The 143,513-nt window shown below is 41.7% G+C and overlaps 6 protein-coding genes and 2 pseudogenes across 11 annotated transcripts; 2 read left to right on the top strand and 6 right to left on the bottom strand.

Moving 5' to 3' along the window:
• Positions 1 to 211: 211 nt before the first annotated feature.
• On the bottom strand, positions 212 to 3,672 carry LOC308431481 (cystatin-12; the record flags this gene model as incomplete). The annotated part of the gene is made up of 3 exons (XM_080930975.1): positions 212 to 292; positions 1,048 to 1,158; positions 3,478 to 3,672. 3 exons carry the CDS (start codon positions 3,670 to 3,672, stop codon positions 212 to 214), a joined length of 387 nt encoding a protein of 128 aa, XP_080787101.1.
• Positions 3,673 to 8,305: 4,633 nt separating this feature from the next.
• LOC308431667 (cystatin-14-like) lies at positions 8,306 to 12,394 on the bottom strand (annotated as a pseudogene). The gene is made up of 3 exons: positions 12,194 to 12,394; positions 10,947 to 11,056; positions 8,306 to 8,386 (listed from the first exon to the last, which is right to left on the bottom strand). The product of its transcript is annotated as a cystatin-14-like (transcript).
• Positions 12,395 to 17,320: 4,926 nt separating this feature from the next.
• CST11 (cystatin 11) lies at positions 17,321 to 19,931 on the top strand (the record flags this gene model as incomplete). Its single annotated transcript, XM_080930963.1, has 3 exons — positions 17,321 to 17,548; positions 18,224 to 18,328; positions 19,845 to 19,931. The coding sequence occupies 3 exons, from the start codon at positions 17,321 to 17,323 to the stop codon at positions 19,929 to 19,931; spliced, it is 420 nt and encodes a 139-aa protein (XP_080787089.1).
• A 1,317-nt stretch (positions 19,932 to 21,248) lies between these two features.
• LOC308431505 (junctional adhesion molecule C-like) lies at positions 21,249 to 22,182 on the bottom strand (annotated as a pseudogene). Its single transcript has 2 exons — positions 22,107 to 22,182; positions 21,249 to 22,073 (listed from the first exon to the last, which is right to left on the bottom strand). The product of its transcript is annotated as a junctional adhesion molecule C-like (transcript).
• A 5,674-nt stretch (positions 22,183 to 27,856) lies between these two features.
• Positions 27,857 to 33,212, bottom strand: CSTL1 (cystatin like 1). The gene is made up of 4 exons (XM_080931613.1): positions 33,156 to 33,212; positions 32,279 to 32,466; positions 28,512 to 28,622; positions 27,857 to 28,012 (listed from the first exon to the last, which is right to left on the bottom strand). Exons 2-4 carry the CDS (start codon positions 32,342 to 32,344, stop codon positions 27,929 to 27,931), a joined length of 261 nt encoding a protein of 86 aa, XP_080787739.1. The 5' UTR covers positions 32,345 to 32,466; positions 33,156 to 33,212; the 3' UTR covers positions 27,857 to 27,928.
• Positions 33,213 to 42,770: 9,558 nt separating this feature from the next.
• NAPB (NSF attachment protein beta) lies at positions 42,771 to 80,266 on the top strand. 3 transcript variants are annotated; one of them, XM_080931586.1, is made up of 11 exons: positions 42,771 to 42,899; positions 59,532 to 59,611; positions 62,672 to 62,788; positions 64,940 to 64,986; positions 65,114 to 65,191; positions 70,391 to 70,446; positions 70,583 to 70,667; positions 73,203 to 73,307; positions 75,003 to 75,071; positions 75,751 to 75,801; positions 76,984 to 80,266. In XM_080931586.1, the coding sequence occupies exons 1-11, from the start codon at positions 42,802 to 42,804 to the stop codon at positions 77,092 to 77,094; spliced, it is 897 nt and encodes a 298-aa protein (XP_080787712.1). In that variant the 5' UTR covers positions 42,771 to 42,801; the 3' UTR covers positions 77,095 to 80,266. The 3 variants fall into 3 exon arrangements, with proteins under 3 accessions (XP_080787712.1, XP_080787711.1, XP_080787713.1); XM_080931585.1 differs by having other exon boundaries at positions 62,636 to 62,788; XM_080931587.1 differs by lacking the exon at positions 62,672 to 62,788.
• Positions 80,267 to 81,422: 1,156 nt separating this feature from the next.
• Positions 81,423 to 92,871, bottom strand: GZF1 (GDNF inducible zinc finger protein 1). Its single transcript, XM_080931376.1, has 6 exons — positions 92,840 to 92,871; positions 89,179 to 90,553; positions 86,890 to 86,984; positions 85,326 to 85,493; positions 84,095 to 84,252; positions 81,423 to 83,570 (listed from the first exon to the last, which is right to left on the bottom strand). Exons 2-6 carry the CDS (start codon positions 90,534 to 90,536, stop codon positions 83,229 to 83,231), a joined length of 2,121 nt encoding a protein of 706 aa, XP_080787502.1. The 5' UTR covers positions 90,537 to 90,553; positions 92,840 to 92,871; the 3' UTR covers positions 81,423 to 83,228.
• Positions 92,872 to 98,700: 5,829 nt separating this feature from the next.
• Positions 98,701 to 101,710, bottom strand: NXT1 (nuclear transport factor 2 like export factor 1). Of its 2 annotated transcripts, none has more exons than XM_080931544.1 (2): positions 101,543 to 101,710; positions 98,701 to 99,387 (listed from the first exon to the last, which is right to left on the bottom strand). In XM_080931544.1, exon 2 carries the CDS (start codon positions 99,327 to 99,329, stop codon positions 98,907 to 98,909), a length of 423 nt encoding a protein of 140 aa, XP_080787670.1. In that variant the 5' UTR covers positions 99,330 to 99,387; positions 101,543 to 101,710; the 3' UTR covers positions 98,701 to 98,906. The 2 variants fall into 2 exon arrangements, with proteins under 2 accessions (XP_080787670.1, XP_080787671.1); XM_080931545.1 differs by lacking the exon at positions 101,543 to 101,710 and adding an exon at positions 101,158 to 101,181.
• Between the last annotated feature and the right edge of the window lie 41,803 nt (positions 101,711 to 143,513).

Genomic DNA, 143,513 nt, shown 5'->3' with positions numbered 1-143,513 from the left:
CACATAGGGTAATAATAAAGATTATAGAATTTCTATTGCTTATTGCTGTGGTAAGCAGTCAATACAGAAAATACTAAACACTATTTAGGGACTCAATGTTTTGTAAGATGACTTTAATTGTGCTGGTACTAATGAGACACTAGACTACAGACAGTCACCCTCTAGAGGAAAGGGGCCTTTAGATGTAGGCACAGAAAGACCCCTGTACCACTTAAGTCTGCACACAGGTGCTGTTCAAGATGGTGAACATAGTTTCCCATGCTGCAGTCTCCACAATATAAGTGCAGCGTACCTGAAAAAAAAGTTACAAATCATAAATTGGAAAAATGCAATGCATTAAAGCTATCTAGATAATAAAAACTAAGTTTTAAAAACACAAGAAATGTTAAAACACAATAACCTATAGCAAGAATCATGAAGCTCAAAGCTCTACAAGAACAAATAACATAAGTTGCAACAACTCCCCCACCTGAGCCCAGGATCTCCTGAAAAACCACCTTGCTGGTGCAGCCACTCATGTTGAGGCATTCTGTCCTCACAGCTTTCCTAACACATGTGGTGATAGATAAATTTCTACCCCTTCCCAAGGGTCCTGAAAGCTGTGGAATTGCTTGAGAAATTATCTGTTTAGAGACTTCCCAACAGAAAGGCAGTACAAACTTACATGTCAGATATAGGACAAGGTTGTTACCAAGAACCACCCATAACAGCCATGGGCTAAAGGGGAAGCCTGAACAAGCAGATAGACTAAACAGCTCTCATTCCCCAAAAAGCCAACAATGGAAGATTGGTGAGTAAAAGGAAAATATGAACCTCTTGTTTGCCTGAACCTCAAAGGTCTCTGATGATATAAGGCTGGAACCACAGGGAAGGCCCCATCACATATGGAAGCCACAAGGATGCCTGCAGGATGCCTGTGGCCAGGCATCTGGAAAATAAGCAGAGGACTGCCCCAGCACAGAGAGACAGGCTCTGCCTGCTTAAGATGGCCCTTTCTGCATTCTTCCCAAAAGATTGTTGATAGAAAGAGTTAATTTAATCCCAAACCTTTTTCTCTCCTGGACCTTCCTGCAACGGACAATTGTCAATGTCTTCATCATATTTCCCACAAAGTGTTCGGCCCATCTCCAGGTCTATTAAATATTTCAGTGTATATTTCTGTTAAGAAGAAATTGTAAAACTTTTTGAAAATATTTAATTAGAAATAAGTGAAAGAGAACTCAATAGAAAAACAAGCAGAAAATGTGAAAGTTAAACAAACAGAAAATAAACAGCACAGAGCACTTACTATATTGTTTCTCTGATTTGGGGTGGAGAGAAGGAGGTTTTTCCTTTTTCTCTGTTGCTGTCATTTGTTGCAGTAAATATTGAAAAATAAAAGACGGTTTATCTCTTTACTGGCCCTGTGGTCTCACTTCTCAGGCCAGATCCTGATACGGAGCCACACGCACCTCTGGAGCCTGGTCCAAGCTGCCACCATGGCCCAACTTGTCCCCGCAACTCCCTTCCCTTGGTGGTTTACTACTGTCTGTTCTCCACCTCTGTCCCAGGGTGTTTTTGTACCCCAAAATCCCATAAACACAACTCTACAGCCCAGTAGCTTTCATACAGGTTCATATATTCAACTCTCAATCCACAAACCCTCTACACAACAAGATTGCATCAAATAGACAAGGATACAAACTGCTCTTCTATATGAGATATTAGACCTGTAAAATTCTTAATGTTCATAGATTTTTAACACTAATCAATATCACTTGTGTCTAGCTGGTTCTTGGGAAGCTCCATGTTGCCATGACCTTCCCCCTCCGTCCTCTGACCTCCTCCGACCTCTCAGCCCTCTCTAACTCCCTCGCCCTGCCCAGTCACTGGCTTTCCTTTATTTTACTAATTAAAAGGTTCAGTTGGAGTCCTGTGACTAGGCAGCCATTTTTGGGGAAGTGGAATTAACATTAAAATACAAACAACTTCAGGACAATCTACAGTCATTTTGGCTTTTTGATCTTATTGCTACTCAGTTTCCCAAGTGCTAAGGTTACAGGCATACTCTTCTACAGCCAGCTGCCTTTTAATCTGTTTTTTTCAAAAATTCCTTTTAATCCTACACAAAAGAGACATCCATTTTCCTGGGGATATAGCTCAGTTGTAAAGTTTGTGCTTAGCATGCTCAAAGCACAAAGTTTGATCCCCAAAGCTCCCAAATGTCTATTAAGCACAACAGGGGAAACATTGAGTCTTCTTTCAGTCTATTCCTCCCTGGTAAATGCCCAGTAGTTCTTAGTGACAGAGTAGTAACTATACAGGGTGCAACACATTCACACAATTAAATCCACAGCAAAGGTCGGGAAAGAAAGACCAGAAAGCTTTATATCCCTGGGCAATAGGGAATGTTCCCAGACCTGTGACTATAGGATTATGCCACTAGGGTCACTCCTTGGCACCACTCACTTTTCATCCAGGCTACCACACATATCTGTTCCAAATCCCACTTCCTGGTGACCAAGTCACCATTCTCTTTGTTCTAGTCTGAAGGTTCTTGTTCAGAGGCTGTGTGGTCCACTACACATAGCAAGCCTCGAGTGAAAAGTTTGGGAGTTCACCTGAGAAGCATTGCCTAGTGGACTCCCAGTACTCCCAGCTTGGCATCTTGCCTCCTTGCTGCCATGCTCCTTCTGCACATCAGCATCTCAGTATTTCCCTCACCAAGATTCAAGTCATAGAGTCACAGTACCTCGCTCCAGGAGGCTGGGATCTCCTGAGTATGCTTGCTTCATTCTCTCCCGGGAAGTCTATCTTCCCACCCACCCAAAGAGCCATCACTTTCTTACCTTCTGCAGCTCCCATGATCCTGTGTCTCTGCATTCACCCCACCTGGCCTAGTATTTTACTCATGGATTTGGGGCTAGCATAGTAGTGTGATAGAATGGGTCCCTGTCTGGCTCCACAGTTAACTGCCTACACAAAGGTCATCCCAGCAGTGAAACTCATATCACCAGGAACCTGGTATACATTCCCACCCTGCTGTGCAACGCCCAGCTCACCTGGCTCCCAGAGGTACTTATCATTATGTCACATTTGCTGCCAACTTTCTGCTGTGGGAGACCTTGCTTCTAGTTTCGGGCCAGTCACTCTCATCACCTGACTCTCTCTGCTGTCCTTATTTGATTTCCCTAATCCTGAACTCATATTGAGACGGTGGTTCCCTTCTCCCCTACTTTTCAGAAGCTACACTCACTTTAAAATAAATCCAAAGCTTGGAGCTTTTTCCAGCACTAAATTGAGGGGGTTTTTTGTTTTTGTCTTGTTTTTTTTTTTTTTTTTTTTTTTTTTTTTTTTTTTTTTTGTTCTTTGTTTTGTTTTGTTTTTAAGCATCTATCAAATAAAACCCTTGGTTTTAACTTACAAACCCAGAGGTTCCCCCAGACCTGCCAGATGTTGGAATGAATGCAGGCACCAGGAAAGAAGCAGGTTATTCACCTCACGAAGACTTCTCCGGACTCTCAGGAACTTGTAGGCAAACTCATCATCCTGATTTTCATTGAAGTAGAACACAACATGCTCCACAGAAATGACAAAATCCTTATCATTCTTGTCAGTTTCTATAAACTTGGAGCTGCAGGCATGAATCCCCAGCACAATGAGTGCCGCGGGCAGAACCGACTTCCACAACATGGCTGTCTTCAGCACTGAGAGCTGGGTGGAGGAGTGGTGCAACTGCAGATTGTGATGCATCCCACGTGGCCCTGCCCTCCAGAGGCCCTGGAGTGCTTACAGCTTCACTTTGAGTAGTGTAGCAATAAATATTAAAAATGGAAAGCTTATCTCTTTATCAGGCCTCGCGGTCTCACTCCGTGGGCACTGCTTCTAGTATGGAGCCGTGTGCGGGGGGGGGGGGGGGGGGTCTCTCACTCAGTCCAAGCCGCCCCCAAGGTCTCTGTCTATCCACACGACTTCCCAGGCAGTTTAGTTCACCTGCCTTACTGCCTCCATCCCAGGATGTTTCTTTACTCCAAATCACAACCCAAACACAACTCTTAAGGCCAGATAGCTTTTCATACAAATCTATATATCAAACTCTCAATCCACAAACCCTCTACACAATAAGATTACACCAAATAGACAAAGATACAAACTTCCCTACTATATGAGATAAAAGATCTATAAAATCATTAAATGTTCATAGCTACTTAATGCCAATTAAGCCCACCTGGATCTAATTCATCCTTCCTGATGTCCATCTTGGAACTTCTCTCCCTCCTCCTCTCCTGTCCTCTGACCTCTGACCCTTTCTCTACAACTCTCTTACCCTGCCCAATCACTGGCTCTTGCCTTTATTTTACTAATTAAAATAGGAAGCTTCAGATGAAGTCACCTTAATGAGTGCGTGACTAGGCATTAATATCAAAATACAAAATGGCTGCAGGACAATCTACAGACCAGGGCATCTCACTCCTCCACCTTGACCCATCCTTGGTCTGAAAGCAAAAGGCAAAAGCAGAGTCCAAATTTTCCAGACCTTGGTGACATAAGCCATAGGCTCATGGGTATTATGCAACATACCCTCTGCTTGTACAGCTGGGCCTGCCTCCTCCCCACCCTCCTCCCTGCCCATTCCTGATAAGAATTGATATGGACTTCAGGATTATAAATCCAAACAGTTTACCCCTACAATTCTGAATTTCAGAACTGGTAGGGTTACAGAAACTCTCATGAGGTAAAGTGGGTCTTATGTATTTGGAATTTAAAACCAAATGCCCATAACCTTGGAACCTCAGAGGACCCCAGTGGGAGAAGTCAGAGTCACAACTGGGAGATCATATTCTCTACCATATCTGTAGTCTGGTGGCCAACTCTTCACCTCTGCCTCCTTCATGAGGCCTGCCATATTCGTGCTTTGCATCCCAGTACCAGGGACAATCAGAATGGGAGGAAATAGGTCTATAGAAATAAACACAAATGGAGGCCATGGACCTGGAAGCTGACAGGATTCAGAAAGGGGCATCTGCTGATAGGCATCCACTCCCAGCTCTGCCATTTGCCCCTGTGCAGATTTCTCAGGAGAAATGTTCCACACTCTGACTCACTTCTAAGTAAACTAATGAGAAGTAAATAAGGCAAGGGGATAAGAAATCTGGAATTGCCTTGGGGATAGTGTGGAAGCAGAACTATTGCTCTAGCATAGAAAGGGACAGGACTGTGGACTTAATTGGAAACACCTTCCTAGAGCCGAAAGAGTATGCAACCCCATGGGAAGAACATTAACAACCAACCAAACCTTCTATGTCTCCCAGGGACTAAAACACCAATCAATGAGTACACATGAAGAAACCCATGACTCCGGTTGCATATGCAGCAGAGGATGGCATTCTCTGGCATCAGTGGGAGGAGAGGCCTTTGATCCAGTGAAGGCTCATTTTCCCAGTGTAGAGGAGTGCCAAGGCATTGAGGTGGGAAAGGGTGGTTGGGAGAAGGAGCACCTTCATGGAGGCAAGAGAAGGTGGAAGGGGGGATGGGAGTGGGGGAAAGGGGATAACATTTGAAATGTAAACACAGAGAATATCCAATTTTTAAAATGGAGAAAAAAGAAAACACCTTCTTAGAGCTTCCATGTGGCAGGAAATGATCTCCCAAGACAGTCTGATGATAGATGCTGTCTTAGTTAGGTTTCTATGGCCATGATAAAGCAGCATGACAGAGATCATTTTGAGGAGGAAAGGGTTTCATCCTATAGTTTGCAATCTAACATCCAGAGAAGTCAGGGCAGGAACTGAAAGCAGGAATCTGAAGGCAGGAACTGACAAAGAGGCCATTGGTGAATTACTGACTTGCGACTTGCGACTCATTGCTTGCTTAGACTGCTTTCTTATACAACTGGAGAGCACCACAAAGGGGCGGTGCCACCTACAAAGGGCTGGGCCCTCCCACATCAGTCATTAATCAAAAAAATGTCCTCCAGACTTCCTACAAGAAATCCAATGGAAACATTTTCTCAACCTTGACTCCTCTTTCCAGATAATTCTAACTTGTGTCCAGTTGACAAGAACAACAAACAAGCAAACAAAAACAAAAATGATGATGGCCAGGGTTCCTAAAAATGAAGATATCTTTTCCTGAAGAGTACTTCAGAATATGCCTAAGCCCTTGGCATCCCCAAAAGAGTAGACTCCTATATCTGTTTAAATTCACCCTTCCTAGGAGCAGGATCATCATATCTTACCATTATCTCTCTGAGGTCTCCAGATCTATATTGTGGTCCCTTTTCACTGAAGCTTGTGAGTTGACTGTTTCTTCAAATCTATATTTGGTTTACCAAAGGTCAGCAACTGTTTTACCTCTCCTAGGTAACTGTTTTCTTTTATGTATTCTTGTTACAATTCACTACCCCTACTCTGTATTTTTTTTTTTCAAAATTCAAACAAGAATTTAGGAGGAAGGCAATCTTGATATAGAATTCAATGTTATCATCTGCTATCTTGTCTGCTCTCTGGAGTACAAACTCTTACATGTACAATATGTCTCTTGACTCTATGTCAGCAGAATCCACTGATTTGTTACTTCAAAATGTATTGAGTATTGAGAAGATAGTACAGCACTAGCCGCACAGCATAAAAATCTGAATCCAAATCCTCAGAGCCCACATGAATCTAAGGTATAGAAGCTTCCATCAGCAATACCAGTGTTTCTATGACAAGAGGGGATGCAGAGACAATACACTCCTGTGCAGCTCACTAGCCATTTAACCTGCACACCAACCAGTGAGCCACAAAATATAGCATGTCTCAAAAAAGGTACAAAGTGAGTCCCATCACCCAAGGTTGTCTTTGGACCTCCATACATGTTCCATGGCACCCACATACCAGTGTTTACACACATGAACATGCACACACACACACAAACACACACACACACACCACAGAAAGACACACCATATATTTGATGGGTTTTTTTTTTCACTAAATAATTAAGAATGGAGCCCAGAAAAATGGCCTGGTGATTGAGAGTATTTACTTCTCTTCCAGAGGACTGAAGTTTGGTTCCCAGCACCTATGCTAGTTAGCTCTGCAGGCATGTGTACTCATGTGTACACACCTACATTCAAACAAACCCATAGCCATCACCACACACACACACACACACACACACACACACAAACTTATACATGCATGAACACACAGACAGAGACATACAGACAAAAACACATACATAGTTTTAACGATTAAAAATAAAAAAATAAAACATGTTTAAAAAGAACTAAGAATGTTTTAAGTATGTATTTTTTTAAACCATCCTATTCTACATGGGTTTGCTCTACTAGCACTTAGAGATATAAAGCTAAATGTTCAAGTATTTCCCTCAATTTCTAAATGAATTTCACTGTGGCCGGAGAACATAACCTACATGACTTTCATTCTCTGAAGTTCATGAAGATGTAGATTATGGACCAAAATGTGGTTATCTACAGGTTCAAAACAGCGTATATGATGAACTTAGATGATATATATATGAAATCAAAGTTGTTTAATAATTTCTCACATTTTGTGTCTTTGGTGATTTTGACTCTTGTGGATCTGACAGCTACTGAGAAAGGTACCTGAAACTCTCCCATTAGAATATGTGTTTACTTCCAGCCATATCAGGCAGCTTGTGCTGCTCAGGAGGGTCAGGTCTTCTAGCCTGTCATTTACTCCTTCCCTCCACCTCTGAGTCTGAGCCTGGTCCCACTGCAGAATAAGTACAACCGTGAGCCTGGTTCCTGACATAGAACCATGAGGAGACAAATTACTATTCCCTGAAAATTCTGTATTCTTTCATTTCCTTTGTGAGTTTTAACACCACTGTGTTGCCTAAGCTGGTCTCCAGCCCATGGGCTTCTAAGGTCCTCCCCCCTCGATCTCCTGTATAATGCTAGACCATAGGTGGGCACCACTATGCCTGGCTTCTGCATTCCTTATGAATGTATAAGTGAGGGGCATAGAGAAATTAAAGAATTAATAAATATGTAAATGAATGAAAGAGAACACACACTAGTCCGGCCCATACATGAGCTACTTCACATAAACTGAGGAGTCTGATTTGTTCCAAAATCTATACCTGCAGTCAGGGCAATAAAACAAAAATGCTTATCATTGAAGATGGTCTCCTTAGCAAATCAACAACATAAAAGGCCCCAAACATGGCTCAGGGATCCAGAGGAGGCTGTGAGATGCTTTTAATTGCATTAGCACTACACAGACCTTGGACTACAGATAGTCATACTCTGGAGGAAAAGAGAATACTATATGTAGCCAAAGCCCCTGTCCCCTGCTTATGTCGGCACACAGGTGCTATTCAGAATGGTGAACTGGGAAAACCAAGGTTGTGCATCTACTTGGAAAACACAGAGCACCTGAAAAAAAGAAAAACATAATACATAAGTCAGAACATTTTAATGATTGAAATAAGGCAGCATACAAAATGAAAAAAAAACTTTTTTTCCAAAAATAAAGCTGAAACAACTATTTTATAGAAGCAAGGAGCATAAAGCTCAAACCTCCACTAGGACAATGAACACAAGTCACAAAATCCCTCCACCTGAGAGAAGGGGCTACTGAAAGAGCAGCAGCCCGGGTTCTTTACCCTGAGGCATCCTGTCCTCACAGCTCCCCACCCTCCAACCTATAATGATGGATGAACTTCCCCATCCAAAGGGCCCTGAAGGAATGAAAAGTGCTTGAAAGAAGGTCCCATTAGGCATGTCCCAACAGAATAGTAGTACAAGCCTCCCCAAATGATTCAACTTCAAGGACATTAGTTGGAAGGTAAAAACAAACCCTGACAGACCCGAAATGGAGAGCTATCCTCAGGGTCCCACATCCTGTGGATTACATGTCAGACAGGACAGTGGTGTCACTGAAAATCACTGAGAATCTATCAGTAAAATCAGAGTAAGTGAATAAATTAGATAATTCCTAATCCCAAAATATGAGCAAAAGAGGGCTGATTGACTTCAGGAAGGATTTTGTCTTCCCAAATCCTGATGGTCTCTAAAGGTCAAATGAGGGCTATAGGCATGGTTTATCATTGATGGAAGCCATGTGGGCATCTGTAGTAGAGAGCTACCTTAGGCTTGGGAGCCAGGCTCTGTCTGCTTAAGATGACCCCTTTTGACACATATGCCACAGTGTTCATGGCAGCTCTATTCATATGTCCCTCAACTGAAGCATGGATACAGAAAATATTGTACTTTTGCACAATAAAATAATATTCATCTAGTAAAAAAAAATAAGCACATCATGAATTTTGCAGGTAAATGGAAGAAAGTAGAAAAAAAACCTCTTGAGTGAGGTACCCCAGGCCTGAAAGGACATGCATGGTATGTACTCAGTGATAAACACATATTAGCCATAAAGAGCAGAATACCCATGATGTGCCCTCACAGACCCAAGACATTAAACAAGAAGGAAGACCCAAGTGAGGATGTTTGAATCACACTTTGAAGGAGAAACAAAATTATCATAGAAAGCAGAGGGAGAGAAACGGATAAGAGAGCAGAGGGAGAGGGCAATGTGGAAGCAGGATAAGGTGCAGAGAGAGACCGGAAAGAGGTGCAAAGGGCCAGGAAAATGAATGGAAATCTGTAGCTCCCTGGGGTGGTGAAGGAAAGTCTCTAGGAAGTCTCAGAGACCTGGGATAGTACAGACTCCCAGGAGTCAATGCAAGTGACCTTAGCCAAGACACCTAACAGTGAGGACATGAAACCTGAAGAGGCCACCTCCTGTAGCCAGGCAGAACCCCCCAGTGGAAAGATAGGGATACAAACACACCCATAAAACTTTTGACCCAAAACTTATCCTGTCTAAAATAAATTCAGGGATGGAGCAGAGACTGAATGAAAGGCCAACCAAAAACCAGACCAATTCATACAAGAGGTAAAAAGTATATGGGAACTCCACATGGGGAAAAAAAAAGGAATTAACAAACCTCTACCCCTGGAAGCTCTCAATAGTCTGAGCCGCCAACCAAAGGAATGAGGCCCTGGCATCTATGTAGCAGCAGGCAACTTGGTCTTCATAGCTGTCTTGTCTGGCCTCACTGGGAAAGGATGTGCCTAATCAGGCTGAGACTTGATGTGACCAAGGTGGGTAGATACCCAGGAGAGGTCTATCCTCTCATAGGAGAAGAGGAGGGAGGTGGAGGGAGGGTCCCTATGGGGGAGGGACTGGGAGGAGAAACAGCATTTAGGATGTAAATAAATTAATTAATAAAAAATTGAAATTTAAAAAGAAAAAGAAAAAAAAGAGGGCTGAAGAGGTGGATCAGTGATTAAGAACACTGACTGTTCTTCCAGAGGTCCTGAGTTCAAATCCCAGCAACCACGTGGTGGCTCACAACCATTTGAAAGGGGATCCAATACCCTCTTCTGGTGTGTCTGAAGACAGAGACAATGTACTCACATACATAATAAATAAGGGAGGGAGGGAGGGAGAGAGAGAGAGAGAGAGAGGGAGAGAGAGAGAGAGGGAGAGAGAGAGAGAGAGAGAGAGAGAGAGAGAGAGAGAGAGAGAGAGAGAGAGAGAGAGCCTTCAGTGTAGTTCTGGTAGGTCAACTGCATCCAGTTAATCAGCCCACACCCAGGAATATATTGGTAGCACAAACTAGACTCAATAGATTAATAAAAAATTAGGACATGAAGTTGAGCAGTGAAGGTAGATATGGGAAGAGTTACAGAAGAACCAGAATTGTATAAAATTCTCAAAGAATTAATACAAATATTTTAAATAAAGTAATAAATAAATTAATATGGAGAAAGTATGGTCCTTTCTGTTTCCAGTGCGGGGCCCCTGAGATGTCTCTTCATTCTATCTAGATTTTCCCACACCCTCCCTAACTTTTGTCCCAGGCTTTGCCTGATTATCTTTTTATTATCAGAAGATCAGTTATAATTGGAAATAGTTTTATTCTCTAACCTTCTTTTCTCCAGAGCCTTGTAGCAATGGGCAATTATGGATATTTTCATCATGTTTCTTACAAATAGTGTGGCCCATCTCCAAATCCATTAAAAAATCATTGTCCATGTCTGTAGAAATAAAATTATGCAAAAAGTTGATAAATACTTGATTTTTTTATAAATATTTTAAAAAGCAGGAAGAACAAGTTGAAAATGGGCAATGCGCATGTGCTTATAAATAAGCATCTATATGGCTGGGCTATCAGTTTTTATTAACAGAAATGTGCCTTTGAGAGCCACAAGACATATACCAGTCTTCTAACACTTCCTGCTACAGGGACATGGGCATGTAGGTAGGGTATGGCAAATTCTCAGGATCACAATCAAATTCCATACAAACAGCAAGCTTCACACACTGCAGCTTCACACAGTGAGGTGACAAGTCTCATTCACTTGAGCAGCATGGGCTAGGTTAAGAAGTACCTGTAAAGCCACTCCTTTGATAGACAACAAGCAGGCAGGGCTCCTCCTCTCCTGGGGTATGAGCAATCTATTGTCTTTCATATGAGTGAAGACTCCATGCAAATGCCCCTCTCAGAGACACACAGTGATGAACATATAGTCACACCATCCAGTTTTAAAATCTGCTCAAGATGCTTTGAGAAGTTATTGAGAATGATTGTCATACCCTTAAACATATATGGAAAAACTCAGAGAGTACCCAAGCAGAAAATCCTACCACAGAAGAATACTCATCACAGTGGACTGATGTGGAGATTGCCCAAAATGCTGACTAAACTGGACACTTAGGAATCTATACAGGTAATGGTACACCCATCTTTGCACAACATACATCAAATACACAAGATCCCTTAACAAAACACACTAGAAGTCTTTACCTACATTTATGCTTGGAACATACTAAGAATATACTCATTCCATCACATTGGTTCCACACCTCCATAATCAGTCCCACATGATGAGCTAGGCCTGCATCTCCACAGCTGAGAAGCAGCTAGAGGTGGTAAAGTGTTTGATACCAAGGGTTCTTAGGACCCAGGGCCCAGGTCTAACAACAACCCAAGACAGAGTCACACAGGGAAAAAGCAAATGTGTCTTTGGTCAGGGAGTGTCTCTAGGTCTGTGACTGTAGAGTATTCTGCAGGCCCAAAATACTCTCCTCACAAGTCCCTGCCGATGCCCATCCACCCCAAACCCCAGCAAAGGGCTCTTCATGAAGGGATAATGCTCTGCACACGGACTCACCTTTTTCTGGGCTTTCCCACCTTCTAGCAACCTGTACGTGTTCTCTTCTGAGTTGTTGTCATTGAACTGAGCCACAGCAAACTCCACTGATGCCACAAAATAATCTAGATCCTTAGTAACATCTAAAAATTCTTTGTCAATGGTCCATGTATGAGTGCCTAACACAATCAGTCCTACAAGCATGGGCATCTTCCACACCATGACTGTTTTTAGCATCAACCTAGGGGCTGGGGACCCAAGGGTAAAGGGATGGTACTACCACAGTAAATAAAAACCCTTTTAGACTCAGGATTCCACAAGGCCCTGCCCACCAGAGCCCTGTGCTCCTGACTGTCTCCTTTGTTCTTCTGTCTAAGCCCTTATCTCCACTCCCCTGCCTTATCCCTTCTCACCACACCAAACAGAAGATGTCCCCTGCCCTGTGGTGACACAAACCCTGGTGTAACAAACATTAAAAAAAATAGCCTCTGCATGCACAGCTCTGGGGCTGTCCCCCAGGCTTGCCAAGGCAAATGCCATTTATGTTGCAGCCTAATGGAACTGTGCTTGTCCTGTTAGTCTGTACACGATGCTTGAAAGAGTTCATAGAGTCAGAGGAACTCCTGAGAAATCTGGAAAATGGAATCAGTTGTTGCCTGCAACACACATCACCTGCCAAGTTCAAGGCCAACAGTTGGGGGGTGGTGCGTGTGATGCCACCTTCCTCAATGTCCTGACTCTCTTTGGCCAGCAGTTACATCTGACTCCATTATCCTGGTTTTCTATGCTGTTTCTCAGTTTCCCTCAATTCTGACATGCTCTCATCCTCTCTGACATCTTTTCTGACCTTTGGGCTTTAATTACTGAACTCCTTGATTATAATCACAGCTGATTTCAAATCCCCTTTCACTTACCAACTTCTAACTCAAGTAGCCCATAATCATAGACTATCTATTGTATCTGGCTTCTCTTTGAAATCCACTGAGATTTATTTTGTTGCAATTACTGAATATGGACAATATTCTCTGTGCTTTAGAACAGTTCATTTTGTAAGCATAGTGTTAAATTTGCACATAGTAAGTCTCTGCTCACTGAGTGGTAGGTTCAACATTTGTGGTTTCATACAATCTCTGATCTGGTATCTAAGTCTTGTGCCACATTTGTGATCAGTCACTCCTGAATTCACTGAGACACAACACAATAGAGTTACAATCTGACACTAGAATATTTTATTCTTTTTGAATAATCTGAATAGTATGCACAAGCAAGTACGTGCACATGCATTCATGTGTGTGTGTGTGTGTGTGTGTGTGTGTGTGTGTGTGTGTGTGTGATTTTAGAGGAAGTGGGAGAACATGGAAAGACTTGGAGGAGGAATAGATGGTACAAATGATATAAACAAGTACTCATGTATAAAATTCTAAAAATAAAAAAAAATTAATTAAAGAAACATAAAACACCAATTTAGAAAAAGAGGCAAGACTCTGTTACATTCACCCTACAATTAGTATAAATACATATGAAAATTTGGGGCACCAGAAGAAGGTGGGAAGGGTATTCTCATATACCATTGATAGTATACCAACCAGGAAGCATAACCAAAGCTAAAAAACAGAGTAATGTTGCACACTATTATCTTCCAAGTGAAACTGCCATCATCTTCATTAGATACACTAATGCCCCCTTAGAAAAGATCATCATAGCTGGGCCTTGTTGACTATTTATTATTCTTATCTCATAGAAGGAAGAGAGGAGAGGACCATGGGACATAGGCAGGATGTCCTCAAACTCTGCTGTGCCTCTCTAGTGCTAGAATTAAAGATGTGCACTATTATGCCTGGCTATAGCTGCTGCCTTTCTTACTTTAAATCAGAGAACTTATAAACATACCAGGATTGGAGGCTATGTGAGAAATTTTAGATACCACTAGCTGAACCCCCTACATATTCATCTACCTGAAGTGATCGTTAGGCAGCCAGCAAATCAACCCCAAGTGCATAGTGTCAAATATTAGCCAAGTCCCTGCAACCTTGAGGATAAATATTCAACTTACTGTCTGTTACAATGGAGTCTTTGTTACTTGTAAAGACAGGAATCAAGCTGGGTGCCAGAAAAGAACTCAAGCTTTTCATAGTAGGTGGAAGAGCTACCTCCACTCATTGCTGATATTTACAAAGTAAAATGGCCAGAGGTTGGAGAACAGGGGAGCATTAAAAGGAAATAAATGGTCTCTGGATCCTTGCTCTCCTCCTTGGATGGCCAGACATCCACGAAGGGGTTGGTTTTGAGTCATCCTATAGTGTGAGAGACACCAAAAAAGGACTACAGAGCTCAGTCATAGATAGATGATAGATAGATAGATAGATAGATAGATAGATAGATAGATAGATAGATAGATAAAATCAAAGGAGTCTCAGAATGAAGGAATAAACTCAAGCAGCAGAACGAAGGAAAAATTCTCTGTACTGCTGTGACAAACAGCAATATCCAGACCCAAGCTGCTCCAGGTCAAGCTTTTAAACCTGTGAAAACATTGCTTACACGCAAAAGAGACTGGATCTATAGAGAGGGATCTTGAGGTGGTGGACTGCCTCATTGTTAAGGTACCATGCATTCACAGAGTTCTCATTAGAGAGAGATAAAGAGTCATAGGAGAAATAATGAAGGCATTGGAGGTTGAAAAACTGGTTGTTAGAAGATAGCAAACTTACTTTGCTTAAACTGTTTGTGGTAACTTAAGAGGTCATCATGAGAAATTCATCCAGCATCGAGGAGCACAACAGAGGAGGAAATCCTGGAAGTGAGAAGGAGAAGCAGAAGGACATCCCCAAGAATGCCAGCTTTCCATTTCTGCAAAGGCCATGAGGACTGGAACTGGAGCAAAATGGCATTTTCAGTCCCCATTTCTTCTATTCCTAGGTCTGGTAACTGAAGTGGCTTGAAAACTGTGACTGGTAAGGTGAGGAACACAGAACAGAAGAAGCAGGTGGAATGAAAGAAGAGAAGACATCACCTCCACAGATACAGACCCACAGGTGAGAGAAACACAGTGTATTATTTGGGCTTTGAATGTCCCCCGAGGGCTCAGGTATGGCTGCAGCCTGTGGTGCTCCTAGGAGGGTGTAATGCCCATAAGTAGCATTATCACTGGAAGAAGCTGGATCACAGGAGGCAAGTTTTTGAAGGGGAGATTAAGATGGCAGCCACTTCCTGTCTGTCTCACTATGCTTCACACCTGCCATGCAATAAGCAAACTCCTCAACCAAGCATTCTCTTCATGACATCAACCTTGCTATTGAGCCCTCTGGGAAATTAATCAAGTAGCCCCAAAGCCCAGACAGATCTCTTTTGCAACACTATAATGAAACCATGAGTGACAAGTGAGGTCCTACCTTCTGTTTCCTCTTTCTCCTATTTTGTGAGTGCACTTAATGGTGAAGATATCAACAGATTGCTCTTCAAATGATACCAAGTAGGTATGGAGATTTAATGGTTCTCAGACCCCAGATGCTCCCATATAGAAGAACTCTCACCTAGTGGGGCCTTAGATAAGGTAGCAATGGTGTGTAGCTGAAGAAAGGCATCTTGGTTTCAGTTCTGATTTTCGTTTTGTGAACCAGTGACTTTATTGGAATTACCTTCAGGGTTATTGTGTGGGGTAACTTATAGAAATATGAATGAGTTAAAGGCAACTCCGTCCTTGAAACTCCTGCTCCAGAATAGGCAATAACTCATGAGATTTCTACAGCTGTCTGAACAAATTGTAAGCAGTGAGGCTGCGGGGGATTGCTTATATAACCTTGGGGAGGTACGAGAAGAACTTCCTGAGACTTCTGAGTTTTTATTACCTCCTTAGTGGTAATGAGTCTCCTCCATTAAGAAGAGGATGTTCCAATTCAGAGGAAATAGCTACACAATAATCAATGAGAATATGTACTTAGGGTAGGAATGGAGGTGTGTGTGTCTATGGAGGTGCATATATCAATGTAAATGCATACTTAGGGCAGAGGTGTAGATGCATACATTTTCATGTATGTGCATGTCAGTGTGAGCAAAGGTATATAGGTATTGTGTACCCATTCTTCTGTTTTAGTAGCTTTCACTACCTGTTTTGGAATTGTACCCTTCTGAAAAATACCCTGCAGCAGTGGTTCTCAAACTTGCTAATGCTGTGATCCTTTAATATAGTTCCTCGTGTTGTGGTGACCCAAACCATAAAATTGTTTTTGTAGACTTTACAACTCTAATTTTGCTACTGTTATGTTTTGTCCTATAAATATTTTGTCCTATAAATAGTTTTGGATAAAGATTTGCCAAAGGGGTTACAACCCTTGGGTTGAGAACCACTACTCTATAGGCTTCCTCTTAACATCTCATAAGCTTGCATCCTACAGAGGGCAGCATCCTGCCAGTCTCACATGCCTGTGTCCTTGCCCATTGATACCAATCTATGGCAGGGCTCCTTTGGGGTCTTATCTTGCTGAAACCTAACTTGTCAGGCAGGAAACTCTTGGCATCCCCCTTCCTCAACTTCCTACCCACATGTAAAACATGGAGTCAACCACACTCAGGTGTCACCAGCTTTTCTCAATGAGACTTTCCAGATCCTTGCTGCTTTCTCTCCTCCTAGCCTTCTGCTCTTTTGACATATTGCCTGGAAACAGGCCAAGTGCCAGGCCAAGGAGAGGGATTCCTCAGATCCAGTTCTTCCTGATAAGCTTCTTTTCACCCAGTCCTGCTGATTATGTTATACTTCCTAAGATCCAGTCCCTAATGTCCCATCCATTGCCCATCCCTCAAGTGTTCTGTGGCCCCTCATGACATAAGCTCAGTGGAAAGAGGCCTCTAGCTTGACTTCTAGTAAGGGAGTAGCGGGTGACAGAAGTGTGTATTGCTGTGTATGTGTGTGTGTGTGTGTGTGTGTGTGTATGAAAGAGAGAGATTCATGAGCTATACAAAAAGATGGAGAGTAGTGGTGAGCTTGCCAGTCATTGCAAAGTGTTCCTAGAGTAGGCAGATTGGAGGAAAAAGAGAGGAGAGCTGTGGGTGTGAACACATGCTTCCCTTAAGTCTGATCCAGGGCAGCTGTGGTCAGTTTGACCTAACAGATGAAGTAAGAAGATCTTTTCAATCTTCTCCAGCTGAAAGATGACAGTCAATTCTTTGAAGGCAACACGGCTCCTGTTGGCCATTTTGGTGGCTCTGGTGGCCTTCAGCTACCAAGTAAAGAGGAAAACATTTATACGGGTTGAAGAGGTAAATGCATTGGAGTCATTTGTGAAGGACACATTGGAGTATATCACAGATGAATACAACAAGAAAAGTGAAGACTTGTACAACTTTAGGATCCTTCGAATCCTGAAGATTGAGAAGCAGGTGAGTGTGGCTTCCCTATCTCTCCTCCACAGATGGACCCTGTTCTCTCATTAAATTCCAGGGTTTTGTTTTGTTAAAATCTCACTATGCAGGCTAGGTTAGGCTCAACCTTGCAATCTTCCTGTGGCAACCTCAACAGTGCTGTAATTACAGGTATATGCTACCATCCCCAACTGACAATGGGTGTTTTTAAGAGAAATGTGCATTCACTAGAGTAGATGAATCTGCCCTTTCAATAATAACTAAAAATTACCCATCTAGGACCAACTGTCCTAGCTGTGAGACTTTTAAAGCAGAGATATTGCAGCTAGCTGTGATATGTCCATCTGGAGCTTCTATGCTGCCATGGGCAGTTTGAAAAGTTACAACACAGGACACAAGGCCAACAGAGATTAACCTGTTTACTATCTAGCCTTCCACAGAAAGAAAACTTGACACAATCCTATCTGGAACAATTAGCCTTTCAATGCTGTTCAGAGGGTGGCTGATCCCATGATGTCTCAATGAGTGACTAAAAGAGGACTGGATTCAGACAGGAAGAGAAGCAAGGATCCCACAGCTTCAAGACTGGGCTCTTGACATGGAGCAAAGTGGAAAGCTGCCCTGCCCATATAGAAGCCATAATAGGGAGAAGAGGTTATTTACCATTTGCCTCCCCCCCCCCATTACCCACAGATGACAAATCACCTGGAGTTTCACATCACAGTGGAAATGCAGAGGACCATTTGCTTGAAGACAGAGAACAGCCTCTGTGATATCCAGAAAGGAGAACTTCACAAGGTGCTGGGCATGCTCATTCGCAAAAAGCCTGGGGGGTTCCCCCCCCCCACGGTTTTAACATAAGAAAAGGCAGACCTGTTTGGAATCCACACAAGGTTGCTTGAAAGAAAATCTCATGAATGTTATCTCCTCTTTCAAAGAGGAGACTAGAAATGGAAAAGGCTAAGTCATTGTTGGTTCTAGAAGAATCACAAGGAGGAGAAAGGAACTCAAGGGAGAAGTTAGGTGGTCAAACTACAAGATAGCCTGGGCCAAGGGAAGTAGTTAATTATTAACCGTATTATAGACAGAAGTGGGAATGTACATCTGAAAATATTTTGACTGGTATAGGGGTAGACTAAGGAAAACAAAGCTGTGTGCATACCTCAGTCCTCAGAAGACTTCATTTTGATCCATAAAGAGGCTGGCTTAATGCTGCCCTACACCATTACCACTTCTATGTGCATAGTCAGTATGTGTCTAACACACAGAGGAATCTTTAGGCTCGAGTCCTAACAGCCCTGTAAGTTTCTCTTAACTTTCCCCAAGTCAATTTAATCAAGGAAAGTCATACGTCCCTCCTTGCCTGGCGTCATCCAGGTCAATGTCTAAATGTTTAATGTAATCATTATTAGCTTCATCTTTTGCTTATAACATGCCCTTGTTCAGTTCATGAACTATATGGTCAACCTAGTAACAGTGACTTGAAGATTCTCAACACAAAAATATGTTTTTTCCTGGACTCCCTCTTCATATTAGGACATAAAATTATTGGTTTGGTCAAATGAAAGGAAGTATAGGTAGAAGCAAAGAACAGGTGGAAGGATGGAAGGATAAATGTGAATGGAGTTAGAAGGGCAAATTGTGAGTGGGTGGATGGAAGGAAGGGAGGAAGAGAGGAAATAGGGGAAGAAGGGAGGAAGGAAGGAAGGAAGGAAGGAAGGGAGGGAGGGAGGAAGGAAGAAAGGAAGGAAGGAAGGAAGGAAGGAAGGAAGGAAGGAAGGAAGGAAGGAAACTATGAATGGGAAGGGAGTCAGGGAAAGAAGAAAGAAAATATGGATCCAACAGAAGTCCAGAGAGGAAAGACATGGTATACACCACGTGAGTTGTAGTGGTGGGGAAATGGAACCGTGATCCCCACAGTGAATATGGGTTGGTGGCCCCTACTCCTACTCCACATCTGACCACAAACAGGACCTTCTCTAGAATAGTCTTAGCAACCCTTTGTCACATGAATGAAATGACATTAATGTTAGGAGTGTAGGAGCAATGAGTCAGTGCTATTTATCCAGCCCCATGTTTAATATTCTCTTCCTTATTACCTTCCATTTTGGCCTCTTTTATCTTATTTTTTGTTTGTTTCGTTTTGTTTTGTAAAAAAGGGTCTAACTATTCAGCCCATTTCTTACTGTAAACCTCTCACCTCAGATTCCCAGTTGCTGGGATTACAGAGTACTACCATGCCCAGCTTCTGTTCATCTTTTAAAATATTGGTCTTTTGTTTTGTTTTGTTTTGCTTTGTTTTATTTTGTTTTAGCAAATCCGGTGCTACTTCTCAGTGTTTGTCATTCCCTGGCTTGAAGTATACAAAACGCTCAAGAAGAACTGTACCAATAGCAGCTGAGTGTCATGGATCACATGTTGTATCTTCCATGCTTCCTATTTCCCTGCAATCATCAGTAATCCTCAGTTTGCCCAATAAAGAGGTCAGCCCTATTCTCTTTGTGGTCTTCATGCTGTGATTCCAGTTTTCCCCTATAAATTCTTCAGTTCTTATAAGAAAAAGTGAAAGCTGACTAGGAGTTCCAATGGGATGACACAGATACTTTCTGAATCCATTGTTCATACTCACATGCTAGCAGAACTTTATTTTTGTCTTTATAGCAAGTAGGAGACTTTAGGAGTTTTTTTGTCTGGTTTGGTTTGGTTTGGTTTGGTTTGGTTTGGGTTTTTTTGTTTGTTTGTTTTTGTTTTGTTTTGTGTTTTTTTTTTTTTTTTTTTGATTGGAAGTCTTTAATAGTTTCCTAAGCAACAGTGGTCAGACAGAGTAAGTTTTCTTATGAAAAATGCTAAAACTTCTTTTGAACAAAGGAATATTCAGCCAGCCTCCTTGAGAAAATTCCTTAAAAGACTTTATAACTGGTATTTTACAATTGAACACTAGCAACCTGAGCCTTCTACCTTGAACTCTTAAAAAAAATAAGTTTTGAAACACTGTATGGCAATGTATTTACAGTTTATATAGAAATTTTCAATAATTAAAATACATCTTTAGCAAAAATTTAGAATGTTAAACTTTTATAAAATAAGCAAGACCAATAGAAAAGGAGACTTCAGTACCATTTCAGACTTAGCTTAAGACAGAGGCTCCTAACTCCTAGCAGCTCTTGGGAAACAAAGCCCTCTTCCCAGCAAGCAATTTCACCTTTCTGATTTGGGTTTTTATAAAATACTGATCCAAACAGATTCTCCAAGATGGAAATGACAATACTGGCAATCAATAGAGGCAACGTGGTGGATCAGGGTTCAGGGAGCAAGGCACTACCTGAAAACCTTCCTGGGGCACTGTCACAGGCATCCGGCAACACTGCTGCTGGTGCAACCCAGCACCTCATTCTCTCGGCCACTGTCGTCCTGGCAACTAAACAGCCTGGGGCAAAAACAGTCCAAATTGCCCTGCACAGAAGAACTGAGACCAGAAAGGCCTTAAAGATCACCCCAACCCCATAAGGAGATCAGGTTAGCAACAGTCTATGTCTATGTCCATCTTCAGGACTTCTTTATTCTTGTGGCTTGTTAAAGAAGAAGAAAGGAAGGAATCATCAACTTTGGCCAAAACAAAAATTTTCTGTGCATCTAGCTTTGTTCCGGTGCTCTGGGCTTCAGCAGCCCGCGACCAGTTTCCAACAGTACTTGCATGTGCTGTCTCAGCCAACAGGTCTCAGATAACAAAAGATGGTTTGTGTCTGAAGTCACTCTCCTCGCTGGTCTGGATGTAGTTGACGCCTCCGTGCTTCCCTGGGCTCTGATGAAGCATCCTCGTCTGTACGCACAGCAGACGCCCATTTTGATCACAGCAAGAACAATAAGAACAACCAGGACTCCCCCAATAATCCCAGCAATGTTCAAATCATAGACTTCCATGTCTTGCCCCTCACACCTGGCTGTACCTGCGTCATTGGAAGCAATGCAGTAATACTGCCCAGAGTCATCCTTGTGGACAGCATTGAAAACCAGAGTGCCTGTCTCCAAGTTCACATGGAAAGAGAAATTCTGGAACCTGGGATTGGCTCTGGAATCTGTGGGCAGTGGCACATCGTTGCGGTACCAACTGTAGTAATGCCGGGGTTAGCCATCACTCTCCTGGCACTGCAATGTTGCTGTCTTGCCCACAGGCACAGCGTGGAACTCTCTGCACACAGGGGTCACTGGCTTCACTTGCACAATTAACTCGATGGTGATCTCGTCAACTTCTTTTCAGTCATTTAGAGCAACAACCTCACAGCGATAGATGGCGGAGTCTGAGTCACATTCCATATCCTCAGAGATGTTTTACCAAATACATCTGTGCGACCTGCCAGGTCTCCTTGAATCTTGTTGTCAAAATAGACATACGTGGTCTGGCCATCTTGGATTTTCTTCCATTCGATCCTAGAGTCATTTGTCTGTGAGTTCGTAATAATACAAGACAATTCCACACTTTCAAATTCATGTACCACTCGGTTGCGGTTGCTGGATTTGAAATTCAATGCCTCAATCACACAGCCTCAGAAGAATGAAATTCTACGTACTCTCTCACCCCTGAAGAGCAGCAGCAGGAAGAAGTCCGGCAGCCGTGCACACAGCCAAAGTCGCAGCTGCCGGCTCAGCACCATGTCGAGGGAGAATGTCTGGTTTGGTTTTGAGATGAGGTCTCGGGTAACCTCAGGCTGGTCTTCAATTTACAATGAAGCTGAGAATGACTTTGAACTTCTGATCTTTCTTCCTCCACCTCTCAAGTGCAGGGATAACAGACACACAGCTTTATGCAGTGGTAGGTTTCAAACACAGGACTTCATGCAAGCTAAACAAGGATTCTATGAACTGAACAACATTCCAAGGGGCAATAGTCTTAAGTTTTAAGACAAGATGGAAAAATGGGAAGAAGGAAAAGGAGGTGGAAAGATGTTGACAGTAGGTAACTGAACAACAAAAGTGCTTACAGGGGACTCCCATGATGGGATCCCTGAGGAACCTGACAGAGACCCCCTCTCCTCTATTAAAGTATGAATGGAGAAGAAAATACATAAAAAACTAAAAAAGACAAAGACTTGCTCCTGATCCATGGTTGAGAGATTCTGTAAGTGTCTAATCCTGTAGAGACTTGATGCCCTCAGGGAAGAGAAATATGGAAGGCAGTGTGGGAGTGGGGGTGGGTAGGTGGGGGAGGGGAAGGGTAGCACCCTCTCAGATGGGGGATGGGGTGAAGAACTCTTGGGGGGTGGAGTGGGAAGGGTGGCAACATTTGGAATGGAAATAAATAAAAACAATTTTAAAAAGAATAAAATATGTTAGAAACTAAAAAGGAAAAAGAAAAACACTAAACCCAGATCTAGACCCCCACCACCTTATACCAGAAGTCAGGACCAGAGCAGAATACATCTTAGATTCTAAAGGATTTTATCTATGAGACAAAAAAATATATATGCACTGTGAGAAGGAGGACATAGACCACATGTCACTTTATTCTTCCTGTATCAACAAATTGGATCAATCCACTAAATGAGAAAGGAGTGTAGACAGGGAGAAACCAGAGGCACTATGTCACACTTTCTGCTTTGGTCTGTTTCCTATTACTAACAACACAGTGCTACGAACAAGGCAAATTATTTTTAATAAGTAGTCTAATTATATATATATTAAAATTTTTAGCTCAAGGGGGGAAACACAAACAAATTATGAAATCCCTTTAATTTTCACTCAGACATGTTTAGGGGTAAAGTATACTGATATCTTCATCTAAATTTGAAATGCATATAAAAAGGAGACTGCTGGGTAAATATATAAATGAGGAAAGAGATTTCAGAGTAGATGGTCCATATATAACTGTTCTTTGCAAATTTCTTTTGACTTAAGAATAAGTTTGAAAATATTCACCAGTATTCTGGATAAAACATGAATATATACAATAAGTTATTCAGTCAGACTTTAAATAAGTTGTCAGACATGCTTGCATTGTTTAAAACATCTCAAACTAGGACTGAAGAAATGGCTCAGAGGTTCAGAGTGTGTTCTCTATTGCAGAGACATTGACTCTGTTCCCAGGACCCATGTCAGGCAACTCATGACCATCTGTAATTCCAGCTCCTGAGAGATCCAAGGCCTCTGACCTCAGTGGGTACCTATACACACACATGCACACACACAAATAAACAATAAAATAAAAATATCTCACATTAAATTAAATCTATGAATAAAATGTGTAATTAATCATGACTTGGTTGCAATTTATCCTGTGCTAATTATTCATAAGGAACTTACAAAATGCTAAACAATTATTATAAAACTTAATTTAACATTCATGGGTATCATTTAAAATTTGTATTATGTTTCTTATTTAACAAATTAGAGAATGAAAAAGTAGACAATTACATCATTTGTAGGAAGAATCAAGGGGTGAAGTTAATGTTAGCCACTAGATTCTAGAAGGTACATTTGCATGGATATTGTTAAGAGTTACCATATCAGTTTCTTCACCTCTTATTATAAATACAAAAAGTCTCTCTATCACTAGAATTCCAGAATTTCTACTCTAACAAAGGTATTTTCCACTTACATAAAATTTAAGTATAGTATTAAGATACATGTTCATTAATTCTCTGGAAATTTTATACATGCATCCAATGTACTTTGGTCATATTCACCTTTCACCCTTCCTCATAACTCCTCCTAAGAATACCCAGCCTCTCCCAACATCTTGTTCTCTTTATGAGTGTGGCTGTTGTTGGGACCACCACACACTCCAGTGGATGCCCTCACACCTGTGAGTATATGACAACAAAAACATAACTGGACTGTGTAGGTTATAGAATAAAGAGTACCATCTAGTGATAGTCTCCTGAGGCAGGGAGTGATAAAAACCTATCTAAATTGGCTTTTATAACTGACCAGCTCTCAGGATGATGCAGTAAGTCATTAACCCATTAACTCATGTATCACATGAGTTCATCCACTGATGTGTATAGAGACCCAGTAACCTCCTAAAAGTCGTGGTAAGTCCTACCTCTCCTCATGATGTATATTTATGTCTCCACGGGAGTTTGGAAGCATTTTTCACAGTGGTACATTAACAGTGTACCACCACAACCTTAGTGTTCCTGGGCTCCTTCTGTACAACTCCCTCCTTGTTCTGTCCTAGAGCTACTTCAACTCAGAGGGGCCAGGGAAATCATGGTTCTTAGAGCCATCCTTAGTAAATCCTAACTCCACTCCCCCTCCCTCTCTTTCCTCTACCTCCTCTGTGTGTACACATGCCTATATTCTACAATGTACAATGTCAGTGGGTAGTATTAAACCCTGGACTTTTGCTGAGATTTTTGTTAATTTTAAATATCTTTTATTTATATATCTATATGTTCCTGTGTTAAATATGCATGCCAATATCCACGGAGGCCAGAAGAGGGTGTTTGATCTCCTGGATCTGAAGAGTGACTGTTATGAGCTCTAGAATTGAAGTCTTGTCCTCTGAAAGAGCACATATGCATTCACCCTCACACGTTACACACAGATGCACACAACACAACAAATAAAATTAAAATAAAAATGAATATTGTCAATATGAAATCACATAAAGTAAAAAATAGAAACTAAACATAATTCCTAACACATAAACATGAAATGAGTAAGAACATAGCAGTCAAACACAGCTCAAATTTATAACATAGTTTATTTCCTTAATATTTACTTATTCATTAATTTTGAGACACTATATCTTTCTATAGTCAACCTCCTGAATGCTGAGATTATAAGCCTGAGCCGCCGTGCCCATATCTGAAGTAACAACAGACAGGCAGAGTGGGTTTGGAAAAATGAAAACAAATTAAGAACCAAAGTAGCTTATGCTGTGCAAATGCACACCCCATGGCCTCAGTGAATACCAGAGATACATGTGCATGTTCACCTTTACACAGATATACACATGCTAAAGGGTATTATTAGAAACGGAAAACTAGATGGGTACTGTGTTGTGTGCCTATAATCCCAGTACTCAGAAGGCTGGGGCAGATAAATCTCAAATTCAAAACCAACTTGAACTACTTACCTAGACACTACCTAAAAAAAATCAACATTAAAAAAATCCTGAAAACCACTCATAGGTCCATCATTAAAGAATGAACAAGAATGGTGTGTTTAGAGGCTGTAACTCTGGTTACAAGGAAAAAGTGGAGGGCTATGCAGTGCGTCAGAGAGCCCTTGGGCATTGGGTTTGCATGGCAGGGTCCTTTGGGCTTTCTGTACAAATGTATCACCTTCCACTGTTTTCCTGTGTCCCCTTCTCCAGACATCTTGGTTAACATGAGGCTCTTGCTTAAGGATCTATATTCTTCCCCCTAAGTGTCTAGTTTCCCTCTGATGGAGACCATACAGATTCAAGGAGGAGGTCAAGCATATAGTACACTCAATATGCTCTCAGCCCAAAGCTGTGCCCTCTCTACTGAGCTGTGAGTCATGGGAAGGGGTAGCTATAGGAAAGTGAGAATATCTCACTGGATCTAGAGACCTAGAGTGCAACTCTAAGTACATTGATAGAAATTCTACCAAAAGGTCTTTGTATGTCCACACTACACACACAAGTGAGGCCTGTGCCTGGCACCTCTCTCCTTCTAGAGTCTGAAACTTGAAACACTCCTATGGGATCAGCCCCAAACACCAGGAGCACCGAGTCTCTGATTGATCTCTGGCAGACAGTATGTCACAGGTGGCCTCATATCTTGTTGCTGGGGATTAAGTCTACCCTGTGGCTGCAATGGGATTCTGAGAGTTTCTATCTTCCCCTGGGACGCCACCATACACCTCCTTGTGGTGGTTTGAATAAAAATAGTCCTCCATATGCTCATAGGGAGTGACGCTATTAGGAAGTGTGGCCTTATAGGAGTTGGAGTGGCCTTGTTGGAGGAAGCATGTCTCTGGGGGGTGTGTTTTGAGGTTTCAAACGCTCAAGCCAGGCCTTGCTGCTGAGAATCTGGATGTAGAAATCTAAGCTACTTCTCCAGCACCATATCTGCCTGCATGTCACCATACTTCCTGCCATGACAATTCTCAGTACACAGTCAAAAGAATGACACATGGTGAATAATGCCTTGAGAAACTATGAAAGAAGCTCCAGGAAAAAGGCAGAGGGCCTTTTACCCCAAGTGCATTTTGTTTTCTGAATTGTTCTTGGATATGATTCCATGCCTCCTGCAACAAATATTTGCATTCAATTTATAAGACATGCTTATTCCTGTTGAATGTTGGGACACAGCTATAGAACCTAATCAATGAAAGGGTATGCTGAGTGCTGTTCTCAGCGTGACATAAATCTGGAAATGGCCTCCTACCTTGATTTCATGCTATCTCAGGTAAAATCTATAGTATATACCAGGAATTGTGTTTAAATTGGTCTGTCCTCAAAAAGTTCTGGAAAAGGGTTGCCCTGTTAGCATTTAGTATGTGCTTACTGGTGTTTATTTACATGCTTTTCTGAACTCAACCAAAAGTACACTGAAACTAAAGAATAGTTGTCTACAACATTAGACTATAGTCCACTTCATTTTTAAGGTCTTCAAATCCCAGTTCCCACACACAGATCTGCACAGGTCGATGAAAGCAGACAAAAGAGTGAACCTCTGAACTGTAACCCAGTCCTAATTAAATGTTTTCCTTTATAAGAATTTCTGTGGTCATGGTGTCTGTTCTCAGCAATAGAAACCATAACTAAGACATTCCTCCTGCTATTGCTGCCACCACTGCCTCTTGTTCTTTTGCCACTGTAAGTCAGAACCTTAGTATGATTGTACAAAATCTACACCGGTTACTCAGCCTTGTTTGGTCATGGGATTTCAGACATGCTTACTGTGACATGTGTAAGTCACAGTGTTATGTGTACTAGCAGGGTATAAGCTCCCCATCCCAGACTCAGAGAGGGCAGAAGCCTGGGGTTGAAGTAGAAAGAACAATAAAATTTCCTAAATGGATATTAGTATTCTACTCAAAGTAGAGCAGACCCTGGTGACCACCACATTTCTGTGAGGTAAGTGTAAGCTGCAAGTGTAGGAAGGCACAGGCATTCATTTGTGGGAGTGTTTGTATAAGAATGTGTGGTGGGGGTTCATGTTAAGTATATAAGGGCAGGTTTGTAGTTTGTGTGTGTGTGTGTGTGTGTGTGTGTGTGTGTGTGTAGTTTGTGTGAAGTACAATAAAGGTGCTGTTACTATGTTATGCATGTTGTTGAGTGTCAATGTTGTGAGCTTGTGTGTGTGTGTGTGTGTGTGTGTGTGTATAGAAACACCCCAGAGAGGGACACGAGTCCTCTTACAACTTTACAGAAACCAGTACACAACACAGGCATCTGGGTGTCAGCAGAGGTGTTTACATGAACACTCAGCTCTCCTGGCAGGAATTGTTCCAGAGCTGGTAGTGGTTCATCCAGGGTACAGAGTATATCAATGATGTACAAATCAGGCTCTGTAAAAGAATTTAAAAAAACAACAAGATAATCAGTTTGGGGGAAAAGTAGTTTTAAAAGGTGAGAAAAAAGACTCCTGTTCCTCAAACCTGGGGGCATCCAGAAAGGAACTGTCCCTCTGTGACCCAAGGCAGGTGCCTCAGTTCCAGGAAGGAATACTGAGTTTCCTCCTCTCCTCCCATTCTTGTACCTATACCCTGGGATAGAAAGAAGCCCTCTTTTATCTACCATTTGGACAAAGAAAGACAAGGCAACATAGAAAAGGACAATAAGGGACAGCAGTACTGAGAAGATGATGAGACAGTCCTCTGTGACCTAGAGAAAGAGAGGAAGATCACAAGGAGAAGCAAATTACACTTGCACCCTGGGACGCTGTACACCAAGAAGTGTGAGCTAGTCCTAGGGCTAGGTATTTGCTGGCCCTGACTCTCACAGCTTGAGAATATTTACTCCCCATCCTTGGCCTTTGGGCATTCTCAGAGAACTCCCACCACACACCTTTTTTAGCTCACTGCTTTGCAGGGGACAGGAGGCTTTCTTCATCTTATTTTTCTTGCATTTGGTCCTGCCAATCTTCACAGTAACCAAATACTCCACTCCTGTGGTCAACTGCAGGAAAGTAATTAATCACACTTCTAATTTTTACTTTGAGTGTTTAGTGGCTGACCCTTTCCAAGAGGAACTACTGCTTCCATTAATCATGCACCAAAACTCAACTCCTTCCTCCCCTCCCAATGAGCGAGTTTCAGTGGCAACTGAGATCTCTGGTCAGCCACAACCCTGTGCCCTCAACTTTCTTGTGATGGCTACACAGTGCCTCTATTTTGTCCTCCACTCCACCTCATGCTAAGACAAGCTGGGTTGCCTGGTAACCATAAACCACCATGATTCTCATACTGCAGTGAGGTACATGGCCCTATTTCTTCCCAGTCTGTGCAGTCATTCACTCCTTCCTTACTCTCCTTTCCAGCCAATCAGAAAGTAGACAATTTAGCAACATATCTAAATATGGATTAGAGAGATGGCTCAGCAGTTAAAAGCACTTGTTGTTCTTGCAGAGAGGACTAAGGTTTGGTTCCCAGAACCCACATAGCAGTTCACAACCATCTGTAACTCCAGTTCCTGGGGATCCAGTGTTCTCTACTGGTCTCTTCAAGCACAATGTAGATGTGGAGCACTTCTTTACAAATACTTGAAGGCAGAACACTGATAAAAATATAAGTCTTTAAAGTTTCATAGTTTAGGAGTCAAATTGATTCGAGCCATTCTTTCCTCGTGTATTAGTTCTGAAACCTTGAGAAAATAACCTAGCAGCCTCCACTTACAAGGTTCACATAAGCATCCAAGCTGTTTGTAGAGTCTTGGGCAAGACAGAAACACTTTCACTAATGCATTTAAAAACAACAATAACAACAAGCTATTGTGTAGATATTTCCTCCCAATAGAAGCATTCACTCCAGAGAGTGGAGGCTAGCTTATAAGATTCAGGAATCAAGGGGCTGGAGAGATGGCTCAGTGGTTAAGAGCACTGGCTGTTCTTCCAGAAGTCCTGAGTTCAAATATCAGCAACCACATGGTGGCTCACAACCATCTGTAATGAGATCCGATGCCCTCTTCTGGTGTGTCTGAAGACAGTGACAGTGTACTTATATTAAATTGGTGGGGGGGGGGAGATTCATGAACCAAATGAAACAAGATCATAAGGCTTCTACCCAAGGTGATTAAGGAGAATTTTAAAATAGGTTAGACACCTGAGCCACCTGCAGGAACTTCTGAGATACCATTATCATCCTGAGCCATCACCCTTATTGGGGTAGGCTTTTTGGTGATACAGATGCTATTAAGGTGCTCCATGCTCCCCTTAAGTATCCCCCATAAACTCACTGGTAAGCTAAGGCAGACTTGCTTGTTGGTGTCCTATCTGTAGTAAGATGTTTGTTGTTCAGGTTTCCCCAGGACAAGTCACACAAGGATATCCTAAGGATTTTTAAGTTATTAAGTGTTTCTGCCAATGATGATGTGCTGACCAGATAAGGCAGAGAGAACACCAGCCAGGGCCAGCTCCCAGGAGTGCATCTCTCTTTTCTTACTCATGATCAAACCCTAAGACTAAGAAGGGAGTGAGGAGGAAGAAGAGAAGGTGGTAGTGAAGGAGGGGCTGGGAAGGCCTTTGTGGTAAAGAAGCCACACACATGGAGTAAAACACAAAGAAATTTGGTGGTTAGGATGGAGGTCTGGTGCCTCAGAAGAATGTGCAGATTAGAGAGATGTACATATAGTGTAGAGAAGCTCTTGGAAGCCTCCTGCTTCTTGTGCCCAAATGCCAGTGTGGTCCAAACTAATAAGATAGTACATCTGTCTAGGGGAGATGCAGGCAGAAAATTCACCTTAATCCTGGTTGAAAGATTTCCATAGAAAAATCTAAGGCCAGGGCCCAGGACAATTGCTCATGGCTGCACTACAAACACAATTTCAACACTATCCTGGAATTCCCTAGAGTGCAGGGAATTCCCTAGATTGACAGCTCCTCTGCTGTCATCAATGGGCCATTCTACTTAATCAAGGGGATGTTATAGAACTGTATCAACCACTGTCACACTGCCTGGCCATCAGCAGGTTGTATGTAGGAGAAACCGAAAGCATGCATGCACGTTTAACTTACTGTTAGTCTCGTTTGTTCACGCAGAATACAAACAGCCATATCAGTAACTATTTTGACAAGTGCAACTAGGTGGCAGCATTGTGCTACATTGTTACTGTTCTGACTCATTTTGGCTCTAAAGAAGCAATAAGAGAGTGTAGAAACACCTAACCAAGAGCCCACAGATGGTGAAACCAGGCTCACAGCTTATCATGCTTGTCTACTACCGACTCTTTGCAGTATTGAGACTTTTGAAGTCACATCTAGATATTGATATGTTCCGAAACCTGTGTCCATGATCCTCCCTTTCCAAGTGACAGGCCCATATTGTCCACTCGGCACTTTAAATAACTTCAAGTTTTCGGATAACATTTAAAAAAACTTTTCTTGACTAGTTAACTGTTAATGGTAGAAGGTTGATTTCACAGGTTATCTTGCTATCTCAATGATAGCTTAAGAAAACCGCTCAAAGTGAAAACAAATGAGAACAGCACCACCTTGTGGTCATAGTACATAATACCAAGGCATCCCCTTGAATATCTGCAGCAGGATTAAGGCACCCATTGACCTGGTTTTTTGTATTGTCCATCCCGCCCAATGCCTTCTCTCTCTTGCTGTCAACTCCTGTTCCTCTACCCCCCAATTCTGACTAGCAGTCTTTTCTCATAGTGAACTAATTCTACTCAAAACTGGCTAGCTAGGATGCAGGATTATTACTGACTGATTTACATAGTTTACTATCTGACCTTGAGGAAACACTGGCTCACAGTTTTCAAACACATGCTTTCCTCTACTGCCTTCCAACTGATACAGTTCACAAGAACGTTGTGTGTAAAGCGAAAGAGACGGCACAGTGACACGCAAGTGTGATCCTAGCACTCATACCCCGTGGCTGGAGGATGAGGTACATACAGGACAGCCAGGACTAACTACAGAAACTCTTCCTCAAAAAGGGTAGAAGTGATATGTCTGAAGCTGCTTGCCTATTCCCTGTTCCCATTGCTCTCATCAAAGCCTTGCTGTTCTAAATGTCTCAAACACAAAACCAATCCTAATTTACAGTCCTGGACACTGAAGAAAAAAAAATGCTGTTGGAAGTAAGGAATCTACAGAATGTGTTTATGGTTTTTCCAGATAATATCATTAAAAAAAAAAAAAAAGAAAGAAAGAAAGCCATCCCCATGCTGGCCTCTGGTAGGCCAAACAAAATTCGATTTCTCCCACAGAACAAAGGAGAGTGGCTACTGGTCAGCTTTGGGACAAGAAGAAGGGAGTAAGGATTAGCTTCCAGCCTGAGGCCAGCCTCAGTCATATAGCTGTGGTGACCAAATGAGCTGCTTAACTCAGAGATATCATGTGTGCCCATTTCAAGGAAGCTACCCTGAGGAGTTTCTGTTACTTAGTTAATTCCCATGTCTCAAGAAGCAGGGTGGGGCTTGTGTTGAGGTCTGGGAAACAAAGTACAAACCTGCATCTGACTTTGAATTATCTTCTGAACTTTAAACAAGTAAGTGTCATTGCTTGCATTGTTGTAAGACTGGATGAAGAAATGGAGCGTTGAGTTGATGTTTGCCTTGCTCGTGGCCTTCTCCTTGAAGCCCCCCCACCTCTGGAGGTTATTCACCTTAGCCATTACAACCACGGTCACCAGCAATATCAGCAAAGGAATCCTCAGTTCTCTAGCCTTCATCTCTGTGGCTCCGAAAGGCACTTATCTGTGGTGTTGCCAGCTTGAGAATGCAGCAACAGTCCTCTCAGTCTTCCACGGCGGTCATGCCAGCATTGGCTTCCTGGGAGACAGCTTCATGTATGCTAAAGCAGAAATCAAGACACCACGTTCATTCTTCCAAGGTGCTAAGGACATTATCCATGGAAAGCTTCCCAAGAACTACAGCAGTGTGTAGTGTGATCCCAAGAACAGACTTCAGAGCTACACAATAAAAATATGCTGTAGTGGACAGGGGACACTATGTATAGGAGTGGATAAAAATTTATGGAATAGGTCACATTAGAACTGAGACAAAGGAATTGACTATGTGGACCCTGGAATAGTACATTCTAACTACCTTTAGCAAGCCACCAGCATCTCCTGTGCTTCCTCAGTCAGACTTCCTTACTCACCTACCTTCACCTGCCACAGATTTCTGTCTGCTGTTTCCCACTGTGAAGGCAGGTTCCCAGGTTATCCCTTGTAATCCTGTTGTGACCCAGCAGAGCTTTGTGAGGTAACTCCAAGCTCCCCATGTTAAATCAGCCAAGAGTCTTACTCAGAAATTATCACTGCAGGGTGCAACCTGTATGTAGAAACTCATCACAGTACCCTAGTTTTTGCCCCAGAAAAAGGATAATAGTAAAAGAATCAACAAAATCTTGGACTAGAGAGATGGTTCAGTGCCAGCATAAGGTTAGATCCTCAGCACCCACAAGAAAGTCAGATTTGTCAGTAAACACTAGTAGCTGTGGGGCTGGAAAGCAAATATGGGTGGGTCCTAGGGCCTCACCTGTCTGTCAATCAGTGTAGCCAAAATTCTAAGTCTTGATTCATTGAAAGACCTAGTCTAAAAAGAAGACAGAGAAATGACATAAGACATCCCAGTAGCAACCTCTGGCCTTCATACACACCTACCTACACCAACACACACACACACACACACACACACACACACACACAGAGAGAGAGAGAGAGAGAGAGAGAGAGAGAGAGAGAGAGAGAGAGAGAGCACAGTCTGAATGTAGCGTAGTGATTGTATTGTGAAATGCTAACTTCTCTGTTTTACAGTTGTGCTGGGATTGTGTCCATGTTTCAGGAGGTTAAAAGCCTAGAAGAGGTTCTTTGGGCTTTTTGTTTGTTTGGGATATTTTCAGCCTTTTTGTTAGTCTCATATTATTTCAAAATTAAAATATTAAAAACTAAAACTAGTTGTTGAGAAATAGAGTGATACAGCAGACGACACACATGTCTCATTATCCTGTGTACTATGAAGATCCTTGAATAGTTATTCTCCCTGAGCTTAGAGTTTTCATCTCCCCTTTTGAAACAGAGTCTCATTATGTAGTCCTGGCTGACCTGGAACTCACAGAGATCTGTCTCCTGTGTACTGCCCCACATCTAACATCTCTATATATGAAATGGATTGATGCATAGAATTTGCTCCTGTGTCCAGCACTGAAGATTTCTCAAAAACATCTGCAGGATTCTTCTGAGTGTGGTTCATATGCCGGATCCATTGTCTGATGAGCTCCTAGCCCTAGTCTAAGCTCATTGTGTCCCTCCATTGTGACAGTTTATAGTACTGTTTGGATACATCAGGCATCTATATTGTGCTACATAGAATACTAGAATCTGTTGAGCTCCAGACATGGGAGCTTTGGAACACTCTAAGTGGGATCAGCCGAAGTCGCTACAAAGTAGATGTCTCACCTACACCCTAATTCCAACCATTCACCTCTGTACTGCAAGTGACTTACTATGTAAACTCTGCTACTTAGATGGGGGAAGAATTCTGCTTATTGTCAATTCAACAAACTCTATTAATTAAGCTAAATATAGCCAACAAAATCGGATTGCTATGTGCCAGCAGAAGGAGAGAAAGTATATGAAACATTCTGTTTAACTGAACTTGGGGCTCAATTCTTTCTTTCTGTTATATATTTTAAATTTTTATTTTATGTATAGGAACATTTATCCTGAATAATGTGTGTTCCATTTGTGTGCTTGGTGTCTGATAAAGTTAGAAAGGGGCTTCAGAGTCCCATGAACTGGAGTTATGGATGGTCAGGAACCACCAGTATGGGTGCTTGAAATCGAATACAGGGCTTCTATGCAAGAGCAACAACTACTCTTAACTAATGAGCCATCTCTCCAGCCCTGGGGCTCAGTGTTTTAAACAGTCCTCTGCTGAGCCTATGTGTATGTCAAAACTGTACAATAAAACTGCTTCCTGCCTCATGTCGGTGAGGGCATCCTGTTTCCTGGCCCAGTTTTCCCCAAACAATACCAGAAAGATCCATAATATGGAGAAGAAAAAAAGATATTTATTTAAGCCATGGAATAACAAAGAAATAACTGGCCTTTTTTTTATCAGTAGAATATAGACTACATGGGCAGTGTTTTACTGTCCAAGAACTAAGTGATCCATTGTCTGATGAGCCCCTATCCCTAGTCCAAGATCTTTGTGAGATAAAGATAAATTAGAGACCCTAGTCACAATCATCACAGCCATAAATAAGAGAAATATAGTGAGGATCACAAACCTGCCCTTGAATTAAAGAAAAAATAAGGAGCCAGAAATGCAATACCATGAGGAATGAAGATAAAAGGAGGAAGTAAGGGGCCTGATAATGTTCTTGGAACAAAGGTAAAAAATGGACTTGCATATCTTCACAAAATTGGAAAACTGGATTTCTGATTATAGCCCTGAAATAGGAGGAGTGTGGTGGCTGGTTTCATTTGGGAATAAAAAGAAACACACAAACTAATCTAAGCAGCTGTGGAGATTGTTTAAGAGATTGGCCATTTACAAAGAGAGGGGAATAATAAAATTCTCCTCATGTCATGAAAATAAAAGTAAAATGCTTCCTAATTTTATAGGCTATAGAAAAGGCAGTGAATTGAGAATTTCATAGACTAAGGAGAACTTAGAAAAGTCTTCTTGGTCCATAGCAAAGAGAAAAATGGATTTTAGCTGGGTCCATGTTAGAAGGCCATTACAGAGACCTTGCTAGGTCTTGTCCATAAGACAAGTGATGGATGATTCTGCAAATGGACACAAGTATTAAAATTTCAAATTGTTCCCTGTGAATATATGGGATTATTTGCCAACTGCACTTCATAGTGTGGATTGGATGTATGAATGGAGGTGTATAAATAAAACACATGGTTGGTAATAGAATAGATGAATAGATTTGGGGATTAACTGGTAAACAGTAAGGTGGATAGATAGACGGCATGGGACACTACCCAGAGTACTTCCTATGAAGTAGGCACCACTATGCTCCTATTCATTACCTGTGCCTATGACACTGGGGGGAAATGGACAGCCCTTGGCCAAAGTGACAAGGGAAAGACAAAACAATGAGCCTTGAGCCATAGTCCTTCTTATCTGCCTGTACCCAAGACATCTTACCATTTGCTGCCACACCGTAAAACAGACAGCTTTTGTGGTGATTATCCTCTCTCTCTCTCTCTCTCTCTCTCTCTCTCTCTCTCTCTCTCTCTCTCTCTCTCTCTCTCTCTCATCTCCCCCCTCTCTCCCCCCTCTCTCTCTTTCTCTCTCTCTCTCCCTCTCCCCTCCCTCCCCCTCTCCCTCCTTCCTTCCCTCCTCTCTCCCTCCCTCTCTGAAGAATATTTTCCTCATGCTCAGCAAATCTGGCCTCCTATTTGATAAACTAAATTTGGTATCCTGGCCCCTTAAGGATCATCATGCTCTGATAGTAGATGGAACTGCCTATGGCTGAGTGTGGTTTGGGTCCCTGGAGGTACTTGCATGAGCTGCACTACTTCCTGATTTTTCCTATTGACATCTCTCTAGGCTTGAGACTTGTCAGTCCAGCTCTTTCAGAAGAAAACAAGCAGGAAAGAGAAAAATAGCACACTTTATCACCACAGGCAGTATGCTCACAGCTGTGTGGGCTGAGCAGTCTGCAGACAAGGGTGTTTCCTGGCTGTAACGTTTAGTCATCTCTTCTATTCTGTCCTTGTTGTTGCTGTTCTTCCCTCACTGTACCCAACTCCAGTAGATACTCAGGTTTAGGCCTTGCCTGAGATTTTTTGGGCTTGCACTAAACCACCCATCAGTCTGGTCCAAAGGCATCCATTGCTCATGATACTCCAGCTTTCACTGGAAACCTGAAGTCGAATGTGCTTGCTCCAGAATGAGGTCACTAGCAAATGCCAGGGATGCTGGACATGTTTCAGGCTAGACAGCAGAATAGAACATATCCTGATCAGGCAGCCCTTCATTAATATTCAGGGTTGTTAGGCCTGGTGTCAGCTGGGGGACCCTAGGGTGTGCAGGAAAGCTCCTGGAAATAGCATACAAGAAAGAAAAAAAGTAGTCATTTCATTGCTGCCTGGCTAGTTGATTCACCACCTTAGCTTAACTTTTCTTACCTGAAATTCTAATATATTATCATAAAAATAAAGATCACATAGAATGCTATGCTGGCTTTTTATTACTACAATTAAATATTTCATGGTAGCCGGAATACAGACAGAAAGCAGTAGATCAGGTGCCAGGACAAAATTTACTCCTCTAAGAGATGTCCCTCCCCCTACACACTTCCTCTAATTAGACACCACCTCCTAGTTTTCATCGCCTCCCAGTAATGCCATCTGATTATTAATCTACCCAGAGAATAATCTGCTGAGCTTGCAGCCTTCAGATCCCATCAGCTGGCGACAAAACATACAAGCTTTTTTTGGGTTACCTTTCACATCCAAAGTATTACAGATGCTTGGGAAAATTAAATTATGAATTGCACAAATACCCAGCAGGTGTAGCTTAAAGGATCAAGATTCATATTGGCATCAGTTGTATTGGCTATTTCAATTAAGAAAAAAGTGATAAAAATGGAACTGTTCCAGGGCTCCGAGCTGTTTCCTGAGAACTTAACCCCAGAAGAACAGTAGATTTCTCCTACCTGTGAGTCTGGCATGTATAGATTCAGCCAACAGTGAATAGACAACTCCTGAAAAACAATTAGGTCTGGAGTAATCTTGTCTCTGAAAAAACAGAATAAAGAATATTTACATAGAGATTTTTGGTTTTTTAGGTATTTTTAAGAGATGCAGGGGTAGTAAAAGGGATAGAGGAGAGTGCAAAGGTCTTATACAAACACTATGCTGTTTTATACAAAGGTGCTGGAACATCTACAGATTTTTATAATCTGAAGGAGCCCCTGGAAGCCATCTCCCTAGATAGCAAGGGACATCTGTTTTTAACTAATAGATGCAGTGTCGGGGCTGTGAGAAGGGTCTCAATGTGCCACTCGTTTATAAAGCCTATACCTACAGCTGATGTCTGAATCTTCTTTTCTCACAGGGTAAGTAAAGAAAGTGACTCCTTACAAAGAAGGCTGGTATCATATTGCTTCTTTTCTAGACTTTTAAAGAGGTATTTCTGTAACCCGAATAGTCCTGCTCTGGGCAGGATTCTGACCTGGATATAACACAGACCCACCAGGTTGCCAGGCACCCTTCCAAGATGGCTCTGAAAGGAACAGTCAGCAGTCTGCTACCTTCTCAACCACCCATGCTGCCAACAGCAATCCCCAAAGCAGCCCTGGACCCTCACCTCTGGAGCTACCACAGATGGAAATGATTGATGATCATTTGACCTTGGCTTGGAAATGCCCCATGATCCTGAGGAGCAGGCCTGCAACCCGCACACAAAATGGCAAAGGACAAGGTGGTGCTACAGATGGTTCAAGTTGGCATTGCCTCAAAGATCCTGTACATTTTCTCCTCTAGGCTGAGAAATCACGAGGCCTAGAAAGATCATCCTCACAGTTACACAGCACTTCTCCCCAGGATGTCAGGATGGAACAGCTGGTGGTACCTGTACTCCTCACCCAAACATAAGTCTTTTATTTTCTTCATGTGTTTCCTATATAAAAAATAATTTATCAGCCTCTAAAACAGACTTCTCCATCTAAAGAAAGAGGGGTTTCTCCTTTTTCCTCTTTTTACATTTTATTTTTGAAATTTTAACTGATATAATTATACCAATGATATTTTGATACATGTATATAATTTGTACTGACCAAATCAGAGTAATTGGCATTACCTCTGTGATGACTATACTTGGTAGTCAGCTTGACTATATCAAGACGTAACTAAAATCCTAAAATGTAGGGCACACCTGTGAGATGTTTTTGCTTAATTTGAAGATCTGCTTCCAATCCAGATCTTGAGGAGGGAAGACACACCTTTAATCTGGACCCCACCTTCTGCTGGAAGCTTATATAGTAAGGACATGGAAAAGGAAGCTTTTGTTCTTTGTTACTTGCTTTTGCCTCACTAGCAAGTTCTTCACTGTCATTAGAGCCTACTTCTTTGGGATTCCAGTGTCTACTGAGGATCAACTGATACATCCAGCCTTGTCCACTGAGCAACTTCTGGATCTTAAACTTTCTGTTCATAGCCAGCCATGGTTGGATTAGTTGGATCTATAGTCACATACATATAGGATGAAGGAGACAGGTAGATGGATCCCAGGGACTCAGCCCCATCAGTATGTAAAACAGCAATCTTCTGACTTAGTGAACAACCTTTTCTCTAAAATTAAGATGAAGAATGATAGAAGAAGATATGCTGACCTCTGACTTGCATACATGTTTGCACAGGCAAGCAAAGCCCATACACAAGTACACACACACACACACTCATGCACAAACATGCACATACCACTTAATAAGCTCAATGTAGAATAGTAATAGGAGGAAGGTAAGAAAATGGATAGCAAGCATTAAAACACCAGGAGTGAAAAATAATAAATCAATAGCACAGTGGGTATCTGTAGTCACTCTGAGAGAAATTTAACACAGTGATAAGGAGATTGGAATTAATTGCCATGAGTTGACCATTTCATGTTGTAATGTCGTATACATGTATTAAATTATCACACAGTACACATTAAATATGTACAATTAAAATGATGACCAACCAAAACTTTCTTACCAAATGTGGCGACATATGTCAGTAATCACAGCATTAAGAAGGCTGAGGCAGGATTGGGAGTTAAATGCTAACCTAGCTTCACAGTGAGATCTTGTCTCAAAACACAAAACAAAACAAAACTTTAAAAAAGAAAAAAAAAAGGAAGTAGCAGAAGTAAATTCAAAGGTGCTGTAGCTAAACATTAAGGTGAGTTCAGCTTACAGCCATGTGTTGTAGAGTCCACAATAGTTCCCATTAGGCCATACTCTGAAATTAAGGGAAAAGCAAATGGCTTCTGGAGCCTGCTTCTGCTCTCTGCCTTCGAGCAGCTGACAAGCTCACCACCAGTAAAACAACCACGTTAAGAAGGCAATGCATGGTTGAAATTTACTAAATCTGAAAATTCAAGTCCTCTGTACCACTCTATTTAGCCTTTTGTTCCCATTGATTTGGAAGATTTCCTTGCCCTTCATAATTATTTTCTTTGCTTTGATTTGGGTATGTGTGTTGCAAATATCTTTTTTCTGGGTTGTGGTTTGCCTTCCCATTTATTTATGGTACATTGGAGGAGAGAAATTCTTAACCTTAATGGGGTGAATGTATTGATTTTCTCTTCTGGTTTGCATTTGTTTTACTTGGGAAGTCAAAGTCAGAACGCTACTTTAAACATTTTAATAATGCTTTCCTCCATGTTCTCCCAAACATTTTAAACTTCAGCATTTCCATTTATGTCAGCAATCCATCTGGATTTTGTTCTTGGTATGTTTGCCAATGCCTGGTTCACACTCTGTGTCTACAGTCATTAATAAGACTGCCCTGTGTTTCTTTTTTTCCGTGTTGTCTTCTTTGGTTTGGGGTTCAGGATCATATTGGCCTTATGCAATGAGTTGGGAACATGTCAGTCAGGGTCTTCACAGTGAACAGAGGCATGAGATCAGTAAAATGTTCAAGAAAGCTGGGTTGTAGTGGCACAGGCCTTTAATTTCAACGGTTGGGAAGCAGGGGCAGGCAGATCTCTGAGCTCAAGGTCAGCCCTGGTTACAGAGGGAGTTCTAGGACAGCCAGGGCTACACAGACAAACCTTGTTTTGAAAATAAAAGAAAGAAAAGAAAGAAAATTCAAGAAGATTGATCTATGTGTAATGTCTACACAACGGTGAAGATGCAAAGGAACCAGGGGGCTTGGGGGCGGGTGATGATAGGGAAGTCTTCTGCAGGTAACAGTGCCCATGTCTGCACTCCTAAGCAAGAACAATGAGAAGGGAATAGTCCAGAAAGAGCCAGGGAGTGTCACGTGTCCTCTGTGTGAAGGAACTGGGAAAACATGTTATATTCTTACTCATCCTTTGATCTCTACCTTATGATTGATTGACTAAATTCAAGCAGAAGCATCTGTATGTTACTCCATTTGCATTTTTCACCACTCTCAATGTGTTCAGAATGATTGCAGAAACATAATATGTTAACAAGTAAGTAAATTTGTAAATATGGAATTCAGGAATAATAAAGACTGGCTGCATCTTCAAAGACAATTACTAAAATGCAGAGCAAGTCAGTGAAAACTCAGCTCTTCGCCACTGATCATGAAGTACTGCTAGCAGCATTCTCTTAATTCAACTGGGGGCAGGGTGTTCCAGATAAGAGCAATTTCCTTCATTTGCAAGACAGATGTGAATTTTTCATAAGGGCCCAATTTCATATAACTCAAGTATGCTCCATGGGAAAGAGTTACATAAATCTAATGTGCTCAACTATTGGTAGTTAACAATAACAGTCATGTCTCCTGTGTGCTTTGCATCAGAAATGTCGTCTCTTAGCCTATGTCCTAAAGGCTTAGTACACACACACACACACACACACACACATATACTACAAATCTACTCATACTACTTGATGATGCCTACTTTTTTTAAGTTTAGATGGGCATGCATAAATTAAAAGTGAAGAATTGGGGGATGTCTCTATGGATCAGAAGCTTGTAGTACACGCAGAAGGATGAGTTTGGATCTGTAGCACCCATACCAAAATCAGGTACAATGCTGTGTGTGTTCCGTTTAGCCAGGGGTGGGAATTGTTCTGCTCAACACACTGCTGCTATCCATGATGGTTGAGAGCTGGCTCACTCCACCAAATGCCCCAACTGCCTCTTTTTCAAATGCCAGTGTTGATTCTCTTTTTTGCCATTTTTCTCTCTTCAATCCAACATCCACTGCCATCTCCAATTTCCTGCCTCCATCTACCCTCCTGCTCCAAACATGCAAATCAGTCTTCTAAATTCGGAAGTTGTAAATAAAACTGTGCACCAAGAGCTGATAGTCCTCTCTACCTTGAGAATATCCTACTATGGTTGGATCCTGTCACACTGTGGCATCAGTTTTGGTAACTTATTTCCAGGAGTCTGAACCCTCTTGCTGTGTATTCTGAAAATAGGCTTCATTTTCTTAGATAAATTCTGCTTGCCAGTTCCCACAGTGTATTCATGAAGTTTTAAATCATCAAAAACTCTCACTTGGCAGTGATTCTATTTGCCACACCACCTCTGAGTTAGCACTGCCAAGCATAAATGGTCTAGACATTGTATTAAAAACCACCTCCCTCTGGGACAGGTCTAGAAGTCATTGGCACAGGATTGCATCTATCTATGGATTTTTAGTAGATTAGAAGTCTTCCTGGCAGACAGGAATTTTGTTGAGATCCACCCACTATAGCCAGCATTATGTAAAGCATAAGAGAGTTAGCTGGCTTATAGCCATTTAATAGAATTCAGTCAATAAAAAGAGTGGATTAAGCCCACATGAAAGATATGCAATTCATTTTTAAGCAAGAGGACAAAATAGAAAGTTGTAGTTTGGGGACACTTAAAATCAACTCTAAATTTATATTGGGGATGATGATGCATTTTTTAATGTCTTGCTGTCAGAAATTAAAAATAGCTCTTTCGGCCAGCTGTTGCTCCTTTTCTGGGAGAGGTAGGAGGTGGGGCACCACATGCTTGACTAAATTGCACTGAACTGCTGCATTAGATTCCGTTTTTTTTTTTTTTTTTTTTTTTTTGCAGTATTGTAGAGTCTCTCTGTCTCTCTCTCTCTGTGTGTGTGTGTCTCTGTCCCTCTCTCTGTCTCTTCCTCTTTCCCCCTCTCCCTCCCTCCCTCCGTTTCCCTCTCTCTTATACAACTTACATCCCTTAAAACCTTGATGTCCACCTTGGCCAAAGACCCCTCCAGAAGGCCACACGCCTTCTCCTCTCCTCCTGGGAGTCCGGAGAATTCGGGATCCCCAAGACAAGCTCCCGCCCGGCCCTGCCCAGCAGCCTTCTGGGAACTGTAGTTGTAGCCTCTGACACAGCTACCATTAAGGTGGAGAGTAGGACTACAGATCCCAAAAGGACACGCGCGCCGCGCCTGCGTGTTGTCACCTACTAGATGGAGGACTAAGTCGTCCCGGGAGCCTCGCAAGTCAGCAGAGGAGGCTTTGGCTGCAGCGGGTGACATGGACAACGCAGGGAAGGAACGAGAAGCGGTCCAGCTTATGGCGGAGGCCGAGAAGCGAGTGAAGGCCTCCCACTCCTTCCTCCGAGGGTTGTTCGGGTGAGCGCCAGAGGTCTTGCCCTTAGTGGTCTTGGTGCCCGATCCCTTGCCCAGCCGCTGCCACCGCAGAGTACCCAGCGCAACTGCTTAGGGTACCTGGATTCCCAGTGGCTCAGGCTCTGTTTTGGGTCCCCTAGTACCCAGGGCCTCATTGCATCACTTGGGCCGTGTCAGGGGGTCTCTCCAGTCTGCACACACTGCCAACCCCAGAACCTTTTGGGAATCCTCAGACCCTGGGCACCCTGCACCAACGCCCGGAGAACCCTTAGCTCTCAATCCCCGGGCACCCTTAAACAACCCAGAACACCTACGCGTCCTCAGAGATCTCTGTGGTCCCCCGTGCCCCTTGCGTTGCCAACGGTCTGGCGCTGGCGCCAAGGTCCGCGCCGAGCTGCCCCTTTGGAGAAAGCCACCCCTCCTGGTGGTCTAGATTCATCCCTTTCCCCTAGTCGGAGCTGTAAATCACCGGGGGAGCCGGGACTGTGAGGTTCTGGAATTCAACCTGGGGCTTGGCATCTGCTGGAGGCTCATGGGGAGCACGAAGTCTGCACCCCTATATCCCGGGCACTTGCCCGCTGGCCTTGACCCAAGGGCCTTGAAATCATTTCTTCCTTGGTGTGTTTTTCATTTGCCAGAGTGACTTGTATCCGTAGTTCGGGCCTCCCGTTTGATGAACTGTTTGTACCTTTGCTCCTGTTTAAAGTCAGTATCCTTTGGGAATCCTGTGATTTCGTGTATAGTTCTTACATACAGTGCTAGGGAATGGTTTACATTCTGAGCTTGTAAAGTGCAGAACCTGCCCAGAGAGCTGGTGGAAGAATTCTAGGCTGTTGATTATGCGAATGATTCAGCTGTTTATGACAGTGGTAGAAATTACGCGTGCCTCCCCCCACCCCCCATTTGAAAATGAAAGATCTGTACAAAGAACAGATTTTAATTACCAGGAAGGACAAGTGGTACATACTTAACTGCTGCATTGTTATACACAATTTCTGTCAAAATTCAGTTTAGACACTAAGTTCTGAAAGCACACACCCAATGAGCTTTGACTTTTTTTTACTTTATTCACTTGACTACTAATTATATTTATTATTATGTAATAGTTTAATGGAACCCCATTATGTTTCCATCTCCAGAAAATGCTTAGGGTCACTTTGCTACAATTTATGGTACCATGGTCTGCCAAAATAGAGGAGGAAACTAAGGGTGTTTGTCACTGCTAGGTCCCAAATTTCTCATGTAATATGAAGCTTGACACTGTAGTTACAGATATTGCTTCCCCTTTTAAAAAGACAAGGAGCATAGTAGGTGCCAAAGACTAATTCTTGTCTGTGAGTCACAAAACATGCAAGATTCATTCAATTCATGTGAAATTTAATGGCAGAGTAGCTCTTGGGAGATGATGTTAATACACATTTCAAATCAGGGTGTGCTTCCTGGAACCAGTTATGGACATTTATTTTGGTCAAGAGGAACATTGTTTTGAGGAAACTAGGTCAAATCTTGAGATACTCATTGAAAAGGATTTTGAGGAATCTTTATTTCCGAAGAAACATCTTTTTGGCTGATGCTGTCCTGTCAGTGACAGGCCATGTAGGAAGATTTTCATTTTCCATCCACACTCAATTTGCAGAGTCACTTAGAAGCAGCAGTTCAGGTTATTATCATGAGGTTTGGAACCTGGAACAGGTTAGCTTTGCTTCTTTGAGCCTCAGTTTCATCTGCTATAATCCAGTGTGTCTCATGATTATTAATCAGTGAGTTTATAAAATACTTAGAACTATGGACATTGGAAATGGCTATGGGCTGATTATCCACATATTCATCAAAACTGTGGACCCTCTCACCAAGGAAGCAGAAGGGCAGATGGATTGAGTTTTGCAGGATTTCAGAACCAATAATGTGTTTGCTAGTTGTACTGGCTGGTTTTGTGTCAACTTGACTCAGGTTGGAGCTATCACAGAGAAAGGAACCTCAGTTGAGGAAATGCCTCCATGAGATCCAACTGTAAGGCATTTCTCAACTAGTGATCAAGGAGGGTGGGCCCAGCCTATTGTGGGTGGTGCCATCCTGGGCTGATAGACTTGGGTTCTGTAAGAAAGCAGGCTGAGCAAGCCAGGGGAAACAAATCAGTAAGTAACATCCCTCCATGGTCTCTGCATCAGCTCTTGCTCCTGACCTGCTTGAGTTCCTGTTTGAGTTCCAGTCCTGACTTCCTTTGGTGATAAGCAAGCATGTGTAAGTGTAAGCTAAATAAACCCTTTCCTCCGCAACTTGCTTCTTGGTCATGATGTTTTATGCAGGAATAGGAACCCTGACTAAGACATTAGCTTTAATGAATGAATCTCTTAAGAGTTTTAGCCAGGTCCAGTGTCCTTTGTACTGTGAGGACTGGGAGGTTTCCAGTAATATCTGGTCCTGAAAAGCTTAGGAGAATATGTAGAGCTTCATAAGATTTACTATAAGTATATAAATATTTGAAATCCAAACTAGAACTATTTTTCTTTTAGTTACAATGGAAAGAGTACAGTTTTGTATCAATTTTAGACATTTAAGGTCCTAAGGCATGACATTGTGGGTATCTGCATCACCTTTCATTTTGCCCCACCCCACCCCGCCTCTCTTTGGTTCTGTCCCTCATTTACGGTAATGGTATCCATCTCCATGTGAGACTCTCAAATTAATAATGACAAGTATCATCAAAGTTCCTGTTTAAGAGATGGATGGGTGATGATTTAAGGATGTGCCAGACATTTTAAAAGGCATTTTGCTTGTTGCAGATGTCTCACGTCACTGACTCTTAATCTCCTAACTGCAGATTAAGGCCCAGCTTGACTTCATCTCCTGTATCCTGAACACTGCTTTTGTGATAATACTATGTTCCCGGTATTGTTACATAACTCTGCCTTTCGATGGAAATTCACAAGAATAGGTCTATTGGATGTTTTTTTAGCCTGGTACCTAGAGGTTGGGGGACACATCAGTAAATATTTCCCCCAGCAAGGCTTCTTGCAGCTCCCCCACAAGAAAATAGTTTGAAAGGATGCAGACATGCCTGCAACCAATGTTACTTGTTTGTACGTATTGAAGAAAGCCAAAATGTTTCTGAGCTTCCTTCATTTGTTTGTTTGCAGTACTGGGGATGCAGCCCCAGGCCTTGTACATTGTTAGGCAAACATTTATCCTACCACTGACCTATATTCCCAGCCTCCACCCCACCCCCATGGTTGCTTTGCAATGTTCCTCAATCTCAGGGCTAATAAAAGAGGTAGTCTCAGAGAAAATTTAATGAAGGATCCTTTTGGGTTACTGTAACTAAGCATGGGTCTACTTAATATCTGTTAGTGAAGATTCAGATATTTCTTAGATACTGTAGACTATATCCATATTGTTTCCTTGTTTTTATTTCAGTGAAGATTGTGTTTCCATGTTTAGCATGGTCATATGATATCTTTGAGAGACAGAGCAATTACATCTTTCTCAGTTATGATTAACACTTAAATGTAGATCATCTAGATGTGGTGACACACACCTTAAATACTAGCATTAGAGAGGCAGAGGCAGGTAGATCTGTGTGAGTTCAAGGCCAGCCTGGTCTACACAGGACAGCCAGGGATATGTCGAGAAACAGCTCAAAAACAAAACAAAACAAAAAACCAAACCAAAAAGAAAAGAGAAAAGCAACAACAACAACAACAACAAAAAATCATTAATGTGGTCATCCATGCCTGTAATCCCAGCAATCTAGAGGCCAAAAAAGGAGGATCTTGAGTTTCATGTCAGCCTGTCTCAAAAACTAGACAGTAAATGTAGACTTAGTAGATTGGTCTGTAGGCATTCTCAATTTAATGATTAATGTGGAGTGGGAGGATACAGCCCACAGGACTCTGTCCTACGTTATATATGAAAGTGGGCCAAATAAGCCATAGAGCAAGCCAGTAAGTATTCTTCCATGGGATTTGCTTCAGGTCCTGCCTCCAGGTTCTAGCCTTGAATTCCATCACTGAGCTAGGACCTGGGGCATATAAGCCAAATAAACCACTCCAGTCTCAAGTTGCTTTTGATTGCTGTGTCTTATCACAGCAATGGGAACTAAGACTTTTTTTTTTTAATAACAGGAAAATGGGGTAAACTGAGAGTGTCTATGTCACCAGACCACAGTATCATCCTAGTCACAGTAGACTTTATATTCAAGTAGAATTTATCAAAACAAAAATCTTATATATAATTAGTCAATATTGTTTGAATTAAGGCATATTTCTTGTGGTAGGGAATACCTGTTTTACTGGGTAATTTTCATCTTGGGCCATTGTTTTGTTTGAAAAGCCCTATCAATATCTGTGGAGATAAAAATTATTTTTCTCCTTTAAATTACCAATATTAAATTGATTAAACGGATGTTTTCCTGTTGAACTATCCTTGCATCTTGGAATAAACTCCTCTGAGTTGCTTTGAGGGTCTTATTGTAGTGCAGGCTGGTCTCAAATTTGTGATCAGTCTACCTGCTTGAGCCTCCCAGAGTTAGGGTAACAGACTATGTTCAGTTTCTTTCCTTTTTTTTTTTTTTTTTTTTTTTTTTTTTTTTTTTTTTTTAATAAACAAGATCTGTTGGAACCTGGTTTTACACAATTTATTTAGAATTATTTTACTTATGGTTCTTTGTGCATAGCCTTTATCAGGTTGAAATGTTGATGTTATAGGTGCCTCGGGAAAGGAAGTTAGACATTTCTCTCCTTTCCTACGGTTTCTTATAGGTTGTGTAGCTACGCTTATAGTGAAACTGTGAGTTTGTAATTGTGTATTTTCACTCATATTCTTGGTTTGTTTTTAGCATGTTTGGTATGTGAGCACACATCCAGAAGCCAGAGGAGAATGACACATGTCCCTCCTCAAATACTTTCTGCCTTATTCTTTTGAGAAAGGGTACATATTTTATTGAACCTGGCACAAGGCCGATGGCTATTCCCAACAGAGCACCTCCCTAGCCTGGTGAATAAGTTCTTTCACTAACATTGGGGTTTTTTTGTGGCTTTTTTTTGAATTTGCAATATTTAAATATACTATTTGTACTAAAGTAAATTTTAGTAAATTATATTTTCTCAGAAAATTATTCATTTAATCTAAAGTTTAAAAATTGACTTGCATAGTTATGCCAGTATCTTTTTTAATTTCTAAAAGTGCATATATATATATATATGCTTCTTGCTACTTATTTTTGTATCATGATTTCCTCCTCTTCTCCCTTGATATTTTTGACCCTTTATTCTCCAGCAACCAGTAAGTATTGTCATCTGCTATTTGCATACCTTTTACTTTATTTCTGTTTCTGCCTTTATTGCTTTTTTATTTTTTTATCATTTATTTTTCTCTCTGGCTTTTTTTTCAGGGAGTATTAATTTGCTGTCTCTGTTTTGCTTATATGAATTTGATTTAGGTGTGAATTCTTCAACTGCTTTATTTGTGTGCCGTAGGGACTAATGCATAGTGCTTTGATCTTAAGTCTGTTTGCTCATTGGTCTAGGAGTTGTTGGGGGCATACTTCTAATGAAAAGAGACTTTTTAGAATTTTCTGTTAAATTTCTGTTTTATTTCCTTATGATGAGAAAACCCAACCGTGATTTCTCTGCTTTCTTTGCTGCCTACTATATGTTATCAGTGCTCATGAGTGGTCATATGAAGGTGGATACTTGCTTCTCAGTTTGATAGGGATCTATGATACCTAACTACTGACTATAATACAGTGAAGACTAGGCCTTTTGTGTCTTATTTATTTGATATACTTTGGATTGAGAGAAGTGTGTTAATGTCTTGTCTTTGTATATTTCTGTGGATCTGTAGTTTCTGATTTAAGGAGACTATTGCTTTATTCAGTTAATACAATTCTATTATGATCTTTATCTTTAGTATTATAGAATGAGCTTATTTTATCTTACATGATGCTTTTGAGTCCAAATTCTGTTTTGTCTATTCCAGAATACTAAGATGCCCATACATGTTTTTAAGCTGTGTACATTTCCTATGTTGGGACTATGTATTGTATAGGAAAAATCATAGTCATTCAGTGGTCATGTGTCCTGTGTCAGCCAGCTCCCCCTTGCCCACAAGTTGTGATGGCTTTGTGACTAACTCTGGGAAAGTAAAAAAGACATATACTTCCCCTTGGAAGTGCTGGCCTCTTCTGTGTTTCTGCTGAATCTTTATTCTCTTGAGACTTTAAGAAGGGGACACCTTAGGGTAGAGTGTGAGGGCTCTTAGAAAACATCACAGCACTTCTGCAGGTGAATTGAGATGGAGAAGCCTTTGCAGGATGTCAAGGGTATTTGAACTTATGACACATATAACAGAGTTGGCTGTTGTGTGCTGGTTTTGTTGTTTTATTTTTAAGACAAGGTCTTACTGTTTACCTCTGGCTGGTTAGGACTCAGTTATGTAGGCCAGACTGGTCTCAAACTTCTGGTATATGTTTCTTTATACCACCTTTTAAAAATATTTTTTATTTATTTTTTATTTTACACATACAGGTATTAAGCCTTCATGTATGTCTTCACCACATGCGTGCCTGATGCCCAAGGAGGACAGAAAAGGGTGTCAGATCTTCTGAAACTGGAGTTACAGACAATTGTGATCTGCCTTATAGGTGCTGGGAATTGAATATGTGTCCTCTGTAAGAGCAGCTGAGGCAGCTCTTCAGCTTTCTGGTGCATTTCTGGCTCTGTATCCTAAGCCTTTCAGAAGAGCCTTACATTAGCTGGGCCTCTTCTATGACTGTTTGGAAGTGATATTGATGTGTCTGGTTCTCAACTGTTGAAGCACTTTGTTGGATTTGCTGTATTTCATATTTTATCTGATTCTTTTGTGATCTCTCTCTCTCTCTCTCTTTAATTTGGAGATGTTTCTGGTTTGTTCAGCTGTTACATTTATGACATAAAGCTTTTTAAAATTAGTGCAGATCCTGTTTCTTACTTAGGCCTGTGTTCTTTTATTTGTTCTGGAAAACACCTATTCCCCATGTGCTTGAAAGTGTGTGTATCTTCTTCCTCCACTGTCTGCTTTTGTTGGTTTGGTGTGGGAGTTCTGCTATTTGTATTTAGACCAAAAAAAAAAATTTCTTTGCATTTTTATTTTTTTAACCTTTTTCATTATAGCCTTTAGTCTTAGATCAGTAATAAAATGTATCCAGTGCCCACTCACTGACATTCTCTGGTCCTGTCTTAGTCTTCCTGAAGTTTTGGGTTCTATTAGTGGCACATGATGAATGCCTTAACTAGCTATTTGATAGCAGTGTGACTTTGTTTCTCTCTTGAGTTCTTGGAAAATTTAGTTGCCAGCTGTGTACACTAGCATTGAAACCAATCCTAATTTGATTTTTTTAGATTTATAAGCACCAGCACCTTTGCCTTTTGATGTGGGAGCTCAGAGGTTTTCTTTATTTATAGAATTGGGTAGCTTACCAGGATTTTTCAGTGGATCTTAGTACAAGATTGGCTGGTTCAGCGTTTAGATTCAGGTATTCTTTGTATCTTGGGAATTTCCTGAGATTCTGGTTGAAACATTTGTTTTCTCTTCCCTCTTTGGAGGACTCTAAATATATGGAGTCAGTCAGTCTCCTGGACTGTCTTGCCAGAGTCCAGCAGGACTTGCCCTTGACCCTGACAAGGAGCAGTAAGTAGGGTATGAAGAAAGGACAGGCACAAAGACACACCTGCTCTATGCAACAACACAGAACCCCAGTGTGGTTACCCTGTACAGCACACAGGAAGAGATTTGCTAGTCTTGGTAAGAGCTCTCTGTACAGTTTCAGGCTGTAGGAAGGCTTTGCCACTCATTCTGAGGCTGACCCGTGTTGGGAAGGCTTTGCCAATTTCTCATGGATCTGAGGTGTTGGGTCCTAGACTTAGCCAAGCCTATATCAACAATACACATTCACCCAAGCCTTCCTTGGCCCCCCACAGCCAGCAGCAGCTGTGGTGGCAGCATGGGCTTTTGTAGTAGGAGAGGAAGGATACAAGTCTTTTAGAGACCATGGCTTTGTCCAAGGCACTCTTTTTCAATTTCCTGACCTGAACTGAACTGACCCTTCAGGTCTTATGCCTGGCCTTGGAATTCCTCCGACAGGGCTCCCCTGCTGAGAAATGGTTCTAGAATCTTAGTGCTTTGACCCATAGAGCCCTTCCTGACTTGCACCAGGAGCCATGCACACTGAATTTGTTTCTCCCCAGCTCCATTTCAATGGTGGTTTACTATATGCAGGATGTGTTTGTAAGTTTATATTTAGTCAACATTATCCTTTGGGAATTATAGCAGTTATTAATATTATATAAAGATTGAAATTCAGTTCAAAGATTGCATTTTATAAAGGTAAATCTTTTGAGATAAAAACTTCACTATGTAGTTCTGGCTGTAATTCACTGTATAGATTGAACTGGCATTGAACTCACACTCAAGCCTCTGCCACATGAGTGCTGGGATTAAAGGTGTGTGCCACCATACCTGGGAAAATTTGTTTACAGTGTCTCTAGTCAGATCAGGTTGTATGGAACTGGTTTGTAAGTTTATTGAATTAATGCTTGTCCTAGTCAAGGTTTCTATTCCTGCATAAATCATCATGACCAAGAAGCAAGTTGGGGAAGAAAGGGTTTATTCAGCTCACACTTTCACATTGCTGTTCATCACCAAAGGAAGTCAGGACTGGGAACTCAGTCAGGTCAGGAAGCAGGAGCTGATGCAGAAGCCTTAGATGTTACTTACTGGTGTACTTCCCCCTGTTTTGCTCGCCTTGCTTTCTTATAAACCAAGTCTACCAGCCCAGGGATGACACCACCCACAATGGGCCCTCCCCCTTGATCACTAATTGAGAAAATGACTTACAGCTGGATCTCATGGAGGCATTTCCTCAACTGAGGTTCCTTTCTCTGTGATAACTTCAGCTTGTGTCAAATTGACACAAAACCAGCCGGTACACACGTCCTAAAACATTTTTCTTATTCTACTCAGTGTGATTTATCTTTCTTGGCTCTTTAACACTTGCAGATACTTTCTCCAAGCAGCTTTTATTCTTTGGGAACTTGCTCTGTAGACCAGGCTGGCCTGGAACTAAACGATCCAACTGCCTCTGCCTCGCAAGTGGTGGGAATAACGGTATGTGCTACCACCAACCGGCTGCCCACAGGTGTTAAACTGCTCATGTTCTTTTCCTCTAGAAACTATTTTTCAGATCTCTCTACTCTACTTGTTCACCTAAATCTGGTTAAGCGCACCAAGTAGTGACCATTCAATAGCCCAGATGTTACTGTGTCTAGGAATTCTACAAAATACATAGTCCATTACTTTTTAATTCACCCTTGCTCAAGTTTTCAGGATGGGGCAGAACATAGCCAGATTCTTTGCCAGAATGTGCTACAAATGCCCTGTTCCTGATAGAGTCCTTGTTTCTCTCTGAAACCTAGTGAGTCACACCCTCACTGTTCACATTTATATCAGCATTCTTCTCTACCCCCACTGCAATAGCACATTAAGCTTTATTTATAGCACTCTAGTGCTTTGCTAGTCTGTGTTTCCAATCTCCTCCCTATTTCTCCTGCAAATCAGCCACATGATCAGGTTAATTTTTGCAATAACCCTACTTCTGACACCGACTTTGTTATTACTTACCTTTTGCTGTGAGAGGATGTCTGACAAAAGCAACTTAACAATTTATTTGGCTGGAGGTTTGAGAGAAGTCCATCATGGTAGAGATCATGGTAGAGGTGTGATAGTAGGTGGTTTCATGACTACATAATCATGTGGATGGGACTCCTCACCTATGGAACAGAAAGCAGAAACCATATAGGAAGCATTAAAGATCAAAGCCCACTCAAGTGGCCAATTTCCTTCATCAAAGTTCAATGTAAAGGTTCTACAACCTTTGTTTCATTAATTATCATGATATATACATATACATATACATATACATATACATATACATATACATATACATATACATATACATATATATATATATATATATATATATATATATGCTTAGTCTGTATAATGTATGCATGGAGGGCTGACCATTTAAAATTGAATAACCAATTGATAGTTCTTCCCTAGGGAAGACTATTTCTCTCCTGTTCCTTAGTCACTCGTAGTTCTTTGTAGAGGATTAAGACCCTGTGGGCTTTACCCCATCTACTTTGGTGAGTCTATTGTTATTTTTGTTGAGCTCATGCTTAGGCTGTGATGTTGGTGAGACTTTTTGGGTTTACCTTCTGACATTCCTAGGAGTAATCTCACACAAGCTCCCTGATTGTCCGGCTCTTGAAAGCTTTCTGATCCCTCTTCCTCAGTGTCCCCTGAGCCTTGCAAGAGTTGTTTTGTAGATGTGTCCATTGGGACTGAGTTTCATAGCTCTGTTTTTGTTGGTCATGGTTTTCTATAGTGGTCTCTATCTTGTTGCAAAGAGAGGTTTCCTTGAAGAGTGATGAGGACTAGACTTATCTGTAGGTATAAGGACAAACATTTAGGATATACAAGTTATGCTTTTGCTGCTTAGTAAAGGGGAAGTTGTAGGAGCTCCTTCAAGATCTGTGACTTCATTGGCCCTGAGTAGTTGGCTAGGTTCCAGTACCAGGTAGATACCCTTCTTGTTGAGCAAGTCTTAAGTCTAATTAGAGAGCTGTTGGTTACTGCCAAGGTATGAGTGCTAGAGTTGCACCCCTAGTGTTGCTGGTGCATCATTGTGGTTCATGGGCATCATAGCTGAGTAGGACACTTGGTTGCCTCCCTTCTTTGATGCTTACTTGGTGCTTTTTGGTACCATGAATGCTGGTCCTCGGGGAGGAGGCATTCAAGCCATTCCAGTTCAGGTGTCTTTGGGCCCAGAGTTTGAAGTGTATGGTGTCTTAGAATTTCCTTTCACCCCTTGGAGGCTCACCTCCAAATATCACCCTGTGGTATTTGAGACATGACCAACCACCAACAGCTCAAAAGAAGTCTTTTCATGCCTGGTTTTAGGTGTTTTGTCACATGGTGTTTGGCTCTTGGAGGGAACATTTTCAACCCAGATGAGAAATTTTCATGCAAACAATATATGCATATTTATATAGATTTATGTGCATTATAAGTTTTTTTAAGGAAGATAGTTAATAGTATGATTTCTTGGAACTCTTTTCAGACTTCTTACTGTTTTATTCTCTCTCCTTTTCTGCATTTATGGCAGAGATACTTTTAAACAGAGTTAGTGGATTTGTCTCTCCTTTTTCAGTATTTTCTATTTTTGTATGCTACCTTGAGGAACACACGGACAACTTATTAAAAATTGCTATGTGGAGCTGGGCTCACTACTGCATGTCTAGAACCCCAGGACTGGAGAGGCAGAGGGATCATGAGTTTAAGGCTTGCCTGGATTATATAGAGCAAGACTGTGTCAAAACAGTCATCAGTAGTAACCCCACCCCCAAAACAAAACAGAAAACAAACTCAACAACAATAAAACCACCAGCAGCAGCAAAAACAAAAAACAGTGATGTGGACAGATTCTTCCATCAACACACTCAGCAGCCAGTGCTGTCATTGTAACCTGTGTGTCCGGCTCTTGTCTGACCTCTTGCTTCAGGTTAGGCTAAATAGATATTCCCACTAGTGAAGAAGTGTTGGCCTGAGTGACAGTCTCCCATATACACCTCACCATCATCCCAGCAATAAGCACAGTGGTTCTTGTCTTTGTAGTAGCCCTCAGGGTATCCGGATTATAGACCTGAATTCTTTCTGGTAATGCCTGCACACAGATAACGTTGCCATAGCTGTAATTATTTGAGATATTTCTACTCTACTATCTTGTGATTTTAGAGGCAGCTTTATTTCTGCCTCTGCAGTTGCCACCTTTTCCTTTTGGTTACATCTCATGATGTGTGTGCCATTAATTCACTCCAGTCTACTTTGATACCTCCCTCCTCCCACCCACAGTTTTAAAATAGTATTATAGTTGCCAGTGTGCTCTGCTCCAAACAGTGATTATTTGGGGTGGGGAAATACTAGGACTTGAGGGGATTTGGGAATTAGTTAAATTCTAACAGCTTTCCCCTTTCACTGGCCCTTAGACAGCTGCCTTGGGATTTGGTCTGCAGTGGGACAGGGTAGGGTAGAGGTGCAGTCTCAGGCATCTTCACCCCCAAAGTATGAGGTTTCATGAGCACTATGACCTTCCCTCATAGATGACTGACCTCAGCAGCTGTTCACTCAGTAAGTGGCCAAGAAGCTCCTGCCTCTGAAATGAAGAGGTACCAAGCTGAGGCCTTAGGTAGAGACAGGTCTTGTGCCTGCTGGAGTTTCCTTTCTTGATGGAGAAGATGTCTCCTTGTTCAAGGTCAGAAACTCTTGATACCAAAGACTGCTTGCTTTAGCTCAGTTTTATCTTTTTTTTCCATGCCACTTTGGTACCATATGCAGGCATCGTGTTACCTCATAGAAAAGATTCTTTTCAAACTCTGTTGTGTTTCCAAGAATACTCTGCTCTCTATGGAGCTCAGGGTAGCCATCCATTAAATTATTTGAATGTAAATACTGAGTATTGGTCTTTAAAACTTGTGTATTTAGTGTTCGTGTATATAACGTAACTAATTGAGGTACTTTTAAAGACATTTTTCAAAAGGTATGCAGTTATATTTGCTTGTGGAGTCTGTTATTTTCCTTCCATCTTTACATAGTTTAAAGACAATAATCTTTATCCTATCAGTAGCCTACTTTTTCTTTTTATATGGCTACCCAAAGCTTACCCACCTCACTTGGGGACAAAAGCTCATGTACCCCCGGCTGGCCTGAGACTCATTGCATTGTGGATAATAACCTTGAATTTCTGATGTTCTTGCTTTTACTTCCCAAATGCTGTGTAGTTTAGATGGATTGAATGTGGATCATACCCAGGGCTTTGAGCACGTTAGGCAAGCACTCTACCAGCTGAGCCATATCCACAGCCTACATTCTGGTTGTTTTGTTTTTTGACAATGAGTCTTCCTTAGGTGGCTTGCTGGTTTCTTGTTATCTATTTGTTTGTTTTGAGACAGGTTCTCATTAGACTGGCCTCAGATTTACTGAGGATGACCTTAAAATTCTGGTCATTATGCTGCTACCTTCCAAGTTTTAGGGTTTCAGGTATATGCCTGGATTTCTTCTTATTTGTTGTTGTTGTTTTTTTTTTAAGATTGATTTTTGTGTGTCTGTATGGATGAGTGCGTATGAGGGCAGGTACTATTTGAGGTCAGAGGCTGTGGGATATGTATCTAGAGTTACAGACTGTTAAGAGCAACCCAATATGGGTACTTGAAATCAAACTCAGGTCCTCTGCAAAAGAACTGTGTGTTCTTAACTATTAAGCCATCCCTTCAGCTGTTCCCCCCCATCCCCCACCCTCCCACCCCCCTGCTTCGAGTATTGAGGATGCTTGTGGTAATTCTGGTCGGGACTGGTGTCTCTTGATCTAATCCACTGAGCTTATTCAGCCTTTTCACAAAGACCTCCAGATATGAAGTCAGGAGTCAGCTGTACGTACCACTGTAGTCATCACTACAGAGTCATGGTGAGCTGCTGGCCTCCAGATGACAGTTCTCTTCTGTGAGATAAAGGAAGTATCCTCTCTGGTTAATATAATAATTTAAAAAATTACCTGATATGACAATATCTGGGTATGAGCTTAGCACAGCACACGAGTTCTGTTGTTTACATCTTGGAAGTAGGATAAGGTACATTTTAATTAAGCTAGTTTTATTTAGAAACTTAATAAGAATGACTGCACTGCACTGTAATTACAGTTCGAGATTCCGGGTTCTTGACAGAAAAACAAGACACAGGGAAAGGCTAGCTCATGTTAGCTGTGACTAAAAGTGAGAAACTTCTCATGTAAGGAATTTTCCACTAGGGAAGCCTATTCATTGTGTTTTAGAAAAAAAAAAAAAGAGAGAGAAGAGAGAAGAAAAGGACGGGAGCAAGGAAGGAAGAGGAGGGGGAGGAGGGAGGAGGAGGAAGAAGAAATATAAATGGAATGGAGAGATGGCTCACAGGTTAAGAGCACTGGCTGTTCTTCCAAAGGATCTGGGTTCAGTTCCCAGTGCCTACATGGCAGGTCACAACCATCTGTAATTCCAGACTCAGGGGATCTGACACCCTCTTTTAGCTTCTAGAGGCACCAGGCACACAAATAAACACTCACATACATAAAGGAAACAAGTCTTTAAAAGAATTTTAATGTAGACTTGAAATAGAAAAATGGGACCTGGAGGCTGAGGTTGAATGCTTTCATTTTTGGAACAGCTTGATGACAGCCTGCCATTCCTTATGTGACATGGCACTAGGTCATTTTATTTGGCAGCCAGGAGTAGCAGTGTTATTGAGATATTATTCACCTAACAAATAATTTACCTGTCTAAAGTGTTCGCTGGTCTTTTAAAATGTTTGCACATTAGAAAAACCAATGAAACAACACACCCTTTGCCTGTGGCAGCCCTTCCTCCCTTTGCCCTGCACTCCTGGCTCTAGATGTCTTAAATATGGCTTGTGACATCACAACAGAATGCCTGAGACTGAGTAGTTTAAAGGGTTGTGTTTCTCGGGTCTGGAAAGTAGACTTACAAAGTCAAGGTACTGGCATCAGCTGTCTGCAGGGAGGAACAGATGTTGTATACTTGTTAGGCAGAGGAGCAAAGGGACGCGATCCTACCCCACAAGCCCTTGCGTTAGCTCTCCTAGTTAAGTGATTATGACCTACTGAAGCTCACGGAACATATCTTTGTGTTCATTACCTGTCAAGTTCGTGTTTCCATCCTCTGCTCCGAGGTCCTCATTGTATGTGCTACACAGTCAGTCTCTTGGGCCTTGGTTTTCCTCTGTGGTTTTACATTTGCAGTGTAGAAAGACACAATAGATGTCTTGTGTGGAAGGGCCTGAGCTAATTAGAAGCAAAGTTGAATTTAGAAACTCTAAAAGGTAATAACCAAGGATTAATTAGGCTTTATGTCTGAAGAAATTGCTGACTTATATAAAACTACCCCTTAGAGGCTGAAGAGATAGTTGAGTGGTGAAGAGCATTGGCTGCTCTTTCAAAGGACCTGGTTCAAGTCTCCCATCTGTAACCCCAGTTCAAGGAGCTCTGATGCCCCTTCTTTGCTCTGTGGACACTTGCACATACATGGTACACAAACATGCATGCAAAGAAAACACTTATATACATAAAGTAATTTTTATAATTAAAAGTAAATAAAAAGTTATTAGTCAGTGGAATTAGCTAGCAAGTGAAGAACTTTCTAAAACTACATGTAGTCTAGCTGTTGTAGAATGTTCGCTTCTCAAAATGTTACACAGTGATTTTTCTGAACTTGGTAAAGCTGTGGCTCTAAGGTTCTTCCATATTGGAGGCAGGCTGAAAAGTGCCAGAGCTGACATGCCACACAGTGGCAGAACAACAAAATAACCTGTCACTTTTTCAATGCTGTGTTTCTGGGTTTTGTGGCTTTTGAGGTGATTAGGGCATTGCTTTTGAGGTAGTCTTACGTTGAGCTCACCCTGGAACTCACCCTTCTTTTGCCTTTGTCACTTCAGTGTGGGTGTTACAGGCCTGGGCCACTACATCTGGCATTAGGTGTTGTGCTAAACTATTAAAGAATGGCAAAATAAAGTATCTTAACCCTTCAAAATGTAATCATCTTTGAGAAGTACACTCCTAATATAAAGAAATCTATTTACCCTTCCTGATACAAAACTTGCATTAAAAAAATTAGATATATTTATTTATGTGTGTGTGTATGTGTATGAATATTTTGTCTACATGTATGTATTGGTACCAGATACATGCCTGCTGACCATTAAAGTCAGGAGAGGGTATCAGATCCTCCTGGGAACTAGAGTCACAGATGTGAGCCTCCGTATAAGTAATAGAAACTGAACTCAGGTCTTCTGCAAGAACAAGTGCCCTTAACCACTGAGCCCCAAAACTCTTGACCTTGGATTCACCAAATCTTTGTCTGGATGTCATTTTTATGGTGTCTGCTGCATGGTCCAGTGCAGTAACTTTAGCACTGCATTCTTCAGACACCTCATCTGGAATTTAGGATCAAAAACAATCTTTTAGTTTGTGTTTCCATTGTTGTGAAGAAATACCATTACTAGGGCAACACTTATAAAAGAAGACATTTCACTGGCTGCCTTACAGTTTCAGAGGTTCAATCTGTTATCTAGTCAGACATGGTTCTGGAGGAGCTGCCAGTTCTACATCTTGATCCAAAGGCAGCAGGAGACTATATATCCAAAAGCTTAGGAGACCTCAAAGCTTGCCCCTCACAGTGACATATAAACTTCCTCCAACAAGGCCATACCCATTCCTATAGGGCTACACCTCCAAATAGTGCCACTTCCCAGGGGCCAAGCATTCAAACACATGAGCCTTTGGAAGTCTTACCTATTCAAACTACCATAACGAATATGTATTTTTTGAACAACTGTTAAGATTCTGTAGTCTGTCTTGTGCACAGAAGAGTGTTTCAGAGTTATAATAATATAATAATACTTATAAGATAATCTCAGTATTATTTCAGTAAGGGAGGGAAGACATGGGTGATTATTAACAAGAACAGAAATGTAACCTTGCATTTAAATTTCTCTTAGAGGAAACACAAGAATAGAAGAGGCATGTGAAATGTATACCAGAGCTGCAAATATGTTCAAGATGGCCAAGAACTGGAGTGGTATGTACAATTTTTTTTTTTATTTACCAGGCAAACACTTTAAAAACAATTAAGTAGAAAGACAGGACTGCATATTCCCTTTAAAGAGTGAGACAAGCATTGGTACTGAACATTTTCTCATCTTGGATAACTAACCTGGTTTAGAGGTTGAGCACTGGGACATTATCTAACCTTCTGCCAGCCGCTCAGTGCAGGAGGCTTCTGGTATCTGAAAGCAAGAATTTCATGGACAAGGGAGAGTAGGTAGTAATTTTTTGCTTCTTAGAATTATATTCCAATGCCTTAAATATAGGAAACGTCATTGGGAACTAACAAAATAGATGGAAATGCCTTGGCATGAGTTGAGAATTTCGAAGCATTCTGTACCCTGAATCCACTGAGAACTGAGTGACAGTAGATCTTTGCCCCATTAGCTAGCAGATTTCTTAAGGTAAGCTGTCAGAGAGCAGGTCGGTAGGATATTTCTTTCCATCCAAGGGGATTGCCCTCAATAACACTAATTAGAGAGAAAATACATCTTCCCTTGGAGAAAGAGACTTCTGTTGCTCAGATGGTGATGGGGTTGTTAATGCAAGTGAACATAGAGGCAGTTGGGCCAGAGAGAAAGTAGGTCTCACACTTGGCAAACAGCTGTTGTACGGGGCAAAGTGGCTCCTCCCTTTTACTAGCTGCTGTTTTCTGTTGCCTTTGAGGCAGACACGTTTCTAAGGAGAGGATGCTTTCAAGCTAGATGGATCTGAAAGGTGCCTCTGACTCTGAATGACGTTTCTTTGTTAGCTTAGTTTGCAATAGAGCTTTAGTTAAAGGGAGATGGAAGAATTCAAAAGATGCCCACATTACACTCTACTGATGTACAAATAGAAGATAAACAAAGTCATCCCAGCAGTCCATCTTCTTTACTGAAGTCCTGTAACCACAGGTGAGAAGTGATCTTACTCAAGAGTGCTTACCCATCTTTTCTAAAGCTCAGATCCTGGGAGATTCAATGGAAAGGGCCTTGTCCTGAATGTACCTGTAGAGGCCTTCCATGTACCCTGCCTCTGTTGCCAGAGTGGTATTCTCCAGCTAGTACCCTAATGTCCATGTTTTGCCCTTTCTCGGTTTTGTTTTGAGACAGCGCCTGACTGACTTTGTTGCCCAGGCAGTCCTGACACTCATTTTAAGTCCAGATAGATCTTGTACTTGGAGCCATCTTCCTGCCTGAGTCTCCCAGGTACTAGGATAGTAGGCACGTGGCACAATGCTTAGCTCCCAGTCATCTTACTGAGGCCGAGTAAGTCAGGTCATATATTGGGTCAGACCCTCCAGGACTGTCTTCTTTTTCTTTTCTCCAACTTCATCTGCGCATGTTTGTGCTCCTGGCTGCCACCCTGGAGCCATGACATGTGCCGTTACCTATCTGCATACTTTTTCTCTTGTTTGTTACTTTCTTCTGGTCCATTTTCAAATGTTATCTTCTCAGCCAGCTTTTTGACTACCCCTTATAAATAATAATCTCTCCCTGGAAACTCTCTACTCTTCCCCACTGCCCACATTACCACCTAGGTGTTTTTTTTATTTACATGAATCATCACATGGTGGCCCTCACTGGCCTGGCATGGACCTTGGAAGGTCAGAATGTTTATGTGTTTGCAGTCTGACTATATCACCAGGGTCCACACTGTGTCTCTGATGTATTCAGTCATTATTTGTTAATTGAATGAATAAACCATGCCCTGAAGTTAAAGCAGTGGTACACTGATGATGATCCTGAGACCATTTTGTCTCTTTATAATTTTTAAAGTTCTTTTAGAATGATTAAGCTAATGCTTTTCAGTCACCATTGAGACTGTCAAATTGGGTAACTTCTCAGAGACTGTTCTTCCAGGTCAAGAGAAACCAAGCTGCTCTTGTTAGCACTGGTTGGAATTTGTGTTCCAAGCAATAAAGTGGCAGCATGGAATTGTATAACCATGATTATCTTGGAGGTAGAAGTAGCCGAAAGGAGCCAGCTGTTGTGCTGTATCCCCAGCAGGAAAAGGTTGGGTCATGATTGCTTCTGAGAGAGTAAACGTAGTCAAAAGTAAAAACCAGTGGGACTTATAAAGAGATGAGAAACATGCTGGAGTGTGCTGTGGAAAGGTTTGTCTGCAGTAATGAACACGGTGCCCTCCGAAACACTTCATGGCTGGTCCAGGCACTAATTCTTCCCAGGCAGAGCCAATCAAAGCTTCTGATGAGTTGATTTCTTCCTGCAGCTAACCTTGGTACTTCTCAGAGTCTTGTATATCATAATGTGGCTCTCCAGCTGCTAGCAGGGATTATCTTGATCCAACTCTAGCCCTAAGGGTAGTTCTTACTGGTTGGTTGTTTCCATTAATCCTTTTATGCTGCTGGAACTAAATACCTTCATCCGAGGAATTTTTAAAATATAGAAATATATTGCTTACAATGTAAGAAACAGAGGTTGCGATGCCAGCAGACTTTGCATCTGTGAAGACGCCCCTCCACTTCTAATATAACATCTTGTTAGTTCACCCCACATGGCAGAAGGAGCAAAGCAGCTTGCTCCTTTGAGTGTCCTCAGTAAGCATACGGATTCCTCTTACAAGTGTGTGGATTCACCACTCTTTTAGAGGGTCTAGTGGGTAAGTAATACTCTCCCACTGGGTATTAGATACTCAAATATGAAGAGCATGGGATATCAACATTCAGATCACAGGAGCACCCATGCTGAGCTAGGAGTCAGTACTTTCTAAATTTCACATGTATTCTGTTGTCAGAAACAGGAACAGACCAAATACTGAAATGGGGACAGACTTCAGGGTCTGTGTGGTTTCCTTTCCTTGGTGATGATCAGAAGTCCGTGTGGGAATTAGGTTAATGCCTGTGGAGAGAGTGCTTGGGAGAAGAGAAACTAAAGCTTGCACAGAATTGGATGTTTTATTTCTTAAGAGAAAATTTAAAGTATGTGGTTACTTAGCAGAGTGATACCTGTGGTCTGCAAGGCCTCCTTTTAGATACTTGGTCTCTTGTTTGTAAAAGCCATGCCTCACTATGTAACTGTGGCATCTTCTTCAGCTGCAGGAAATGCATTTTGTCAAGCTGCCAAGCTCCACATGCAGCTTCAGAGCAAGCATGACTCTGCTACCAGCTTTGTGGATGCTGGAAATGCTTACAAGAAAGCAGACCCTCAAGGTAAGGCTGCTCAGTGACTCCTTGTGACTGGCTTAGCAGCATTTCCTGTGGCACTGAGGTTGGTGTGCCATGCTGAGTCCTGGTAATAAGAATTCTTGCATTATGGGATAAAAAAAGAAATTTTGATAAATGTAATAATGTCTACTCTTTAATCATAAAGACATTAATTTGGAAGGGTTAGGGAACATTTGAGACAGTTTTTCATTATGTAGCTAAAGCTGGCCTCCAACTCGAAGTTCTGCACTCTCTGTCTCTGGTTTCCAAGTTCTGGGATTACATGCATTTTTACCTTATCTCAGCTTCATGAAACATGTTCTTGAACCAAGAAGGAAATCCTGATGTTTCTGTTCTTCTCAATGTTTTACTTAGTGAGGGACTGGTTAAAAAGGTCTCAAAGCTGTCTCAACCACACAGCACTCTTTTCATTGTTTTCCTAAGGGCTCTTCAAAATCTCTGACAATATTGAATTTTAAAAGTAGTTTTGAAAATGTTATTTCCTTTTGGAGAAGTATTAAAGTATTAAAATCCTGTACATGTACATGGTTATCTTTGTCTTGTTTGTTTGTTTGTTTGTTTTTGTTTAGTTAGTTGGTTAGTTAGTTTTTTGAGACAGGTTTCTCAGTGTAGCTCTGACTGTCCTGGAACTCCATTTGTAAGCCAGGCTAGCCTCACTCAAACTCACAGAGATCCACCTGCCTTTGCCTCCCAAGTGTTGGGATTAAAGGTGTACACTGCTGCCACCACAACCCCACTGAGTCTTTTTTCTTTTGTAGTCTATTTTGTTTAACCTACAAATCTAAACTTCGAAGAAAAATGTTGTCCAGATTTTTGTGTGTAAAGATTAACCATATTTTTATGTCCTAAGTGAGAAACTGATCACAGTGGGTATGAAGAGACTGGGGACCACAGTAGATTTACAGTGCTTTTATATTGTAGATTATCACACAAGCATCCAAGTCTCTGGTTTGGGGCTGGTTGTGGTGACACACACCTATGATCCCAGCACTTGGGAGATTGAGGCTGGAGGCTTGGGAGTTGCAGACCAGCCTGGGATATATATCCTTTACCTCAAGGAAAGCAAAGTTCTGGGTTTCATAGACTGTTCTTTGACCTGGTACATCCTCGTGTGCTAATTTAAATTAGGGAGCTAAGTGCTCCGTGGCTACAGTTTCTTAAAAAAAAAAGGAGGAAAAAAGAAACTTGTGCCTTTGGAAACACACACACACACACACACACACACACACACACACACACACACAAACACACACACACACACAAGAGCACTGGAAAGAAACTTGCTGATGTGGGAACACTGGGCCTGAGCGGTGTAATTGATGAACTCTGTCTGTTTTCCTGTAGCCTGTGAGGTATGCCAGTGAATGGACATTTTAAAGTATACTTTAGGAAGCAGTTGCTTCTCGTTTTTTTGGCCTTCCAGTCACTTTTCTGTTTCCCTTATTAAGCTTTGCCTCCTTGCTGCCTCTTTCAAATCAAAAGCAAATTTGGTGCAGTCAGCCACACTTTTCTGTGACAGGAAGCTTTTTAGCTCATTGTTTTAGGAAACAGTAATATTTATTAGTGTTGTCCTTGTGAAGTTTTCCCTTCATTAGTGGAATACTGAGACCATTTTGTTATGCTGTCATCTTTGAGTGGTATACACATTTACACATAAAACTTAAGAGAGGAACGAGCTTTTCAGAGAACTTTTGATGTTGGCCACCTGAAGAGTGGAGACAACTGAAATGGTCTTTTTCTTGTGAAGAAGTGATATTTTTCCGTAATCAATATAGGCCCACATGATATTAATGAAGACTACATTTACCTTGTATAGTAGCAGGTGTGATTTATCAATGTTGGTGGCAATGCCTGTGATCTTGTTTCATTTCTGCTACCTGGAAGGACCCCCTAAGAGTTACTAAGCCAGCATTACTGCAGCCACACTGCTTTTAAATACCAGTGCAGCTGCTAGGAAGAAAGCTACACTAATGAATCTGTGTTGTGTATGATTGTGTCTGCCCCTACTAACCAACCTGCCCACCGTCCACTCCAAAGTACCTCCTTACCATCAGTAGCAACCAGGAAACAGGCTCAGCCGAACCCTCTTTCACTGAATGAACTTTTCATTGTTTTTCTTAAATGCCCACGCTTCAGAGGCTATCAACTGCTTAAATGCAGCCATCGACATTTACACTGACATGGTAAGACATTGCATTGCTTGAATGGCTGTGGGGTGGAGTCCTTAAGCTGCTTTAGAGTTGTACTTGTTCCTAAACTGTTGGTGTTTGTGTTTGTAAGGGAAGTGTCTAACTCGGTTTTCTCCCCCAGGGAAGGTTCACAATCGCAGCCAAGCACCATATCACCATTGCTGAGATCTATGAGACAGAGCTTGTGGACATTGAGAAAGTGAGTGCTGACCACACATGTAAGCTTGGTGCAGAAGGCAGATGCTTGCCAAGGCCTCCTAGCAAACCTCTCCTTCCCTTCCCCTTTCTGACGTGGGTGGTTCGGAATCATTTCAGGTGTCCTGGTGGAGACTGCTGAGAATGATTCGCTGAGAAAAGGGGCTGCTTACCTAGAGTGCCTGAGATTTACCCAGCTCACCTGTTGTTTGTGCTTTGATTCACAGCCAAAGGGTCAAAAAACTTAGCACCTGTCTCATGAAGCCCTCTGAGGCTCTCTGGAGAAGCCGAGGGCAGACTCTGCAGCCTCAGTCAGCGTTACTCCCTCAGCCTCACTGCTCTCACTGTGCCCTGCTTGCCAGCTTTTCTTCTCGGGTACCACAGTCATCTCTGAGCCAGCCGGTCTTAAGACTGCATTCTCTTCTCAAGCACCATCCCTACCTCTAGTCTCTGCTTAGCAGACTTGCTTGCCCTTTCCCTAGTCCCATCTAGCTTGTGAAGAGTTTCTGTGGGCACTTTTCTCACTACTCCAGTGCCTCAGTCCTTCTTGGTACCTTGTTCCAGTTTTCTGTGATCAGTAGTAACAGAACTCTGAAGCTAGTCTCCCACATCTGCTACCTCATTCCTGCATCTCAGACTCTCACAAAGCAGAGCAGCCACAGTGAGCCTTGATACTGACACCAGTCTGCTTCCTCTGCTTATAGTCTTTTTAATATTCATTTCATATGTATGAGTGTTTAGTCTGCGAGCACACACACACACACACACACACACACACACACACACACACACCCCTTGTACCAGGAGTACACTTTACAACCACTTTACTGCTTGGGTTCCACAGGATGGGGGTGAATGAAATGACTTCTACTGTTGTCATTTTCCTTCTTTTGGTTTGTCATGGTGGCCTTTGAGCTTCTATTGCCTGGTCTGTTTTTGTCATTCTGTGAATTAACCAGTAGGTGGCATCTTTTTACACTGATGCGTCTTGTTCTGTTGAAAGTAATACAGGAAATAAAGTCTGGTGTGGTAGTGCACGTGATTTCTGTAGTCTGGAGTTTGGGATTGAAGGATCGTATGCTCAAGGCCAGTATGGCTGCATAGCAAGGCACTGTCTCAAAAAAAAAAAAATGTGTATTTTACACATACACTCATTCAGACATGGAAAAGAGAGCTAGGTTGTCAAAGTTCCTGACTTTGAGGCTCTTACATCGTTAAAAATGTCCTTGTCTTCTTTTATGTCTGGTTGGACTCACAAAATTGTGGTCAGTGAAGTGTGAAATTTATGTATGAGAAATCAATTACCCTGAAGAACTGTCAGTATGACAGATGTCTGTTCATTCTCTTGATTCATTCACAGATTTTATCTATTAAGCGGTGACTTCTTGTAGCTTTCTGTGGTAAAACACTCACCAGCATGTAAGCAGGCCTTATATGGGTGATCCTTAAGTGACTCTGGGGAGACATAGCTTGTTTCTGGTTTTGGCTCCTGAAAAACCTGGTTTAATTGTGTTATTTACACCATAGGATGGGCACATATTATAGCTTTGTCTTTGGATTGAGGTTATTTTAAGGTTCATTAACAGTGTTCCATCTGCACAATGGAATCCTAAGGTTGAATGTGAGATACTTTGGGCTCCCTTTCAGCACCAGGGCCCACAGATACTTGGTTAGTTAAAATGCCACTGGAGGGATGACCCATTGCCAACTGTGGATGTTCTCCTTTCTTTAGTCTTTATGTTAAAACTTGGGAAAATATGGAGTCAGGGGATTGGTTTGGTTAACATTATTTAAAAAGAAAAAAAAAAAACCCGCTGTAACTTCTGCACTTAAGATTGCCATTTCAGAAGAGGGGGTAGAAAGATTTAACCTCCTCTTCTGAAGATTAACAACAATCAATGGAAAAATAAAATAGACTATGAATTTGAAAGAGCAAAGAGGATCTGGAGAGAGAAAAGGGATGGAAGGAAATGATGTGAAAATAATCTCAAAAAATAAATAGTTAAGGGCTAGAGAGATGTCTCAGGGGTTAAGAACACTGACTGCTCTTCCAGAGGTCCTGAGTTCAATTCCTAGCAACCACATGGTGACTCACAACCATCTCTAATGGAATCTGACGTCCTCTTAATTAAAATAAAGCCTTACAGCCAGGTGTTGCTTTAATCCCAACATTTAAGAGGCAGAAGTACTTGGATATTTGTGAGTTCAAGGCTAGCACAGTCTACATAGCAAGTTTCAGGCTAGTACTAATGACGCTGTCAAAAAAAAAAATTAGCGAAACAACCAAACCAAAACTTAAAACTGATAATCTTCTAATGAATATTTAGTTAGGTCAGATTCCAAATTTTTAATGTTCCCCTCATTTGAGATAGCATCTCTATTTCTCTCAGCTCAGCCCTGTTCATTGCTCTCAGTGAAGAACTGAGAAAAAGGTACCTCTCTCTCCCTAAGAAGAGGTTCTATGGTCTAGGGCTTTTACAGGAGACAATATGTTTTTCCTGCCCTGATCCATTTATTACGATGGAACCAGTGCTAAGCAGTTCAGAGAATATGAGCAGTTCAGAAGAAAGGAAGTGCAGGAGGCCAGGCATCAATTCCAAGGCCTCACAGAGGAAAAGCATGAAGTCCACCACTGGGCTACACCCGGCTAGATCCTTTTTGTTACTATTGCATTGTGTTATTTAGAATATTGACATTGGTCTAGTAGGGCCTTTGTGCCATTCTTTTGTTCATTCACTTCTGTTTACTAAGCACTTATCATACAGTGGGCGTTATCCTGGGTCCAGGGACACTATCGTGAGCAGCAGTCTTGGGCCTTCCCTTGAAGAGCTTGCCTTTCTGTGGGAGATGGAACCACGTGGGTGACAGTTGAGAAGCATTCCAAAGGATTGTATTGTCCCTACTGCTTTTGTTTGGAATTTTATATTGTCAAGAGGGGTTATCATACATCTTTTTCTATTGTTTTTCTTGGTACATCACCCTTAATTGTAGCTCACATGTTTAACGTGTAAAGTTGGTTTTATTTTTATTTTTTCCTGTTATAATACTGAGGAATCTATTTGGGAACCATGTTAGATAGGTGTGCTATGTGGCTAAAATACACATTAGATGTGTCTTATTGAAGAACTGTTCAAGGTCTGTGTTCTTGGGATGCTCCCTAATCCAGAGACTTCAGTAGTATTGTCTCTGTCAGCTGTAATCACTGCCAGAGACAGTGATTTATGTATGGGCAAAGGCCACGGGCTTCTGGTATTAAGGGTATTAAGCCATAGTTCCTAAGCCCACGTTGTTCTATTTGTTTCTTATGTCTGTACCTTTCACTGTTAGTCTGATTTTCATGTGCCTCTGGTTGTGTATTTGGAGCTTATTGGGAAAGCTTTGTAAATGATGGCAAAGGACTGAAAACATGCTGCTTGCTTCTGTGTGTCTAGAAGCCAACAATGGTGTTTTGCTGTTTAATTCTCAGAAACAAAAGCATTGTGGCACATACGAAACATGAAATTGGGCCAGTGAAATTGCTCAGGGGGGTAAAACACTTGCTGTACAGCCTGACAAACTAGTCCAATCCCCAGAATCCAGACAAAGTGGAAGGAGAAAACCAGCTCCACAAAGTATCTGCTGACTTCCACATGCCTCTACCCTTCCCTCCTAGAATTAACATTTAAAAAATGTTTAAATTGTGCAAAACTGAAGTTTATTGTGAATCTCTAGGGTATCGCATTTCTTCCTCTGTTGTTACAGGATCAGTGAGTACTGCCACCAGAGCTCAATCAGACCCCAAAGTATGATGTGAGCCATTGTAGAAAATACATGCCTGATCCTGCTTGAAAGCCTTCTGAAGACTTACTGCAGAAGCCATTGGTTTCTCAGGCCCTGACCTGTTTCCCCATAACTACCTGCAGAGCAGCCAATTCTTCCCATAATCTACCCTCATCAAGCTTGCTAAAGCAGTATATGTCATCCTGTTCTTTGAGTTGCTTTGCATTGTTTGGGCCTCTGATAGGTTGTGTTTTGCCTTCTGAAGTTTCCTGTGGTCTGATTTCACTGATCCTGTCACAGCCTGATGTGAGCCACTAGCTTTCTGCTCTCTGCATTTGACTACAAAAGAATACCTTTGCTTATGTGACAGTTGTGGTTGTAAGAACAGTGAGAGCTGTTGCTGTAAGTTGTAGAGTATAACAGCTTCACAGTTTTCTAAGCTGATACTCACTTAGCTTAGAGTGCATTTGATCATGGTAGGTATGGTGGGGTAAGGGTTTCGTTAGGAAGCAGGTTGACAGAATTCTGTCATCTTCAGTCTGTGGCTTCAGCCTACCAGACTTGGCCATGTCTTTTATCTTTTGGAAAGTAGAAAAGATCAAGGGAAGAATGCAGAATAAGATGTTTGGCTGTTGATCTTTCATCAGAGAACTAGTCGTAGCCACCCTGACTGCAGTGGAAGCTGGGCTATTTGCTGTAAATGAGGAAAACTGTTGGTCACTTTTCTGTTACTTTTAATAAAACAGCATGACTGAAAGCAATTTATGGAGCAAAGAACTTATTCTGGCTTAGAGTTCTATGGAATAGAGTTCATTATAACAGGAAGACATGACAACAAATGACAGGCGTTGTGTCAGAAGCAGGAAACCAAGAGATTACAACTTCAACCTCAGAGGAGAGAAGGATCTAAAAACGGGGTGATACTATAAACTCTCTGTGATGTACTTCCTCCAGCAAACCTACCCATAACCTTACCATACATTATCACCAACTGGGACCAAGGTGTCAGATATGTGAGCCTAAGAGGACAGTTTTCATTCAAGCCACCATAGAGAGAGTCTGATGAATATAAGCATTCTGTCTCCAGGAGGTTTTAGGGCTACATGATTTACTATGTTGGCTAAGGAGGCCAAGTAATAAAAGATTTGTCACTGAATAAGTTTAATTACCAAAAAAAAAAATCTTTGTACATGTAGTTTTAAATTCTTTATTACATTAATTTATTTTGGGATTGCACATTTTCCAAGCATACTTGTGGAGGTCAGGGGATATCTTGAAGAAATCCCTTCTCTCCTTTTACTATGAGACTCCCAGGGATCAAACTCAGATTGTCAGGCTTCCTAACAAAGGCTATTACTTACTGAGCCGTCCTACCAGCAACCACATAAAGTTTTTGTGCATTTTTTGAGTGAATTGTATGTAAATTAACTGTATGTTCTTTCAGGCTATTGCACATTATGAACAATCTGCTGATTATTACAAAGGAGAAGAATCTAACAGGCAAGTGCATTTCTTCATATCAGTAGCAGGCTTTTCATACGTGATAAAGAGCATGCCATCTTTGTCATTTAAAGCAAGTATTCTTAGTCCAGGTCTCCTCAGTATTGACACTTACTCTGTACTGTCCTACTTTCAGCTCTGCTAACAAGTGTCTGCTGAAGGTGGCCGCCTATGCTGCACAGCTGGAGCAGTACCAGAAAGCCATTGAAATATATGAGCAGGTGAGGACACTGTTGTCACCTTGCAACCATCACTACTACCTACTGCTAGAGCCTTCCCATCATTTCCAAAAGAAGCTTGGAAAACAACATGCTTTCTATTTCCCTGACCCTTCCACGTGTATGGAATACTGCACCATTTGTTTTCTGTGACTGATTTTGTGTTTTAAGATATTTCATACTGTAATGTGTGTCAGTAATTCATTGCTTCTCATGACTGAGTGATACTTGGTTTTTATGTTCATCTGTTGATTGGCATTTAGGGAGCTTCCACTTGGGCTCTGTTAAGGCTATACTGCTGTGAGCATCTGCACTTAACTTATGTGGGAGCAGGTTCTCAGTTGTCTTGATTCCATAGTTGGGGATGGAATCAAGGTTATTGGGCTTCTTCATACATCAATGCCTACCTTACTGAGAAGCTACTAGACCCTCATAGAGTACTGGGTCACTGAGCATTCCCAGCAGTGTATGGGGCTCAACATCTCCAATCCTCATCAGCATCCCTGTGACCCCTTATGAATGTGAAGGTTCATCTGTTCTTTCTCTCCTGATGAGTGATATTAATATTTGGATGCTCACTGGCCATTTTCCATCTTTGATCAGAAATTTAGGAGTAATTTGATCCTAGATATTAGGATACAAGTCCTTTATGGTTCGGAATAAATTTACAAGCATTTTCCCCCATTCTATGGATTTCATTTTTTGTTCTGTTGTTTGTGTTTCTTGTTCTGGTTTTTAGTCTTTTAAATAAAATTTTAAGGGCTGGAGAGATGGCTTAGCAGTTAAGAACACTGGATGCTCTTCCAGAGGTCCTGAGTTCAATCCCCAGCAACCACATGGTGACTCACAACCATCTGTAATGGGATCTGATGCCCTCTTCTGCTACGCAAGTGTATATGCCGATAAAATATTATTTTATATACATAAAATAAGTAAATTTAAACAAACAAATAGATAAAATGTTACATTTCTTTTATATGTGGCGAGTATAAGTGCCACCCCTGTGGCAAATAGAGGACAACTGGAAAGAATTGGTCTGTCCTCCTTTTATGATAAATGGCAACTATGTTAGTGGGTTTGAGGCCAGGAGAGGGTATCACCTAGATTGCAAGGGGTTGCTATAGTTACCATGGTTGTGAGCCAGCTGATGTGAATGCTGGGAGCTGATATTGAGTCTGTTGGGTAAGCAGCAAGTGCTCTTAACCAGTAAGCTAACTCTCTAGCTGCAAGTGTTTCTTTATTAATGCTTTTTTACTTTACTGTGTGATTCTGGGGATTAAAACCTAGAGCATTAAACATAGCACAGTGCTCTGCCACTAAGCTCCATCACTGGCCCTGTTTTTTAGTTTGTTAATTTCAAGCATTTTTGTGTGCTTATTGACGAATTTTTCTGAGAGCTCTTTTAAGGCAACTTAGACACTCTAACATTTTTTTAATAATTTATTTATTTTATGAATGTGAGTATACTGTTACTATCCTCAGACACAACAAAAGAGAGTATTGGAACACATTACAGATGGTTGTGAGCCACCATGAGGTTACTGGAAATTGAACTCAGGACCTCTGGAAGAGCAGTCAGAGCTCTTAACCTCTGAGCCGTCTCTCCAGTCCCCAGTCTAACATTTTAGTTACCTGAAATTGTTACTGCTTTCACAGTAAGTTTCAGGTCTGATCAGTGACTTTTTCACTGTGCTTTGTTGTGACTGGTGAACTTCTCATTGTGCTCTGCTGTGATTGGTGGCCTTCACCCTGTGCTCTGCTGTGACTGGTGACCTTCACCCTGTGCTCTGCTGTGATTGGTGAACTTCTCATTGTGCTCTGCTGTGATTGGTGGCCTTCACCCTGTGCTCTGCTGTGACTGGTGACCTTCACCCTGTGCTCTGCTGTGATTGGTGAACTTCTCATTGTGCTCTGCTGTGATTGGTGACCTTCACCCTGTGCTGTGCAGTGACTGGTGATCTTCACATTGTGCTCTGAGGCTACATCTTATTTACATCATCCTTCTCTGCACTGGCTCTCTTTAACACCGACTGGAGATTTAGGTGTGTTGGTGGAGGTTTTTGGAAGTCTCACCCCTGTTATGCTCCCTACGACCTTTGTGTCTTCTCTTTTAATTGGCTCCTCCTGGAACTTCTGGATGCTGGGTTCTTTATTTTCATGTTGGGACTACAGTAAAGAAGAATAAAGCTCAGTAGCCTCCACCCCCACCCCAGGTGATTTTCCTTGATTTTCATGGTGCTGGCTGGTTGGCTCTCCTGTGCCCTATGTTCACAGATGTTTGTTTTTTATTTTTTTAAATCAAAAAAATTTCTGCTTGTATTTCACAGGAAAAATCAGGAAAAGCTTAGACCTCTTGATCATCTTCTAGGCATTTTTAACACTTCATGTGCCTCATAATTATTTCTTATCTAGTAAAACTTTGTACTATGTGGTATTGAGTATATCAGTATAAGATAGTGCAAGGTATTTAAAAGGAAAACAGATGAGTAAGCAGTGGATTGCTTTGCCTATAATAGTGCCTTGCTGTCTTCTGCCTAGGTGGGAGCAAACACTATGGATAACCCCTTGCTGAAGTATAGTGCAAAGGATTACTTCTTCAAGGCAGCACTTTGTCACTTTATAGTGGATGAGCTGAATGCAAAGGTGAGAATGTGTTCCTTTCTGATGACTTCACCCTTGAGAACAGACAATTTGCCATCCTTGATGTCTTCTCCTACAGGTGTTAGGAGCTGTGGTGTGGGCTCAGTTGATAAAACACTTAGCTTACAAACCTATAGACCCAAGTTCAGAGGCCAGCACCCATGTAAAGGCCAAGTCTACTGGCTCACATCTGTAGCTCCAGCATTGAGAAGTGGAGCAGAGATGAGCAAATCCCTGAAGCCTGCTGGCTTATCCAGTCCAGCCAAGTGATGAGCTTCAGGTTCCAGACCAGGCCCATCTCAAAAATAAGGTGCAGGATGATCGAGAGAAACAGTTGACATTGACCTGGCTGCCACATATACATACCCTAACATGTTTGGGTACACAGCCACATGAACCACAGTTATTACTTGTCTCCTGATACACACAAAGTAAAAGTTAATAGTTCTTCTGTGGCATGTGAGTTTGAATCTTTCAGCAGCTGCAATGCTGTTTTCAAGTTTCCTTCAGTGGTTGTTTTAGATAGATTAGGAAACTGAGACAGTAAAATTATTGTACTCTGTTGTTCCTTTTACATACATTGTCTTATTTACATACGTTGTTTGTTGTGGGGAAGAGTAAATGTGAATATATTACAGCACATGTGTGAAAGTTAGAGAACACCTTTGAGCAATTAGTGTTCTCTTTCCACCATATCAGATCCAGGGATCAAACTCAAGTCAGGCACGGCGTCAAATGCCTTTACCTGTTAAAGACCTCATTGGCTCTAATGAAATGGATGGATGGATGGATGGATGGATGGATGGATGGATGGATGGATGGATGTTTTAGGGGGGATTGTTTGTTTGTTTGATGAGACAGGGTCTCACTATATAACCCTGGCTGTCCTGGAATGTAGTTATATCCTGTTATGTAGTTCCAGGGTAACCTCAAACTTACAGGGATCTGCCTGCCTCTGCCTCCTAAATTAAGGGATTAAAGGTATGGACTACCACACACAGCTTCTAACTTCTCATTTAAAATAACAAAAAGCACAAACAAAAGACCTTAGAAGTAGAGTTAGAATAGGATGAAGGTCGGTCAGAGGCCGCTGCAAAGCAAGAGGACAGCTGGAAAGTAAGATGGGGCCTAAGCAGAGAGCCATAAAGAAAACTACTCTAGAGTCTGTCCTACCCCATGGGCATTTGGCTTTTGGAGGGTGTGTAAGATCATCTCTGGGGCTGGAGATGGCTCAGTGGTTAAGAGCACTGACTGCTCCTCCAGAGGTCCTGAGTTCAAATCCCAGCAACTACATGGTGGCTCATAACCATCTGGAATGAGATCTGATTCCCCCTTCTGGTGTGTCTGAAGACAGCTATGGTGTACTGATTTATAATAAATAAATAAATAGATCTTAAAAAAAAAAAAGAAAATCTTCTCTGTTTAGCACATAAACATAGATCCTGGCAGTGAATTAGATTTTATTTTGTTTCTTTTCTCCAGCAGTCCAACTAAAATCTAAAAATTATTTTAGAAATTTTATTAACAATCAAAATTGAATATTCAAAATAAATAGGTTTCTTATGTTCTGATGTAGAGTTTAACATTAGATTTCTTAAATAGTTAAATGAGATAGAAATAAAAATTTTGAACCAACAGAGCATTGACAAATTCCCTAGTTCACTGAGTTTCAGTAACTGGTTGTTTCCCTCTCCTCAGCTTGCTCTTGAGAAATATGAGGAGATGTTTCCAGCATTTACTGACTCCAGAGAATGTAAATTATTGAAAGTAAGTACTGAAACAACTTTGAAAGCAGGCGCCTTTACTTCTGGTTGATAGCAGATGAGCAGAGTTTTAGTCAGTCTTCTGAGGAGGTGTTGGTTACTGGATTCATTGTTGTAACAAAAGAATCCAATATTAAGCAACTTAAACTTTGGTGACAATTTTATTGGACAGTCCATTCTGGCACCAGGGGCATGAGGCATCTGGTCTCCGAGTCTACGGGGACTAAGTAGAAAGAAACGAATGCTGGTGCCCCACTTGTTCTTTCCTTTCATTCAATCCAGGACCCAAGAAATGGTGGCTCTTTCTTCTTTAGTTCTTTCTTCTTCTCTTAAACCTGTCTGGGAACATTTAGAGAAATGATCGAATGATGGTTCTAAACTGAGTCACGTTAACTGTGAAGACTAGCCATCACTTGGGTACCTTGGTCTTGGCTTTTTCATTATAGATATTTCTATGCCAGAGGACTTAGGATGTTTAACACTGATCTGAAGTATGAAGCCTTGAAATAGCAACACAAAGCTAGAGCCTTTTCCTGGGTAATTCTCATTGGATATGTCCCATTTTATGAGATACTAGGAATATCAGTTCATGAGATACTAAAATTATTTCTGTTTAAAGTATTCCTTCAGAAACAGGACTTTTAAGCCTAAAGTATTTTCTTGATTTTTTTTAATACCATCAGAAACTTCTAGAAGCTCATGAAGAACAGAACAGTGAAGCTTACACTGAAGCAGTAAGTTAAACCTTCAAGATATATTGCATTTTTAAAGGGTTATATATTAAAAATTTATTTTTCTTTGCACTGTATAAAATCTGAACATTTGAATGTCGTTCAACTTGCTTGTATTTTTCAAAGATCATGTCTTACATGTTCCACAAATTAGTTTCGTTAAACACTGGAGACATAGCACCGTAGTTCGGAACATTTGCTTCTTTTGAAGAAGACTAGAATTGGGTTCCCATACCCCACAGCTCACAACCATCTGTAACTCCAGTTCCAGAGAATCAGTGCCATCTTCTGATGTCTAAGAGCACCAAGCATACACACTCAGGACTACATATACATTCATACACATAAAATAAATCAGCCTAATTTTTTAATTCAGTTTCATTAACCAGCTACCATGCAGAAATTCTAGTTATATTGAGCCTTGATTCTTGATTTCCTCTCAGAAGCAACTTGGCTGTGATGCTTATTCAGAAGATGCTTATTCAGACAGTGTTAGAATATGCAGTTTTTATGTTTTGTAACAGGGTGATCCAAAAATGTAAAGGAGGGTTTATAGTCTAAATTAAAGTATCAAAACTGTATGATTGGTGTATTTGTGATATAAGTTAATTTCTTCATACTTAGTTCTTTTTTTTTTTCTTTCCTAATCCTGTGCTCAGAGTCAAGCAGACTTAGGAGTAGCCTTGAATGAATTCAACTGCAGTAGTTCTAAAGTGACAGTGAAAAGGACTCAGACAGACTTTTTATCCTCAAAACTGCTTCCACAAATGCCACTGTTTTCCTTTGCATGTGCTGAAACCTATAAAACCTATCAAGGGACTTCTCCTCATTCCCTATTTGCTTTTATTTTTTCTATGGGCAGTAAAAAATAGTTTGCTTATACCTTCCTAATTCTTTTGCCATGCCTACTTGTCCTCTGTCACATAGAATACACTTTTCCATTCATAATAACTTTTTGGAATTTCTACCACACATATGTTCACATGTAGAGAAAAGTTAAATGCACAGGCTTATGGGATAAAGGAAAAGAAAAACTTTTTAGTGACAGAACTTATAATTTAGAATGAGTAACTTCACTCAGAGTCAATGGGTTATTACAGTAACATCTTCAAACAGCTTAGGCCACTATGCCCTTTTTTTCAGTGGTTTTTGAGTATAATTCCTGTTCTTTGTTTCTTCAAACAGGTGAAGGAGTTTGACTCAATATCACGTTTGGATCAATGGCTGACCACTATGTTGCTTCGTATCAAGAAGTCCATCCAAGGGGATGGAGAAGGAGACGGAGACCTCAAGTGAAGCACTGACATCTTTGTGGCATGCAGCTCATTCCTTTTTATTTTGTCTTGGGGCAGAGTTGTCTTTCTGAGATGCTCATTTAATGAGCTCATTTAATTTTGTTGTAAATAAGCCAGCCACACAGTTGATGTATTGTTTTAGCTCACCCGACTGTGTAATTAATGTGAGAATCAGAGGCTTTTATTCAGTTTGTGATTATGACAACGAAAATATATCATGCTTATCTGAGTCCTCATAGTTTTCTGAGAAGTACTGCCAAATCTTTTTCCTCTTTTAATATTTTCAGGGCCCATGGTTAATGTTGCCACATTTTGTGTTTTCTTTTTTCGTGAACTCTGGTCCTCAACTCAGTTTTATAGATGCTTTGCAAAGACCCTGTGCATTGGTATCCAGATGCAACCTTTATACAAGTGGCTTAGTTTAGGGTTGTTATTAGAAATAAGTTTTCAATTTAATAGAACGGTTTGGCTTTCTTTTATAGCTATTTTGAAGGTGCTAGTGATGAAATCATTGGTTTTTTATTTTTGGCAAACACTGAGGACAGCTGGGATCTGTTGACATCACTTACATCAGTATGGGGATGGAACTTGCTGGCAGGTCTTAAGATCCTACTTATGGATGTCAAGGTAGATTTCATTGTTTTTGATTTTACTTACACACACACACACACACACACACACACACACATGTTCTCATGCACACAAAACCTATAAGATGGAATTTTCTCCTTCTCTAGAGACAGTTTCCCCTTTTAGCTGGAATGGAAATCCCTTCAGATTTGCCTTAAACTTGGCATCTCCTTTATTCACGAATTCATACATTGTCTTCTGAGCCAGTCATGCCAAGCTTGAGCAGACCTGGGCAGAAGATTCTAGCTGAATATGTGTGGTGAAGTGTCCATTTGTTCGATATAGAAGTTAAATGTTATCAGTGTGGCAAAAGATTTTGTTATACCTGGTTAGATAAGAATCTCATCTGTGTTTGAGGGTTCGTGGCTTATTTCTTAAAAAACTGAGGGATATCATTTGCGTGTATTAGTTCTGATATCCTACTTGGTTTACATAAGATGTATGCTTTGTTATTTCAGATTTTGACACTCCTTGCTACTTTATATGCTGATATAATTGTAGACATGGCCTTGCTTCCCGAGTCTCCTGTGCTGAGATATTTGTGCTAGGATGATTTGTGTTTGAAGAGCATGTGCTATTAGACATACCTCATTGTCCTAATGAGCTGCTATCATGTGACAATGAAACTCCTGGTTAACCAGGTAAAAATGGCACTGGAATGGTGTTTTCATCTTTGGATGGCCCTAGACTAGGGTTGGAGATCCTAACTGTGCAGTGGAGTAGGCTCTGCCCAGGCCCAGCGCTGAATGAGGAGAATTTGAAGACTGATGAGAAAATAAAGTAGCAAGAGGGGGCTTGAGAGATGGTTACTCACCCAGAGGACCCAAGTTTGATTTCCAGCACCCATGTTGGGTGGCTCAAACCTACCTGTAACTCCAGTTCTCCCAGGAGTTTCAGTGCCCTCTTTAACACCCCACAAGTATGTACATACAGATAAACATACAGGTAAATGAAATCTACACGCATATGCAAGCAAAACACTTATGTAAAATAATAAATCTTTTTTAAAATTTCTTTTAAAAAGAAGTAGGGAATGAAGCTAAAACTGGTCCCATAGAGACAGGTGGTAGGTGTCTGTCAGGCCCCTGTCATGGTGGTAACAGGGTGTAAATGCAGGAATCTTAGAGGCCTCTGCATGTCTGAAAAAGAGGGAATGTGCCCTAGAATCTGATGAGAATTCCATTTTGCTTCAGTGCCTTTAAGGGTTTCTGAATGATAGCTGGCTGTACCAAAGGTAAAATTTGCAATGGAGCCTAGTTGATACTTCTTGATACCATTAGATTCTCTAATGTAAAGACAAAGAATGAGTTACTGGAGCTGGCGAGATGCCACATTTGCTCTTCCAGAGGACCCAGGTTCAAAGTCCCAGCACTCACATGGGGACTCACAGATGTCTCTAACTCAGTCCTAAGGGATCCACCATCCTCCCTCCACAGGCACCAGGAATTCATGTGGTGCACACACATATATGCAGACAAAACATACATACACTTTAAAATATATAGAAAAGTGAGTTACTGCTTTATTCACAAATAGCCACAGGCAGCCTTGGAAATGAGGTGTGGAAACAGCAGAAGAGCATCTGAACACTGGCCAGCCTCTGTACTGCCTCCCTAGTTCAGTCTTCTGATGTGACCATTTAAAGTGAGACACACATTGTGTCTTACAGGACACTGTGGTTTACCTTTCATCAAGGTTTTCTAACACACCTCCATGAAGTGTTGGGTAGTTAAAGTAGTGTTTGTATTACTGTTTCTTTAAGTGACTTATTTGCTTTCACTGAAGTTAAATGCTGAGGCAGGCATTATGAATACTTGTAATTCTGTAGTATCTAAGAGGTTAAAGCAGGAGGATTGCTGTTTGAGGCCAGCCTGGGCTACCTAGTGAATTCCAGGCCAGCCTAGGTTACAACGTGAGACACCATCTCAAAAAACCAACCAACCATCCAAGAAAAAAAAAAAAAAAAAGAAAGGCTAACATCATGACATCAGTCCGTGCTTGGGTTTATTTTTTGTCCCAGAACTTGGGAGGCTGAGGCAGGATAAGCATAATTTCTAGAGTAGGCTAAGCTACATAGTAGCATAACCATCTTTAAAAAAATTCAGTCACAGTAATCAGCTGTTATAGGTCTCATACTTGGGTGCATCGGGAGATATAGTTCATAGTTATGGCAGTCAATATTTCTTAAAGAAAAGCTTTCCTTTTGTGGCAACATTTTTATAGCTTGTGTGAATTCCCTTTTTTTTTTAAATAACATAAAACAGTGTTTTTGCAGTTGTAATCATTTGTGATGGTGTCACTATAACCAAAGTACATGCACCAGCCCTTGTGCATTTATTGTTCCCTCTGGTATTGTGCACTTAAAATGTCCAAATACAAACCTTGTGACTGTGGAGAATCTGGCAGCACAGCATGCCCATGAACTGCCTGCTGCAGTGTAAGCTGTGACCAGTAAGCAGGCCCTGTTAAGTCCTAAGTTGCTCTCAGGCAAGGGAGTACATTATAAAAACAAATCGTGTAACAATAAATCTACCTAAGCTAAAAGGACATTTGTTTTATGTGAACTTGTACAGTAAATAAAATGGAAGTTATCAGTAACATTTTTGACTGGTTTTTGCTAGCAAAATTGACTCAGGTCAGAACTAGTTGTTCCCCTGAAGCTTACAAAACTACTATTGCTAGGGTCTTTGTGCCATACTCACATGATGGTTCTGCTGGCTGAGGTTTAGAAGTTAGTGGTGTAACATTTAACAAGTTAAAGGTTGTGACTGACGGCAAGGTTTGATGATCAAGAGGATGCTTCCTCTTCCAGAGGACCCTGGTTGAATTCCTAGCATTTACATGGTGGCTCACAAATGTAACTCCAGTTCCAAGGGATCTGATGTCTCCTTGGGCACCAAGCAGGCATGTCATATACAGACATAGAAACATGCAGTGAAAATTCCCATACACATAAAGTCTTTAGAAAGTGAAATTATAATCTACACTTCTGATTAGAAATCTAAAGGTTCTAATTCCTGGCCCACTTTTAAACTGCAACAGAAAACCTTGATAAGACTAAAGGCCATAGAGCCCTTCGGAGTCTGGACTATGTTGTGACATAAAATGGTTGGCATGGCACCAGGCTGCCTTTTCAGTAACCCTTATGGATGTTCTGAGAGTACTATGCTGTCAAAACACATTTGGGACAAACTCTCTAACGACAGTCTTGCTTTCTCACAGCATAAAACTGTTTGGATTAGAAATATGGGAGATACCAAAGTGCTATAAACTCTAGGGCTTATGTCCTTAAAGATCACCTTCCTCTACTGGGAAGAAACAAAAACATATACCGCAAAGTGTTCAGTGATGCCTGCTGTGACTGCATTGCAGAAGGGCGGAGAGCCCTTATGCCTTACACTCCAGGTCAACACTGACCACTGCTGAGGAGGCCATTCTCCTGTGTGCCACTGTGGATTTCAAGAATATAAATAAATCATCTGTGGTGACTGTATAACTAGAAGTTTATAGAGCCTGACTTGAAGTTTTAATGTTCATGCTATTAAACAAATTAGATTAAAAGAATCTATTTCTATAGATCCTACCCTAACTCATAATGTAAATAAATTTAGGACTTTTACAAAACAAACATTTATTAACACATTAAACAATTTTATTTAGAACTTCTAAAGAAACAAATTCAAGACAATTCTTCCAGTAGGTAACAAAATAATCTATTGTTTAAATTCCTTCTGACCAAGATGACTTTCTTCCATAGCACAGTATATCAACTGGGCAGGCTTGCTCTAATCAGATAAAATGGTCATGTGCCAGTCACTAGTCTTCTGTTTTTGTCTGAAAACACAACTAAATTGCCAGGTCACAACCAAATATGAAATAATTCAGCCCTAACTTTCAAGAGCAAGTGGAAAATATTACCAGCACCTGGAACACCTTTGGATGGTCTCACCAACTACTTAGGGTATTGCCACAAAGTGAACACTGGGTAACAACTCTCAGTTTCTATCATAGTTCCATTTGTCTTCACCGTGAACATTAATTGTCTTTCCCTTAGAGTGTTCTCACAGCAAGTTTAGTAAGTTAAAAACAGAGAGGAAATGCAACCAAAAAGCATAAGAATTCCCCCTTTAAGGCGCTCTTAAAATTAATGCTTAAGGGTCACAGGTGGCACAGGGTCCACATACCCTAGGCCATGCAACCATACATCAGGAATAACAAGTACCATAAAATGCATTTTTCATATGAAATTTGTTGAACAATTATTAAAATTCAGCATGAGAAAGCCAAAGAAACATTTGAAACAGCATTCCTGGTTCTTTATGATCCACTTATTAAGGCAAAAAAGTATGAACATGCCAGGGCTTCTGGACCCTCTAGATTGTGGGTTCTCAACTCTGCTAATGCTGCAACCCTTTAATACAGTTCACGTTGTGATGACTCCCAACCATACAGTTATTTCCATTGCTACTTCATAACTAATTTTGCTACTGTTATGAATAATAACTAAATATCTTGGGTTGTCTGATGGTTTATGGCAACTTCTGACACTGTCATTGAGAACCACTGCTCTGGATTCTAGCTCCTAGAGAACTGGATTTGTAGCAGTGATTAGTCTGTCATCTCCCACTGTGGAAATGGGTGTTTGGGAGGCTCTGGACTTTATTTAGAAAGCCTGGGAAAAGTACTCAAGATTTGCCAGGCTCACTCACTTGCTATTTGTAAAAATGTGCCTAGCTAAATGCTCTGACACCTAGGCTTCATTTCCCACACTTCTAAAGAGAGACAACTGTCTGCTAGATTCTTTGGTAGGACAGCTTTGACATAATACAATTTAGGGAATGAAACTGAACAGCTCATCCAAGGTTGAATGTTATGACAGACTTTCCTGCACACATGCTGAGGTACTACACTGATCATGTTCCACCTGCCATTCATCCTTTTGTGCCTGCAAAAAGGGGGTTGGATAGAAACAAATGGAATCATCCACTTCTCCCATCCCATCTAGGCTTTCCAGAATCAATCTTATTTGCTTTTATCTCAGGAAGAAACAGCTGAAAATAAGTGGTCCCAGTTCTACTTTGTAGAAAAACACCCTAAAGGGACCAGAGTGAAGTAAACACACATGGAAGTATAAGGCATGGCGAGACCAGGAGACCACAAACAGCACTTTCTCGAGTTGGGGCAATGCTGTGTACTCTGTGATTAAGACAAGCAGTGGTTTAGACATCAAGGGAATCAAGCATAAGTGTGATTGACATGTATGGCTACACCAGGGTTAAATGAGCTATGCTAACTGCCATGTTTCCTGATGAAATGAAACTGAGATCATGCAGATCAGAATGTTAATGGGAAAGCTTCAAGTGTGATACAGACGTGCAATGTCATGGAAGTTTGGGGAAATCTGCAAGGCCAGTCTTGCCTATATCTTTGCACAGACTTTCCTCATCCCCTGGCATCACCTGGAATACAGCAATTACAGACTGCTTGGTACACAACTTCAAGTTCTCACTCCATGTTGGTCAGTGAGGGAAGGTGTGCAGGCATGGAGACTGTCTGTGGAGTCAGCTCACCAAGTGCACTGATGGATGTGGTAAGCAGAGTCTCCTGAGACACTACTGCTTTGCAAGAAGTGTCTGTAGAACTGTTCTCCTGCACAGCAGGCACGTTGCCTTGGACTTCCAATAAGTTGTTAAAATGGCTATTTTCACCAAAAGATAGTAATCTGTCTGAAAGTTTGGAGGATGCATATGCATCATCAGGTTGTTCTGTCTTATGCGCTTCATCATTCTTGGGTGAGCCATCTACAATGACAAGGAAAGACTTCCATGGTGTATTCTTATCATGTATCTACAAAAAAACAAAACAAGAGTCATTGCATGTGTCTCTACATTTCCCAGTTCACAGATACTTATTAATAACACACGAATCTTTTAAAACAACAGGCTCTCTTTAGGGCCAGGCATTGTGGCACACAACCATTAAAAAAAAAGACAAAACAAAACAATCCTAGCACATAGGAGGCGGAGATGGAAAATCATAAATCCATTGTCAGCCTCAAAAACAGATGAACTGTTTATCAATCAAAAAGAAAATATTAAAAATGAAACAAAAGATCTTCCTGACTTTTAAATCTGTGTACTAATTACCAAATTTCTGCCTTGATTGGCAGCCACTGCTTGGAAGTGTTTAGCATAGGTTTGGCCATAGGGGTCCTTCACCTTACTGGCTAGGTGTCACTGCAGGACACCCAAGGAGAGAACCTGCTACCACCTCTGACCCTGTGGACTGAAATAATTTAATGACAAAGATTTGGGGTCAGCAACCTACAGACCAGAAGGGCTTTGTTTTCAAACAGGCTACCCATCACTTACTGAGGTGTGCCTCCGGAGAGTAGATTTGTCAGTAAAAGTTCGTCCACACGCATTGCACATGTATGGCTTCTCTCCTGTGTGGATTCGATGGTGGCGCTGGAGGGCATTCACCTGGGTGAACTGCTTCCCACACTGGTCACAACAATAAGGCCGCTCTCCTGAACAAAGAGAAGGAAACTACTCAATGGCATCTCCAGTCCACTTTTAACTCTGGATACACATCTGCACACCTGGGTAGTTGGAGCACTCCCACATAGGAAAGTTCCATCACAATGACTCAAGGACTACCTGGCAGAGGCACCAGTTTACTACACTATAATCCCAAGAGCTTACAACTGTACCAACAGTAGGTCAGTTCTGTGTGTGCAGCTGACACTGTGTCAGTGAAATACAAACTTACTATCCATTGTGATGAACTGTCCTAATAACAAATAGCATGCTTGTGTGCACATGTGTACACTAACATTCTTTAGCCCCGTGTAGTATCTGAAAGATGTGGATCATACAAGCATGCATACTCGAGCTGTCAGACACAGGAAGCCATGTGCCCTTTCAATAAACCCCAATCTTGCTGTACAAGAACTACTAGAACTAAAGGCTTACACCACTACTTCCAGGCTAATTACATATATTTTAATTAACTTTACTTTGTGTGTATATGTGTATGGTTGACTTAAGTGCCCTGATGTGTGGAGGTCAGAGGACAACTTGTGGGAGTTGCTTCTTTCCTTTCCCCATGTTGGTCCTGGAGATTAAATTTAGATCCTCACTTAGGCTTGATAGCAGGTGCCTTTACTTACTGAGCTGCTTTATAGGCTGTTTCTGGTTCTGATAAAGTGAAAGTGAGAACATTTTAGTATTCAAATGGGGAACAGTGTTTGTAGCCTTCACTAGTTTGAAGGCTGTGGGATCTTTATGGAACTGGCTACTTCCTGATGGCCTGGAAGTAGGTTAAGATCATACCTGGACTGATTCCTGCTAGCCTTCTCTGGTTTAACATAATGTGAGGAACCTTCCTAAGTTCCTGCTGCCATAAACCTGGCCATGCTTTCTCTACTCTGAGGAAATGAACCCTGGAAAACTCTGAGCCACTATCAACCCTCCCTGTGAAGTTATTATGGCCACAGTAACACCAAAGCAACATTCTCCAAGTGCCTTTCTAATAAAACTATCACTTGTGAACTATTTTCCCTGCCAGACTGAATTCTCCTCTGGTACTACGCCACCATACCTGTGTGGACTTTAATATGCTGGTAAAGAGAATTCCGCTGGGCAAAGGTCCGCAAACACACTTCACATTTAAAGGGTTTAGATCCAGTGTGGATTCTATTATGATGTTTTAAGTACTCCTTAGAAGCAAAACTCTTGCCACATGTCTCACACATAAAAGGCCTTTCACCTACAGAAAAAGATGAGAGAAAAATACCAACAACAGAAGCATTAAAAACAACCAGAGGAGAATGAGCTAGTCTTCTCTTTATACTCTGGCAAGAAGCAGCTAACACTTCCTAATGAAATATAAAACATACTTTTCTCTTGCTACTTGCTTAAAGTGTGAATATCCTGGGAAATTCAAATAGCATTCCCTTGGACAAGAATCAATGATTACTGTTCAGCCAGCTAAAATTAAGAAATTTAGTTACTGCAAATAGGAAAATTTTACAACTGCGGGATTCTGTTGAATTATTTTCAAACAAGTGTTTCTGTTGCTCTTTATGAGACTAAAAGTCCCCCTGTTAAAATGAGAGGAAGATCACAGTAGCTTCTAGGCTAGCAATATCAGTCGACTTCACTGGACTGCAAGGCAATTTCAACGCCTCGCTTCTTGTTAAGTTCTTACACCATCAACTGCTGTGTCCCGGATTTTACTAACATTAAAACATTGGCTTTCATAAAGCTTTAATACATTAATAGTCATATACCAACTCTAAATCTATGTTGTGTGACACTACCTCCCCCACAGCTTCCAATGGAGTTCTGTATTCCAGAACAAATGGTCCACACCTCCTTTGTCTGGACTGTGCTTAAATCTGAGGCCTGTGTTGAATGCTTAGAGGTAAAAATGTAAGCAAAGGAAGACCTGGGAGAAGAAATATAGTACAAAATGGTAGAGTAGGCTCTTTGTCCTGCATAGTTTACATCAAAATTTTCAACCATAGGACTGCAATGCTGAACCAGAATAAAAAACTTAAACTTTCCTCCATAGTAAACGATCACAAAGACTTTTAGAAATAGAGATAATGTCATATCTAATATGATTATCAGGTAAGTATTTGCTCCTGGTTTCTGTCTACGTTTTCAACAGTTGGCACTGTGACCATTCATAATTGTTCATGAAAGCACAGATGTGCCCATGCAATTCAAGAGTCCTTCCTCTGAGAGCCATATCTTGAGCTGGGGCATGAATTTCCAGCCTATGGAAACACTTTCTTGTGGTTGACCCATTATGTTGCTCCTGATTCTGTTATTAAACATAGCAAGCTTTCCTCATATGTCAGATAATTGTTTAGCATAGACTCCTGAAAATGGACTTAGGGTTACAACTGTTAAATGCTTGTCAGACATCTGAGACTTGTGTGCTCCATTTTAGTGCCTAGTGGCACAGACCATGACCACATGTACAGTAGCAACACTACAAGAAGCAGATGCATTTGTAATCCTTTCTTACTATATAGAAAAGCTGAAGCCTAGCTGTAACCTGTACTGCTGTGGTGGATGCCAACTTCTAATTAAGCAACTGTAGTTTTCTTCTATAGCTAGAAAAGACAGTCAATCACAAGAGTGTGGGTATTTACCTGTGTGGCACCTTTTATGATAAATCAGCATGTGGTTCTGAGTGAATCTTGCACCACATTCATCACAGACAAAAGGTCTTTCCCCTGTATGAACTCTGAAAGTACAACATTCAGATGATAACTCAGGGTATATTTCAAAGGTCACTTTGCAATACAATTTCCATATTCTTCTGTACTATACAAAAACCATTTCCTCCAAGAGTGCTGGGGAAAAAAAAGACTAATGGAACAGATCGGGAATTCACCATACACCAAGCAATGGTGGCACACACACCTTTAATCCCAGGACTTGGGAGGCAGAGGCAGATATGAAATCCCTAATTTAGAGGCCAGCCTGGTCTACAGAGCAAGTTCCAAAATGGCCAAGGCTATTAAAAAAAAAAAAAAAAAAAAAAGACAAACCCTCAAACCCTAGCTCAGGAGAGGGGTTTACCCTACATCCCAACACAACTGAGGTTTCTAAGCAAGACCCAAAGATCTCCACTTAATTCCATATACCAGAGTGGAACTTCCCACTGAGAGCTCCTACATCTCTCCAAGGTCTTATTTATGCTGTGAGGCTCTAGTAGGCAGAGACTGTGCCCTTATATATTTTAATAAAAAAGAGTATCACTTTATATTTGAAAAGCTTCCTCATTTGAAATAACCTTAGGAATTACTGTTGACCAAGAACCACGTGGTTAAATATTTTACTGTCATTTCCTAACATAACCAGTCAGTCTAAACAGAAAAATCTGCTCTTAAATAGCTGAGAACCACACAGAAGTATTTCAGTTTCACAACCAGCATGATGTAAAAATCAGCCATTTGTGCTTCCTACACAAGTACTTTGAACTCAGGCAAACTAAAAGATGACAACCACCATGCTTTCACCCCCATAGTCTTGGAGGGCAAAGGTAGAATACAATAGAAAATTCAACTGCTTGTCTGGAATGAGAACATATATACTAAGAACTATAATGTGACACATGCCTTTGATACCAGCACTTGGGAGGCAGAAGCAGGCTCATGTCTGAAAATTCAAAGCAAGCACAAACTTACACTGCCAAGTTCCAGACCAACAAAGGACTACAAAGTGCGATACTGTTTAAAACAGTATTCTCAACCTTTCTAAATGCTGAAACCCTTTAAAACATTTCCTCATGTTGTGGTGAACCCCCAACCACAATATCATTGCTGTTGCTACTTCATAATTTTACTTTTGCTACTGTTATGTGTTGTAATGCAAATATCTAATATATGACCCCTATAAAAGGGTCCTTCAACCTCAAAGGAGCTACAGCTTACAGGTTGAGAACCCCCTGGTTTAAAACAATGACAAAGAAAAAACTGTAAGGAAATTTAAATACAAGAGCTTAGAGGCAGGCAGATCTCTATGAGGTCAAAAACAGTCTGGTCTACAGAGTGAGTTCCAGGAAAGCCAAAGCTGCACAGAGAAACCCTGTCTCAAAAAAACAAAACTAAACTAAACAAAACTCATCATCCACCTACAATCTGCATACAATTACAAAGCATCATTCAGAGGCTAAAGAGATGGCTCAGTGGTTAAGAACATTTTCTGATTTTGCAGAGGACCAGCCTTTGGTTCCCAGCACCCACACATGGCTCACAACCATTGGTTACTTCAGTTCCTGGGTATTTGACATTTGCATCCTAACATCTTAGGGCACCAGGCACTTGCATGGTACACATAACATATATTCAGAAAAAACACCATATACATAAAATAAAAATAAATACATCTTTTTTAAAAAGTTAGAAAGTGTTGTTTGATTCTTAGATCCTAATTTTTAGACCAGCCATTGAATGGCAATTTCCAAGCCCTGAAAACTGAAAGACCACTAGGGAAGTATCCTACAGCACTACATATGATTTCACAGAACTTCAATAGAACTGAGTCAAGAAAAGCTCGAGTACAGAGTGCCTTACTTAAGACCTCAGGCCACTATGGATGAGGCCAGGCACACAGCACTCATAATTCTGGAGGGCTCTGATGTGCCCTGGCCTCTATACATGGGAGGAGAGGCCAAAGATTCTCTGAGTTGAAGAGCCATTTCCCTTACTTCTACCTCCAAAGAGGATTAAGAGTTGCCTCAATTTCCCAAGTCCTAGATGGCACCAGTGGGGAAATGAAGATCTACAAAGATAGATCTTGTTGTTTTAAGTTAGATGTTGGTTTAAGTCCTAAAGCTATCTCCAACTGCCCAGTGCAGGTTAGCACTTAGGAACCCACATCCCCACATGCAGGTCAGCCCTGTTCCACATAGCAACATTCCCAGGTAGCCGCACCTCAGGTGGGTCTTCAGCGCTGAGGGCTGTGAGAACTTGGCATCACACTTGGTACAGCCGTAGGGCTTGTCGCCCGTGTGTGTGCGCTCATGCAGCCGCAGAGCAGTCTTGGAGCTCAGGCCTTTGCCACACTGGCCACAGCGGTGCCGTTCGCCACCACCCTCATGCACCTGCAGCACATGCCGTTTCACATCTTTCTTGCGCTTGAACTTCTTTGCACACATTTCGCAGGGGAAGTGGCGCTCGCTGCTGTGCACGTGGCGCTGGTGGCTCTTCAGGTTGCAGCGGTTGGCAAAGGTCTGGCCACAGGTGTCACATCGGTATACCACTTCGGTGGCCACACCATGGTGGTACCTGATATGTTTCAGGAAACTCTTCTCATACAGGAAAGCCTTGTCACAAACTGTGCACTGGAAGTTACTCTTCTTCTTCTCCTCCTTGTTCTTCCCTTCCTCCTCTTCCTTCTCCCCCTCCACTTTCTGCATGCTTTCCTCCAGTTCCACACTAGCCAGGCAAGCCTCACTTTTGGAAGCCGATTCGGCCTCCATCCTCTCATTGTCTGGGCTTTGGTCCTGAGGGCACTTGTCATTCTCTGCAGCTTCCTCAGCACTTTTCTGCTGTTCTCGGAGCCTTCTTGTATATTTCTTTTTAGGGATTTCCACAAACACCTTTTTTCCAGCCAGCCTCCCACTTGCTCTTCTGATTTTAGGGAAGGGAGGCTTAGCTACATCTTTCTTCTTGTCTAGTTTCTCCTTGCACTTCTTGGATGGCGTTTCTGGTGAGAGGCCATTGCCCATTCTCTCTATTGGATAGTCAGAGGAATCTACAAGGCCATTGGAGTGAGCATCTTCCCCTGGTACACTTGCTTTGGAGCTCAGAGTCACACTCACCTGGGGGCCACCACTGGCCTCAACCTCCTGAGACTCAGAGAAATTCTGCAATTCCAAAAGGACAGACTCCAGCATCTGCTTCTTTAGCTGCAAGCATGTTTCAGACAGGTCCAAACACTTTAGCTTTTCAGCCACTTCTAGCATCTGCTGCACACGGTCTTCTTCTACCCGCACTTTGGCAGTATAGACAAATTCCAGAAATGAAGCAAAGTCAACAACCTGAACTTCATTCAAATAAACATTAGTCCTGCTGCCGTCTGTACTCTTCTCGTTCAGAAACACCTCCTTAAAAAACTTGCTGGTGGCTGCAAGCACTGCTTTATGGGCCATGAAGTCTTCACGGACACCCTGATACTCTACACTAACAGTGACATCACACAGGTGGCCCAGGAGGCGGAGCTCATGCATCTCATGCAGAAGGTTCAGTGGTGAAGATTTGGATTCCAGCAAAACGGTGCCACTTTCCATCTTTCTTCTAAAAACAGCTTTAAAAACAAAAACAAAATCAATTAGCTCACACATGAAGAATCCTTAAAGAAAAGGGCTTGATATTATGAGTTACATTAGTTCTTGAGACTATAAATAGTAACAAACTCAATCAACTTTTCTCATTGAAAGATTCAAATCACAGCTGAAAGTGGTAGCATGCATCTATAACCAACATTGCCAGATACAATCCCAGTACTTAGAAGGTAGAGACAAGAAGACAAGTTCAAATCCAATCTCAGCAACTTTGAGGGAAGTCTGAACTATATGAGACCCTATCTCAAAACAACAACAATCAAAACACAAAGACAGGGTCGGAGAGATGTCTCAGCAGTTAAGAAGAGCATGTACTGTTTTTGCAGAAAACCCACGTTTTGGAGAATTCCTAGCACCCACACTGGATGACTCACAACTGCCTCTAACCCTAGTTCTAGAGGATCTGACTTCTCAGACACCTGCACTCACTTGCACATACCCCAACAAAGACATACACATATTATTAAAAACAAAATGAAACTTTAAAAAACAAAACCCACATATAGAACAGAGTCCAATTACACTTCACTTCTTAGCAGTTTCTAAAGCTCCAGAAAGGCTTTCATGAGAAATATTCTCATAAAAACAATACTGGCAAGCCTTCCCCCAGTGATAAGCATAAATGGTTAGTTCACCTTTAGTGAAACTCATTAAGGCAGTAATTTGCTTATCAAGGTTATTTTCTAATCTACTCAAAGACATATTCCAAAGACATAGAAAAATTTACATCTGATTTTTTTGAGCAAGAAATAGTTATTTGATAATCCCTTTTAAGCACTGAAAACAGTGAGTACTTCCTAGAAAAATAGCTCAAAACTTATCCTCATTTGCAATGTCCTTAAACACCTGGTAAATTGAGTTGCTCTCCTGAAATAATTAAGTTCCAGAGCTTTTATAAATTGTGTTACCTTGAGCAGATTAGAAGCTTCTCTGAACATTCATTTCTTCCTCTTGGAAGACCCAGCTATCCTGAGGCTTTACGGAGCACAACATAGCAAACACTTCCAACTTGCCTGGCATTTGCTGGCTCACTGTGGGCTTCCTACACACCTGTAAAGGACATCTCATCTTACATCTTACAGTTGACAAGCCAGTAAGATAACTGGTTAACTAACTGACGGGTATCTTGAACCTGAGCCTCGTGACCCTGTCTTAGTTCAACTATAGTTTGTCAACACTCCCCTCAACCCCAGCTTCACCAAATGAAATATGTTTCCCCTGCAGTTGCCATATCCCCCAAGATTCCTGTCTGGAACTCCAGACTTCTGCTTTGTAGACCCTTCTCAGAGTTCTCTCTCTGTCCCTGAATCTAACTATCCTTTCCAGGCTCATGTGGGTTTCCAAGTCTCCATCCTCCAGAGCACTCCTGGGTCTCCTTCACCAGACTCTAGACACCACCTTGGATTCCAGGCGTCTACCAGGACCTGCAATTGTCTCTCCATTTCATTCAAGAGACCACTACCCACAATCTCCAGTCTTAAACGGGGTGGGGGAACCTAGGGAACACAATTGAAAATTCAGTACCTGTGGAATACCGTGTCGACTAAAGGGGGACTCAACAAGAAACTCTACCTACCGAGGAAGCTTAAAGGAAATACTGATATGACAGCGACAAAAGGCACTACTCTTCTGAGTCTCCGGTCCCTGATTTTCTACACCTCGCCCTGGCCCCTCAAGGGAACTCGAAGTCCTTCCAGGAGATATGGCAGCAACCTCACCATTAACCAAGAAGGCACTGAGCAGATTTCCCCGTTTACCTCCCATGGGGGCAGACACCGGTCGTAGCGAGCCGCTATTTGAGTTCTGGTGACACCAACTCAGTGGCATTCGGCCTTCTCTGGGTGGGCCTAGCCTCCTCACCAAGGTCGCCCAGTAGTCCCGAGGTCGGGACTCCCAAGCCAGGCCTCCAGGAGACGCTGCTCTCCGCAGTCTGCCCACTCTACAGGAATCCTGGCTCTCAGGCAGGGAATAAAGGCCGGTGTTTGTAGCCTCTCTGACTGCACCACCTCTGGCCCCACCTTGGCCACCCCGAGTGCCGGACCACTGAAGATCTTCCAAAGCCTCAAGGAGAATGAATTCTGGCGGCCAAGGTCCAGCCCTTCCTCCGGCCTTCAGAGACGAAAGGGTCCAGCCTGCCTGGACATTTCGACCTGTCTCGACGCCGTCCTCCGACCCCCCGCCCTGTGCCTACATCCCCAAAGCCCGCAGCTCCACGGGACAGAAGACAGACCATTCAGCAGCACGCTCACCTCTCAGCCAGTGCCTCCGCGGGACCCGTACTCTGGCCCAGGCCCGCAGAAACAGAGAACAGTAGGGTCCGCGGATTGGTCGCCACGAGCGCGCCCCGCCCCTTAATGGGCCCGCCCCCGCAGGCTAGGAAGGCGCTGCGCGCGCACCTCCAGCTGCAGAGGCGGTTCCGGCCGTTGAGTTACGTGATCTTACGTGAGCTTGGGCAGGGGAACGAACTAGCAGATCCCGGATTTACCACCAGCGGCTCTCGAAGGCCACGCCTGCGCAGAAGACACTAATGGATGGGGGCGGAGCTATTTGCCGAGGTGGGACTATCTCCTGCCGCGCAGCTGCTTCGTTTTGGCATTCTGGTTGCTGGAAGCTGAATTTTCAAGCCCTCCCGAGTGCTGCGGTGGACCAAGTCTTGGCGTAGGGCACGGTCTAGGTGGGATGGGAAGGCTGACGCAGCTTTGTATTCCTTGGATTCTTCCGCTCTAAATCCCACCCTTGATCTTAATTAAAATCTGGTCATTTGGAAGCCCAGCCTGACACGTGCTGTTCCTGGTAAATGTTGATCATGCTTCCACCTACTGCTAAAGCTTTACCAAGTTGCCTCCCTACTGCCACCAGCTAGCTAGACCTCTTCTTGCTGAAAATAGAAGGTTTCTGGTCACTTCTTTGAGCATTTAATTTAGCGAAATAGTGCTTTCTCCTCCCTTTGGTATGTACGTAATCTTCTAGAAAACTAACCGGCCTCTGTCTTTCTCTAGGCCGTGGCAGGCTATATCAACTAGAAATGCCCCCAAGATTGATAGCTCCTTCAACTTTGCTGTGAGGTTTGCTGTGCAGTGAACTGTTTAACACTTTCCCTAGAGCACAGAAGAGAACTGTTACACTCTTACTTTTGCCAGCAGAGCAGAGTTGTGACATTTCCATAGGGCAAGTGTTTAACTTCAGAGCTGCAACACTTACATATAAATCCACACACATCGGTGGGTAGCTACCTGAAATGCGTGTGCTCACACTCTCCTCTTAATGCCCGCTCCCGACCCCCTGCGTCATTTAACTTGAATCAGGGTGAGTCTTTTGGTACACAGGTGTATTGTTTCTGCAGGTAAAGCTGAAAAATCTGGAAGGAACTAAGCAATTTTTTGTGACTAGGGGCTATTACTCAGTATTGCCTGGCTCAGTTTCTCAGGATGTGAAGCTATTTCCCAATAGTATGTATGTAGCCCACAAGCTCTACTCTTCATATTCTTAATGGATTTGTATCATAAAGTACACTTGCTAGAAAACACTGAGTCCTTAGGCCCACAAAGGTATTATAGAGAAAAATCAGTTTGCACATTTAGAGATTAATGAAGGAAAAGCTCTTTACTAAAGTGCCTGGCCAACTAGGGCTAAGGCCCAAACCAAAGGAAGATTTTACTAGCTTACCTTAGGCATATGCATTTTACATACGCTTTCATCCTTAAGTTCCTTTTGGGTCCTGGCCCCAGGTTGCACTTTGAACATTTAAACAGAGAAAGGAGACTGAAAGTCTAAGCTGCTTAGGCAAATAGTAGATTTACACAGCAAAGAAATAACATTTTGTCAGAATTATTTTAAGCACACCAGTTTTGCTGTAGTAGGGCTTCTTTTTTGGTTTGTTTGTTTATTTGGGGGGTGGGAGGGGGTCAAATAGTTGTTACCCAGGGAACTTAACGGCAGACCTGGACTTAAAGATGGTTGTAACCTTGCACTGTCCCCTGCCCTGCTCCCGCCTTGAGCTGCCTGTTAGAGGAATGTCTTTGGCAATGGACCTAATGGGCTGGCCATTGTGGTGAATACACATTTGCATCCTAACATCCTAATTTTTTCTTCTAACAGGCCTGGTTAGTTAGTGTACTACTACTTTAGGGTGTTTTGGAGGTAGCTCCTCTAGCTAAATTCCACCTGTCTTCTTTGAAATCTCTTAATAAATCTTTTGTAACATTAATTCTATCACATAGTTTCTTCTACACTAAAGCAACTAAAGTCTTTATGAGATCCTGATCACCACTTTCATTTGTGTCCCCTGTACTTTGTCTCAGACTCCTGCTGACTCTGCTGACCTTCCATTTCCCCTCAGTAAGTCATTGCCTTAACCTTCTTCAGATTATCCTGGGTTTTAGAACTACATATCTGACCCATATACATCCTGTGCCAAGGGACTGGTAAAACAAGACAGACCTCAAAGAAGCTCGCCCAAATCAACAAGAAATCACCAGCAGAAAAAAGAATGTAACTAGACAATTCTCATTAGAATATGAGTAGGGTCAAATTCTGGAACATTAAACAAACTGGGCCACGGTCTCTATTGCACGCACCCACGGTTGATTGGTACAGCCTCCCAGGCCCGGCAGCGCTTTGTCCCTCACACTAGGGGACTCAGCTGCGGACCTGGTCTCTTGGCTTGCCACTGAGTTTCCCGGGAAACCGCCTTGCAATTGGTTCTGGGTGGTCGCGGGATGATGACGTTGACACCCCCTGTCCTAAAGGTTTGGTGCTATGGTGCTCTTAGCATAGAAGTGAGAGGCTCTGCGGTCCTATGACATTCTCTCCAAGCCGAACAGCCACTTCTACTACGCGGTCGTGCTGGAGCCTCCCGGCTGCGCGGAGAATGAGAACAAGTCGGGCGTGGGTGTTGACGGGGAAACCACGCGGCGTGGTCGTGGGCGGCTTTTCTTGTGCGGTTCCCAGGCCCCCAAATCCAGCCAGTGACATTACTTTCCAGTGAGTCAATTATGGGCCAGTCCAAGTTCAGTTTTAACAGGCCACAAGTCTTTACCTGCTTTAAATTTGGGTACATTATTACTTAACCGCTCACCTTCCCCATATACACTCCATCTTTAACCATTATTCACAAGTGCATTTGGTAATCACGGGGGTGGGGGGTGCGCTTTTTTAAAGCTGTTTCCATGCCTACGTTGAAATATTCTTGCAGATTCCAAAACCCAAACGCAATAAAAAAGGCTTCATTTCTGACTCTTTAAACACATTAGAGGAGTCTCTTTCGTTTAATTACCTTGGAAGAGGATCGTATGTTGGGAAGATCAGAGGACAACTTGTAGGAGTCAATTCTCTCCTTTCCACTACGTTAAACATTGAAATTCTAGAAGCCAGTGTGAGAAGAACATGTCTTTAATTTTTGATTTATGTTTCTAGAATTTTCATACCTACCCTAATTTCATTTTCCATTCACAAATCAATTACCTTGACAATGATAAGCAGAAAATAGTGCAACATGCCTTGAGTGGTCCTTGAAATGCTTGTGCATTCTACAAAGTTTATGCTTTTCTGATTACCAAACACAAATATGTCATATAAATCACACTACAAGGTCTGTTCTTTATTCTTAAGACTGCACAAATAATCCCTTGTGACAACATTGTGATTTAGAAAATATTATCAGTGGACATTTAGAGTTGTCACTCTTCATATCACAAAGGATGCTTGTGATAACTATTTGTCAGCCAGGCAGGCGTGGTAGCATAATCTAATCTCAGCACTTTCAATGGAAGAATTTTTTTTAAAGACTGAAATAAGCATGAGGAAGGAAAAAACACAGCAGAAGCCAACTAAACTGAAAACAGAAAAATCAATGACACAAGATGTTTGTTTGAAAACTTGGTAAAATTGGTAATACTCTTAAGACAAATCTTACTGATGACAGAAAGACACTTTTCTAATACCAAGACCATGGGTGCAGTTGCATGTGTCAATAGACCCTAGTTACTCCATGAGGAGAGTCAGAAGGAACATGTGAGCCTGAGTTCCAGAACAGCCTGGGGAACATTGTGAGACCCCCATCTTGGAAGCACCACTTGCCGTACTTACTGTTTCTACTCACTGTGCTGTGATTAGCAAAGCATGACCCCACTGGTCTCTTGTGCTGTTCCCTCACAAACCTTAGTGAGCTGTAGATGGTAGATCCTGCCTCACAAGTGCTAGGAATATGGTATATCCTGAGATGGACCAGATGATGTCCAGACAGTAGGATCCTACCCCTCCCCCCATCGACTCCATGGTTACTCTAGATTGGCTAGGCCTATGCTACCAGCTTTCTTCTGGCTAAGGTCCACCAGAAGATGTCACAGCCTCTGGATCAGGATCAAGCTTGTCCACTTTCAACAAAAATTAACGTTACTGTATGCATGTTTTGCCTGCATGTCTGTCTGTGCACCACTTGTGGGCATGGTGGACATGGAGACTACAGAGGGCATCAGATCTCCTGGAACTTGAGTTACAAACAACTGAACTACCATGTAGATGCAAGAAACTTAAACCCAGGTTATCTGCAAGAGCAGTAAGTGCTCTTATGAGCCGACCCATCTCCAGCCCCTAAGTCTGTCCACCCTGGTCCCCAAGGTCCAGCCCTACAGTTTACTCAGTTTCTTTTGGGGAATCCATCTAACCAGAGCATGGGGCTTGGGGAGGCAGGAGTCAAACAGATGTCTACCTAGAGACTTAGGAGTTTGAAAATAAGACTTTTCTGTCCTTAATATGTCTCTATCACTGCTGAGAGTAAGGAAAACTTGGCAAAGAATTAACTAATTTTATCCTGTTAGACCATTTCCACTTTTCCAACAAGGCAGCGGCAAAAACATAAAAATCTTGTCTTTGTTAAAGCAAGAGGTTAGAGCAGAACCCACCCTGGCTGTCACAGAAAAGGGAACCTTTTCTTACTGAGTACTCTCCAGGTTCTTGTGTGTGCTGGGGCCACCTAGGGTTGACAGCAGTGTTTGATTATGGCCTGTGTGGAGTGCATTCTGGTAGGGTAGGGGTAGGCAAGAACAGCAAAGGAAAAGGTGGGTTGTGACAGGGCAGAGGGTCTGAGGACTATAGCAGCAGAGAAATGAGGGTGGGATGTGGAACAGATACTGAGCAAAGGTTTGAGAACCATGTTAATTCAGGTTCAAACATCCTCGAGCGGCAGGAAATTAGGAACCTAGAGGTCAACATCATTCTGTTTTAGCTGTTTTGGATAATTAGGGTAGAGTTTAAAGAATTTAATTCTTTTGACTTCAGGGCATTTGTACCAAGGTCACCCTTGGGTGAGTGTGTGATATTTAATACTCAGAAACTATTTCTTCCACTCTTCTTCCCTATGGAAAGGGCTATGTTTTGTGTTCCAGGATCTTGGTCGGTCCAGCATGATGGAAACCTCACTTTTAGTAGCATCTCGGCTTGAATGTCTGACTCTCACCTTCTCACCAAGTCTGCAGGATTGGTTTGAGTACTCTAGATGTGGCTTTGGAGCTTCCATTTCATGGGTGTGACAGGCCAAGACATAGGTAATAACCTAAATGGACTAGGGCTACTCTGGGAAAGGCCAGATTGTCTTGTAGCCCAAGATGAAGGCATGACCAGTTGGTCTAGCAGCCAGAGAGAAGTGAGGGTATTGACATAAAATTCACATTTCAATTAACCAGCTTCTGATTCATTGGCTAGAACCTAATCACATGTCAAATCAAGTGACAACTAGACTGAAAAAGTTTTAGGTGGATTTTTTGTAGTTATAGCTTCCGACATTCCCTCCCAACCTTTGTGCTTCTGGTAGGAGCAGTACTTTAACCGCCAGCTAATTCTTCCAATTTATCACTAACTTCCATCTCAGATATCAAGGGCAAAGCCAACTGTCAGGTGCATATATGTGAGGGGGGGGGGGTTCAGGCAATTTTCAATGTTCACTCACAGTTTTGGATCCCTCAAGTTCACCCTAGAGTAGGAGCTCAGCTTCCCACATCTATAGGTGCTTCCTCTTATTTTCTGCCTTTCACATACCTTCATCTTTCTCAATATTTAGACATATCAGGCAGAGAAGCAACATATTTATTTGTCAATTTCCAGAAATGGGGTCTCTACTGAGTAAGTAGAAAAATAGAAAGTTTACTACTTTTAAAAGGCAACTATGACAAACCAGTATGGAACCAGGAAAGGGGTTTCTAGGAATCAAACATCCAGTTTGCAGTGCCGCCGTGACAACAAAAATGAACTTGTGTTCTCCACATCCTGAGATTTGAGACTGGCATTTCTCTGCAGAGCTGGTCAAAGCCAAGAGCCCCACTAGCTGGCCCAGTCCTGGAACCGGAAGCAGTCACTTGCTATCTTCCACACTGTGTTACTGGGTGACGCCTGAGCAGTCAAGATGAAGCTCTGGTTGAAGTCCCGCTGTTTGTTGCCCTCAAACTTCACTGTTCCACAGATGACCACAAGGACTGTAGTCTGGCTTGGTGTAGCTTCATCATGGACAGGCTGGCAGTCTACCACGTTGATTTGGAACTCACTGGAAGGCAACATCTCAAAAAACTCACTCAAGGATTCTTGTCCTGAAACAGCATTTCCATTCCATACTAAAGTGGCTGTGCCCATGTACAGGCGGGATAGCAGCCGCCGCCGCTTATCCATAGTAGTGTAGTAGACATTGACAAACTCCTCTGCAGCTCTGCAGGCCTGGTCCACATAGGTCTTGAAATCTACTGATGCCATCTCTGGTTCTGCTGCCAGAGGCCTCTGCCAGAATGCCTCCTCCTTAGGGATCCAGGGACTGTAGGACAGCAAAGGTAAAGCGAACACACACAAGTGAATATCAAAATCTATTCTGCCCTGAAAAAAGTTTCAAGTTTTAATTTTTAAAATCGTATTTGTGTGCATATGAGTTGGTACATGCCATGGTTCATGTGGGTCCTAGGAATCAAAAACTCAGGTCATTAGGTTTGACAGCAAGCACCTTTACCTACTGACCCATCTAGCTCCCAACTCTAATTTTCATAACATTTACATACTACAGGCAGATGACTTCAGGCTCAGACTCTTGCCTATTTATTTTAAAGGTCAAGAGATTATATATCTAGGATCAAAAACATCCAGCCCAGAAATGATTGCCTATTTAATCTTTCTACTCCTCAGTTTCCTCAAAAAAACAAAACAAAACAAAACAAAAACAAAACAAAAACAAAAAAAAAAAACAGAAAATTAAACTAGACAGTACACATCCAGCACTAAGGAAGTTTAAGCCAGGAGTGGTGAGACACACTGGAGAAACTGATACAGAAATTCTAGGCCAATGTGGGCTATATTAAATAGTAAACCTGTCCCAAAAAAAAAGTCTGATATGTTCACCTTACAATGGGTTTTAAGGTTTTAAAATAATACATTTTATTATTAGAGTACATTTGATACCTAAAGATTATTCTTTCCTGAAAGCTCGGATAGGTGTGACTGCCCCTAGGAAACCAGAGTGTGGCTCATCTTAGTAAAAAACAGTGGCTCATGCTGAAGATAGGTGGTTACTGACCCAACAAAGGACAGCAGAGGGAGAGCAGGTGCCCGTCTGGGAAAAAGACTGCCATGGACTAACCCAACAAGGACCCAGAAGATATAGGGAATGGTGTGTTTCTCAGAGTAAAGGATAGTGTTTACAACCCCTATAAGTCCTTATTTATGTCTTTAGCATTAATGCCCACCATGTAAGACCAGAGGAGCCCTGACACCATAGCAGAAAGGCTCTAGAATCCAGACAGATCCTCAGGGAGAATCTGAAAGCTCACAATTCCCTAAAAACATTAAAGTTCCAACACATAAGCAAGTTTGTTTTTTTTCATAACAGTTGTGACTGTTTTTTCTATGATTGAAAAATTCCTCTTTAAAGAACCGAGTACTGAACAGTATTACTGAAAATAGTGGGCACAAGTAATTTATATTATTTGCCAGTTCCAGAAACAGGCTTTCCACAGAGTAAGCTTAAAACTTTATTAAGTTGTGAACACATCCCCCCCCCCATTTCAAGAGCCTTTGTTATTTTATTGAGACAGGGTCTATGTATTTCTGGCTCTTCCAGGTAGGTAGACCAGGCTGACCTTGAACTCCGAGATCTGCCTGACTCTGCCTCCAGTGCTGGGAATAAAGGTGTGCCCAACTTTTCCTTTTCTATCAGTTTATGAACGATGATTCGACAGAGTAGCAATTCGGAGCTAGCTTGATATTGCTCTTTCCAATCTCTCCAATGTTCTCAGACTCAACAATCAATCTCAAGTGTATTTGCTTAGTAGTTACGGTAAGTTTAGGAAACCAATCACCATTCACAAATCACTGTAACATCTTTACAAAAAGAGGTTACAGTCGTGGTTTGTTTCATTCTAGGAAAGCAGGGAAGTCAACGCCGTGCTTACTAAGTTCTAGGATTTTTGAAAGCAGTTCTATATGAAAACAGCTCTAGGGATGCTGGCTTAGCAATGTTCTCCCTGATAACTATATTTCTCTGTCCAACCACCTCACATTGGTCACGCCCCCTCCCCAAAAAGATGATCACCCCTACCCAAAGAACCTGGTCGTCTTTCTCACTTCAGGAGAGAACAGTAAGACCGAAACATAGTAGGGTGAGAGCCAGAAAGATGCTCCACTGTCGTGGTTTATACTGTAGTTTTCTGGAGCTGGAACCCAGACAACGGCAGCCGTGCCCCAGGCCTCATTTCCAGCCGGGGTCGCTTCTTACATCCCCCGGCTCCAAACTGCTGCTCTCCTCCAGATACAGCAAACTCGCCGCCACCAGTCTGCACATATAAAAGCCTGATGCCAGGAGGCAGAGACACCACGTGGGGGGGGGACAACACCCAAGTCTTATTGAGCCTAAGAAAAGAGGTCCCTGGTCCCACGGCATTGTCCGACGGCTAGCGCACAGCCGGGCAGAAGCGCCCACTTACCTGCTTGGTCTCGGTCAGCGTCGCCAAGGCGACTCGGTCCCGGGTCCCGCCCCGGCCGCGGTCCCGGGCCACAAGAGTTTCTCTCCTGTTCTCCGCTTCCTCTCAGAGGCTCCGCCTGAGGAGCCGACGTCCAGGAGGCGGGGAGCAGTTAAGTGCCGGTAGCGGCTTCCCGCGCGCCGCGAGTTGCACTCTGCGCAGGCGCTAACGTCTCCGTTCCCGCCGGCTCCCGCCTCCCCGCGACCGGCACCTACGGGAGCGAGTAGAAAGCCTCGCTCCGCCTAGGTGTGGCCTCAAAGATAGTGTGGCTTCCGGGGTAGTCACGATTCTAAAATATCCGGTTGAGGTAGCTCTGATTGGATGGTGTGGAGAGGGTGGAGTCAGCACGCTTAGCTGTAGAAGGCTTGGTGGGTGAGAAACGTCCTTCTCCGCTGGATCTTGCTTCCCTCTTCAGTCTCTGTTCCTGTGGAGACTTATGGAGCTTCAGCGTGGAGCTCCACTGTGAGCCTGTCTAGGGAGACAGCAGCATGGCTTCAGTAAGGCTTTGGACTGAACCCAGCAAGCACTTAGACGCCCGCAGGGTAGGAACCCCAGTGAAGGCTAACTCTGAGAACGTCTATGGAAGTCCTGTGTGGTCAATCGTCTTAGTTGAGCGCACCCTTTCTAAGGCGAAGCTACTTATAGTTGACATGCAGATTAATTTACAAGAAAGATAAAATTTTAGTCAAAAGAGAAGAATTAAGGTCCAAGATGCGGGGGAAGGAACAAACAATGACAGTTGACTTTCTATGCGGTGCAAATTGAGTTCCCTGCTGGTACTGATCCCTGTCACTTTAGGTGCAGCATTTTGGTTAGTCTGAAGCAGTCCAGATACTAAGCATAAGAACTGAACCATTTCTTATAGGAACTTGGGAAACTGCGGCGTGTAACAAAACCCAAAAAGCTAACTTTCCTGAGACCCGGTTTTCTGCTGCTTCGGCCCTGCTGGGAGAGCCATTTGGAAGTGTGGCTGTATTCAATTAAGTACTTTAATCTGCATTTTGTTAGCAACCTCTTGGCTCCTTATGCTCATGTTATTAAGGGAGCATTTGCTTTTAGAGTTCGGAAACAGAATGGCTGTTCAATATAAGTCCCTTCTCACTGGAGTTAAATGGGTGAATTTTTTTCATTATTGAAAGAAATAAGTAAGTTGGAGGCTGTGTTTCGAGGATGATGCCTTTGGAGCAGTAGTTACACAAAAATTCTTTGTGAACCTGGGAGTAAGGTAGTGATAGGTCCCAGGACTTTTCTTGAGAGAGAACTTGACCTTTATTCTTTCAGTAGCCCTTGAATTTGGGAAGATTAGAGATACCTCTGATACTAAGGGACCGGCCACTAACACAAGGTTCTCTGGAGGACAGAATGAATCTCTTTCTCTGTCTCTCTTCCCCCCACCCCCATATTAGTCAAGGTTCTCCAGAGTCACAGAACTTACGGAATATCTCTTTATATTGAGGGAATTTAATGTGATTATTGGGCAGCTGTGGATGGGAAGTCCAAGAATTTAGTAGTTTCTCAGTCCCAGGAGGCTGATTGTTTCAGCTGGTCTTCTGTAGAAGTGGGTTCCAACAGATGTGCCTACAAGTAAGTGCAAGCAGGCAAAAGAAGAGTGAATCATCCTTCCAGTGTCCTTTCGTAGGCCTCCAGCAGAAGGTGTAGTCCAGATTTCACCACTCCTGGATATAGAATTTGCTTAGTCCCAGGCTGACCTTAGACTTAGAGATCTCCTTGCCTCAGTGTCCTGGGATTAAAGGCATGTACTACCTTACTTGGGCCTAAGCTTTTCATAGACACTATGCCTCAAGATCTCCATACCAAGATCCAGGTCTGAAACTTGTGTCTCCCAGCCTCAAGATCTAGATCTCAGGTGTGCCCTCCAGTTCTGGATTGTAGTTCATTCCAGATATAGCCAAATTGACAACTAGGAATAATCATTACAATCCACCCCTTGTCAACTTGACACAAATAATATCTCATGTCCAAATGAAACAATAACCAGGTCACAAATGTGCTTAACATAACTATTCCTGGAACAGTCGCAAACACATTTGTAAATTTGAAATAGGTCAATGTCCCTTGGGAACATTCTTTTAGTATCTCAACTTAAATACCAATTAATGTTAAACTGAAAGAAAACACAAATAATAAAGCAGAAACATTCGTATTACTTTTTAATCCTCTTTTCTGCAACTGGTAACATGGCTTTAGGTGGTATTTATAACTACCTTCCTCTACTACCCATTCTGTATTTCCTCTACTCTCTGCAAGCATCTCAGCAGGTCTTGGCTCTTTTCCTGGAGGAGTGACCCATACTTTCATTCCCGATGGGTCTGTGCCCTTTGTCATCCTGCCTGGATTAGGCTGTTGTGGTTTCCCATTGGCTTTAATCATAAGACCTGGTAGTACTAAGAGATGCCCTAAAGGATATTCTACACTCCAGACATAATCCTTCCTACTTCCATTGTGGAGAGGCAATCCAATTTCCCCATGGTAATCTGGATCAATCACTCCTCCTAACACTGTTATTCCTTTCTTAGCCTGTTGGTTTAAGGACATTAAAAGCCCAAAATGACCAGGAGGAAGTCTGAGCTTCCAGTCCAGTGGAATGTTGTGGCTCCTAGTAAGAGCACTCCCACTGCTGGAACTAAAACTTCTAGTGGCAGAAGAACCCACAGTTGTCAGAACAGAAAGCAAAAATTTTCCTAGAAAGTCACTAGGAGTGATAGTGTGATGGTTTGTATATACTCAGCCCAGGGAGTGGCACTATTAGAAGGTATAGCCCTGTTTAAGTAGGTGTGCCACTGTGGGTGTGGGCTTTTTCTTTAAGATTTATTTTATGTGAGTACACTATAGATGTTTTCAGACAAACCAGAAGAGGGATTCTGATCTCTTTACAGATGGCTGTGAGCCATTATGTGGTTGCTGGGAATTGAAGTCAGGACCTTTGGAAGAACAATCAGTGCTCTTAACAGATGAGCCATCTCTCCAGTCCCAGGTGTGGGCTTTAAGACCCTCCTGCTAGCTGCCTAGATGTGAGTATTTTGCTGGCAGCCTTCAGATGAAGATGTAGAATCTTCAGCTCCTCCTGCACCATGCCTGCCTAGATGCTGCCATGCTCCCCACTTGCTGATAATGGACTGAACCTCTGAACCTACAAGCCAACCCCAATTAAATGTTGTCTTTTATAAGACTTGTCTTGGTCATAGTGTCTCACAGCAGTAAAACCCTAACTAAGACAGAAAGTGGAACTATTTCCTTTTCCACCCCTTGAATCCTGGACCCATGGATCCTGGCTATGGGAGAAACTGTACTATATATCACACATTGATTCAAAGCATATACTGCCTTCTGAAGAGCCCTGACCCAGTCCTCCATGCTGCTACCACCTAATTGGCACTGTAACTGTGTCTTCAAAAGGCCATTCCATCTTTCCATCAGACCAGCTGCTTCAGGATGGTAGGAAACATGATAAATCAGACCAGTGGATTCCATGATCGTGGGCCCTCTGTCACACTTCTCTGGCTGTGAAATCAATTTCATGTTCAGAAGTAGTACTGTGTGGAATACCTTGGCAATGAATAAGGCATGCTGTAAGTCTACAGATGTTGGTTTTGGCAGAAGCATTAAAGCATAGTCAGACCTATCACAGCAATACCTCATTCCCTGATAACAATGTCTGTCTTAGGAGGTTATTTCTATGAACAGACACCATGACTAAGGCAACTTTTAGAAGAACAGCATTTAGTTGTGGCTGGCTTACAGGTTCGAAGGTTCAATCCATTTCTTCAAGGTGGGAGCATGGCAGCATCCACACAGGCATGGTACAGGAGGAGCTGACAGTTCTACATCTTCATCTGAAGGCTGCTAGCAGAATACTGGCTTCCAGGCAGTTAGGAGGAGGGTCTTAAATCCCAGACCCACACAACACACCTACTTTAACAAAGCCACACCTTCTAATAGTGCCACTCCCTGGACAAAGCATATACAAACCATCACATCCCCTTTGTGGTTCAGCTAGTTCAACAAAGGCTGCCTATAATGTCCAGGAATCCAGTAGTTTAGTCTGTGAGTCTGGACGTCTCAGCTGGTCTTCAGTATACACCAGAAGTAAGCTCTAGAGAAGGCAAAGGGAAAGGGCTTCCTTCTTTTATGTTCTGTATATAGGCTGCCAGCAGGTGTGGATCTTCCCAGTCAGGTGGTGGAGACACAAGGAGGAAGAGGCAGACAGATTTCTGTGAATTCAAGGCCAGTCTAGTCTACTGAGAAAGTTCCAGGAAGTCCAAGGCTACCCTGTGAAACACCGTCAAAAGAAAAAGAAAGAAAGAGGTTTATGAAAAAAAAAATCCTTTGTTTGGGTTTCAGTTAATTCCTGATGTAGTCAAAAGGGCTGGAGAGATGGCTCTTCGGTTAAGAGCACTGGCTCTTGCATAGGACTGCAGTTCAGTTCCCAAGCACCCACATAGCAGCTGGAACTGTCTAGTTCCAGAGGATCTGGCATCTTCACACAGACACACATGCAAGCAAAACACCAATGTACATTCAAAGAAATGAGTAACAGAACAAAACAAAACAAAAAAAAGACAACTAAAAATAGCAATCGCAAGGTGTTAGGGGCCCCAGTTAGTGTCATTGGACTGGAAGAGGAGTTTGATAGGATATTCTGAGAAAGGAGCATTTTCTCTCTTTCCTTTTTGAATATGAGTATGGACATCAGTGAGTGCTTCAGGCTTCTGGCTCCTCAAGAAGAAGCTTACCCCTCAGTGATGAGGTCAACAGGAAGGGTGAGAAGAAACCAGGCCATCAGTGAGTGTTAGGACTATTACCTTAGTGTGTAAGTGTGTTTTTGTGTCTGTGTGATGGTAGTTGAACACAAAGCCTCAACATGCTAAGCAAAATCTTTCTCCCACTCCCCAGTTTCGGACTGGGCAGTTTTTAGAGTCAGTGTTGAAAGCTGGGAATAGGCATAGTTACTAGCTGCTTCATCATTGTGTCTTTTGGGTATCATCAGTGTGGTTGTGACATGTGAGTTTGCCTATCTGGTAACCAGCTGCATCCTCTGTAAAGCACGACACTAATAATATTCTTGGGAAGAGCTTCACATGGATCTCAGTCCAAATTAGCATCCAGAAAACACTAATAGAACCAAATTATGTTTTATACTTTATGTCAACAGAAGCTTCATTTGTCAACAGTCTTAAGGAAATGATTGGTTTTTACATTTAGGATAAGCATATAACAAATTGGTGGGATTTGTTACCCAATCACATGAGCCCTTTTGGTAAATGAGTCTGGCCTAAGCAGCTGTGGATCCAGTGTTCCCATTTGCTACATGGAGCTTGTCCAGGAGAAAGAAGGACACCATCTGGTCCACACACAGAATTGGGCTTGACTTAGGGATCTTAGAATCTGTCAACACACTTACTCTCCTCTCCTACTGTCAGTGTTTTTCCTTGGGATAGAATTTGAACAGCATGTTTTCAAATCAGCTGTGTGACTGGAGGTCAGTGTATTAGTGTCTGGGCAGCTGTGTGTCAATTACATTGCCACCTGCACTGCATCTGTTTCTTCCTCTATCTTGACCTTGGCAGGCCCATCTTAGTTCTGGTGGGCCAGGGTGATCTGGGGCTGTGTTTCTGTGAGTCATTTAGGGACTGAACTGTGGGGAGGCTTTGGTGGACCATGGAAGATGTACAATCAATAAAGCCAGATAGTGTTTTATAAAATCTATCCTCTGTCTTCTCTGTTACCAAGGGAAAGAATGTAGACACCTAAGAGTGTTGCTTCTGTACACATTACATGGAAATGTTCCCTGTGATGGTGCTGTTTGCCTGAGAAGGTTGTAATGACTGCTGTTGACGAAGTCTCTGGTGCACCTTTTCCTAACTCTGGTATCAGCCACCTTAAATGGCGGGACAGGTCACACTTGGCTACAGAGCCTCTTTGTATGGTCAGAGTGGGACATCTATAACAGTATTTGCAAAGTACAAGAAGCCAGTTTTGGCTAATTTAAGCCAAAAGGTCTTTATGGAAAAGTTGCTAGTAGAGTAAACAACAGGGATTGTGAAGGTAATTCCTAGGGTCTAGAAACAGGAACTGAACAGCAATTGCTTAAAGAGCTGTGTACTGTTTAGATTTTTTTTACTTGTCGGCTTGACATAAACTAGGGTACATGCTCAACTGAGAAATGTCATCATAAAATTGTTCTGAAGAGGACAAAACACACACACACACACACACACACAATGGCATAAAATAAACTAGAACTTAAATAAATAAATAAATATATTGGCATATAGGCAAGTCTGTGGGGGCATTTTCTTGATAATTAACATGGGAGGGCCTAGCATAGATGAAGTTACTTCAGGGAAAGTCATCCTGAGTTATCTGAAAGAGCAAGCTGAGCAAGTTATACAGAACAATTCAGGAAGCATGTGCTTCCACATGTTGCTTTTGGTCATGGTGCTTATCTCAGCAATAAAAATGCAAACTAGAAATGGCTGGAATGGGACAATGAATCTGTGAGGAGTTTCTACCCCCTGGGATTCCCTACTCAAATTAGATTCCTAGGAAATGGAGTTAGATTGATCCAAATTCAGCTATATGTCATTCACTTGCTATGTAGTCCCACTGAAACTACTGGAGGGAGCAAGTCTTGCAGAAGTATTGGTAAAGGAGCTGTCTCAGAAGGAAAAGGGCAGGGATTTGAGGAAGTGACAGATGCCATCTAGGAAAGACTATGGCAAGCAAGTGAGTTTCTTGAAAATGGCCCACTATTTTGCATGCCTGCAGTGAGTGCACTCTGGAGAGGCACAGCCCCAGAGACTTCTTCTCAGAATGGCTTCTCGCTGCTGCTGATATGCCTTTTCTACCATTATTATATAGCTTAATAATTCCTGGGCATCAGCCCACCCTATTTCCTGCAGATCAGCATGAAGATAAACTATCATAAATTAATGCTGTTTAGATGAATCAATGACTTATATAATGTCTGATTTTCTTCAAATAATTTTAGGAAGAAAGTGTAAGGAAATGGTTTTAGTTGTTTTGCCAGACAGATATAGTAAAGTTAGAATCAAGAATACAATGTGTCCCCTCCTCACAGAATAGTAAATAAAGGCTGTATATTAAAGACTACAATGGGCTCTCACAATTACACTAAGAAGAGATAGGCTTGGAACAAATTTGTGATCAAGGAAAAACATTCATTCTATGTCAGGTCCAAGGATGAAGTCACAGGTGTGCACTATGATAAAGCAAGGCCATGTGAAATAGTTGCTTTGAACTTATAATGAGCTTCTAGAATAAGACACTGCTTTGAACTTACTATCAACATCCTTCTTCAATTTCCCTTTTGTATAACATTTTATCTATGAGGTTTATTTTTAAAAAATTGTCTACGGTAATAAAGTGGCCGAGTGTAGAAATTAAGTGTGGCTTTCGAGCTCTGCTCCATCTACTAAATGTATATATGTCTGTTTACATACATATATAGGTGTATGTGTATGTATTTACATATGCACACTTTTGAAATTGATGAAACAGATAGTCAGGCTCAGCCAGTGTATGTGTGTCTGTCTGCCTGCCTTCCTTCCTTCCTTCCTTCCTTCCTTCCTTTTCTTTTCTCTCTGGCTCCTGAAGAGTTAAACTCTGAACATCTTGACTGGCCAGTAAGAGGCCCTTGAGCCAGAGAAAAAAAGAGCCCAAGTAACTAAGCTTTTGTTTCCCTTAATCCCCTGCCTATCAGTAGGAGTCAAATTGCCAGAAGCCAGTGACTTTTGGCCTCCCAGAATAGCAAAGAGTTAAAGAAAGAATTAAATTGCCAAAAGTAAGCTAGGACTACATAATTAGACCATGTCTCAAAAGAATAATGTCATTGGCACTTTAATAAATATTATAGACTTTGTAAATTACATTTAGTAAAATAGCCATATCTCTAATACTAATTCTGCTGATATATTAGTATGTGAGGCAGGGGTTTGGGGTCAGGGGAATCTTTCTGTTTTCTAGTTCCCTGGTTTCCTTTCTTAGACGTTTACAGTCTTGATTGCAAAACTTTTTCACGTCTATGGTTTTTAAAAACTTCTTACTCAGCATACAACTTTTTGGTATATAGATTTTGATATGTTGACTTTATATGCTGCTACTTTACTTAGAGTTCTCTTGTAGAGCCTTTAGTTTTTTGTTTGTTTGAAGTATAGTCCATGGAAATGGAGAGATGAGATGGCTCAGTGGTTAAGAGCACTGGGTTATTATATAAAGAACATGGGTTTGATTCTTAACACCCACTAGGCAGCTCACTTGCATCTGTAATTTCAATTCCAGGGAATCTGATGCTCTCTTCTGTCCTGTGCAGTCACCAAACTCTTCTGTCCTGTGCAGTCACCAAACACTCATACAATGCATAGACATATACACAGAGTAAATACCCAGACATATAAAAGTTACGTAAAAGTTTAAAATTAAAAAATCAAGTGTAGGGTCATATATTTGCAGAGAGGAATAGTTTGACTTTTTTTTCTTTCCTATTTGTGTCTTGTCCCCCTCCCCCTTGTGGTTGTAGTAAGGACTTCAGTCATTATATTGAATCAAATGAGCAAAGTGGACGTCCCTGTCCTGTTAATACTTTAGATACACTCAGATGTGCATAAGTAAAAATTATAAAAGTGAATCTATAAAAAATAGTTCATATCAAGGAGCTTGGGAGGCTTTAAATCCCAGCACTTGGAAGACTGGCATTTTATCTTTATGTGTTGTCCTCTATCTACCTTAAAGGTGAAGTGGAACCAGTTTAGACAGGTTCCACTAGCTGGAAAAGCTGAAAGTGTTGCAGCTCTTAGAAGAGAAGTGAGAAGGTTTGGGCAACTGTGCAGGGCACTTAGCTAAGGTCCCACTATCATGGCAATAGTGGCAGTGTCAGGGGCAGTGTCAGCAGCAGTGATAATTGTAGGGTGGCAACCCTGTAGGAAGTATCCACAGCCTCCTGGCAAAGGGTTGGGCTGTTAGCCATTCCCTGAGGGGGGATGGTTCATTCTTATTGTGAGGCTGGAAAGTTGCTAATGGGATGGATACTGAAAACACAAAGCATTCATAGCCTCAGGGGTGGAAAGTATTGGACAAAAGCCATCTCTTATGTCTATTGTCAATAGGAGGACATTGGCAGAGATGGCTGAAGGGCAGCACCCTTTGAGAAGAGCCCCAGAATTGTGTGGTTTTAACTAGTTGTTTTTAAATCTTGTATCAGTCTCCATCCCTCTGAGTTCTGTTTTATATCAAACACAGGGGGGTTCCATGGGCTGTAGGAAGTGTGGATGTGTTGTAGTAGAAGCTGTTCTTTACTAGTTGTGTGAGAACTTTAAGTTTCTCCCATTATAGAGGCCACTGCTCAACCCAACGGCCTCACTGGAAAGTCAATCAAGGCAAGTCCTCTTGGGTATAATTTTAGGTATAATTTTGGGGGCATAATTTTTGGATCTACTTGCCCGACATTTATGAGTTTGAACTAGCCTGTTCTATGTAGAGAAGTCCAGGCCACTCTATAGCTATGTAGTGACACCTATCTTGGGAAAACACAAAACAAAGTACAACAAAATTCACAGTAGGAATCCAGTGCAAACCAGATAACTCAAGTTTGGGTGGGGGTAGATCATTCAGTTAATTGCCACTGGGAAATGACACTATGGAATACATTATAGACCAGCATAAGCCAACTCTTAGCACAGGCTTCAGAGATCTCACTGAAGGCTCTGTTGGGATTCTGTAAACCCCACCCCTCAGTTACTTAGCAACAGCCAGGTATACCCCACCTCTCAATTACCCAGCAGTGGCCAGGTATGCTCCGCCCCAGTGACCTGACACTATAAAAGAAGCTACTTGACCCCTCCTCTCTCTCTTGGCCTCTCTTGCCCTTGTGCTCTTGCAGCCTTGCTCTCCCCTTTCCCTTCCCCCCTCTGTCCCACGTACTCATGGCCGGCCTCTACTCCTCTACTTCTCTCTCTCTCTCTCTCTCTCTCTCTCTCTCTCTCTCTCTCTCTCTCTCTCTCTCTCTCTCTCTCTCTCTGCCTCTACCACCCTCTTAACTCTCCCATGACCTGAATAAACTCTATTCCATACTATACTGTTGTGTGGCTGGTCCCTCAGGGAAGGGATTCCCAACATGGGCCCCTCAGAGGCATCTCCCTTGCCCCCAGGCCTCGCCGCACCTCCATGGGCCATGTGCCCCCCACTCTCTTCATCCTTCCCCTAACAGGCTCTTCAGGAGGGGGTGGGAAGGCTGAGGAAGTGGGATGGGAGGGATTGCACACCTCTCTTGACAGTGGTGACTGCTTGGATAGTTCTTACTTTACTGGTACTTTGGTCTGTCTAGCAAGAGATGTGCAGAAGCTACCCCATCAGAGGTAGATCACCTCCAAATGGTGACTAGGCATTGAGAAATCTGCTGAGTCCACTGATAAGGGAAATTCCAGGCTTCAGTGTGTAGTACAGTGCTGATTGTGGCAGTGCAGATTGTAAGTCGATTTACAAGTGGCCTTGGATGATCCAGCACATTTTGTATGCTTCATAGACATCCTCCTGGTGACATTGAACAGGGACTTTGAAGAGGTTTTTGCCTTCAGATATCCAACCATGTGAATCAGCTGCCAGTCTGTATGAGGAGGTACTAGGTGCCACATAAAGCCAAGGGTACAGTGAGGACATAGAGGATAAACTATTACCTCTGCTGTCAGTGAGCCATGTTGTGCTGAGGAAATGATAACCTGCGAGCTGAGGGAAGTGTGATCTTGTTTGTTTTGGTACTAGCCATAAAATCTCTGGCCTGTGCATGGCAATTAACCAATTTACCATTCAGCTCCATGTACATGTGGAAATCAGAGAACAACTTTTGAGCTTCAGTTCTCTTCTTAAAGGTTCCAAGGATTAAACTGAGGTTGTCAGGCTTGGTGGCAAGGGCTGGTACTTTCTGAGCCGTCTCAACCAGCCCTCTTTGTAGTTTTTATTTTGAGATTGACTAAACCTGCTGCTAAATTGCTCATTCTGGATTCAGGATCTCATTGAATCAGGGCTGGCCTTGACCTCACTCTGATTGGCCTTGGACTTTGATTATCTTGTCTTATAGTCTCTCAAGTAATATGAACTGCAGGCCCATTAACCTGGTTAGTTGGGAACTGTGGCATTGTAAGATGGCCTGAATGTTCTTCTCTGAGCACACAAATCAAAATCCCAGTGAGATGTCACTGGAAATAGGGCTAAAGAGATTATAGACTGTGGGACTGTAAAATGGTCACCATTGAAAGCAGCATGGCATTTGCTTGCCCTGCCCCAAATTAAACTGATTTACAATATGACCCAGCAAGTCTAATTCTTGATATGTACTCTAAAGAATTGAAAACAGGTGCTCAAGCAAACATTTGTATATGAATATTTATAATAGCCCAAAGCCGGAAACAACTCAAATGTCAATCTATGGATGAGTGAATACACAAAATGTGGTCTGATTGTATTATGGAATTTAATTCAGCCATGAAAAATGAAGGAAGGATTGCTACATGCTGCAGTGTGGATGAACTTTGAAAGCACACTATGTGAATGAAGCCACACACAATAGGTCACCTAGAATATGTTTCCTCCTATATAAAATGTACAGATTAGGTAAATGCATAGAAGCAGAACACAGACTGGCATTTTCTAGGGAATATGGACGGGGGGGGGGGGGGGGAGCAGCCAAATAGAATAGGGGTTCCATTGTCCAGTTGTGGGAACCCTTTGGAGCTAGATAGAATTTGAATAACACTGAATGTACTAAAATTCCATCAAATTATTATTCACTTGAAAATGGTCATTTCTAAGCTGCTCTATTAGTCTCATATTAACTTGGCAGTTGGCAGGTGGTATGGATGTGATGTATACTTATTACACTTCTGTGTTCATGGGTTCTCTCTCTCTCTCTCTCTCTCTCTCTCTCTCTCTCTCTCTCTCTGTGTGTGTGTGTGTGTGTGTGTGTGTGTGTGTATACAATTGGGTGTAGGTTAAGGATAGGGGTTTGGGGAGAGCTGAGTCAGGAGGATGCTGAGTCAGGAGGATGCCTAGCCAACTTGGCTGGATTGGTGAGCTCCAGATTCAGTGAGAGTCCACACCTCAAAAAATAAGGCAGAAAGGCTTGATGGGAGCTCGAGTTACAGGTGCACATGGGAGCACATGTGCATGTACACATAAAAAACACGAGAAATATAAATGAAACTAATATGAAGGGCCATTAAAGAAAACATCCAATATTGATGTATGCCTTCCACACACTTGCACATCATATATGCATACACACACATCTATACATACATATGAACACATATATCACATGTGAGCCTATACATAAACAAGCTTCAGAATTCAAAGACGACATTCTGTTATTTGTAGGCTAAACTTCAGCATCGGAGTTTCTAAAACAGCAGCAGTTTGCATTTTTTTTTAACGATTAGGAAAATTTTTATTAAAAAAAATACTGTTTCTGTGAGATAGTGTGCGTCTTTTTTTTTTTTTTTTGCTGAGGCAAATTTTTTTATTTTTTTTAATTGAACAACTTTATTTTAAAAAACAAAGATAAATGTACAGATTTTAAGCATTTTTGCATAAAAGTATACGAATATATTTTTGTCAGTACTTGGTTTTTTTAAAGTTTGATAGTGTGCATTAAGATCTTACTAGTTACAATGAGCATAAAGTACATGTAAAACAAGATGTAACCTGGAATTAGTCAAAGTTTTCATGGTGTGTAAAGATTAAGCATAATGGTTTTTTCATTTTCTTTCTTTCTTTCTTTTTTTCTTGAACTTCATATAGTCTGTGAGTTGTTTCTGGGGTGTTCAGAGCTTTCTGAGGTTAGTATCCAATTACCAGTGACTGCATATTATGTCTGTTCTTTTGTGACTGGGTTATCTCACTCAGAAGGATTATCTCTAGATGCATCCATTTTCTTAGGAATTTCATAAAGCCATTGTTTCTGATAACTGAGTAGTACTCCATTGTATAAATATACCACAATTTTTGCATCCATTCATCTACTGAAGGACATCTGGGTTCTTTCCAGCTTCTAGCTATTATAATAGGGCTGCTATGAACATTGTGGTGCATGTGTCTTTGCTGTATCTTGGAGCTTCTCTGGGGTATATGCCCAGAAGTGGAATAACTGGATCTTCAGGTAGTACTGTGACCAATTTTCTGAGGACTCGCCAGACTGATTTACAGTTGTACCAGTTTACAACCCCACCAACAAGGAGAAGTGTTCCTCTTTCTTCACATCCTTGCCAACATCTACTGTCATCTTAATTTTTGATCTTAGCCATTCTTACTGGTGGGAGCTAGAATTTCAGGGTTGTTTTGATTTGCATTTCCCTGATGGCCAATGATGTTGAGCACTTCCTTAGATGCTTCTCAGCCATTCAATATTCCTCCATTGAGAACTTTTTGTTTAGCTCTGTACCCCATTTTTTAATAGGGTTGTTTGATTCTCTGGTGTCTAGCTTCTTGAGTTCTTTGTATACCTTGGATATTAGGCCTCTATCTGATGTGACGTTGGTAAAGATCTTTTCCCACTCTGTTGGCTATTGTTTTGTTTTCTTGACAGTGTCCTTAGCCTTATAGAAACTTTGCAAGTCTCATTAAGTCCCATTTGTCAATATTTGACCTTAGAGCATGACCCATTGGTGTTCTGTTCAGGAAATTTTCTCCTGTGCCTATGTGTTCTAAGGTTTTCCCTACTTTCTCTTTTAATAATTTCAGTGTACCTGGTTAAATGTGGAGATCTTTGATCCACTTGCACTTGAGCATTGTACAAAGAGATAAGAAAGGGTCTATTTTCATTCTTCTGCATGCTGAGTGCCAGTTGGACCAACACCATTTGTTGAAGAGGCTGTCCTTTTTCCATTGAATGTTTACAGTTCCTTTGTCAAAAATCAAGTAACCATATATGTGAGGGCTCATTTCTGAAACTTCTATTCTATTACATTGATCCACGTGCCTATCTCTGTACCAGTACCATGCAGTTTTTAGCAAAATTGCCTTATAATATAGCTTGAGGTCAGGGATAGTGATTCCCACAGATGTTTTCTTGTTGTTGAGGATGGATTTCGCTATTCTAGGTCTTTTGTTATTCCAGATGAAATTGCATATTGCTCTTTCCAACTCTATGAAGAATTGGGTTGGAATTTTGATGGGGATTGCATTGAATCTATAGATTGCTTTTGGTAAGATGGCCATTTTGACAATGTTGATCCTTCCAATCCATGAACATGGGAGATCTTTCCATTTTTTGAGATCTTCCTAGATTTCCTTCTTTAGAGGTTTGAAGTTCTTGCCAAACAGGTCCTTCACTTGCTTAGTTAGAGTCACACCAAGGTATTTCATATTGTTTGTTGACCCGTCCAGCAGGTCCGGTTATTCAGGGTCCCGAAGAGGCCTTCGTCCTAAAAGTCATGAGGGCGAGAGAGAAAGGAAGCCAACCGCGAAAAGAACGACAAGAGTCAGTCTGAATCGTGTCAAGGCTTCATTGAGGGTTTGGTGCTTACAGCTTATATGGGCTGGGCAGAAAGGGGGAAGCAGGGTGCAGTGGAATTTTTACAGCATCTCCGTGACCAGGGAGAGGGTAGCGCTGTGGTTACAGATTAACAGCCAGGTAATTGTCCCAGGATATTTTATCTTGTCACCTAGCAGCTAATCTTGGCAGAGCCTCATAGTGGTGAATCTCTGAAAGGTCAGGCTCTCACGGGTGGGGGTGTAGGTACAGCATTGACCAGTTCTAAGGTGGCTGCTGTGCAGTCATTTTCTTAAGCATGGTTCTCAGGCATGGCTCCCTACAGTTTGTGACTATTGTGAAGGGTATCTTTTCCCTAATTTCTTTCTCCACATGTTTATCCTATGTGTAGAGGAAGGCTACTGATTTGTGTGAGTTAATTTTATATCCAGCCACTTTGCTGAACTTGTTTATCAGCTGTAGAAGTTCTCTGGTGGAATTTTTGGGGTAACTTACGTACACTATTATGTCATCTGCAAATAGTAATGCTTTTACTTCTTCCTTTCCAATTTGTATCCCTTTGATTTCCTTTTGCTGTGTAATTGCTCTGGCCAGGACTTGCAGTACTATGTTGAATAGGTAGGGGGAGAGTGGGCAGACGTGTCTAGTCCCTGATTTTAGTGGGATTGCTAAAAGTTTCCCACCGTTAAGTTTGATGTTGGCTGTTGGTTTGCTGTATATTGATTTTATTATGTTTAGGTATGGGCCTTGGATTCCTGTTCTTTCCTAGACTTTTAACATGAAAGGTGTTGAATTTTGTCAAATGCTTTCTCAGCATCTAGTGAGATGACCATTTGGTTTTTTTTCTTTGAGTTTGTTTATATGGTGGATTACATTAATGGATTTCCATATATTAAACCATCCCTGCATTCCAGGGATGAAGCCTACTTGATCATGGTGAATGATCGTTTTGATGTGTTTTTGGATTCGGTTTGCAAGCATTTTGTTGAGTATTTTTGCATCAATGTTTATAAGTAAGATTGGTCTGAAGTTCTTTCCTTGTAGGGTCTTTGTGTGGTTTAGGAAGAAGGGTTATTGTGGCCTCAAAAAATGAGTTAGGTAGTGTTCCATCAGATTCTGTTTTGTGGAATAGTTTGGAGAGTATTTGTATTAGGTCATTGATAAATGTCTGATAAAATTCTGCACTGAACCCATCTGTACCTGGCCTTTTTTTTTTTTTTCTCTTTTTTTTGGTAGGGAGGCTTTTGATGACTCCTTCTATTTCTTTAGGTATTATGGGATTATTTAGATGATTTACCTGGTCCTGCTTTAACTTTAGTATCTAGTATCTGTCTAGGAATTCATTCATTTCCTCCAGATTTTCCAGCTTTGTTGAGTATAGGCTTTTGTAGTAGGATCTGATGATTTCTTCAATTTTCTCAGTTTCAGTTATTATGTTTCCACTTTCATTTCTGATTTTGTTATTTTGGATACTCTCTCTTTGCCCTCTAGCTACTCTGGCTAAGGGTTTATCAATCTTGTTAATTTTCTCAAAGAACCAGCTTTTGGTTTTGTTGACTTTTCTAATGGTTCGTTTTGCATCTATTTGGACAATTTCTGCTCTGAGTTTGATTATTTCTTGGTCTACTCCTCTTCAGTGTATCTGCTTCCTTTTCTTCTAGAGCTTTCAACTGTGCTGTCAAGTTGCTAGTGTATGCTTTCTCCAGTTTCTTTTTGGAAGCACTCAGCACTATGAGTTTTCCTCAGTGCTGCTTTCATTGCATCCCATAGGTTTGGGAATGTTGTGTTTTTATTTTCATTAAATTCTAGAAACTCCTTAATTTCTTTTTTTTCTTTTTTTTTTTTTTTTTTTTTTTTTTTTTTTTTTACTTCTTCTTTGACCCTGCTATCGCTTAATAGAACATTGTTTAGTTTCCATGTGTATATGGGCTTTTTGTTGTCTTTGTTGTTATTAAAGACCAGCCTCAGTCCATGGTGATCTGATAGGAGCATGGGAGTATTTCAATCTTCTTATATTTATTGAGGCTTGTTTTGTGACCGATTATATGATCAGTTTTGGAGAAGGTGTCATGAGGTGCTGAGAAGAAGATGTATTCTTTTGTTTTAGGAAGATATGGTCTGTAGATATGTATTAATTCCAATTGGTTCATACTGTCTGCTAGCTTTACTGTGTCCTTGTTCAGTTTCTGTTTCCATGAACTGTCCATTGGTGAGAGTGGGATGTTGAGGTCTCCCACTCTTATTGTGTGGGGTGCAATGTAATTTTTGAGCTTTAGTATGGTTTCTTTTATGAATATGGTTGCTCTTGTATTTGGAGCATATATGTTAATGATTGAGAGTTCTACTTGACAAATTTTCCCTGTAGTGAGTAAAAAGTGTCCTTCCTTATCTTTTTTGATAACTTTTGGTTGAAAATCTACTTTATTTGATAATAGAACAGCCACTCCAGCTTGCTTCTTGGGACCATTTGCTTCAAAGGTTTTTTCCTGTAGCAATCGCCTATCTCTCCAGCAAGAAAGAAAGACGCGCCACAACAGGATCCTTCTACAGGCGTTTATTGCGGGTTTGATTGTAGTTGCAAAAGACCCCGAGCCCAGAAACCAGCCCTCCTTATATATGCTTAGGAGGACTGTGTCGCCACCTGATTGGTGCATTCTGTGCACCCTAATTAGCATACTCAGAGTCACCATGATTCAGCAAAAACAGGCAGGCGTGCATGCGCACTTAGGTTGTTTATCTCAAAACTGGCCATCTTCCCTTTGGTCTGAGCGCCATCTTGTAATGGTGAATGCAGTGGCTTCCTACATTTTCCCAACCTTTTACTTTGAGATAGTGGCTGTCTTTGTCTCTGAGATGAGTTTCCTGTATGCAGCAAAATGCTGGGTTTTGTTTATGTATCCAGTCTGATAGCCTATATCTTTTTATTGGGGAATTGAGTCCATTTATGTTAACAAATATTAAGGAATAGTGGTTGCTGTTTCCTGTTATTTTTGCTTTTGGAGGTAGAATTGTGCCTGTGTATCTTTCTTTTGGTTTTCTTGATTAGGTATTTTCTTGTTTTTACTAGGATGTAGTTTCCCTCCTTGTATTGGGTTTCCCACCTATAATTCATTGTAGTGCTGGGCTTGTTGTCAGATATTGTGTAAATTTAGTTTTGTCTTGGAATATCTAGGTCTCTCCATCTACGGTGATCGAGAGTTTTGCTGGGTATAGCACCTTGGGCTGACACTTGTGTTTACTTAGGGTCTGCATGATGTCTGTCCAGGATCTTCTAGCTTTCATAGTCTCTGTTTAGAAATCCGGTGTGATTCTGATTGGTCTGCCTTCATATGTTACATGACATTTTTCTCTTACTGGTTTTAGTATTCTTTCTTTACTTTGGCCACTTGGCGTTTTGACCATTGTGTGTCGGGAGGAATTTCTTTTCTGGTCCACTCTGTTTGGAGTTCTATGGGCTTCTTTTATGCTCATGGTCATCTCATTCTTAAGGGTAGGGAAGTTTTTTTTTTTTGATGATTTTGTTGAAGATATATACTGTGCCTCTTAGTTGATATTTTTCGCCCTCTTTTGTTCCTGTTATCCTTAGGTTTGGTCTTCTCATTTTGTTCCTGGATCTCCTGGACATTTTGGGTTAAGAGCTTTTCGGTTTTTGCATCTTCTCCGACTGTTTTGTCTATGTTTTCAATGTTGTCTTCGGCCCCCGAGATTCTCTCTTCCATCTCTTGTACTCTGTTGGAGATGCTTACATCTGTGACCCCTGATTTCTTTTTTTCGGTTTTCTACCTCCAGGGTTGTCTCTTTTAATGTTTTCTTTATTGTTTCCATTTCTATTTTAAATTCCTTCTTCCATTCCTTTATCTCTTTGTTTCTGTTTTTCTCTAGTTCTTTGATTTCTTTGAGTGTTTTTCTTGTTTCCTCTTTAAAAGCTTCTATTTCTTTATGCTTTTCCTCCCATTCTTGTTTAAGGATCTCTATCATCATCTTGAGGTATGATTTTGGGTCTGAGTCTTCTTTTTCTGGAGTGTTTGGCATTCTGCTGTTTGATGTGATGGGAGAGCTGGGTTCTGGTGTTGCCGGGTTGTCTTGGTTTCCCTGGGGTAAATTCTTTCGCTTTCTTCTCGCCATCTTGTTGTCTGTGATTATATGTGGTCTTGTTGTCAGTGATTGGTTCCTGTCTCTCTCTTGTACCTGGCCAGTGTCCCTGGATCTCAGCTGTTCCTGGTGGTAGATGGCCTGAGCTCCTGTTCTGCATGCAGGGGCAGCCAGGTGGAAACAGACACCCTAAGGCAGGGTTCCTGTTCCCCTGAACCCACAATTTGCATTTCTAACCAGTTCCCAAAGATACTACTGTTGTCACCATGGATAATACAGTAGGGCCACTGTGCTGAGTATAGTATAAACACAGTAAAGAAATGCTACAAGCTTAATCAATAAAAATGATTTTACATCACTTGACTGTTGATTTAGTTGACATTTCAAATGTCTGCCCCACGAGGGCGCACTTGCCTATGCTTAGCACAATGCTAGCATAGTTTCTGTTATGTCTTAGAAGGCATTTATTTCTCCCCTAGCTCAAACATTTGGCAAACAGAAAATTCTAAGGATACCTCTCTTGTCTGAATGGATGGTAGTATATAGGGGCTTTGTTCTTGTGGCTTCATTCACTTCTCAGAGGGAAGTTGTAGAAATTCTGGGTTTGTTTATCTGCTGTGTAAAAGTTCAAAATTTGGGTTATTTCGGTCTCTGAAGTTCTTGCTACGAATGTGTTTTGGTTAGGATTTTAGGTACATGACCAACACTTAGAACTTTGTACTAGGCATGGTTCTGGGTGGGTACTACATACAAGGCAGAGAGGATGTTGGGGGGACCAGCCCTGGAGGACCCTAGGAAGCCATTTCTTATTAACCAGACTTTGAGCTGCCCAAAGGAGGTACCACTTCCACAGAGGACCCATGTTCTATCCATGAAAAAGCAGGTTATCATAAAACATTTCAGGTTTTCTCTTCCTACTTCCAGCTGTGGAGGGTCTGTAGAGAGGAGCAGGAAGCATCTACTGGGAGACAGTGAGCTGGCCAAGATCCAAGATGTAAGAGTCCCTAATAAGAGTCACTAATTAATGAGTAGAGTTGATAAATCAAATGATTGAAATATAAGCTCATTTAGAATTTAGAGGTTGCTAATAGGAAAACAGAAAAGGTTGTGATGATTGCATGGAATAAGAACAAGACACTCCCAGCAACACACCCTTCTTGGCTTCCTTCCTTTAGCAACATCCCACATTTTAAATTTTCCAGGGCCTTCCCAAATAATGCTGCCAGCTGGGAACCAAGTCCTTAACACATGGGCTATTTGGGGGATATTTCCTATATTAGTTAATTCTTATCACTGTGAGAAAATGTTTAACAAAAATAACCTGAAGAAGAAAAGGTATATGGTCCCTTGAACATCTTGAAACTTTGGTGGTGGGGACATGAGAGAGAAGCTCGTGTGTTCAAAGTCAGGAAGCAAAGGGAGATGAATGCTGATACTCGGGATACTTTCTCTCCTTTTCCCTCTCATTTCATCTGAGCCTCCTGCCCATGGGAAGGTGCTGTCCATGTGTAGGAGAGACCTGCCCTTCACAATTTAACCTCTCTGGAAATATCCCTACAGGCCCACCCAGAGGAGTGCTTCTGATTCATTCTGAATACAGCCAAGATGACCATGAAGACTAACCAGCCTTTCCTGTCCAAACTCCAGCACTGGAGGACTTAGATTAGAAAGGAAGAAAGAACCAGGGACAACAGGCTTCTTTCCACAACCCCCCTCTGTTCCATGACAATTACACTACAGGTACAACACTGGCTTACACATTTCATAAAGTTAAAGGCAGCCTCTGCTAAGAAAAGTTCCCAGCCAGTGGATAGAATCACCTGGATAGGTGTTGACAGCTCCTCTTCCCCAACTCCTTGAAGCCAGGTGTGTTTAAGTGAGAAAGGACTACAAATAGATTTTGTCTGCAGAATTCTGGTCTAATTTGTTAGAGGTCATCAAAGTAAAGTAGTAAGCACTGTATTCAGGCCCATCTCCATTTACAGTATAAAGGCAGATAGCATAGTGACCAGGGTTATCTTGTTAGCAGTTGGTCACATGACCCCACTTTACTCTTTTTTTCTTATAGATCATACAGCATGTGAGGACATAGCCATGGTGGGATGGAACCCTTGCCTTAGTCTTGAGGTGAGGCTGTGGGAATATGAAGGGGGTAAATTAGGTCACCTCATGGTAACCAGAAAACAAAGGGAAGTGACTAAGAAGATACATCCCTAGTGACCCATTTCCTCCAGTCAGGCCCCATCTCCTACCTTACAACATATCTCAATAATGCTTTTATATTATGAATTCATCAAGGGATTAATACACAGTGAAGTCAGAGCCTAAGCAATGCTATGCCCCTTAAAGATAGAAAACTTGGACATTTTCTCAAAGACACCCCAGAAAGTAGAATGAAACATGCACAAAACTATACTGAGAAGCAAGAATTTTTGTTGTAGAAAGCCCAAGTGAGGCAATGTGGTTTGAATGAGACCTCTTCCCCGTAGGTATTAAGCAAGTATTTGAATACTTGGTCCCCAGTTGGTGGCACTTTTCTGGGAGACTGAAGAACCTTTAAGTGGTACAGCTTTCTAGAGGAAGTATGCCCTTGGGAATGGGCTTTGAGAGCTTATACCTCCAACCTATTTTCTCTTCAATTTCTGCTTTGCTATTGAAGATGTGTCTCAGCTTCCTGTTCCTGCCACCTACTATGATGCCTCCCCTGCCATTGTAGACTCCCTATGTAGCCATAAGCTAAGATCAACTCTTTTTTTATAAGTAGCTTTTGGTCGTGGTATTCTATCACAGCAACAGAAATATAGCTAATACAGGTGGCTCAGCCTTTCTTGCATGAGCCACCGAGGAATATTTCATATTCAGGTCATAACAATCTGGCTTAAAGGAATTTCATCATAAAGAGTAGCCATGAACCTCTGAACAGTTGATGGCAGCGTAATATTAATATTATCCCAGGACATCTTGAAGCTAGCCAAGGCAGGAATCTGACTTCTGTGCTATGCCCTGTAAAGGCTAGTATTAAGCACATTGGCATTATAGCTCAAGGCAGAGACCCTGGGATAAGGCTATAAGGAAGTACATCTACATCTGAACTTCCGGGCAGTGCTTTTAAGAATATGGCATAGGGAAGTACATAGGGAAGTATTTGAAGCTCTAGGTGGAATCCTTAGGAATCCAGCTCAGGGCAGGGCGGATTTCAGGATGTAGGCACAGCAGTATCCATTTTTGTCTCTAACCTTTTTCACCTGACCTCCAGTAAGATGTTTACAGGATCTTTGGTTGTTATCTCTTGATCTGGGTCTCAGAACGGATGTTACCTTTTTGCATGTAATTAAAATGATTTAAAAAGAGGACAGATTAAACCAAGCTTTGCTTTGGCCACTAGGCTTAGGCCTCAAGTCAGGCCAAAGTCATGCTGCAGCTTAAAAAAAAAAAAAAAAAAAAAGAGTAGCCATGGCATTCCTATCATATTATATGCTTTCCTGAGGGTTACTTGGTTTTATAGCTACTAAAATGTTAGCTGTATTTCTTTTTCCCTACAGGTTTTTCTGTCTGTTGAATATTAGAATTTATTGTACTTCCAGTAGGAGGGGAAAGTGGAAATGGCAGGTAACATGAAAAGGCAAAGCTATTTTCAGGACTAAATTGAGTGTAGGGAGCTTACAGAGATGTAATGAATCAGCTTATGCAGTCACCAGGGACACTTAAATGCTTTAAGTACCTGGAAATAAAATCACATGGTTGACTCATAGAGACAAATCTCCATAGGGAATCAGAGATATTCTGATTCTGAAAGATTAAAGATGGAGAATTTAGTCATAGGTCCAGAAAAAGAAGTCATTAGGATATTTCCTTATTCAGATTTCCAATACTTCAAGAATGGAGGCCTGCAGCTTCTTGAGAGAAGGGAAGAGGCACTGAGCAGGTCACTATAGTAACTCAAGTGGTCAGCCTCCGGCTTGGCACTCAGGAAGAACCTAGTGGGGCCACCCAAGTTTTCCTGCATGGCAAGAGACATTTTAGTCACTCTAGGGTAAGTATTAAGAACTAGCCCTTGGTAAGTATTAAGAACCTTATCCTGAAACATCTTAGTGTGTAATCATCAACCTGAATCCTCATTAAGCAACAAAGAAAGCATGTATGCAATGGCAATCTGGTCACATCTGAGACCCCCAAAATGCAAACCCCTCCCAGGAATGGTTGGTGAGCATAGCCAGCCTTCTAGGTGAGACTGGAAAAAGAATTGCAGGACTGGTGTTAATGTTATTTAAGCAGAGATTGACGGAAAACAAAAGAGAACTCACATTCCCTGAGGGGGAGGACAAACGAGATGGGAGACTGAATTATTCATTTTTATTTACCTCTCTGGAACAGGCTGAAAAAGCTTATTTAGTAGAGGAATGAAAATGAGAGAAACAGGATCCAGCTGCCTCTGGAGAGGAGAGAGGCAAAGGCAAATGACATCTGGGTTCTGAATTATTTATTTGTCTTTATTCATCTGTTGGTTGTTTTTTATTCAGTATAGCTCCATAGCCGTGATTGATAGTAAAAGGCTTTGCAAAAAAAAAAAAAAAAAAAAAAAAAAATTAACAAAAATATAGACTTAGAGTTTCAAACAGCACTTATTCAAGTACCATAGTAAATAATAATTAACTTTAATGAAAGTCCTCAAAGATTAGCTTAGATGATGATAGGGTTGATGTTGTTCTCTTCAACAGCCAAACACTGGTCACATTTGAAAAGGACCTTGCTTGCAAGTGGCACTGCAGGTGAACAGTGGTGGTGATATGGAGGCAAGGTTCCTGAGACAGCCTGATGTCTGTGAACTATCTTGTTTTTTAAACTTCAGCAGGAGCAGGTTCTATGCCCTAGAGTTGATTCACCAGGGATAGTGTTCTGAGTTCTGTGTGTTACGTACCTCCTCTCTAGTCACCAGAAACAATCTCTCATGTTTTCAAATTGCTCACTTAATTGGGTCCAGAGCAAGAAGGGAAATGGCTGGACAGGTATGGATGATTGGTTAGGGGAGATGTTATTGATAACATGGGAATGATTCTTCCTCCCCAGGCCTAGTGTTTTCTTGGAAAATTTAAAAGAAGAAAAGAAAAAATGTTAATAAAAAGAGAGGAAAGAAAATGGTTCCTTAAGTAATTCTTTTATCCCCCCACCCACGGCCCCTCCCCCCTGGGCGGGGCTGAGAAATGACTCAGCAGGTAAGAGTGCATACTGCTTTTGTAGAGGTTTCCAGCAGTCACTTCAACCAAGTCACAATACCCTCTGTGTCTTCAGAGGATCTGTGACCCTCTTTGGGTACACACACACACACACATGCACACACACACACACACACACACACACACACTTAAAAATAAATCCTTCAAAAAGTTATTATTATTATTATTATTATTATTATTTGCCAAGCAAAAGTATATGCAAATGTCAACAAAATTCAAATTCCTCAAGATGAGATTTAAGGCCTGAAAGTTTCTATGGGGGAGATGAAGAAGTTAAGCCTCACATTTTTGAGATTTATAGTGAGAAGTAGTGGGAGATTCACTCAGATTCCAGTATGAAAGTTATTAATGAAGCTTTTGGGAAGAAACAATGACCTGATGATTCTGGTCTCTAGGCAATATCTGGCAAATAGAAGAAAAGTTAACCATGTCTTTGTCTTCCCAATAAGTTGTCAGTAACCTCATCCTTCTTTCCTTTTTGCTACAGGTCTCTTACAGAATTTTAAAATAATCTTTGCTTAAGAAAAACTACCAAAGAAAACTCATACAACTGGGGCCCCCAGTTCTTGGAGAACCTATGTCTTTCCAGAGGTCAAGTCTTCCCAACAAAAATGACACCTTATTGGCCAACACCAATAACCTTGTGTGCAGAAGGGAGCATAAACATTTTGGCTTGAAGCCAGATCTATCTGTGATTTTTAAGAGTCTATTTGTTTAAAGGAATTGTGTGGGCTCTATAGATGCTCTGCTCCAATTGCCTTTACTGGACACTGCACCAATCTAGTGTGTTGACTGGTCATAATCAATACTACCAACTTAACATCTCCAAATTGAAGTGGGTCACATTCCTTGTTCCTAAGCTCCTGTAGGTTAGACTAAGAGTTGACACCTTTCCTCCCTCTACCTTGCTGCATTTCCCTTTTACATTTGTCCAGAACCACCCTTCTACTTCTAGATACATACACATATCACATAGTTAGCTTAGCCTTTCTAAATTTCCCTATCTGCCATTATCTTTTTTTTTAATTGCTTTTTTCTTTAAAGATATGTTTATTTATGTTTATTTTATGTGTATTATTGCTTTACCTACATGTATGTAAATACACTGTATGCATACCTGGTGCCTATAGGTACCTGATACTTTGTCATTGGAATTTAGGATAATTTAAATTGACATATTGTTGATATGAACCAAACTCTGATCCTCTAGAACAGTAGCAAGTGGTGTGTGTGTGTGTGTGTGTGTGTGTGTGTTTTGTGTATATCTGTATATAGATGCCTGCTGTGGCTAGAAGAGTGTGTAGTATACCCTGAAGTTGGAATTACAGAAAGTTGTGAGCTACAATCTGGGAACCAATCCCTTCAGTACTTTGAAAGAGAATCAAGTCCTCTTAACTGCTGATATATGGCACGTTGGCACTTTAGTCCCACCCTCAGTCTAGTCCCATACTCCATTCTCCTTACCGCACACAACCTGAGCTTTTTCATCTTTAAGATTCTTTTTAGTCCATATTACATATACTACTAGACTAATCTAAAATGCAGCTTAGGTAGTATACCCTTGGTCTTAATATTCACCATAGTTTTCTCAAAGTGTTGTCAGCTTGAGAGGATTTTATATCACCCAAGAGACAAACCTCTGGGTGTGTGTCTTAGGAAGTTTGGAGATAGGATTCACTGTGTAAGTACCATTTTATGGGCCAGTGTCTTAGATTGAATAAAGAGGACAAGACGGATTGGGCATCACCGGTCAGCTTTCTGCTTCTTGACTGTGGATGTAATGTGCCTTTTCCATTATGATGATAGCACCCTCTAACCATGTCCTAAAATGAACCTCCTCTCTTTAAGTTGCTTTTGTCTGGTTTCAAAAAGCAATACAGATGTGCAACAGGCAAAAAAGGAAAAAAAAAAAAAAAAAAAGTCCCATGCCCTTCTCTGACATTTAGAACTGTTTTTCCTTCTGAACAGGGCCTGAGAATCTGCACTTTAATGCTTCAGTTTATATTCATATTTATTCTCCTTTCCAGACTGTCTTTGAACTGTGTGACCTTTTCATCTTTATGGGACACAGAGCTTGGCCAAGGTTCCAAGTACATTCACTTATTAAAAAAAAAAAAAAAGAAAGGAAGAAACGAAAAGAAAAAGAAAAAGAAAGAAAAGAGAAGTAGCTAGACTCAACAAGCAGACATTATATGGTTACTGGAGGTATGTGAACCACCCTGAATATCATCATCCTTAGTACACTAAGGGCTCCCAGAGAAAACATGTTTGCTGTTGATTCTGTTCTGTGAACAAAATACATGTTTTATATTAGCATAAATTATATAGATATAAGATAAATTATAAATGTTATATACAAATTAAAAACAAAATATGAACTATAACTTATTAGTATAATAAATTATATAAAAAAGTGTGCACCTAAATCTATCTCTAGAAGCAGATTTACAATGTGTTACACATTTTACTTTCTTTTCTTCTTTTTTTGTAAAAATAGTGTCTTTACATAGCCCTGGCTATTCTGGAACTTACTATGTAGGCCAGACTAGCCTTAAACTCTCAGGATTCACCTGCCTCTACCTCCCAAATGCTGAGATTAAAGAGATGGATACCATGCTTGCCGTTTTCTTTCCTTCTCCTTCTTTTTCTTCTTCTTTTAAATCTAGTCTCTTTATATGTGGTTCTAGGCAGGCCTTGAACCTTGCTATCCTCCTGCCTCAGGGATCAGGGGTTAGGCTTACAAGTGTATGCCATTAAACCTGATGTCTATGAACACTTTTAGCCATTTTCAACTATTTGGACAATGTTAAAAAACAGATTCTCATTGCCAAGGAGGTTAGAAGAAATGTTTTTCTATCATGTTCCACTGGGGACAGGAACAGACATGTGCCCCTATTTGTAACTATAATTTCTCATAAATTATCTAAGAAGAGGTTTATTTTAATTGTAAAGGTTGCTAAGACTATAAGATAGAGACCAAGGAAGTATAGCTTAATAATTTAAAGGCCTTGGGGCTGGAAATAGGAGGTGCTAGTCTAATCTAAAGGCTTTGGGAACAGAAGTATGAAAGGCAGATGAGTGCTATTGCTCAGGTAGTCAGGAGACTGATTTCAATCTTTTCCCCTTTTATTCTGTTAATATAGTCATCAGATTGGGTGACAGCCTGGGGAAGAAAACCTGTCTTACTCAATCCACAGCTCAGATGTTTGTAAGTCTTTCAGAAAAATTGTCTCAAATACAACTTAGAAAAAAAGCTCAACTAACTACTTGGGCACCTTGCAACATAGTAAGTAGTCAAGCTAACATATAAAATGATATCCACACTTGGTCGTGTTTTATTGTATCCTTGCCCTCTCTGTGTCAGGCTGTGGATAATGGAATACATTCATGCCAAAGCAAGCAGAGTGTAAAAGATGGTGTTTAATGGAGAAATTCTCCCACTTTCACCCTTTGGCTTTGGCAACAAAGAATAAATCCAAGATGAATCATGAGCCTTAGTAGTAGCTCACGTTGTTGGATAAAATCTTAAGCATAGGTAAAAATTTCAGCTTCTAAGGACCTTATTTTTTAAAATTTATTTTCATGTTTGTGTAGTATATGTGTGAATATGCATGTTTTTATATGTGTGGGGGGACAGATTTGTGTAGCTGTACATATATGTGTGCTTGCATGCATGTGGAGGCCCAAGATGGATGTCAGGAATTATTCTCAATCATACTTCCACTTGAGACAATGTTTTATTCCTTGACACAATATCTCTCAATCAAACCCAGAGATTCCTTGTGACTAGTCTGTAGATTTTTTTTTTTTTTTTTTTTTTTTTTTTTTTTTTTTTTTTTTTTTTTTTTTTTTGCCTTTTCCTTCTAAACCTAGAATTATAGTTGGGCAGCTATACCCACCTGACATTAATGTGGGTCCTGGGGTTCTGAACTTCAGTCTTCATACTTTTAAGGCAAGCACTTTAGCCATCAAGCATCTCCTAAAATGCACAAGGTGGGGCAGCACAGAAAAGATAACCATCTAACCCAAGGAAACTGCCCCTCTTCAGTTCATCTCATTATAACAGCAACAGCACAGAACAACAAACCCTGATAGACCTTGCTGTTGACTTGAGCAGCAAATGGCCCCATAAAGAACTGAGAAGATACTGATGAGATCTGAGGGAGGGCCTATTGGCAACCATAGAGAAAGGGTGTTTTGCATTTTCAAGGTATGGTGTGGAAATACAAAATACCTAATGAAACCAAGACTCATTTGAACACCAGGTCTCTGGAAGCAGCTTGGTTTGGGTGCAGGGACGGACCCAGGTACTTGGAGATCCACAGGATCTGATTGAGGAACCTGTCGAGCCCAGTAGGAGGCATCCTGCTCATGTGTATGAAGAACATGGGACCAGGAAATAAGAGGTCACATGTACTATGTAGACCTAGGCGGTCCACAGAAACCATGCTTCCAGAACTGAGTGAGAATATGGTGTTTGGACCCTCTGGTCTTAGAGCAGGAGCAATGGCTGTTAGCTGGCTACAATGTCATGTGGGGTCTAGGGTAGTGCAAAACCAGTTCATCTGTGGGCTTGACACATCGGGGCATAACATAACATTCTACTAGAGCTATAATATTATACAAATAGCTTAGCAAGGTTGAGGCCTGCCTTCCTTAAAGATCTCCAGTCGTCTATAGGCCACTTTTCCCTTGATATCTCTGAGGCTGGGTCATGATAATGGTAAGAGGCAGAAAGATTCCCCTCAGCTGCTTCTCACCCAGCACAAGTGGTGCTAAGAAAAGATCTGGTTCCCTTTGTTCTTGTCAATATTTCTAAATGCATCTGCATGTTGCTTAGGAACGAACCCTGCAATTTGGAAATCAAATCAGACATGTTTTATTTTAAAGAATGTGTGTCAAAGAACTGCAAACGTATCATTATTCATTATCAGGACTCATGATTGACAGCAGCTCCCAAACAGCAGATTCTTTTATCTTATAAAGCAAATCCTTTCTCTAAACTGTTGTTGGAGTATGCTTCCATTGTCTGACTGCTGATGACTATGTGGCTTTATTTCCAGGAGGCCTCTTTTTAACAGCACGTTGTGTGGAATTTGTAATGTTGGCCAACTGTAGACCGGAAACGAGGGTTGTGCAACCTCAGTTCTAATGAAGTGGGACTGCAGAGAGGGACTGAAGCATAGCAGGAGACCAGTCAGTAAGGACAGACCTGGCGCGCCACACTCTGAGGTCTGTGCCTTTTTCTATGCAGCTTCTCCATTGCTTTCTTCTGTCAATTCCACCCCCCCCCACTCCCACTTTTCTGGCCTTTGTCATTGGATTGTCACAGTTTTAACACACTCTGAAACTTCTGCTAGAGGAAGAAAGAGAAAAAAATAAAGAAAGAAGAAAGGATGAGTGAATGAGTAAATGAGTGAATAAATAAAACATATGCAGGAGGGAGTTTAGAAGATGGTGCTTGGTAGTCATCTGTGGCCCAGGTGGCTTTTTTTATGCCCCTTTGTTTAATTAAAGCTCAATTCTCTTATTTTTTGGGGGGAAAACCAAATATAAATGTATCCAACGAATCAGATGTCTCATCTTCCTGTTTGATTGGTCTCTGCTGAAAACAGTCAGAGCCATACAATCATTTGATAAGTGTGTTTATTCTAGTCCTGATGAATAAGGCCTAAGTTTGAAGGATAGCAAAGAGTTATGAAACTTAAACTAGCAGGGTTAAGATGAAGAAGAGGTTGTGAGGTTCTGTTCAGCACAGCAAATCCCTTCTGGGGTTGCTTTGAAGGGTCATCTTCAGCATCCCAGATATAAACCAGAATTTCAGTCTCACTGTGGTCTTTGTAGAATCCAATCACTGGATCTGTGTTCATGTATTTGTACATGGCGGACAGAGGTCAGCTTTGAGTGTTATTCTTAAGAAACCATCCACATTTTTACTGTTTTTTTAAAAAAAAAAAAGTGTGTGTGTGTGTGTGTGTGTGTGTGTGTGTGTGTGTGTGTTACCTTTTTTGCATGTATGGCTAGCTTGACACTCAATTGTGAGCTGACAACATGGGTTCTCTTCAAGAATACTATCTCCTCTTCACTGCCAAGCCATCTTTCTAGTCTTAGTTTGTTTTCCCCCAACCTTTTTTTAAAATTATTATTTCTTAAGATACTATTTTTTAGTAGAACCTAGAGCTTGGTAATTAGGCAAAATTGGCTGGTTAGGAATCACCAGAAATCTGCAAGCTCTGAGATTGCAAGCTCATGCCAGATTTTATTGGTATAAGTATATGCCCAGATCTTACCACTAGAATATTTTAAAAGACTATTTGATCTCTTTTGCTTTCTTCTATATCTTTAATGTGTACAGTGCATGTGTATCACCTCTTAAGAATGAGAATGTCTGAAGTTAACAAGAAAGAACACATCCATGTGGTGATATGAGCCTAAATGTAATGAAAACTAGACTCTCTAGCTCTGGCATCATACAGCTGTGGGGGTGGGGGGGGGCTTCACACATCACTCCCTGGTCCATTTACAACATCTTCTCCTTACTATGGGGGACTCAGGATCCTGCTGGCAAGACTGAAGGACAGAAAGAACAAGCATAGTTGCTCCATGCAATATCTGAATACAACAGGAGCACAGGGAAGATTATTTTGGTTTTACTGTCTTACTGTTAGTATAATTGCTGTTTATTTGAAAGAACAGAGCAGACAAAAAAAAAAAAAAAAAAAAAAAAAAAAAGACTAGGAATTAATTTACTTTCAAACTTAAGCAGTTGACAAGACAAGTCCATTAGCTGGTGTAGGGGTGGGGGACTTTATACCAGTGTTTGCTCTCAAGACTTCTCTAAGATTCCAGTGGATAGAAACATAGTGCTGTAGTGTCACAAGCAGAAATAATGTAGGAAGTTATTGGACCTTTCCCAGAAGGGAAGGATGGTGGGTGGTTCAGTTTTGTGTTTGTTATGATTTGGATGGCAAATGTCTCCCACAGGCTTATTTGGTGAACATAAGGTCTCAGCTGATGTCGTTTTAAGAGGCTGTGGGGACTTTAGGAGGTGGGGATAGCTAGAGGAAGTAGGTAACTTGGGTATTGGTCCTTGGGGGCATGTTGTCACTGGTGAGTTCCTGGCATACTCTGCATTCTCTCTGCTATGAAAGCATTTCATCTAACCACACACTCTGGCCATTATGGGGCCAAGTGCACACAGCCTACAACTGTGTACTGAATGCTCCGAGACTATGGGCCAAATAAATCCTTCTTCCTTTTGAGTTTGTCTGTCAGGTACTTTTCTCACAGCAACACAAAACCTGAATACAATGGTCTAGTTCAGTGTCTTTCTCTTGAGAAACAACTTTGAGTTCAGTGTATACGGACTGGTCAGTCTGAGATCCCTGATAGGGGTGAAAAGGACGAGGATGGTCACTCTGACCCAGTTATAAAATGAAAATAACAACTTCCTTCAAGCAAGTGACTCCCACAGAATGCTTTTGACAGCCAGGAAGGGTGAGAACCCTGAAAGAGCCAGAAAACCCACATGGACCTTATTGCTTCCTCCTAGGTCTGTTCCCTTCCTTCCTTCTGTCTTAAAATTATTAAACTTATTTGCTGAGCATCATCTCTAGACGTTAGGTTTTTTTCCTTTAAATGGATTCATAAGAATTACACATATTTATGAGTCCACAAAAACTGAGTTTGCTTTGGGCTAGCCAACTATAACTGTATGTGGGGCTTGCCCTGGAGTGTGGATGATATACCCAATGATACTCCAGTTGTTATCAATTGCAGAAAGGTTTTTGGTTAGGGCTAGGACTCCATGTCTACGTCTTTCTCTGTGTGTCCTTGGGGGGGGGATGTGTTGTCATTACTGAGTCTCTGGCATATTCTACATTCTCTTTGCTATGAAAGCACTTCTTCCAACCACACACTCTGGCCATTATGTGACCGTATAAATAGAGCCTACAACTGTGGACTGAATGCTCTGAGATCATGAGCAAAACAGATTCTTCTTCCTTTTAAGTTTTTCTGTCAGGTATTTTGCTCTGACATAAAACCCTAACAGAATGGTCTACTTCTGCTCTGATGAGAATTACCATATTGAGTAGTAGAACATTAGAACTTATTTATACTAATTAACCAATTGAGTCACTGATTCCTATTTTTTTTAAGTCAGCCAGCTTCAGATTGTGTTGCTTGTGAAGCAGATTGTTAGCTCTTCTGTGTAGTTTTGCATGTTACATGTGTAGGTGTTTTTGTTTTTGTTTTTTGCCAGAATTGATTGTATAAGTCAGGGATGATATTGCTAGGTTGGGGCCCAAAGCTGGTCAGAGTGCATTTAAATCTTGTCAGATATGATGGTATAAAAGTAAAAGACACTCATTGTGGCTTGCCAGGACACTGGTATACTAGTTAAGAAAGCTGGGCTGATACTCCTAAGCTGACAGGTCTGGCTGTCATGAGATGGTACTGAAGTTGCTTCTCAGCTAGCTTCACCTACCATCCTGTTCCCGTGAGTGGAGTATTTTTGTGCTGAGCAGCCCTCTGGCTATTCTGAGAATTTGTTCAATGGCTGAAAAAGATACGGCATGCTCCATTAGACATGCTCCAAACTGCTGAGCCCAAAATTCATAATCTGCAAGCAACTCATGTTTGCTTAGGTCAGCCAGAGTCTAGAGGAGCCTAGATGACCAACTTCTGTCTTGGAATGAGAATGAATAATTTACCCTTGGCCCAAAGTGAGGCCAGGAAAACACATTTTCTCATGGGTATATTTGCTGAGTGAGCCACTGACCTGTGTTGGCTGTGTTGTAGCCTAGATGATTTTGGCAGTAGGCATTTTTGTGTGGGAAGCATCTTGGCTAAAGGGCACAGGGAGATGCTCCTCATGGCTATTTTCTGAGAAAGAAATATGTTAATACTTCAGTGAGACATGTGGCAAAGGGACAGTTTTGACACTGGGCTATTCTTCTATGTATAACAGCCTGATCCTTGGATTACAAAGGATATCTGGGAGATTCCTGCAGAAGTTAACATGTACCATAAAACTTTGTATGGTAGGTCATGCATGTATTGCCAGAGGCTGGGGCCAGCCTCGGTTACATAAAAACTTCCAGGCTAGCCTATGCCACAGAGTAAGCCCATACCTCTACATCTCCCTTCCATGCCCCTAAATAAAAGAAGTCATCATGTTGCATGTTCTTAGGTCTACTTGTACTTGAGTGGACACTGTGATAAAGATTATAACAATCATAGTGTCCCATCTCCTGTATTATCTCCTCCATGTGATGTTCCCACCAAGCTTATTGAGTGGTGAAACCTGATCTCTATTCCTTGAATTTGGGTAGTCTGTGAATTGCTTTGATGAACAGAATAGAAAATAGTATAGGTCAATTTCTACAGCCTCAGGAGCCCCCAAAACCTCCATTCTACTTCCTCAGGTTCTGAGACCTCCTTGGTAAGTGAAAGTCTGGATCGAACTACAGAGGGCCTGAAGCTTCCCAAGATAAGAGCCAGCACTGGTCACCAGCCAGTCACAGAGTTAAGGCTGTCCTGAACTAGCCAACTCAACCCAGCCATCAAATGAACTCAGAGAATATGAAAGAAGTGTTCAAGCAGCCCAAACTCTTGAGTGGCTATTCAAACTATTGAGTTGCTATTCAAACTATTGAATTGCTCTTCAAACTACTGAAGTCACAAACTATTGGATTGCTTTGTTATATAGCAAACCAAGTCTGAAGTGGACACACTTGGATCTTTCTGGAGAGAACTGTACCAATCTCTCTCCTATCATCATATAGAACACCTGCAATCATCAACTTCTGAAGAGAAAAGGTTTATGGAGTTGGGTGTTGGCTTTTAGGCCTCTAATGGGTATGGTGGATAGCAGTGATGGGAAGAGAGGGCCTGGTAGAGCAAACTGCTCACCATTAACTTACCCATCTTGCCAGGCTGTGGTGAGTACTACTAAGTAAGTCTGAGATTTACTATTAGCCTAGTAACCCTGGAGGCAGCCATAGAGCAATAAATGTGTTTATGTGAGGCAGTTAAAGGCACTTAGCCTTCAGTATAAGAAATGGCTTCTGCCCTGCTGTTCATCCTACAAATAAACTAGGTCACCCTTGATATACTCGGCAACAGTCTATGTTGACCTGATATATCAGCACTTTATGGGATGATTTAGACTACGCCCCTTCCTTAAGTCTGTGGATAAAGGTGCCTCCTTCCTGTCATTAACAAGTTTCTGGAATTTTGTCATTTTTTTTGTCAATGTTCCTGAGAGTTCATAGACAACAGCAGATCACAATCAATAGCAGATCTAATTCTTCTCAGATAGTGTCATTTCTGGGTAACCAAGCATTCAAACAATGAGCCTATGGAGGTGATTCTTATTCACCACAGTATCATTTCTCATCTTCCTGGATTAAGGGTTACAAATGAAATCCCTGAAAATAACCTTGGTGTTGCTCCATGGTGCAGTTCACTCACTCAGTCATTCCCTCACTGTTAACATACTTGTTTACTTACATTCATGCATGTATTCATCCACTCACTGAACTTAGAGCCAAGTGTGTTCCTTTACATTAGACATGCAGCTAAGTATAAGAGTCTAACCCAACACCAACTCTTGTATTTGAGTGGTTAAAACAGACATCATGCACATGTGTGTACATACACTTACAGAATTGGGTGAAGAAGGCTGGGACACACTTGTGTGTTAATGAAGGAAAGAAATAGGAAAGATAGACTCCTGCCTAGCCCATTTGTAAATTACTGGATCATAAAGAGTGAGAGATTAGAAAGTATAAGAATGAAGCTTAGTTTTGGGTCATCAGGAAAGGGTTCTCAGAGAGCAGACATTTACACCAAATTGTAAAAGAAGAAGAACAAAAATAATTTTTGGCAAAAGGAACAGGTAGAACAGGGGCCCTGAAATGGGTAGGATTTGGGAATGCTCAAACCAGGCAAAAAGATGGCTTCATTGGAGGATGCTCTATGTTGATATTAGAAAAGGCCTAGGGACAAGAAGTCTCTGAAAATAGATTATGCATCCCGTAGCAAGAGACAGAAGGGAATGTTGTTCTTATCCAAGAGGAGGCCAGTGGGAACTAGACAGAGTAATGATGTCACCAACACACATAAAGGGTGTCTTTTTTTGTGTGGTTCTGTGGAAAATGCGGTAGAGAGATGAAGTGAGGGAGACTGGGCAGGGGAGGTAATTTGAAGCTTTTGAAGTGGTTTGGAAAAGAGGTCATAGTGTCTGGGGATGTAATGGGCCCAGGAAAGGAAAAGATAGACTGCAGGGGAGTTCCCTTTTGGAGACTGTTTTCAAACTGTTGCTGATGTGATTAAGGAAAAAGAAGAATCAAGGTGTCTGCTTGGAACCATTATGCAGAAGAAGCAGACACACATGAATCCTTTCAGTATGATGTCTGAGTTACCCAGATGTGTTTCCTATGGTCACTGGGAAATCAGTGACAGCAGTCAGAAATTCACTTGTGTGGGGTTACAGTGGGGGATCATGGTGGTCAGTAGTGTTAGTTAGATTTTAGGGAGCAAAGGAACTTGTTCACAGTAAGAATTATGTGATTCTGGAGAGATGGCACTTGCAGTAAACCGCTTGCTTTACAAACATGAGAACCTAAGCATAATCTCCAGAATGTATGTAAAAGAGCCAGGCATGGTGGCACACACTTGTAATTCTAACACTGTAGAGGTGGAGATAGAGGCCTGATAACCTCGCCTATGTAACAAGTCTCCGAATTTTAGTGAGCATCTCATCTAAGTCACACAGGGTTCTTTTTGATGTTCTCAGAACACCAAGGATGGTGGTGAGGAATTTCTAGTTTTCCAAGGTAGCAAATCTCATGTGATTTACACCCACCATGGACAAGGCCCAATCTGAATATGCACTGATGAGCAGAGCCAGAATATGGCATCTCTGGGGGGGGGGGGGGGAGAGGGAGAGAGAGGGGGAAGGAGGGAGGGAGAGAGAGAGGGAAGGAGGGAGGGAGGGAGTTTTCCTTATTCCTGCAGTCATTAAATGCAGATGGGCTACTAGCATGAAGGATTCTAGGGTTAGCCAGCATGGAAGCTCTCCCAAAGTCTCTGACTTAATCTGGAGTGTATGTGGGATGAATGCAGTTAAGTGAGAGAGACATGGATGCTTGTCACTTATCCTGTCTGTCAGCTCCTGGGAAATCAATGTCACTGTGAGTGGGGGATAAGATACCTGGTTCAAAGTTTCTTTTATATTATTTGCACTAGGCCGTGAGTAAGACTTTTGCAGATGACAGTTCAGGCCTTAGGCATCTATGGCTATCCCACAGAGAATACAATAGTTAAGCAATTAACTCCATGGAGACTTGTTCGGCATCTTTTTGGCATTTTATAACTTGATGGCAATTTTTCATGGACTCTAGTTCTGTCTTCAGAGCTCTGAGTTGGATAAGCATTGCTGAGCACATTGCTCCGGGAGGCACAAACTTGGCACAAAAGGTGAGAACTACTTTTAATCACTAATAGTTCATGGAGACAGGCGGGTCCTGGGGGCCATTGCTGCTGGGATCCATAGCTGTGAGTGAGAAGTTCAGAGATCTGGGAGTTGGCAAATACTTTCAGTCTGCACGGTGTTTTGTGTATAGTGTGTGGGGGTGTGTGGGGGTGTGCGGGGTGGATGGGTGGGTGGGTATGATAGCTCCAAGGTGTGACAACTTCAAGTGTGAGGCAGTCATGAAGCATGTCTGACTTCAGTTAGGGTGTGTTCCTGTAATGGTTTATATTGGTTGCCAATTTGGCAAGAGCCAGAATCACTGTGGTGAAAAAACATCTGGGCATTTCTATGAGGAAGATTGTAGATGGAGCTAATCAAGATTGGAAGGCAGACCTAGGTGGTACCATTCCATTGAATGGGCTCCAGGGCTGTACAGAAAGGACAAAGAAACCTGGGCACTAGCTTTCCTTCACTCTCTGCTTCCAGACTCTGTATGCATTATCATGAGCTGTTCCATGCCCCATGCTCCTACTACCAGGCCTTTCCTGCCATGGTGAACTGCACCTCTCAAACTGCAAGCCAAAAGGAACCCTTCCTCCCTTAAGTTGTTTTTATTAGGTATTTGTTGTCAAGCAGTTAGAAAGTAAGGAATACAATCCTCGGGAGTGTGTTGAATGCGAATTTCAAACTCTTCCTCATAGTGCCTGTTGAGTGGACACTGAGGACAGGAGGAAATCTCAAAGCTGAAATGTGGAAGTTGGTAGTAGAAGGAATTATGGGAAGATACTGAATAAGAGCAGCAACGTGGGAGATACACAATTCACCACTGTCACAGGGAAGGACATTGCTGAGTGCATTGTTCAAAGGAGGTGCATAAACATGACTTGAGGGGTGAAAACATATTAATCACTTATAGTCCACGGAAACAGACAGGGCCTGGAGGTCTTTGCTGTTGGAATCAGTGCCTGTGAGTGGTTTGGAAATAGTTTCAGTCTGCTGAGTGTTTTGTGTACCACCCCACCGCACTCGAGAGAGAGAGAGAGAGAGAGAGAGAGAGAGAGAGAGAGAGAGAGAGAGAGAGAGAGAGAGAGAGAGAGAGAGACAACTTCTAAATAAGATATTCTCAATAAGATGAATAAAACTGTTTTTAATACAGCTGCTCTCCATACACTAGAACTCCTGCAGATTGTATCAGGTGTCCACTCTTGGGCTCAGGAAGTCTAGGGATGAGCCAAGAATCAGGAAGGGGAGCCTTCTTTCACTAGCTCAGCACCTGTTAGACAGTGGCTGAACTTCAGCATCTCACTGGCTCTAGTCTCAAGGGCCACAAGTACACAGAATAGCCCTTTCCACCAGTGGCTCTGACTATTTCAGGGTCTTGTGTCATCCTAGATTTGCCCCCTCATATCTGAATATGTTCTTCTTCTAATTGAAACCTTCCCAATAGAAAACATGTTTTGTCTGTGTCTCAGTGATGCTATAAGAAAAAACTTTGTAACTCTGCCAAAATGGAGCAGGTGCCTCAGGAGAAAAGCTTGAGATAATCCAGATGATGAGTCAGTTTTTGAGAGGCAGATGGCAAATCAGACTTGAAGGAGTTTGCTGGGGAGGAGTTTAGCTATCATAGGGAGGAGATTTTGGGAACAAACTTGTTGAAGTGAGATACAATTTTTAGATTTTATTTAAAGCTAAAAATTACAGGTTATATCTTGTAGGCCACAGCAATTCCAGGATTCCAGGATGACAACAGAAGATGTGAAAAACCTTCCTGAGTACAAAGAAGGAGAGTAGTGTTCTTTTTTGTCCCTAGAGACCGGGGAAAGTGATCACCTTTATATGGTGCTGGCCACTAGGCACCATCCAGGCCTTCAACTTATTTCAGGAAGCAGTTCTTGGTGGTAAGCCTTGAAGCCAGCACTGTGGTTGTGGGAGAGAGCTATACTGATTCTTTTCCACATCTCTTTTTACAAAGGATGGACTGTCATGACCCTGGGCTCTATATATTATCAAGACTCATATTCTTGTGACTCTGGCAAGTTACAATCTAAGCATTTTTAAGCATTGTGTATAATTAAACTATAATTTTGATATTGGTTGAATGAAGGTACTTGGTATTCAAAAAATAGGATTCTTGCCATGCAGAGCTGTCTGAAAAAGACAATAGCAGAAACCATTTGAAAAAAACTAGTCTGGGAGAGTTTTATTTTTTAAATATTTAATTATTTTTAGTTTTTATTCATGTTTTGCCTGCATATGTACCATGTGCATGTCTAGTGCCTGAGGAGGCTAGAAGAGGGTGATAGATCCCCTAAAGCTAGAGTTACAGACAGTCTGGCCATGTACATGCTGAGAACTGACTCTGGTCTTTTGCAAGAGCAGCTAGAGTTCTCTTAACTTCTGAGCTACCTCTTCAGCTCCTGGAAGATATTTCTGACTCAGAGAAATGGAATTGACAAAGTTTCTCTTAAAAATAAGACACCATTTCCTCAATCTCTGCTCCATCTTTATCCCTGTGAATCTTTTAGGCAAAGTTTGAGTTGAGGGTTGTTTTGGGTGGGTTGCCATCTCTCTCCCTCCACTGGAAGTCCCATCTGGCTGTAGGAGGTGGCCACTTTAATCTCCATATCTCCCACTGGAGACCCATCTCATATGAGAGAGTCAACACTTGACACTATTAATGATGCTCTGCTATGCTTGCAGACAGGAACCTAGCATAACTGTCTCTTGGGAGGCCACATTCAGCAGTAGATGGAAACAAATGCAGAGACCCACAGCCAAACATCAGGTGGAACTTGGGGAGTCTTATGGAAGGGTGCCAGATAGAGCTGAGAGAGGTGGAGGGGTCAAGGACACCACAAGAAGACCAACAGAGTCAACTAACCTGGGTCCATGGGGACTCACAGAGACTGGTCCACCAACCAAAGAGCATGCAAGGGGTGCTCCTACATTCTCTATACATTTTGTAGCAGATGTGCAGCTTGGTCTTCATGGAGGCCCTCTAACAATTGGAGCAGAGGATGTCTCTGACTCTGTTGTCTACCATTGGGCTTCAGTGGGAGATGATGTGTTTAGTCCTTCTGGGACTAAATGTCCCAGGGCAAGGTAGTACCCAAGGAGGGGTTTTCTTCAGAGAATGGGAGGGGTAATGAGGTGATGGATTTGTAAGGGTGGGACTTGGAGAAGAGCTACTATCAGGATGTAAAACGAATATAGAAATAAGTTACTAAAATTAATAATCACCTTTCTCAAACTTCCAAGTTGTCAGAAGGTATCTAGCTGTCATTAATAGGACATCAAACAGAAGCTTGAGTGACTTCCACAGAGTGAGCAGAGAGCCACTGTGGAAAAGCTCATCTCTGCTCATGAAACACGGATACCCACATACGTATTCACATGAGCACATGTGCACAAAGGCCCATGGATGGCACTGATGAGAGCTGCTGGATCCTTCAAGGAATGGAATCAAGGAATAAAGCAATGGCTCCACAATTATGAGTGCATAACTGCTCTTGCAGAGGACTTGAGTTCAGTTTTCACCATCTGTAGTTGGGTGACTCCTAACTGCCTATAACTTACTTAACTCCAGAGAGATCTGATGCCTCTGACCTCCAGAGGAACCTGCACTAATGAGCATATGCCCAGTCCCCCAACCAACTAATAATTAAAATAAAATAAATTTTAAAGAAGTAGAACCTGATAGAAAGAAGTGAGATGAGAGGACATGACCCAAAAGAGATTTGGGGACCTCTGCCCCGTCTCTGTCTCCTAGCTGCCATGATGCAAATGGCTTTCTCCACGGTATACTTCCTGCTATGATATTCTGCCACACACAGGCCTAAAAATAATGGAGCCAGTCTAATATGTAGTAGAGCCTCCAAACAATGAGCCAAAAGAAATTTAATTTTATCTCCATTTAAATTTGTTTATCTCCAGTACTTTTGTCATAGAAGCCATGCTGGCCAGCACACCTGCTGATGTGTATGCTCATGGAAGTTTATGCATATACATGTGCTCACATATGCTTATCAGAACCTGGTGTCTAGAACTGATACTCATTGTAATTTCATGTGGTTTACAGGGATACCATGCTTCACCTGTCCAAGCCATTCCAATTCTACCCAGCTGCTGAGTTATGTCCCTAAATACCCCACACCCAGGGGAGTCACCAGATGGGTTTTACTGCACATTAGTAATAGTTTTCCATCATCGCTCCCAAAGGCTACCTGCTCATGAAGGAAGAAATCATTATTTCCCCAGAGCCTGGCTGACCTCTGGATGCTGTTACCACCACATCATTCTACTGCCAAGAGAGCTCAGCTATGTGTTTGCAGCCCTGACATCTGGATCCTTCCTGCACAGTTCAGGGATCCACCCCTTCCTCACATTGCCTCAGAAACCCAGCTCTCTGTGCCTGTGCAATGATGCAATGCCTCCTGGCTAGGACAAGCTGAGACCAACGACTGGACATGGCCCACCTGCCCTCAGAGACACCTTGGCTCTGAACTCTCTCTTTGCTTCCAGGATCTACATTCTTGGAAGAATGCCCTTCTCTTTCCTCCATTGCCAGGGCTTCCTAGTGTCCTAGCCCACCACACCCAGCACCTACCCTAATCATCTACCCTAGACACTTTCTATTTGACTCTATAAGAAAGGTAGGGGTCCTGAGGACCAGGTAGGGAAAGTAAGTTATGTTATGCCATGGGAATGGTCATAGTATGGTGCATATCTAAGAATGTAGGATACCCTTCAAGACAGGTTTATGACAACTCTTATCTGCAGGCTCAGTTTACCTTAATAAAAACCCCAACTCAAGCACAGAGTTGCTAGGGATTCGAGCAAGGAGAGGTTTGGGGAAGGTGAGTTAGAGAGAAGAAACCCAACTTTTCTCTAGATATAGGCCACTGAGCTTTGCTTTCATATCCTGTGAAGGGAGAAACGCCAAAGCTGAGGGCCTGTTCAGATCTCCTCTACCATTCTCTTTTGATCTTGCTTCCAGTTTCTGAGCTTGCCTGGTATTTTCTCTAGTAAACCAAAATGGTTACTCTCATTTGTCTGGTAAGGCCAGAGATCCCAGAGGGTTGGAGACAACACATTCCTTAAAGCAGAAGTTTTTGAGAGACCTCTTGTGGCTCCTGTCTCTCTAAAGGTAAGTGATTTGTATAAATTCATTAAGTTACCTGGCTGCCAGCAGAGACCAGAGTTTTTAATTGCTTTTTTTATGGCAAATCTCTTGTAACTGGGTGAAAGCTGCTTTCAGGAACATTTAGGGAAAGAAAACTTTATCTGTTGAGAAAGTAAGATCAAAGCTGGGCCTCCCTCTGACCCTCTTCTTTTAGGATTCAAGTTCTGGTAGTTCAAGAGCTCCTACACAATAAATTTGAAAATGTCATTGAGAGGGGCTGATGTGACCAGCATGTAAGCCCCATGTTTTCCAAAGATTTTTGAAAGTACTTCCAAGATTCCAGGGAATGATCAGTAAGGACACAAAAGTGTATGCAGTACTTGGAGTAGTTGTAGTAACCACAGGCATCAGGGAGATGCAGAGTAACATCACAGTGAACATCACTGCACACCCATGGGGATGACCAAGTTGAATAGTATGAACAG

Source organism: Micromys minutus, assembly GCF_963924665.1.
Source record: "Micromys minutus genome assembly, chromosome: 17".
NCBI classification, from domain to species: Eukaryota; Metazoa; Chordata; class Mammalia; order Rodentia; family Muridae; genus Micromys; species Micromys minutus.
Note: the sequence above shows the minus strand (reverse complement) of the source record. Positions and strands in the feature narration are given on the sequence as shown.

Bases quoted from the DNA above. Each gene is read 5' to 3' on its own strand.
- CSTL1 (XM_080931613.1), bottom strand. From the start codon at position 32,344: ATGAAGGCTAGAGAACTGAGGATTCCTTTGCTGATATTGCTGGTGACC. The intron at 28,623-32,278 runs GTGAATAACCTC...ACTTTCCTGCAG, and splicing joins CCGTGGTTGTAATGGCTAAG to TTGACCACAGGAGTGGAGTA. The intron at 28,013-28,511 runs GTGTGTGGTGGG...ATTCTTTTACAG, and splicing joins AAAGCAGTGAGCTAAAAAAG to AGCCTGATTTGTACATCATT.
- GZF1 (XM_080931376.1), bottom strand. From the start codon at position 90,536: ATGGAAAGTGGCACCGTTTTGCTGGAATCCAAATCTTCACCACTGAAC. The intron at 84,253-85,325 runs GTATGGTGGCGT...CTCTTTGTTCAG, and splicing joins GCATATTAAAGTCCACACAG to GAGAGCGGCCTTATTGTTGT. The intron at 83,571-84,094 runs GTAAGTGATGGG...GTTTTTTTGTAG, and splicing joins CTCTCCGGAGGCACACCTCA to ATACATGATAAGAATACACC.
- NXT1 (XM_080931544.1), bottom strand. From the start codon at position 99,329: ATGGCATCAGTAGATTTCAAGACCTATGTGGACCAGGCCTGCAGAGCT.
- NAPB (XM_080931585.1), top strand. From the start codon at position 42,802: ATGGACAACGCAGGGAAGGAACGAGAAGCGGTCCAGCTTATGGCGGAG. The intron at 59,612-62,635 runs GTATGTACAATT...TGTTTGTAAAAG, and splicing joins GATGGCCAAGAACTGGAGTG to CCATGCCTCACTATGTAACT. The intron at 73,308-75,002 runs GTGAGAATGTGT...CCCTCTCCTCAG, and splicing joins TGGATGAGCTGAATGCAAAG to CTTGCTCTTGAGAAATATGA.